Source organism: Rutidosis leptorrhynchoides, chromosome 11 (genome assembly GCF_046630445.1).
Source record: "Rutidosis leptorrhynchoides isolate AG116_Rl617_1_P2 chromosome 11, CSIRO_AGI_Rlap_v1, whole genome shotgun sequence".
NCBI lineage: Eukaryota > Viridiplantae > Streptophyta > Magnoliopsida > Asterales > Asteraceae > Rutidosis > Rutidosis leptorrhynchoides.
Genome location: NC_092343.1, coordinates 49,480,887 through 49,625,065, shown reverse-complemented (window position 1 = coordinate 49,625,065; position 144,179 = coordinate 49,480,887). Strand labels below are relative to the sequence as shown.

General features: G+C 34.4%; 3 protein-coding genes, 1 long non-coding RNA gene and 4 pseudogenes across 5 annotated transcripts; all 8 read left to right on the top strand.

Annotated features, from left to right (window-relative positions):
- Positions 1 to 5,613: 5,613 nt before the first annotated feature.
- Positions 5,614 to 7,809, top strand: LOC139874552 (receptor-like protein 32; annotated as a pseudogene).
- Positions 7,810 to 8,068: 259 nt separating this feature from the next.
- Positions 8,069 to 17,489, top strand: LOC139874551 (cyclin-C1-2-like; annotated as a pseudogene).
- On the top strand, positions 9,931 to 12,788 carry LOC139876371 (uncharacterized). The gene is made up of 2 exons (XR_011768069.1): positions 9,931 to 10,361; positions 12,447 to 12,788. It is a non-coding gene; the product is annotated as an uncharacterized lncRNA (long non-coding RNA).
- A 6,340-nt stretch (positions 17,490 to 23,829) lies between the features above and the next one.
- On the top strand, positions 23,830 to 26,915 carry LOC139874550 (receptor-like protein Cf-9 homolog; annotated as a pseudogene).
- On the top strand, positions 26,695 to 105,925 carry LOC139874549 (cyclin-C1-2-like; annotated as a pseudogene).
- A 382-nt stretch (positions 105,926 to 106,307) lies between these two features.
- Positions 106,308 to 117,230, top strand: LOC139874547 (uncharacterized). Its single transcript, XM_071861967.1, has 3 exons — positions 106,308 to 106,323; positions 106,723 to 106,838; positions 116,880 to 117,230. Exons 1-3 carry the CDS (start codon positions 106,308 to 106,310, stop codon positions 117,228 to 117,230), a joined length of 483 nt encoding a protein of 160 aa, XP_071718068.1.
- Positions 117,231 to 128,352: 11,122 nt separating this feature from the next.
- LOC139877499 (cyclin-C1-1-like) lies at positions 128,353 to 129,614 on the top strand. Of its 2 annotated transcripts, XM_071864931.1 has the most exons (4): positions 128,353 to 128,402; positions 128,455 to 128,590; positions 129,023 to 129,170; positions 129,309 to 129,614. In XM_071864931.1, the coding sequence occupies exons 2-4, from the start codon at positions 128,475 to 128,477 to the stop codon at positions 129,411 to 129,413; spliced, it is 369 nt and encodes a 122-aa protein (XP_071721032.1). In that variant the 5' UTR covers positions 128,353 to 128,402; positions 128,455 to 128,474; the 3' UTR covers positions 129,414 to 129,614. The 2 variants fall into 2 exon arrangements, with proteins under 2 accessions (XP_071721032.1, XP_071721031.1); XM_071864930.1 differs by having other exon boundaries at positions 128,359 to 128,590; positions 129,309 to 129,613.
- Positions 129,615 to 132,131: 2,517 nt separating this feature from the next.
- LOC139877091 (receptor-like protein 32) lies at positions 132,132 to 134,598 on the top strand. The gene is made up of 2 exons (XM_071864504.1): positions 132,132 to 134,324; positions 134,396 to 134,598. Exon 1 carries the CDS (start codon positions 132,452 to 132,454, stop codon positions 134,303 to 134,305), a length of 1,854 nt encoding a protein of 617 aa, XP_071720605.1. The 5' UTR covers positions 132,132 to 132,451; the 3' UTR covers positions 134,306 to 134,324; positions 134,396 to 134,598.
- The last annotated feature ends 9,581 nt before the right edge of the window (positions 134,599 to 144,179 follow it).

Sequence of the window (144,179 nt, the reverse complement as noted above, 5' to 3'; positions counted from 1 at the left end):
TTCATCTGCTCGTAGTTTTGTATTCGGATCCATCGGAATTAAGATAGGTTTGCAATTAAGCATTCCGTACTTTTGTAAAAGATCTCGCGCATATTTCTGTTGTCCCAGAAATAATCCTTCTCTTTTCTGCTCTATTTCGAGTCCAAGAAAATGTTTGAGTTCTCCAAGCTCCTTCATATGAAATATGATAGAAAGATTCTCCCTTGTTCTTTGAATCTCCTCATAATGATCTCCTGTGATAATTAAGTCATCCACATATACGAGCACTATGGCTAGTTTTCCTTGATCTTGTTTCACAAATAAACTAGAATCTGAAGGAGCAACTGTGAAACCACTTTGTACTAAGAACTCGCCAATCTTCCCGTACCAAGCTCTTGGAGCTTGCTTCAAGCCGTATAGTGCTTTCTTTAATTTGCAGACATGGTCAAGATGGGACTTGTTCTCAAAGCCTCTTGGTTGCTCCATATAAATTTCTTTATCAAGTTCTCCATGTAAGAAAGCGTTCTTGACATCCATCTGCCACAGCTTCCAAGATTTGCTAGCGGCTAAAGCTAGTAGAGCACGAATTGTTGTGATCTTCGCCACTGGACTAAACGTTTCTTCATAATCCAGCCCATATTGTTGAGAAAAACCTCTAGCAACAAGTCGAGCTTTATACCTTTCAATGGAGCCATCTGATCGAGTCTTCACCTTGTAAACCCATTTACAAGATATTGGTTTTACATCTTTTGGCTTTGGAACTAAACTCCATGTCTGGTTTTCTTTTAGTGCATTAATTTCTTCTTCCATCGCTTTCTGCCATTCTTGACTTTGTGCTGCTTCTTCATAAGTGGAAGGTTCAATAGGTATTGATTCATCCACATGAGCAGCATTGGCATACCTCGGATTAGGTTGCCTCGGCCTTGTTGATCTCCGTAATTCTTGCACATGCTCCTCGGCATCCATTTGGCTTGGACGAACCTCTTCGGATGCAGATTGATGTACACCAGTTTTCCATGGACTCTTTTCCTTATAGTACGACTCTTCTCCTTCTTTAGTTGGATATACTATTTGCTCTTTACGTTCTTCTATTTCTTCTGGAACTTCTTCTAATCCATGAGATTCTGGAAGCTCTATCTTTTGAGGTGACCACCATGAAGAAGCTTCATCAAATACCACATTTCTTGAAGTATGACATTTTCCAGTATTTGGATCACAACATCTCCATCCTTTTCTTGATTCATCATAACCGACAAAAATGCATCGAATTGCCTTCTTATCAAATTTGCTTCGGAGATGATCTTGCACGAAGACGTAGCATACACATCCAAAAACCTTGAGATGGTTGACGGTTGGCTTGATCTTCCATAATCTTTCATATGGTGAAATATATCCCAACTTCGTTTGTGAGAGTCTGTTAATCACGTATGAAGCCGTCCTCATACATTCGGCCCAAAATCTTCCTGGTACATTCTTACCATGAAGCATACTTCGACAGGTTTCAGCAAGATGACGATTCTTACGTTCTGCCACTCCATTCTGTTGTGGAGTATTAGGGCAAGTTAATTGCCTTCTGATCTTGTGCTTCTCAAGATAGATATTGAACTCGGTTGATAAATATTCTCCTCCATTATCTGTGCGTAAGCATCGAATCTTAGTATTGAGCTCACTTTCTACCTTGTTCTTGAACTCTTTAAACTTCAGAAAAGTCTCCGACTTCTCCTTCATGAAGTAAACCCACACATATCTTGAGAAGTCATCAATGAATGTCACCATATTTCATACCTCCAAGTGATGTTTGTTTCACTGGGCCGAAGACATCTGAGTGTATGAGCTCTAGTGGTGTCTTGGACTGATGCGCTGACTCCTTGAATGGCAATTGGTGAGCTTTGCCAAATTGACATCCAGCACATATTGTATCTGTTCGGATATCAATTTGAGGAAGCCCATTTACTATGTGTTTCATCATCATCTCCTTTAACTTATTGTATCCCACATGCCCAAGATGTTCATGCCACAGATCAGCCATCTCATTCTTTCGAGTCTTATCCACATAAGCTGTTTCAGCAGATAATACATAGACCGATTCTATTCTTCTTCCATGCATAACTGGATTGCCAACCACCTTTACTCTCTTGAATACAGACACATCTTCTGGTCCAAAGAGTACATAATTCCCTTCTGCTGTCAATTGTGGTACTGACAGTAAATTCTTCTTTAGGCCAGGGACAAGATACACCTTCTCGAGTTGGAGCTTATGAGAGTCGCCTTCATTTGGAATTATTGTCTTTCCAATGTGAGAAATAGACAACCTTGAATTGTTGGCTGTCAACATGACTCTCTTTCCTTTGTAATCCTCCATTTCTTGCAGCTTCGTCCCATCGTTTGGTCATATGATTTGAGCACCCAGAATCGATGATCCAATCATCTTTGTAGTTTATTTTTGACTTTAAAGTTGTTGTAAGAGCTTGATCATCTATGTCAGCTTCAACAGAGAGTCCAGCTTCTGCATCCCATGTTTCCTCATTAATGGTTGCTTCAAATGTGACCTCTTTATTCTCATCTCTTGCGGCTGCTACATTTCCTTCGAAAGTTCGCCTTCTGGGGAATCTACAATCTCGAGCAAAATGACCCTTCTTGCCACAATTGAAGCATTCACCATTCTTTCTCTTATCATTTTCCCCGTATTGTTGGCGATGATCTCTTCTTCCTTGTTGAGCTCCCCCTGAAGCGTTGCCTTTTGATTTTGGGTTACCCTTCCACCCATATGTCTTACTTTCTTTCATCGCCTCTTGTATTCGAGATGTTTCTTTCTTCTTATTGGTGAAGAGTGCATCTTCTCTGTCTTTTATGGTTACTTCATTCATCTGCTTAGCTAATGCCTCTTGATTAGCCAATAAATTCTCCAGCTCTATTAATGATGGTTGAATAGGCCATCCTCTCATAGCGACTATAAATCCATTATACTCGAATCTTAAGCCATAGATGATAATTCTCTTCATCCTTGCATCACTCACTTTCTCTTCAGGAGCAAGTTGAGATATCTCACGACAAATAGATTTCACCTTGGTGAAATACTGAGAAATGGATAGACTTCCTTGTGAGATACCTGCGAGCTCATTTTCCAACAGCTGGAGGCGTGCTTCATTCTTCTTTGAAAATAATTTTTCAAAAGTTTCCCAAGTGGCCTTTGGTGTTTTCTCATCACGGATGTGCTCCAATAGATCCTCCTCGATTGTAGTCTTCAATATAAATAAAGCCTTCCCGGCCTTGATGTTCCATTTTCTCAAGGCTTCGGCATTTTCTTTCGGTGGAGGCGTTGTGTCACTGCCAGCAACTATTTCCCATAAATCGTGTCCTTGTAGGTAGGATTCTATGCAAGTCCGCCAATAACCATAGTTGTGGTTATTGAGACTCTTGATTCCACTGCTCGTACTTGCAAGATCTGCCATCATGACGTCCAACGTCCAATAAGCTTGGTCCCTGACCGATGAGCTTTCATAGTTCCTAACTGTGCTCCGACAGAATCTCCCTTAGAGCCTTGGTGAAAACAAGTCGATGTAAACGTCCAACGTTTACCGATGAGTACCTCCACTAGCAATGGTCCCGAACGACCCGCTCTGATACCAATTGTTGGAAGCTTTGACGAGCCCAACACACCACTATAGAGGATCTAGACTATACTAGACTCACTACACCAACACTTTGACGTTGGTTAGCCTTTAATTTTATAAATCCTTAGTGCACAATGTACTTAGGCGACAGTGTCGACCATATATCTTTAGGCGGTATAACCGACCATGTATTACTTAGGCGGCAGAGCCGACCATATAAGAAGAACAACACAAGTGCACTAAGAACTTAAACACAAACTAAGGTTTAACCGGGAAACTTAACAAATAACACTTTTATTAATACAAAGAAACAATTACAATATTATGAACTCAACTCACACTCTTACTTCTTCACAACTTCTATTTCTAACTCTTCTTCACTTCTTACTTCTTCTCTACTTCACACTTCACTTACTCACACCTTTCACCAATGAACTACTCATCACCCATATTTATACTACCCCATGGAACATTCTAGAAACTAGATATTTCCATGGATAAATATCTAGATATTTTCTACACATACAAATATCTAGATTTTTCCTATCAAATACAAATTTCTAGATTTTTCCTACCATATTCTAAATTCTAGATATTTTCTTATACATATTAATATCTAGATATTTTACATATATACATCTACTAATACCAAATTTGCATTGTATTTTAACAATGTACACCTTTAGTGTTTATCGTTTAAATTTTCTTTCTTATCGGTTGTTTTATGTTTCTTTTATACTGGTTTTTCTTCGTCAACATTTTATGAATTGACAATTTCGTCCCCCAGTAAAGATATTCAAGTTCCGCCACTGCCCATACATATTTCTTTACGTTTGATGAGCTTTTCGCAAAATGTCGACATCATTTCGACTGCTAAACGCAAGTAGCGTTTTACCTTCGTTATACAGTAACTCCTTATTGAGAGTTGCCTTTTTTCAAATCTTCAGATGCATCAATCCAACATTGAGTCAACCATAGTTCTTCATGACCCGTCCAACATTTTTTTTCATAATTTGTAGTTTTTTCCTGTTGCCATTTTTGAGAAGTGTCCTCTTCTTTTGTTATGATGCCCCAAATCAATAATTGTCCTTTAACTTCATGGAGTACGTACCAAATCGTAAAAAAAAACAACGCCCTGTAAGGGGCGTCATTTTTGTGATTTTCGTGCCACTTGAAATTTCGACGGGCCCACATCGCTTCCCTCGTAAGGGGTGGTCTCAATCAACTTTGTACTAGAGATCTTACCAGAGGTCTTCCATAATCTAATCCAGGGCCATCATGTCAAGTTTATGTGCCATGTGTAATAAACAAAAGTAAGCCCTTTATATACAAATATTTTTATATTATAATAAGTTCAATAATATTAATAAAGTCATGGTTATGTTTTTAATTTTTAAAATTTTAAAATCTTAATTGACAAATGAAGGTAATATTAGGCAAAAAATTTTGGTCCCCTATATATATTGGGTCTTGTGCGACCTCATGGCTCGCACACCCCAATATCGGGTCCTTATATTCTGATCTTTATTCATTTCCCCTACAATGGTAATGAACAATTATTTATTTTTCGAAGCTTGTTTTGAGCATATATTCCAACTTTTTAACAATGAAACTATATTAGTTAAGAGTCTGTAACCAAGTGACATTTACAAACCAAATGATACGTTTAGAAACAAAGCTTGACATCTACAATTGAGAAGACTTTTACAATTGGTTATAATTGAGAAGACTCAAAAGTCTTTTACAATCAGACAAGAAAAATAAACTTGACATCCACAAACCAAGTGATACGTTTAGAAACAAAGCTAGACCACATAATAATGATCTTTTACAATCAAACAAGAAAAATAAACTTGACATTTACAAGATACGTTTAGAAACAAAGGTAGACCACAAAAAATTAATCTTAGATTACAACGCAAAAATATACTCCACTACTATGAGTATATATATAGTAATAGTGTTAGTTTAAATATATCAACTACAAACAGAGTCTTGTTTTTTAAAGAAAGAAAAAAAAATGATTAATTCCAAATTGGTTTACTCTGTTTTGGTTTTCTTATATTTTGTTTGTTCATCAGTTTCTTCTTATTCCAACACCAGCTTAACTACTACTACTACTAATAATAATAAATATAAATGCTCTGCTCAACAGTCCCAGGCTCTGCTTCTCTTCAAACACAACCTATTATCAACCAATAGCTCATATATTTATGAATGTATGGATTGGCTTGGTGCTGCAGGTTACTATCCAGTTATGATGAAATGGAAAACAAAGACTGATTGTTGTGATTGGAATGGAGTCACGTGCGATCACTCCAGCGGTGACGTTATCGGTCTCGATCTTAGTTGTGGTATGTTACAAGGTACCCTCCATCCTAACACCTCCCTTTTCAACCTTCCTCACCTCAAGAAACTCAATCTGGCTTTTAATGATTTTAGTAATTCCAAAATTCCACGTGAAATTGGAAGATTTTCAAAAAGTCTCACACATCTCGTCATTTTGCATGTTTTCTGGAGATGTACCACCGGGCATCACGCTTCTTCATAATTTGGTGTCTCTCGATCTCTCCGGGAATCATATAAGTCTTGAACCTGATGTTTTCATACAAGTGCTTCAAAATTTTACTTTTTTGAGAAAACTTTCGCTTCGAGATGTTGATATCTCTTCAGCTTTACCTAGTTATCGTAATATATCTTGTTCTTCGTTGGAATTACTAAATCTTAGGTCGACAGGATTGCAAGGAAAATTACCAGGTTACATCTTTAATCTTCCATCTTTGGAAATACTAGACTTGTCATTTAACAATGTCAGTATTGATGAAATCCCTTCAGGAATATCTCTTCTTCCGACAACTTGAGAGTTCAACATCATGTTTTCATTAGGTTGGTTAACAATTATACTCTTTTGAGAGAACTCCGGCTTTCTAATGTTAATTTGATGGGGTCCCTTCCCAAGTCTCCATCTAACCTAACACAACTCACTTATCTGGATTTATCAATTAACAAACTTAACGGGAAATTGCCATCTTGGTTGTTTACTCTTCCCTCTTTAGAAATTCTCGTTCTATCTAATAACATGTTCAATGGAGATTTACCCTTTAATTCGTTTGCTCTTCCCTCATTTATTAAGATATTATACCTCGATAACAATCAATTAGGTGGTCAATTTGATCAAGCCCTCATTCTGCATTGATTTGGAAAACAACAACTTAAATGGTACATTCCCAGATTGGTTGGGAGGTCTTTCGAACCTGAAAGTTCTTAACCTAAGATCAAACATGTTTCATGGACCCATTGCAACCTCTTTTGTTGTTGATGTTTCATTCCAAAGTCTGTTAGTTCTTGACTTATCTCATAATAGGTTTGTGGGACAACTTCCGACAAAATACTTTCAAAATTTTAATGCCATGAAGCCTGTTATAAGAGGTAGCACAATGCCGGAATATTTGCGCATTACTGACATTGCATACTATTATACTGCCGTTATGACAGTAAAAGGTCAGGACCTCCAATTTGTAAAATTTTTGGTTAACTATATGATTATTGATTTATCCAGTAACAAATTTGAAGGAGATATTCCAAATGTCATTGGTAATCTTATTTCACTGAAAGTGCTCAACTTATCCCACAACAACCTTAAAGGCGAAATTCCGTATGCTCTAGGGTATCTTTTAGATATTGAATCTTTAGACCTATCTTGTAACCGACTCACAGGAGACAGGAGAGATCCCTAAAAGCCTTGCCGGTATCACAAACCTTGAATATTTAAATCTCTCAGAAAACAACCTTGTGGGACGTATTCCGGAGGGAAAACAATTTAGCACTTTTGACATGAGCTCGTTTCAAGGTAATCCAAAACTCTGTGGATCTCCATTGCCCAATTGCAGTGATCATCCACACGAGCCACAACTTGAAGAAGATGACGAAGAAGACAATGGTTTCACATGGAAAGTTGTTATGATGGGATATGGATGTGGAACCTTTGTTGGGCTGCTCATGGGATATTTCATGTTATCAACCGGAAGACCAAAGTGGTTTAATGATATTGCTGATGCTGGAATATATTTAATCCGCACACGACAAACCAAGAGAAGATACATATTTATTGGAAGATAATAAAGTTATTTTCCGAAAGGTACAATTTCATGTGTTTCTTATTTCAACAAATTGTTAAACTGCTCAGTTTCCTTTTCAAATTTTATGCAGGAAGAAGCTTATGCAGGAGTCGGGCTGCTTGAAATAGATTGTGTTAAGTTGGATACATATCCCTTTTTTTTTTTTTTTTTTTGATAGTTTATTGTGGAGTTGTACCTTCCATTTTGACTTAGAGAAGCTTCTCAGTTAAATTGTGTTGCGTTAAAGACATAGTGATATCGTATAATGTTTATTGTAAGAAGTCGAGTTGCATGATATGTAAGCATTCGATCCCAACTCAAATAAAGTATTGTTACAACTCTTCATCTGTCCTATTTATGTTCTGGTATATATTTCTTGTTGTTTTTATTAAATTATAAATAGAAATTAATGATAAATTCATTCTCCCTTTATGAACAGGCTACTTTTTAAAAAACTACCATACATTTCAATATGCTTTTTTATTTTGAACATATATTCATATTCAATCTTATTATTTACAACTGTCTATTTAGTTTAGTTCTACATATGAAAACTGCAACAACTCATCATAACAAAGGTGTTTGTTTTCTACATCTTCAAACTCACTCGGTTATCATATCTGCCGTGTTCGGTTTGATGGGCTGTCAATTTCTCATGATGTTACTATTTCAGGGTTGCGGCCACTGTGGTAACATATATTAGACGTGTTTATACTAGGTATTTCTGTTATCTTGCATATCTTTTTAGGTGGTGAAATGGGCGGGGCAGGCGAATTTGTAAATGATCTGAATATATATATATTTTTTTTGTGCCTTCAGGAAAAATATGACCTAATATGACCCACGTTTATTGGCTCCATCGTGCTTGTACTTAGCTGCTAAATCGGAAGAAAGCATTGTGCAAGCAAGACTAATTGTATGCTACATTAAGAAAATATGTAATGATTATTTTAAAAATTCAAACTTTATGTTATTTTGCATTTTATATTGGATAAAAGCAGTAAATATTTGATCTTTGTTTGCAGATTCGGATGAAAAGTATCGATTGGAAATAAAAGAGATTCTTGAAATGAAAATGAAAATTTTGGAAGCACTAAATTATTACCTTCTTGTGTTTCATCCTTATCACTCATTGCCTCAGTAAGTATCATATGAGTTTCAACTAGGGGTGGCTATTCAAATCCATTTGGGTTATGGTTGTCTCATGTGGGTCAAATTAATCAAAAAAAGTTAGCTACCAAAACGAAACGTGTCGTCAGCCCTCCAAAATGAATCTTAAATTTTTGAAGCACCAAGTTATTACCTTGTCGTGTTTCATCCACTTATCGTTGGTTGCCTCAGTAAGTTAATTTGGGTTATGGCTATCTCATGTGGGTCAAATGAATCAAAAAATTTAGCTTCCAAAACGAAACGGGTCAAATGGGTCGTGAGCCCTCCAAGATGAATCTTAATTTCTTACAGTCAATAGTGTCCTGTGTAATTTGGGGTTCGCTTGCCACAATCATGAAGGAGACCCATTTTGACCTTTCGACCCAATTATCGTGTTTTGCGTGCTCATTTTGAGTTTTGTTGAACAGGTTGGTTCAGGATGCTGGTATGAGCGATGCAACTCAACTGACCTGGTAAGAATCTGGTCATCAAGTAATTTGACTTTTTCCAAACTTAGGTTTCATATCTATAAAGCAACCATCTTTATTCGTTATTATTCAAAACAATTTCACTGTATTCATTGTAGACTAGTTGTTTTTTTTTTTTTTTTTTTTTTTTTTTTTTTTTTTTTTCCTGTTTACTATTATTGTAGCGTAATCATGTAAGTTCCTGAATTTTTTTATTTATTCTTTTGCGTTGCTTAGGGGACTTGTTAATGATACTTATAAGATGGATCTAATTCTCGTACACCCACCACATCTGATTGGATTAGCCTGCATTTATGTAGCTAGTGTGCTCAAGGAGAAAGATAATACGGCTTGATTTGAAGATCTACGAGTTGACATGAACGTGGTATGATTTCTGCTGTTATCTCTCTAATAGATGGAAGTCATTAAATTGTGTAACTTGGCTAAAAAATGGAATATCATAAATGGGTGATGATCCTTACACCACCATGTTTTAGATGTACACCACCAAATATGCTTTAAAGCATCTTTTATCTTTATAAATCTCATACCTAAATCCGCCACGTGTCACCTCATAATTCATCCTCCCTAATCCTAATTTTCTCCTAATTTATAATTAAAAAATTCGTTAATTACCTACATCTGACACGTGTCCTTCAAAACCAGGGATTAAATCAAAACACGTTTCATTCAGTTTTAGGCTCTCGATCTATTTCTCAAACCGCTCCTCTCTCTCAAAAGTGAAAACCCTAATTTTTTTTTACCGTTGATGTTTGCTTTTGTATGTACATCGAATTGCTTGCTTTTGTATGTTTGATTTTGAACATCGAATTGCTGGATAATTGCTCATAACTTATCCAATAACGATACAAATCATCCGTGTTAATCTGAAACATCTGATAAAATGGTGAAAATCGTGATGCCTCTCCGTCCAATAAAGGTTAGATGTTCAATTAGGTGCAATTAGGGTTTTGAAGATTCAACTTTCATGTAATCTATCAGTGAACCAATGTTCAGCAAGCGAATTTTTCCATGTAAGTATAAATTGTTAAAGATTTCTATGTGTTACTCAATTATTATTTTGTATTACGACATCAGTATTCATAATTAATAATGATAATTGATATTTGAATTTTTAGTGAGGATTGAATCTTCATCTGCGCTTCTTCGACTGAAATAGCTGCCTTCCTGCTATTGACTTACTAAGGTGCATTTTATTTATTTATTTAATTATTTATTTTTTAAATTAAACGACTGTAATGCTTATTGTTTCACGTTCATTCTTTTTTGTTTGCGTTTGGTTGTCGACACATCCATAATCTATACGCAATTGTATGTTTTTTATGGATGCACACCATGTGTTCTATGAAATGACATTGTTAAATTTTTGAATTTTTTTTTGTTGAAATTGCATATTGGATTTTGGGTTTATGTAAATCTATGCCATCTTAGTTACGAGATAGCAAATTTGTAATTTAAGGTATTTGCAACCATAATTTTTCTTAGTTACTGAGTGTTTAAATGTATGTTTGTTTTTATTAGTTTAATAGACATTATCTCATATGTTATGCAATTAAGTTTGTGATATTCTGAAAATGAATTTATAGTTTAGTGTTGTATGTTATCTTTGAACTCATTCGTGAGATAGCATTAGTTGTTTTTTTGTTGAGGTTTACAGTTGCTGCTCTGATGTATCTTTTTCTATGCTTAAATGTTGTTGTTGTTACTTTCATTTTAAAAGCTGTTACCGTGCTACATGTTAGTGTCAACATCCCTTAAATGATATCTCTTGGTTTAGACGTGTCATGTGGTCCTGAGTGTCTTAACTTCTGATTAAACACGAGTTTATGGGATAAAATTGCAGTAACATGCAAATTATGATGGTAATGTAGTAGCGTGTTTTCAACAATATATATAGCGTAAGACGTCATGCTAAACATGTAAATTAAAATGTAGCAGCGTGTAGTAGTTTTATGCTTCAACATGTAAATTTAGCATAACTTCAACAAAATTAGCATCAGTAATATGAAATTTGAAATTTGTAAATTTAGCATAACTTCAATAAAATATGAAATTTGAATGTAGTAGTTGTATGATTATTTGGCCGCAGCATGCAAATTTGCAGTCGCATGCAAACATGTTGTAACGTGTTATCAACAATCTATGTAGTTAATAGAGTGGCTCATATTAAGCGGACTCAAACCGGTGACATTCCCCACAAGTTAAACCACCGCCTCAAAGGTTCCACGACTGATTCTACAATAGAAGCCAACGATAGACAATAACATAGGTGTACACGGCGTTGTGATGGACTTCTTTTTTACTTAATGATTTTGGCCAAAAGTTTGTTGAAATTGGTGATAATAGAACTTATGCATAGGTTAAAAACGAGATGCATAATTTCATATTTACATGTTTTTTAGTTGTATTGTTGGTGAAAAACGTAAGTTCATTTAAAACAGTTAACTTTTTGTGGACTTGACGATTTTGACAAAAGTTATTAAAATTGCACCTTAGTAAGCTTATGTTTATGTAATATCTCATGTTTAGTACACATTTGTTGAGGTTAATTTGGTTAGTAAGTTTAGGTGAAATTATGAAATTAGTACACATGCAGTATCGTGACATAATATAGGTTAATAATCGAGCACTGTGATGTGGTCCTTTTTTGATTATGGTGAATAGAAATCTTGTGCAGTAACTACAACAAGGCGTGTTGCTGAACTACTTGGAGATGTATATTCATTCAGCCAATTCAATCTTTTGTATTTTAATTTAGTAGCATCACGTTACTACTTACTATTTTGTGGTGTTACCTGGATAATTTTCTATTCTACATATGAAGGTTTTGATTATACGTGGCAAATGGGTCACTTTAGTTCAGTTTGGGTAACGGGTCAAAACGATTTGGGTTGAAATGAGTCATGGGTCAAACGGGTAAACATTTTACTTTACTTTTCCAATTATAACTACAAATGTTTGAAATCAGTAACCTTTCACGTTCTCTCTTTCCTTCGTCAGTATAGAACCTTTTTTTTATGTACATTAAATTAATTATTTATTGCAATTGTTTCTTAATGGCACCAAGATTTGTTGTATGTTTTGGGATGGTTTTGCAGATATGTTATATGGTCAGATCTTTCAGACTGCGTCGGATAATGCTTGGTTGACTTTGGAGGTTATTTTACATGTCTTATTATTAATCAATCATTCTAAATTCATTGAAGGGGGCGATGTTTGTTTATTTTTGAATAACATGCAAGCTGATGGTGGCATACTATGATCGAGGTACATAAGTAATTAGTTACATGCTATATACCTCTACTGCTCTTTAGGGGTGTTCAAAATCGGATACCTTAAAATTCGGATATCCTTAATTGATACGGAGTGTATATCATTTTAAGATTCAAGATTGTTTGCGGAAGAGTCCCCGTGCAACGCACGGGCTCTTAAATCTAGTTGTATTATATAACACTTTAATGCACATCTAATGGCATATAGCTAAAAATAGTGGTGTAAGGATCACCTCCCATCTCAAATGGGTCAATATCACACGATAGAGTCATATATTGTTGTAATAGTTTTTGAAACCAAAATGATTATAGCTCTTGCTTTTATTTATGTCATTTTACGGCTTTTAGCTACACCTGCAACTATATCACAGCTACTTTCGCCAAACATACCCTACGTTTGCTCCAATTACGTCTCTGTATATGTATCAGGGGCAGAGGTATATTGATGGGTGGGGTGGCCCGTGCCACCACTCAGTCCACGAGCCCATGTAGGATATTCCTTATAAATATTGTGACTTCCACATAAGGACCTCATCAGCCCAGCTTAAGGACACCAACAGCCAAGCCCAAGGACCCCAGACTTTTTAATTTACATCAGTCCAGTCCAAAGATTGTAGGCCTAATTTTTTTAGGCGGGAAAAAACACGGCACAATTCAGTGCTTTATTTTAATTTTAGGTTGAATTTAATTTTTAATTTTTTATATTAAACAAATATTGAAAAACCATCTGTATTTGTTGAGAGAAGGAACAAAAGTTCGAAGAATGGTACTGAATGAAGCCGTCTGATACTCTGATCCCTTTGAGTGCAAAACTTCAAGCAAAATTATGAGGTTTAAATATTTTTTCATATGGCCATTTATAATTTATAATATTAGTATATTACCATTCAATAAAAAAACTCATATAGGAATAGGAATGCAGATTTATTTTTCTCCTTTAAAAGTATTAAATGATGATACATAGTTTTGATTTTATTTTTATTGACAGATTCCTTTTTTGAAATTGACATTTTGGAAGATCGATTCTTGACTACATCAGTACACTCTCAATTCTTAATAGGTATTATGTTGGAAGCTTCGACGAGCCCAACACACCCACTATTGAGGACCTAGATTATACTACACTCACTACACCAACACTTTGACGTTGGTTAGCCTTTAATTTTATGAATCCTTAGTGCACAATAATAGTGAGGCGACAGTGTCGACCATATATCATTCAGGCGGTATAACCGACCATATATAACTTAGGCGGCAGAGCCGACCATATAATGAGAACAACTCAAGTGCACTAAGAACTTAAACACAAACTAAGGCTTAACCGGGAAACTTAACAAGGAACACTTTTATTAATACAAAGAAACAATTACAATATTATGAACTCAACTCACACTCTTCACAACTTCTTCACAACTTCTTCTAACTCTTCTTCACTTCTCTACTTCATCTCTACTTCACATTTCACACCTTACAAATGAACTCCTCACCCCTATTTATACTACTCCATGGAAACTTCTACACACTAGATATTTTCATGGATAAATATCTAGATATTTCTTCACTTATAAATATCTAAATTATCTAGAATTTTCTTTTATATTCTAATATCTAGATATTTTCTTATACATATTAATATCTAGATATTTTACATATATACATCTACTAATTCCATATTATTTTATAATATCAAATTTGCATTGCATTTTAACATATTATATTGTTATCCTATACTTACTTTCAAGTTTATAATGTAGTGTTTGTTGTATGTATTTCAGTATCGGTACATTCTTCTTAATTGATATTGATAAAAAAAAAATTATAGATATGCAGGGTACATGAAAGATATGTTGTAAAAAGAAAAGTACCATCTAATGAGAAAGGACCATCAAATGCGAATGATTCAAACAAATTTTCATACTCTAGCTCTACTCTTTCGATGCCAAAGAAAATTAACATAGATGATCTTCCTTGTGATCCCGCAAATAGAACCAAAATATTAGACTATGACTCTAATGAAAGAGATGAAATCATACGACTTTATATGCAAAGAGTACCTTGTCAACCACGTGACCATTTGTTTTCGATAAAAAAGTAGGTAATAAAGATAGACGTAGGGGAAATTTGGAGGGGAAAAAGTAGGTAATAAGAAATATCGTAGGGGAAATTTGTGTTAGACTTTAACTTGATCTTTTATGTTTAGTCAATCATACTTTGTCACTGTAAATTTTATATGCGATATATTTGTATTATTTTGTGACCCCATCGATTTAAAATTCTGGATCCGCTGGATCCGCCCCTGATATGTATAGACCCATATTTGTCTTAATTTAGTGACGCGTTCGTTATTTATATGACAGGTGAAAAACATAGCAATGGAAATACTAGATTTCTATGATTCACACAAAATGATAACTGATGATAAAGTGAATGATGGCCCGTGTACAAGCTCTCCATAAGAACATAAAGAGAGTGGATACAATGCCTACTTTTGTTATTATGAAATAATGTAACTTCAATACTAAAAAAATGTTATCTATATCTATATCTATACTTCTATATCTATCTATCTATACTTTATACTTATACTATACATTAAAAGAAAAATCCAATCCAATTGAGATATATTAAACATACAACTTTTAATCTTGGCCATTGGATTCAATTAATGACAAACCTTAACCTTATTTCTAAACCCTTGGATCAAATTCTAAGCTTATAACTATTCTTAGTAATGTTTCCCTAATTACCCATACATCATAACGGGGGCAAAAAAATTGCATCTATAGCCATTTCATTCGCCAAACACACACAGAAATTAGGGCAAAAACTGTCTACTACCTTCATTCTACTTCCATCTTCTTCAAACATCTATCCCAAAAATGTGTATCAATCAAGGATAGAATCAAGGATAGCGGGTTGATTATCAATCCATTGTTAAATCATCATCGACTATTTCAGAATCAAAGGTTAGTAAATCATTATTCTGTTACGCCATACATTCAAAATTCAGGAACCCTAATTCTTTCTCCAAAATCGTCCCCAATTGATCTACTTATCCCATTCTTCATACATTACATGGCGTTGACTTCTTGTATCCTACATTAAGAAAATATGTAACTCTTATTTTCAACGTTCAAATTGATGTTATTTTGCATTTTTATATTCGGTAAGAGCAGTAAATATTTAATCTTTGTTTGCAGATTCGGATGAAAAGTATCGATGTGAAATAAAAGAGATTCTTGAAATGGATATGAAAATTTTGGAAGCACTTAATTATTACCTTGTTGTGTTTCATCCGTATCGTTAGTTGCCTCAGTAAGTATCATATGAGTCATTTAACAAAGGGTGGCTATTCAAATCCATTTGGGTTATGGTTATCTCATATGGGTCAAATTAATCAAAAATTTAGCTACCAAAATGAAACGGGTTAAATTGGTCGTGCTCATTTTGATTTTTGTTGAACAGGTTGGTTCAAGATGCGAGGATGAACGATGCAACTCAAATAACCTGGTTAGAATTTGGTCATCAAGTAGTTTGACTTTTTTCCAAACATGGTTTTCTTGATTATATAAAGCAACTATCTTTATTCATTTTTATTCAAAACAATTTCACCATCTTTATTTTATTTTCATTCAGTGTCATTGTAGCATAATCGTGTAAGCTCGGCATTTTTATATATTATTTTGCATTGTTTAGGGGACTTATTAATGATACTTACAAGATGGATCTAATTCTCGTACACCCACCACATTTGATTGGATTAGCCTGCATTTATGTAGCTAGTGTTATCAAGGAGAAAGATAATACTGCTTGGTTTGAAGATCTACGAGTTGACATGAACGTGGTATGGTTTCTACTATATGTATACCTATATATACATATGTATACATGTATACATTTATATACATGTATACATTTATATACATATATACATGTATATAGATATACATAGAGGGGCGCGATCCAGGGAGAAACAAAAGAAATGGGAAGAGGGGAACTAACGTGACCAGTGATGGAAGCAGAATTTTTTTCACCGGGGCGAATTTTTTTTTTTTTTTAAACATAGCAATTTCTTGGGTAATATATGGAGTTTTTTTTTTTGCCAAAATATGGAGGTTTTGGGGCAAAATTTGAAGGTTTTTAGGCAAAATTTGGATGTTTTTGGATAAATTTTGAAAGTTTTAAGGCAAAATATGTAGGTTTTAGGGCAAAAATAAAAAATCCACTGGGGGCAAAGTAAAAAAATCCGAAATTTTATACGCTGAAAATTGCAAATCTACTGGGGGTGGGCGCCCCCCTCTGCCCTTACATAAAACCGGCCCTAAACGTGACGAATGATAATTAACATTCATCATATGCGTGATATGTGTGATGAATGTTAATTACTCGCTCTGTTCCATAAATAGATAAGAATAATATGCCAAAGTTCTTTTATCCCCAACTTTATACATGTAAGACAAAAATATAGGTAAAAAGTAAGGGGTAAGACTACAAAGTTAACAAAAAGTATATGTGACAGTCATTTTTGTGTGTTTCTTGTCTGGGAACAATAGATTTGGGACGGAGATAGCATCATTTATCAGATGTGTGATGAATGATATTACGCGCTTCCCCCTCATCTCCTTTTATTTACTTCCCCATGATCACTCCATTATACCTATATTCGCTCCAATTACGTCACTCTTTAGATTTATGGACCCATATTTGTCTTAGTTTGTGACTTCTTCGTTATTTATTTGACAGGTGAAAAACATAGCAATGGAAATACTAGATTTCTACGATACACACAAAACGATTACTGATGAAAAAGTGAATGTTGCCATGCACAAGCTCTCCATAAGAACATAGAGATAACGGTTCCAATTCCTTTTTTTTTTTTTTTGTTATGGCTGAGTACTTGAATTAGTGTAGATTCAATACTGAAAAAAATGTTGTTGTCATGAACCTTTAAATTAAAAGCAAATATACACCATTGAACCTGAAAATTAAAAGCTACTAGCATTATGAATTTTGTGTCACTATGTTAATCACTTCAGTGTTGAATAAGTATGGTTACGTACGGGGCATGTTAATTATGCCAAGCAGGTTTGTTATGGTTTAATCTGCCTAATCAGAGTAGAAACCCTAATAATCACAAAACACAATAGCCGAATAATAAACACAGAAAAAAGAAAAGAACACGAGAATTATAGTGGTTCAGTTTCGATGTGAAACCTACATCTACTTTGGAACTAGAGAGTATTATTAATTTGGAGGTGATGCAAAACATGTACAAATGAGAGAGTATATATAGACAAGGATTAAATAAACCTTAGTCTAGGTAAACCCTAAAATCGGCCTAAACTAATTAGGGCTGGCCAAACCCTAACTTAGTCACCAAGTAAACAAGCTGCCATATTATTGAAGCCTACACCCTTTACAATCTCCCACTTGGAGGCTTCGAATACCATCGATCTGCACTCTTGTACTTCTGCTCTGCAAAAACTTAGCTCGTCTCTACTCTCTCTAGTTCCTTCCTTCTCTTCAATGTTCCTGAAGGCCAGTTGAAGCTATGCACAACTTCAACTTATCCAGCGTTACTGGTTTGGTGAACATATCTGCCGGATTCTTTGAACCTGGAATGCTCTCCAGATTAAATGTTCCATTGCTTATCCGTTCTCTGATAAAGTGATACTTCATGCCAATGTGCTTCGTCTTAGCATGATAGACTGGATTCTTCGCTAACTTGATTGCGCTCTCATTATCACAATACAAGACAAATTCTGTCTGTTTGCTACCCAGTTCTTTCACGAATGTCTTCAACCATACTAGTTCTTTACTGGCTTCAGTCAAAGCCAAGTCAAAGCCATGTATTCTGCTTCAGTAGTAGATAGAGTCACGCTCTTTTGAAGCCTAGACATCCAACTCACTGCTGTTCCTCCTATAGTGAATACATACCCGGTGGTGCTCTTGAAGGTATTATTGCATCTACCCAGATCTGCATCAGAATAACCTTTGAGAGTAGTATCCCTGCCCTTGAAACATAAGCCAACCTTAGGAGTACTCTTTAAATACCGCAGTATCCACTTCACTGCTTCCCAATGTTCTTTCCCCAGAGCTGACATAAAACGACTAACCATCCCAACTGCATGTGCTATGTCAGGTCTTGTACACACCATAGCGTACATTAGACTACCTACTGCGGATGCATAAGGAATCTTAGCCATTTCTGCTTTTTCTACTTCAGTTTTAGGAGACTGATGTTTAGAAAGCTTTAGATGACTTCCCAACGGTGTGTTTCTTGGCTTTGTAGACTCACCATTCATTCTGAACTTTTCAAGAACCTTGCGAATATACTTTTCTTGAGATAAAGAAACTGACCCATCTTTATTCCTACATATACTCATACCGAGAATCTGCTTAGCTGGCCCGAGATCCTTCATTTCAAATTCTCTAGATAATTGCTTCTTCAAATTGCGTATTTCAACTATATCAGAACCTGCAATTAACATATCATCGACATAAAGAAGCAATATAATATAGGAGCTCTTGAACTTCTTTAAATAGCAGCAATGATCTGTAGAACTTCTCACGAATCCTGTCTTCTCCACGAAATTATCAAATTTCAAGTACCACTGCCTGGGAGCTTGTTTCAAACCATACAAGCTTCTCTCTAGTTACACATAAGACTCTCCTTTTCTTTGACACGAAACCCCTCTGGTTGAGACATGTTAATGTCTTCTTCAATGTCGCCATGCAGGAAGGCTGTTTTAACATCCAACTGTTCTAAGTGTAACTTCTCGGTTGCAACCATACTTAGAATCAATCTGATAGTCGTCATCTTCACTACTGGAGAAAAGATTTCAGCATAGTCAACTCCTTTCTTTTGTTGAAATCTTTTGACAACTAGTCTTGCTTTGTATCGTTTAGAACCATCCCCTTCATCTTTGACTCTGAAAACCCATTTATTCTGTAAGACCCTTTTTCCTGGTGGTAACTTGGTCAACTTCCAAGTTTGATTTTTCAATAAAGATTCCATCTCGCTTTTCATAGCCTGCTCCCACTGGAACGAATCTTTCACCTTCATTGCCTCAGAATAACATTCTGGTTCCCCATTTTCTGTCAAAAGAAGATAGTTAACTGTTGAACTAAACCTCTCTGGCTGTCTTGTGACTCGTGTAGATCTCCTGACCCAATTTGACTGGTCAGATTATGATGGGGGCTGTGGGGGCTGCTCATCATCAGAATCTGAGCTCCCACTATCTGAAGTCTGCTCGTGATCAGACTCCGAGCTCTCACTGTTAGGAACTCCCACTGAAACTTCAGTTTCATACTCTGGAGTTTCCCTTTCATCTTCTCTAGTTGTCTCTGTGTCAACCTCAAATTCAACTGATTCTTTTTCTTTTGGTGTTGAGTTGAAATCCTTGTACAATTCTACTTCATTGAAGGTGGCGTGTTTACTTCTGATAACATGTTTTCCCTTGTTATCCCATAACCTGTAACCCATGTCATCTCCGCCATAACCAATGAACACGTACTTCTTTGCTTTTGCATCAAGTTTGTCACCATCTTTATTAATATCATATGCACTGCACCCAAAGATTTTTAGATGCTCATTACTGATTGCTTTACCTCTCCATTCTTCTTCGGGTATTTTGAAATCAAGCGGAGCTGATGGAGAACGGTTGATCAAATAAGTGGCAGTGCTTACTGCACAGCCCATAGAGTCTTTGGTAGCCCACAATTAAGTCTCATGCTACGTGCTCTCTCATTTAAAGTACGATTCATTCTTTCTGCAACTCCGTTTTGTTGTGGAGTACCTGGAACCGTCTTGATCATCCAAATGCCATGATCAGCACAATAGTTAATGAATTCGGTGCTGATGTATTCTCCTCCATTATCCGACTTCAAGCATTTTACCTTCAAATCACAAGATAATTCAACAGCAGATTTCCATTTCTTAAAAGCTTCAAATACATCAGATTTATTTTTAAGAAAGTAAACCCATACCTTGCGTGTTGAATCGTCAATGAAAGTAACATAATAGCGTGCTCCTCCCAATGAAGAAACAGGAGTAGGCCCGAACACATCCGTGTGTACTAGCTCCAACTTCTGAGCCTTTAAAGTTCTTCCTGCTTTTGCAAAGGTGACCTTCTTCTTCTTTCCTAGAACACATGACTCGCAAAAGTCTGATTCAACTCTCTTTAGACCAGGAATTTTACCATTTGACGCTAGCATTTTCATTCCTTTGTCACTCATGTGACCTAAACGTTGGTGCCACTGACTGGTTATGCTACGATCATTGGAAACTGTATTTACTTCATTAGCTGGAACTTCTGCCATATAAAGAGTGCCTCTCTTCTTACCCTTGGCTATTACTTAGTTCCCCTTTATTACTTTCCACTGACCTTCACCAAATAGCACACTATATCCTTGATCATCAAGCTGTCCAATAGAGATTAGTTTTTTCTTTAGGCCGGGAATAACTCGGACATTTTCCAAGGTCCAATTAGTGCCCAAAGAGGTCTTCAGCTCTAAGTCTCCAATCCATGTAATGTCAAGACAATGATCATTAGCCAAACGAACTTTACCAAGGTTACCTGTTCGTAGATTCTTCATTAAATGTGGACTTGGGGTAGCATGAAACGATGCTCCTGAATCCATAACCCATGCATCAATTGTATTCTCAATGCAGAAAATAAGGACGTTATCATAATCATCTATTGCAACGGCAACATTAACTTCCTTTGGCTTTGATGATGTTACTGGCTTAGTGCACTGGTTTCGGAAGTGTCTAGTCTCCTGACAATTTCAACATTTAATATCATTCCTCGTTCTCGACACACTCCTCCTTCTTGACTTTGACCTGCCCCTGGTGGTGTTACTTCTGCCTTTTCTCCTACCCCTCTCTTCTGTGCTCAGCAAGTTTCCTGATGGTTCTCCTGAACTCTTTCTTCTTATACCTTCTCCAAGAATAAAATCACGAATGCTCTCAAACTTTAGCTTTGAGGACTGTGGATCCACTGATAGCTGTGACTGAACCTGACCAGCTTTCAGGTAATGAAGATAATAACAAAAGAGCTTTAACTTCGTCATCAAACTTGATATCAACAGACAATAATCGAGAGATAATATTGTTGAAGTTATTGATATGGTTTGTTACCGAAGCACCTTCTTTCAACCTGGTGTTTACCAACTGTCTGATCAAAAACACCTTGTTAGAAGCAGACGGCTTCTCATACATATTCGATAAGGTCTTCATCAAACCATGTGTAGTGGTTTCATTCACAATTTTAAAGGCAACACTTTTTGTCAGTGTGAGCCTGACAACTGACAACAGCTAGGGCTTTCCTGTCAAGCGTCTTCCATTCATCGTCTTTAAATTTTTCTGGTTTATTCTCACTCAAAGCATCAATCAAATCCTTCTGACATAACAAGTCTTCAACCTGCATCTTCCACTACCCAAAATCTTGCCCATCAAACTTATCGATTTTAATCCTTCCCTCTTCTGCCATTGTAAAGGCTTTCTGATCTTAATATTAAGAGCAGCAGGGGTAAGTGACGGCTAGGGTTCTGGGTATAACAGAAACTATGATCAGCTGCAAGGAATTAACCTGCTAAGGTTAAAAAACAGCAGCAACAGTAACTTGTAATAGCAGCAACAGCAGACTTGTAATAGCAGCAGCAGCAGACTAAAAAATAGATGTCGGCTAGGGTTTCTGTAACAGCAGCAAGCAGCAACCTGTGATCGTTTAATCGAACAACATCAACAACAGAGAAGGTGACGGCTGCACCTTGATTGCAACTGCAGTAGCTGTTGGTGACGGCTAGGGTTAAACCAAGCTCTAGATACCAGTTGTTATGGTTTAATCTGCCTAATCAGAGTAGAAACCCTAATAATCACAAAACACAATAGCCGAATAATAAACACAGAAAAAAGAAAAGAACACGAGAATTATAGTGGTTCAGTTTCGATGTGAAACCTACATCCACTTTGGAACTAGAGAGTATTATTAATTTGGAGGTGATGCAAAACATGTACAAATGAGAGAGTATATATAGACAAGGATTAAATAAACCCTAGTCTAGGTAAACCCTAAAATCGGCCCAAACTAATTAGGGCTGGCCAAAGCCTAACTTAGTCACCAAGTAAACAAGTTGCCGTATTATTGAAGCCTACACCCTTTACAAGGTTTTGTTTAACCTACTTCGATGTTTTTAATACTTTTACCATAGTTATTATGGCTTTATAAGCTCACTTAGAAAGCTACAGAAGCTATCTTTAAAAATCTAATTTTAGAGAACTTGGTGTGAACCTATGGTACTCAACCGGGCATGTGTGAATGGGTTGATGATAACCTCGGCCGTAACTAAACTATTGCTTTGCATTTCAACTTTCAGATTCACATTTCATTTTCATTTTTGCGCTTCATTTTCGAGATCCATATTTCTGTTTCGCGTTTCAGTTTTCGTGTTTCAATTTCTAATTTTGCGGTTAAGTTTTAGTTTTGTGTTTTAATATTGAGTCTCACTTTCACGTTTTAGTTTTCATATTCATGTTTTAGTTTTTAGTTTTTAGTTCCATGTTTTATTTTTTAGATTCACATTTCAGTTTAGCATTACATTTTCCTTGCATAAACCTAAACGCAACTTTAAATGTCCCAGTCAACTTTTTACTAGAGGTTTTACTAGAGGTCTTCCATAATCTAATCTTTTTTATTTCATCTACAATGATAATGAACAATTATTTATCTTTAGAAGCTTGTTTCGAGCATATATTCCAACTTTTTAACAATGAAACTATATTAGTTAGAGTCTGTAACCAAGTGACATTTACAAACCAAATGATAGATTTAGAAACAAAGCTGGACATCTACAATTGAGAATACTTTTACAATTGAGAAGACTTTTAGAATTGGTTATAATTGAGAAGACTCAAAAGTCTTTTACAGTCAGACATCTACAAACCAAGTGATACGCTTAGAAACAAAGCTGGACCACAAAATAATACAATCAGACAAGAAAAATAAACTTGACATTTACAAACCAAATGATACGTTTAGAAACAAAGGTAGATCACAAAAAAATAGTCTTAGTAGGCTCCTTTTTTCAAGCAACTACAATGCAAAATATATACTACTATGATATGATGAGTATATATAATACAGAAGTGTTAGTTTAAATATATCAACTACAAAAACAGTCTTGTTATTTAAAGAAAGAAAAAAAAATGATTAATTTAAAATTGGTTTACTTTGTTTTGGTTTTCTTATATTTTGGTTGCTCATCCGTTTCTTCTTATTCCAACACCAGCTTAACTACTACTCATAATAAATATAAATGCTCTGTTCAGCAGTCCCGGGCTCTGCATCTATTTAAACAAAGACTCTTTTCCATCAATCAATCAATTGATATTCCTGGATATTATACCTCATGTAAGGATTGGCTTGGTTCTGCAGGTTACTATCCAATTATGATGAACTGGAAAACAAATACTGATTGTTGTGATTGGAATGGAGTCACGTGCGATCACTCAACCGGTGACGTTATCGGTATCGATCTTAGTTGTGGTATGTTACAAGGTAGCCTCCATCCTAACACCTCCCTTTTCAACCTTCCTCACCTCAAGAAACTCAATCTGGCTTTTAATGATTTTAGTAATTCCAAAATTCCACGTGAAACTGGAAGATTTTCAAAAAGTCTCACACATCTCAACTTGTCAGCGTGCATGTTTTCTGGAGATGTCCCACCGGGCATCACCCTTCTTCAAAATTTGGTGTCTCTCGATCTCTCTCGGAATTTTATAAATCTTGAACCTCATGTTTTCATACAAGTGCTTCAAAATTTTACTTTTTTGAGAAAACTTTCACTTCAAGATGTTGATATCTCTTCAGCTTTACCTAGTTATATTAATATATCTTGTTCTTCGTTGGAATTACTAAATCTTAGGTCGACAGGATTGCAAGGGAAATTAACAGGTTACATCTTTAATCTTCCATCTTTGGAAATACTAGACTTGTCAGGAAACAATGTCGATGAAATCCCTTCAGGAATATTTCTTCTTCCGAAATTGGTTTCGCTTGATCTTTAATCATGTTTTCATTAGATTGGTTAACAATTCAACTCTTTTGAGAGAACTCAGGCTTTCTAATGTTAATTTGATGGGGTCCCTTCCCAAGTCTCCATTTAACCTAACACACCTCACTGATGTAGATTTATCATATAACAAACTTAACGGGAAATTGCCATTTTGGTTGTTTAATCTTGCCTCTTTAGAAACTCTCTCTCTATCTAATAACATGTTCAATGGAGGTGTACCCTTTAATTAGTCTGGTCTTCCCTCATTTATTAAGACATTATACCTCGATAACAATCAATTAGGTGGTCAATTTAATCAATCACTCATTCTGCAACTCACAAACCTTAGTGAGTTAGATATTGCAAATAATAATTTTACTAGTCACTGGAAGTTGGATACTTTGTTATCAAGTCTCACAAACCTTGAATTTCTTGATCTCTCGTCCAGTGGTTTATCAATTACGACCAATAACGCTACTACTCATCATGCCAACCCTAACATGTGGTACTTAGGATTGTCCTCTTGCAAATTAAATGAGTTTCCAGTGGTGTCCTTACGATACCTGAGAAATCTTGAAGTATTAGATCTATCTAGCAATGACATCCATGGACAATTCCCTCCGTCAATTTGCAACATGAGGAATTTATGCGCACTATATATAACATGAGGAATAGCTTTAGGGGAGTGATTCCACAATGTTTAGAAAATATAACCGACTTGGAACGTTTATATATGTACTCCAACCAGCTTGAAGGATTACTTCCTCCATCAATTTGCAACCTGGGAAGATTATACTCACTAGATTTATCTAATAATAGCTTAGGCGGAGTGATTCCACAATGCTTTGTAAATTGCTCAAATCTTGCAATTATGAATTTGGGGAATAACGATTTCCATGGTACGATTCCAAACACGATTGGATATCCTGGAACCTTACAATGGCTTATTTTGAAGGGAAATATTTTACAAGGGGAGTTGCCAGATTCTTTATCCAATTGTCATGATTTGGAAGTTCTTGATTTGTAAAACAACAACTTAAATGGTACATTCCCAGATTGGTTGGGAGGTCTTTCGAACCTGCAGGTTCTTAACCTAAGATCAAACATGTTTTATGGACCCATTACAACCTCTTCTGTTGTTGAAGTTTCATTCCAAAGTCTGGTAGTTCTTGACTTATCTCATAATAGGTTTGTGGGACACCTTCCGACAAAATACTTTCAAAATTTTAATGCCATGAAGCATGTTGTAAGAGGTAGTACAATGCCAGAATATTTGGCCACTGCCTCTGGATACTATTATCCCGTCGTTATGACAGTAAAAGGTCAGGACCTCCAATTTGTAAAAATTTTGGTTAACTATATGATTATTGATTTATCCAGTAACAAATTTGAAGGAGATATTCCAATTGTCATTGGTAATCTTATTTCTTTAAAAGTGCTCAACTTATCCCACAACAAACTTAAAGGTGAAATTCCGTATGCTCTAGGGAATCTTTCAGAGATTGAATCTTTAGACTTATCTTGTAACCGACTCACAGGAGAGATCCCTAAAAGCCTTGCCGGTATCACAAACCTTGAATATTTAAATCTCTCTGAAAACAACCTTGTGGGGCGTATTCCGGAAGGAAAACAATTTGGCACTTTTGACATGAGCTCATTTCAAGGTAATCCAAAACTCTGTGGATTTCCATTGCCCAATTGCAGCGAGCATCCACACGAGCCACAACTTGAAGAAGATGACGAAGAAGACAATGGTTTCACATGGAGAGTTGTTATGATGGGATATGGATGTGGAACCTTTGTTGGGCTGCTCATGGGATATTGCATGTTATCAACCGGAAGACCAAAATGGTTTAATGAAATTGCTGATGCTGGAATATATTTAATCCGCACACGGCAAACCAAGAGAAGATACATATTTATTGGAAGATAATAAAGTTATTTTCCGAAAGGTACGATTTCATGTGTTTCTTATTTCAACAAATTGTTAAACTGCTAAGTTTCCTTTTCTAATTTTATGCAGGAAGAAGCTTATGCAGGAGTTGGGCTGCTTGAAATAGATTGTGTTAAGTTGGATACATATCCTTGTTTTGTATTTTGAACAGTTTATTGTGGAGTTGTACCTTCCATTTTGACTTAGAGAAGCTTCTCAGTTAAATTGTGTTGCGTTAAAGACATAGTGATATCATATAATGTTTATTGTAAGAAGTCGAGTTGCATGATATGTAAGCATTCGATCCCAACACAAATAAAGTATTGTTACAACTCTTCATCTGTCCTATTTATATACTGGTATATATATATATATCTTGTTGTTTTTATTAAATTATAAATAGAAATTAATGATAAATTCATTCTCTATTTATGAACTGGCTATTTTTTTTAAAAATACCATACATTTCAATATGCTTTTTATTTTTCTTTTTTTTTTTTTTTTTTTTGAACATGTATACATATTCAATCTTATTTTACAATTGTCTATTTAGTTTAGTTCTACATATGAAAAATGCAACAACTCATTATATACATTCAATCTAATTTATTGGCTACATCCCCACTAAAGCTCCGCTGTACGTGGTCCCTCTAATCATCATAACAAAGGTGTTTGTTTTCTAGATCTTCAAACTCACTCGGTTATCATATCTGCCATGTTTGGTTTAATGGGCTGTCAATTTCTCATGATGTTACTATTTCAGGGTTATGGCTACTGTGGTAACATATATTAGATGTGTTTATACTAGGTATTTCTGTTATCTTGCATACCTTTTTAGGTGGTGAAATGGGCGGGGCAGGCGAATTTGTAAATGATCTGAATATATAAAATTTTTTGTGCCTTCAGGAAAAGTATGACCGAATATGACCCACGTTTACTGGCTCCATCGTGCTTGTACTTAGCTGCTAAATCAGAAGAAAGCATTGTGCAAGCAAGACTACTTGTATGCTACATTAAGAAAAAATGTAACGATTATTTTAAAAATTCGAACTTTATGTTATATTGCATTTTATATTGGATAAGAGTAATAAATATTTGACCTTTGTTTGCAGATTTGGATGAAAAGTACCGATTGGAAATAAAAGAGATTCTTGAAATGAAAATGAAAATTTTGGAAGCACTAAATTATTACCTTGTTGTGTTTCATCCTTATCGCTAGTTGCCTCAGTAAGTATCATATGAGTCATTTCAACTAAGGGTGGCTATTCAAATCCATTTGGGTTATGGTTATCTCATGTGGGTCAAATTAATCAAAAAAGTTAGCTACCAAAACGAAACGTGTGGTCAGCCCATTAAAATGAATCTTAAATTTTGGAAGTACCAAGTTATTACCTTGTCGTGTTTCATCCTCTTATTGTTGGTTGCCTCAATAAGTTCCATATAAGTCATTTCAACTATGGGTGGCTATTCAAATCCATTTGGGTTATGCTTATCTCAAAAGGAATAAAAAAATTTAGCTTCCAAAACGACACGGGTCAAATGGGTCGTGAGCCCTCCAATATGAATCTTAATTTCTTACAGTCAATAGTGTCCTGTGGAATTTGGGATTCGCTTGCCACAATCATGAAGGAGACCCATTTTGACTTTTCGACCCAATCATCGTGTTTTGCGTGCTCATTTTGAGTTTTGTTGAACAGGTTGGATCAGGATGCTGGGATGAGCGATGCAACTCAACTGACCTGGAAAGAATCTGGTCATCAAGTAGTTTGACTTTTTCCAAACTTAGTTTTCATGACTATCTATAAAGCAACCATCTATATTTGTTATCATTCAAAACAATTTCACCGTATTCACTGTAGTGGCGTGTATGATATGGATTCATAAGCACCTAAAATACTATTCTGTTGTAAGGGTGGATGGACTATATGCTTCAATCTTTGTTTGTCGTTTGTAGCTTTTTGTATATGGTCTTGACAGTTATGTTAGTGGTCTTTAGTATTGTGATAAAAATATAGCTAATAGTTCTTCAGAATATCAATTAACCCTCCAGAAACTCTATTATACATTGAAACACATGTTTGGTTAGTATGGTTTTAAGCTTTTATGATAGCGATTTTGGACGATATGAACTAACTGTATGGTAATGACTCTTTTTTGTCTATATCAATCAGTACATGTTCACAATTTCCCTGAAATTTAGACAAAAGTTGTTCATACCAACGCTCACCGACGAATTGAAGATGCTCGATAACAATCTCTAAACTTCAATTGAAACACGTACGATGAGTCCATCTATAAATTACTGACTCAACTATCTCATCATCATCTTTTGACATGCAAAATAGACAAAGGGGCGTACAACACTCATGTATTGTTCATTGAATATGTTATTCTAGGTTTAGATATATAAAAAAAATCACGTGACATTGTGAAGCGGCGTAGATGAATGAATCTTACTGCGCCACATGTGAAGAAGAAACATAAAAAAAACAGAGCGAAGAAAATGGCATTACTTAGGTATTACGGAAGAGGTAATGTGCCTGATGCTTTTGGTACAAGGTACTAAATAATACTCCAATGAATTTTTTTTTTTTTTTTTTTTTTTTTTTGTTGTTGCAGTTTAATTTTTTTTTTCTATGTAGAAGTAAAGGTATGAGATTTACAATAAAGTATAACTTATTTAGATGTTGCTCTAGATTTTACATTCTTGTTTATCTACATGTATGTATGATGATATTGATGCAAAAGTAGAGGTAGGTGACGCATACATGACATATTGACATGTACTAATAATTACATAGTCAGAACTCTACACCATTAGATTCATGTAATCTCAATTTTCAAGTCTGAATTTGATTAGTATATTAGTATTAGTAGATTTATTATAGATGGTCTTCTTGACATTGAATCTTTTGTAATATTTATTATAGATGGTCTTCCCATTTTTGTGTTCTCAATTAAATGTGTGTGTTCACTATAGTAAATTTCGATTTCTTGTAAGTCTTGCTTGAGGACAAGCAAGGTTTAAGTGTGGGGATTTTGATAACGCCAAAATCATACATATTTGTTGTCGTTATTTCGATTCGATTTTGTATCATTTTGTATGTAATTGTTGTACTTGTGTATTGTAATAAGTTAAAATGTGTGTATAATCCGTTGCGAGTGTTGAAGCGAAGATTTATGGAAAAGAGTGCTGATTTTAGAAGATTCTGCGCACCTGCACGGTTTTGGCCATAACTCGGTCATACGAACTCGAAAAAGGGTGAATCCGGAGCCCAGACGTCCGTAACTCAGAGCACTACAACTTTCATTCAGACATTTTCTCATTTTAGTAAAGAGATGAGGCGCATCTGAGGGGTGATGCGGTGCATCCATTGCCTGCCGACGGTTTTGAGTGCTAAACGAGCTGGAATCCATAGAACTTAAAGAGATGCGGCGCATCCCTTTTAGATGCGGCGCATCAGCCCCCGAATCACTATTTTACCTAACTTTTAAGCCTATTTAATGATGGTTAACATTCATAATCAGGTGAGAACTGAGACCAGTAAGATATATACGTAATAAAAGGCTGAAGGAAGGGTTCAAGAGCTTGTTTTGAAGGAATCTTCATTATTTCAACACCAAGATTGAATTTAGATCAACCATTTCAATTGGTACTCTTGTTTTCATTCAAATTATGAATTTCAATTGTATGTATTGTGTTATTGTTCTTGTTTTAATCATGTCTAGCTAAAAACCTTGTGTGTTTACTTCAATGTAAGATTTATGGCTTGGGATTGTTCGATATTTTGATGTTATAATAGTTACAAGTATGCTTTGATTGATTTATTAATCTAGTTCAACCATCAGAACCATTGTTATGCTTGCTTAGTTCATTACTTCAATTATATAGATTGTTAATCTATTAATGTGAGTTAATTAGAAAAACAATCTATACTTCAATACACCTAGTAATCTAGACGATTAGATACATAGCTTAAGTGATTTTGTTATGTGTTTAATTCGGTAATTGAATAAGTTCCAAAGCAATATAGTTATGAAATTACCTCAAGTGATTGTTGTAATTTAGGTTTTACGTGAGTTTAACCGGGTTGGGTCTAGTTAGTTAAATCAATCTAAATCACCATGTTCTTTCAAGAAATCCATTATTGTAATTATCTTTATATTCTAGTTCAATTATACCAGTTATGACTTGATTTATGTGAATTTATCAAAGGCTATAATTTGTACTTCAACACCTAGTGATCTAGACACCTATATGTGAATATAGGATGGTAATTGGATGATATTTAGGTTTTACAATCATGTAGTTTACTTAGAGTGATCTTAGTAAACTAGGTTTTATGTGAATTTAACCAAGAAAGAATCCCGTTGATTAAACATAGTTCTTAAGTTTATAGATATTGTGAAATTGATATAAACTACTCTATTGTAACTATCGCATAACGGTTTTAATTATAAAAGAACAATCCCTGTCATCTATCAAGCATAGAAGTAAACACCGCATTCTCATTCTTGTTAATTATTATTTTTATTTACTGTTTCGTTAAACAAAAACACAACTTTAAATATAAACCCCCCTTTTTAGAATAATTAATTGTGGTAAAATTATTTAAACAAACTTCTCCCTGTGAATCGAACTGGTCAATTTACTTGCTAGTTACTACATGATCGGGTTTTAGTTGCCTGTATTATGTGTTAATTATTAAGCATATTGTCTACATTTTAAAGGTTACGTCTTGACACATCAACTTTTTGGCGCCGCTGCCGGGGAGCGGTTTTGTTAAAAGATTTTAATAAACTTTGAATTATTCGATCCTTTTATAGAAATTCAATTCCTAGAAAAGTTACTTTTTATTGTAAGCTTGTATTTTTGCAATTGGTTTGTTTGTGGTGTTGTGATTGCAGGATAGGTATTAGTGCATGAATCTACGTTCTTCCAACTCTAATTTAATTCCTTCATATCCTGAACCTGAAAGAGAACTTCACGAACGCTTAAGAGCTCAAGAAGTAGAATCTCTTGCTCAAGGTTTAGAATCACTTTCGTTAGATTCTAACTCTGAACCAATTGTTCAACCAATCATCGAGCCAGTCATTAAAGAAGAGGAAGAGATGACTGCTACAAATCAAACGATGGATGCTTTGATGAAGGCAACAAGGACAGGACAAGGCCACGCAATTGTTCAACCTACGATGACTGATGGTTTTGAAATAAAAGGTCAATTTCTCCACATGGTGACTAATACATGCCAATTTGGTGGAGCTCCGAATGAGGATGCTAACGAGCATCTTCGTAAGTTTGTAAGCATATGCAAGCTATTCAAGATCAAGGATGTCACCGATGATGTCGCATGTTTAAAAATCTTTCCATGGTCGTTAAAGGATGATGCAAGAGATTGGTTAGACTCGTTACCAGAAGGTTATATCGAAGATTGGAATGATATGATGGACAAGTTTTTGTCAGAGTTCTTCCCTGCTTCAAAAGCAGCAAAGTTACAAAGTGATATAAATCACTTTAAGCAAAAGCCTAATGAGACCCTTTATGAAGCTTGGACCCGATTCAATAAAATACTTAGAGTATGTCCTCAACACGGGTTGAATACATTCCAAAAGGTCCAAATATTCTATAAAGGAGTCAATGTGGCTACTCAAAAAGATATTGATGTTGCAGTAGGAGGTTCAATCATGAAAAAACACCCGAAGAAGCTCACACAATCATTGCCGATATAGCAGCACATTCTCATAATTGGCATCAAGAGATGGAGTTGTCTAGATCAACCACGGTTGCTAGTATTGAAAGCAATGATGAAATCGGTGCTTTAAAAGTTCAATTGGCAAATCAAGGAAGGCAAATTGAGAAGATGACTAAAGAAATGCATGCTGATAAGGCTAAAAAGGAACATATATTTCATAGCATTATTTCCCAAGAAAGACAAGATTTTAGTTGCAATTGTTCCATTTTCAAGTAATATTCGTTTATATTTAATAAGTGCGAAGACAAAAGGCGAAAACGACGAATTGAAGACGCAAAGGTCCAAAAAGCTAAAAAGTACAAGATACAATAAAAAAGGTTCAAATTATTGATGAGGAACGTCTAAAAACGACAAGAGTACAAGTTACAAAACGCAAAGTACACGATATAAAATTGTGCGAAAGGACGTTCGAAAATCCGGAACCGACACATGAACCAACTTTCAACGCTCAACGCAACGGATCTGAAAGTACAAGTCAACTATGCACAAGAATATAATATAATATTTAAATAATTCATAATAAGAATAATATTAAATATTAAAAAGTTGTTAATTGAGCATAGTTCAGGGGTCATAAGTGAAAATTTCAATTTATCATTTGCCTATAAAAGGCCATCTAAATCGATGATTTAGATACACCTTTTCAATTCTCTTTCTTTGTAACATATATATTTATATTTATAATATTAATTTTAATTTTAAGTTTAATAATAATTTTGGGGTAGTGTAACAAATGTTTAACGGGTTTTAAGTCGGAACTCTGTCCGTGTAACGCTACGCTATAAATAATCATTGTAAGTTATGTTCTTCCTTTTTAAATTAATGTCTCGTAACTAAGTTATTATTATGCTTATTTGAGCTGAAGTAATCGTGATGTTAGGCTAAAATATTAAGATGGGGTTATTGAACTTTGGACCATAATTAAGGTTTGGGCAAAAGACCGACACTTGTGGAAATTGGACTATTGACTATTAATAGATGGGGGGTATTGTCTAATTGAGTGACAACTCATTGGAGTCTGTCGAACCTATCTTCAAATTAATTAACCTAATAATTAATAATGATTATGGTTGTCCTATTTAGTGACGTTCATATGGAATCTGTTATAATCATTTAATTAATCAATTGGGTTGGGTAATTGATTATTCATTCTGATCAAGTGGATGAATTAATATTCATAAACTAATTAAAATAGGGGTGGATTACATACAGTGATAACTGGTGTAATTGTTGACAGAAGTGATAACTGCGTCACAGTTTAAATCCTTAATCAGTTGGAATATTTGACTTTGGGTATAAGGGTAATTTGACGAGGATACTCGCACTTTATATTTATGACCGATGGACTATTATGGACAAAAACCAGATAGACGTATCAAATAAACCAGGACAAAGGACAATTAACCCATGGTAATAAATTAAAATCAACACGTCAAACATCATGATTACGGAAGTTTAAATAAGCATAATTCTTTTATTGTATTTCTCATCGTATCTTTATTTACTGTCATTTTATTACTCGCAATTTTATTTACTGTCATTTTATTTATTGTCATTATTTTACGCACTTTAATTATCGTCATTTATCTTTGCGCTTAAAATATAGAATCGACAAACCGGTCACTAAACGGTAAAAACCCCCCTTTATAATAATAATATTACTTATATATATATATATATATATATATATATATATATATATATATATATATATATATATATATATATATATATATATATATATATATATATATATATATATATATATTTGTATTTTTACAATTATTGTGTGTAAAAAAATATAGTGTTATACTTCACGAGCTCCCTATGGAACGAACCGGACTTACTAAAAACTACACTACTCTACGATTAGGTACACTGCCTATAAGTGTTGTAGCAAGGTTTAGGTATATCCATCCGTAAAATAATTAAAACTTGTGTAATATTTTGTAGTATTTCGTAGTAAAATTAATACTATTTCGTACCCTCACGCTACAACATCAAGTTTTTGGCGCCGCTGCCGGGGAACGCTAAAACGCTATATTTTTAAATATAATAATATTGAAATAAAATATAATAATATAATAATATTGAAATAGAATATAATAATATAATAATATTTTAGAATAAATTTTAAAAAAGTCGTATTTATTAAATACTTCAGGGGTATATTATGTAACTTATAATTAATAATTTCTATAATGTCGCTTTCATGTGAATAGTAAATTAATTAATTTCTTTTTATTTACTATTCATGAATAGTAAATGAGTTAAAAAAAAATTTGTGTAAAAAAAAAAGCGTTTTTTTTTAAAGAAAAAAAAATTCGTTTTTATAAAAAAAAAAAAAATTGTAAAAAAAAATCGTTTTTTTAAAAAAAAAAAAAATTTTAAAAAAAATAATAAATAATAATATTTTTTTTTTAAGTTTTATTACCTTTAGATTTTTAGATTATAGTCGCAACTTTTAGTATTAAGTTTATTTTTGGCGTAGTTATTTTTTTTATTTCTAGATTTTTAGGCTTTGCCGTAAAATCCCTTAAGTGCTTATTCCTTAGACTAAGATTTAGGTGCTTTAGAATTTTGCGACGCCATTTTTCGTGCTACCTTCTTATTTTTATTTTTCGACGCTTATTTTTCGACCTTTTTATTTTTCGACACTTTTCGACGCGCAATCTTTTTCTTTCTTATTTCTCGACGCTCTAGTTATAGGATATAGAATTTTCTTTACTTCTTATCTAATTCTTCAAACGGAAAGAAAAATTATTTAAGCGGTTAAGTTAATAGACGTTGACATTTTTCTGGTTCGTAGTAATAGTTGGATTTGTTAGTGGCAAGTTGTGGGCTTCCGATTTAAAGGGTCCTGGCTTCCTGCTGCATCTTTTGGCTATTCGAAACGTGGGCAAAATCAGAAAAGTCTATTAATTGGACAACTTATATAAGTTTTTCTTATTTTTATAACTAATAGGATATTCTGTGAATGCACCGAGCAAAACGTTCACCACCTTTCATACGTTCACCGCCTGTAACCAGATCAAGACATCTAGCCAATATTGCCGCCGTTGATTTTTCTTTAGAATCGTCATCTAGTCGACCAAGAACTCCAACTCAAATTTCCGACAATCCATCTTTTGAACCCGACTTCACAACTAAGAACCCGGAGGATATTCAAGGACAATTCAGAAATCCTGAACCACTAATCATTCCTCCTGAACCACAAACCATTAAATCAGAATCTTCTAGTGATTCGTATTCAACAAATTCAATTATGGAAAATCTGGAACCTCTAAGTATGGAAGACCGAATGAGAGCCACACGCACGGGCCAAGGTCACGCCATTATTAAGCCAGACATTAATGCGCCAGATTATGAAATCAAAGGATAAATCCTACACATGGTAACTAATCAGTGCCAATATAGTGGTGCGCCGAAGGAAGATGCAAACGAACATCTTCGTACGTTTAATAGGATCTGTACACTATTCAAAATCCGAGAAGTTGAGGATGAACAGATCTATCTCATGTTGTTTCCCTGGACTTTAAAGGGAGAAGCCAAAGATTGGTTAGAATCGTTACCTGAAGGGGCGATTGACACATGGTATGTTTTAGTTGAAAAATTTCTTAAACAATTCTTTCCGGCATCCAAAGCCGTGAGACTTCAAGGAGAAATTGTTACGTTCGCGCAAAAGCCAAACGAAACTCTATATGAGGCGTGGACAAGATTCGGAAGGATGTTGAGAGGATGTCCTCAACACGGTCTAGATACTTTTCAAATAGTGCAAATCTTCTATAAAGGCGTAGACATCGCTACAAGAAAAGACATCGACATAACAGCTGGTGGTTCCATCATGAAGAAAACCGCAACTGAAGCTTACAAAATTATTGATAATACAGCCTCCCACTCACATGAGTGGCATCAAGAAAAAGATATCTTTCGATCATCTAAAGCGGCTAGAGCCGATTCTAGCCATGACTTTGATTCCGTTTCCGCAAAAATAGATGCTTTCGAAAGACGAATGGAAAAGATGAATAAAGATATTCACGCAATACGAATCAGTTGTGAGCAATGCGGTGGACCACACTTATTGAAAGATTGTCACATTGAACCAACATTGGAACAACGAGAGAATGTTTCCTATATGAACCAAAGGCCTGGAAATAATTATCAAAATAATTATCAACCGCCAAAGTTAAACTTCAATCGAAATCAAAACATTCTTTACAATCCAAACGGACCCAACAACAATTCGTACAACCAACAAGGTCCGAATAACCAACCAACTCAAAACAACACTTTCAATCAACAAAGACCTAGCTTGTATAAACCACCACAACAAACCGAAGAGAAAAAGCCAAATCTAGAAGAAATGATGGCAAAGCTGATTGAATCTCAAACACAATTCATTACATCTCAAACCCAAACGAACGAGAGGTTTGATCAGTCATTAAGAACTCAACAAGCTTCCATTTTGAATCTTGAAAAACACGTAGGTACTCTTGCTAGCATGATGAGTGAGAGGAAACAAGGAAAGCTACCGAGTAATACTGAAGTAAATCCTCGGAAAGAGAATGTTAATATGGTGTCAACAAATTCTGAAAAACCAGCTCCAGAAGATGGGAAGGTTTTAGATGTGAGTAACAATGAAGAAGTTACATCACCACCACCACCCGAGTATGTAAAGCCAGTGGTGACACCATACAAACCACCCATCCCGTTTCCAAGAAAAGGAGTTGAGTATGAGCAAGTAATAAGTAATAAAGATTGTGATACTTCTGGAAAGAAGAAGAAGAAAAAGAATAAGAAAGTACAAGAAACAAAAGCCGTAGAAGTAAACCCGGTGAATACAGTTCCACCAAAACCTCCACCTAGGGTAGGTGATCCGGGTGAATTTATTGTTCCTTGTTTACTTAGTGATTGTGTCATGTATGATGCACTAGCAGATTTAGGTGCAAGTGTGAGTGTTATGTCTCTTTCATTATATAAGAGATTAGGGGTAGGTGAGTTAAGTCCAACGGATATGAGTGTTCGACTCTTTGATCAAACCATTAAGCACCCAGTTGGAATTGCTGACAACCTACCCATTCAAGTAGGTAATTTAACCTTTCTAGTCGAATTCATTGTCATTGACATAGAAGAGGACCCAAACATTCCTCTAATTTTAGGTCGACCATTCTTTGCGTCCACCGGGGCGTTATTTGATGTAGGAAATGGAAGAATGACACTTAAAAGTGGTGACAAATCTATCACCTTTATGATTCGAAAGTCTAAATCTCCACCAACCAAGACTGTTGAACCAGAAAAAATGATTGGTAAGAACCATGTTGTTTTACCAATTCCAACGGTAGTGCTTAATAATAATAAAACGCCTAAGTGTGGGGAAAATGAAGTAACACCTAATGATGACATGATAACAAAGGACCCCGTTATTGATACGAAATTAAATGACCCCGTTATTAACAGTTCAATGAAGAAACTTTTTAAACGGGCTATTGATGCTAGAAGTAAGGGGAACTTTAAGTTATGTAACCGGTTAGTATCCAATCTGTCACCTAAAGAAAAGGCGAAACTAGTTGAAATTGTGGATATTACTGGAGAAGCTAGTCAATGGCTTAAAGAAAAAGTCACAGATATGCAAGTTGATTATGGACCAAGAGAAATTGAAGATGAAGTTAATCACAATTACGAAATCACAGCTACCTAAGTGTGGGGAGATTCAAATGTTCTAAAAGAAAATGTTATTTAGAATTAGTTGTTCTGTTCTCGTGTAGTTCCGAGAATGGAATCCGATTGGTCTTTTCCGCTAGCAGACACTAAAGAACTAGTTTTCTCCCTCCATTCTGAATTTTTGCTTTGTAGGTTTTATATGAAATTAATATGCTTTTTAAATTTAAGTTTTGTGTGTTTTTAAAAACAAAATTTACTTTATTTCATTAAGTTGAAAAAAAAAATGATTTATAAAATTCGTCGTAAGTTGAAGACTAGGTCATAGAGCCGAAATTGCTTTACCCGAGGACGGGACGACAAATTTTGTTATCATTATTTTTAATTTTATTGATCTAAAGTATGCTAAAAAGATTTTAGATTTTATACATTTTTGAACGTGGGGTTATATACCAAACTTCAAAAATATGTATATATATGTTTGTGTTCTATGTTATGTACAAAATAGGGTAAAACAGCGCACTTTCAAAGACTGTCATTAAGTTCAGCAAAAGGTACTAATTATGACGACAAGACACAAAACAACAAATGTGATATAACAAATGAAGGAATGAACGATGAGGCGCCATCAATCATTCAACGATCTTTGTAATTACAAATTCGGTATTTTTAATCACTTTTCTACACTAATCACCCTCATGAATTTATAATTATAGTCTGATTTCATGCAAATGAGGGCATTGCATGATCTCAAGTGTGGGGAAGGGTTATAAATTCTCTCGGGTTTATACTTGGTTTATTTGCCAAATTTTGTGAAAATTTGAAAAATTTTCAATTAAATGAAGTCAAAATCATGTTTATACATATTTATGAACGATGAAAACTAGGTGTTAATGCCGAAATTATCGTTACCTCGGAAAGGACATAAATTGAGAAACAACCAAAATGTTAGAATTCATTTAAGAATGGAATAGAGGAGAAAAAGGCAAAGAAAAACATAAATAAAAGCCAAGTGTGTGAAAACTCTACCAAGTTATTCAAAATATATCACATATTTTTGTACAAACAATTGAAAATACTTTTGTTTTGGACGATAATCAACTGTTTTACCCGATGAAAGAAAAGAAGAGATGGATCTACACGATGAATCAATTCCATCATTAGAAGGAAGTAAAGTCTTTCGAAAAAGACATGCGCTTCTTGATTTAGGTCAAGAAGTTGTCATCCAGACCAGCTGTAGGTTGACGAAAAATCTAGAAAATTCATCTCTAAAATCAGCAGGAAATCCATGGACCTAAGCATCAAACAGGGTCGCCAAGTGGTCAGATTTATCCTAACCATGAGAAGGATTTATCTCGTACAATGGGGGGGGGCACCGTGCAAATTAGCTTGATAAGACTAATGAATCAGATCCCCAGAAAGGATAATCTCCTTAAAAGATTAAAAATCAGCTTTTAAGACTGATATTACTCAATCCTTGAGATTGACCTTAAAGATTGAGAATTCAAACTCATGGAATTCAATGATATCTAAACTCGGGCTTGAACGAGAAAATATTTTGATCAAAAATACAAACCGATTTGTTTTCTGAAAACCCATTTTCAATGCGTTCATTACCATTGAACGTAAAATCCTAGGAATTCACCTGGAATTCATTAGGTCACCTGAACCAAATCGGGTGTCAACCGTAAGAACGGTGGTTGCATAGCATGGTCGGAGACAGGACCTTGTGCCAGACCGAAAAATTATAGGATGATCTTTACTATTGCTCATACCAAGGATAGTACTAGCATCCGACACGTTAAAAAGACCATAAACAAATGCATGTCATTAGACATTGCCTTAACAGTTTCTTGTTCATCGCTTTCCTTTACAACCGGACGGTAGTTTGCCGAAAGGTAATATACGGAACAAGTAAACTGGATGTGTGCTTTCCGATACAGGGATAGCAGTGGATTACACGAGCCTAAAAGTTTTTAGCCAAAATATTGATCCACAAATATATTTTGCAACACCGATGGTGGATCAAATCAGAAAACTTGTCTAGGGTAAAATCTAGCTTGAATTTTCAAAAGTTCAAATGTTTTCATAAAGATCCAATTTCCTTAAGGATCTACATTTTTATAGTCATGTGGGACTTCAAACCGCCTTTCAAATGTGCACTTTGCTTTGGAAACCGAAAGTAAATCGGCTATTTGATTGCAAGTGTCGTTGACCTAAACCCGAGGCAACTGTGGATGGCACAACCACCTTTAACCATGGTTCTATCGTTACTATCATTGTTTATAACACCGTATCAAAATCACTGATGTATAAAGTGTGAAGAATAAAGAAGTGATTCTAGTATGTTTTTATTTCAAGACTGTATTGCTTGAGGACAAGCAACGCTCAAGTGTGGGGATATTGATAAGGCTAAAAAGGAACATATATTTCATAGCATTATTTCCCAAGAAAGACAAGATTTTAGTTGCAATTGTTCCATTTTCAAGTAATATTCGTTTATATTTAATAAGTGCGAAGACAAAAGGCGAAAACGACGAATTGAAGACGCAAAGGTCCAAAAAGCTAAAAAGTACAAGATACAATAAAAAAGGTTCAAATTATTGATGAGAAACGTCTAAAAACGACAAGAGTACAAGTTACAAAACGCAAAGTACACGATATAAAATTGTGCGAAAGGACGTTCGAAAATCCGAAACCGACACATGAACCAACTTTCAACGCTCAACGCAACGGATCTGAAAGTACAAGTCAACTATGCACAAGAATATAATATAATATTTAAATAATTCATAATAAGAATAATATTAAATATTAAAAAGTTGTTAATTGAGCATAGTTCAGGGGTCATAAGTGAAAATTTCAATTTATCATTTGCCTATAAAAGGCCATCTAAATCGATGATTTAGATACACCTTTTCAATTCTCTTTCTTTGTAACATATATATTTATATTTATAATATTAATTTTAATTTTAAGTTTAATAATAATTTTGGGGTAGTGTAACAAATGTTTAACGGGTTTTAAGTCGGAACTCTGTCCGTGTAACGCTACGCTATAAATAATCATTGTAAGTTATGTTCTTCCTTTTTAAATTAATGTCTCGTAACTAAGTTATTATTATGCTTATTTGAGCCGAAGTAATCGTGATGTTAGGCTAAAATATTAAGATGGGGTTATTGAACTTTGGACCATAATTAAGGTTTTGGCAAAAGACCGACACTTGTGGAAATTGGACTATTGACTATTAATAGATGGGGGGTATTGTCTAATTGAGTGACAACTCATTGGAGTCTGTCGAACCTATCTTCAAATTAATTAACCTAATAATTAATAATGATTATGGTTGTCCTATTTAGTGACGTTCATATGGAATCTGTTATAATCATTTAATTAATCAATTGGGTTGGGTAATTGATTATTCATTCTGATCAAGTGGATGAATTAATATTCATAAACTAATTAAAATAGGGGTGGATTACATACAGTGATAACTGGTGTAATTGTTGACAGAAGTGATAACTGCGTCACAGTTTAAATCCTTAATCAGTTGGAATATTTGACTTTGGGTATAAGGGTAATTTGACGAGGATACTCGCACTTTATATTTATGACCGATGGACTATTATGGACAAAAACCAGATAGACGTATCAAATAAACCAGGACAAAGGACAATTAACCCATGGTAATAAATTAAAATCAACACGTCAAACATCATGATTACGGAAGTTTAAATAAGCATAATTCTTTTATTGTATTTCTCATCGTATCTTTATTTACTGTCATTTTATTACTCGCAATTTTATTTACTGTCATTTTATTTATTGTCATTATTTTACGCACTTTAATTATCGTCATTTATCTTTGCGCTTAAAATATAGAATCGACAAACCGGTCACTAAACGGTAAAAACCCCCCTTTATAATAATAATATTACTTATATATATATATATATATATATATATATATATATATATATATATATATATATATTTGTATTTTTACAATTATTGTGTGTAAAAAAATATAGTGTTATACTTCACGAGCTCCCTGTGGAACGAACCGGACTTACTAAAAACAACACTACTCTACGATTAGGTACACTGCCTATAAGTGTTGTAGCAAGGTTTAGGTATATCCATCCGTAAAATAATTAAAACTTGTGTAATATTTTGTAGTATTTCGTAGTAAAATTAATACTATTTCGTACCCTCACGCTACAACATCACATGCTATAAAAGTAGGTTGTGAATTATGTCAAGGACCGCACCTTACTAAGGATTGCGATCGAAGTTTAATGGAGGAGCAAGCTAATTTCATTGGTTACTCTGGGAATCAAGGTTCTAATGGTTATCAAAGAGAAGGAGCTTCGGGGTCCAACAATTATAATTACCAAGGAAGAAATTCGGGTTATCAAAACAACTTGAAAAAATTTTCATATCAAAATGGACCACCAGGGTTTAACAACAGAAATCAACCATCCTACAATAAAAATCAATTCCCACAACAGCAAAATCAAACTCATGTTAGCCCAGGTTTAGAAGATTTACTTAGGGATTTCATGGTGAAACAAGGAGAAAGTGGAAATCTTGTACAACAACAAATACAAAGTCAACAAACTACGATTCAAACTCTTGAAAGAGAAGTGGGTAGGATTTCACAATTACTAGGGGAGAGGCCACCGGGCACTCTTCCATCGAATACGCAAGTGAATCCTAGTCATGGCATGAACCAACCTAGACCACCAAGTGCAAGTAACCCTCCGGTTATACTAAAGAAGAAGGATCCTCAAGCTCCAGCGTATTCACAAGTGAATGCTATTTATAGTTTTTGTGAGGATGAAGCAAGTTTCAAGACACCGGAGCATAGTCCTATTTTTACTCTTGGGTGTGAAGATGATGATGAAGAGTGTGATGAGTTTATATTTTCTGATTTATCCAATATGGCGGATTACACTCCTTATCAAGAGATTGATGATATCCGAGTTGAAAGTGTGAAGAGTATAACATGTGAAGATGAAGGGATCCGAGTTGGTGACATAACTCCTGAGTATGGTGATTATTTGATGAGGTTGATGACGGGAAATCATGCAGAAATGAAGAAAATGGAAACCACCGAGCCTTCCAAGTTTAGGGTTGATGATAATTTGAAGATGATCAAGGAAGAAGCAAAAGATACGGTGAAGCAAGCACCTAAAGTGGAAGACTACAAACCACCCATTCCATACCCGCAAGCACTTGCATCCGAAAAACCAAAAGAGAATCATTGTAAGCCTTTAAATACGGATAATATTTGTGTAAATGTACCTTTGGTTGATGTTATTGCAGGTATGCCAAACTATGGGAAATTCTTGAATGATTTGATGGCAAAAGAAGGAGTATGTGAGCAGGCATCATCCGCGTTCCTTGAAGCAGAATGTGCTGCTATTGTGAAGAAGAATGAGTTGCCACCTAAGTTAGGTGATCCCGGACCGTTCATAGTACCTTGTAAACTTAATGAATCTAAAACTCTTAGATCATTAGCTGACTCAGGTGCGAGTATAAATCTCATGCCCTATTCCATTTACTCGTGTTTGAACTTAGGTGAACTTAAACCGACCAATTCAGGCATTAGATTCATTGATCAGTCAGTTAATAAACCTATAGGGATTGCTGAAAACTTAGTAGTAAAAACAGGTGAACTTGAGTTTCTAGCTGACTTTGTAGTTGTAGACATGAAGGAAGATAAGTTTGTACCTATTATTTTAGGTAGACCATTTTTAGCAACTGCAAGTGCTTTAACAGATTGGAAAACAGGAAAACTAGTTTTGAAAGATAGAGGCAAGAGTGCAACCTATCAAACTGAGTTTAGTATGAACCCACCACCCACACCGATAGTTTCAGTGAATATTGTTGACAATGTCAAACCCATTAGTCAACAAGCTAAGTGTGGGGATAGCGGTAAAGAAAAGCTTGATAGTAAACCACCCAATGATTGTGTTGTTGAGAAATCCATGAAGAAGTTATATGGTAGGGTTAGAAATGCTATGTCGGAAAAAGATGAACATTTGAGAGAGAGATTGGTGTCAAACTTATCGAAATTTGAGAAAGATAGGTTGAAAAAATTGGTTGAAGAGTCAAGATTTTCGGACTCTTGGTTATTGTCAAAAATTAATGGTGAGAATGGTTGTGGTAATAGTTCTATTGGAGTAAAGAAGGGTGATGTTTATCACCCTGATGTTAGTTAAAATCAGGGAGGAGTCGAGTGAACGACTCACTAATAAACTTCACATTTTGTACATAGTCTCATTCGTGCGTCTAGTTTTTTAGGATTGATTGTTTTTAAGTGATTTTTTGAGTTTTAATACGAACCAAGTTGTTTAGGGACCTTCCAAACTGATTAGGCAGTGAAAAACATCAAAAAACTGGTGAACCAGGGTCAGATGCACCGCATCTGTGATGGATGCGCCGCATTTGTGGACATAAATAAGCCGACAGTTTCAGATGCGCCGCATAAGGCAAAAGCGTCGCATTTGTCGTGATAGATGTGCCGCATCGAACCCCAGATGCGCCGCATCTGGGGTATTTTTCTCCTGTCTCGCGTGTTACACCATGATAGGATTATGTTTGGCATATAGTTCGAGAGATTATTAAATATGTATAATATAACATGTTTAAACTTATTCTAAATGGTTTTGGTGTATAAATGGTGGCTAATGTTAGGTTTTGGATTTGTATTTCTAACGCTAATCAATTTGGTTTGTTTTGTTTGGTTTTGTTTTGTCTATTTTAATTGTTCGCAGGTTTATATTGATGACTTCCGAGGATGATGATTTGTTTATTTAATGATTTGAACAATGTTGGTTATGTTTGAAAATAATTTATTTCATTTGGTTTGTTTAGGATTTTGGTAATTTGGATTGTGATGTAATTTGACTTCCTTAGGTTTTTATAAGTGGGGTATTTGCGGTACATGGAGTACCACCCCATTGTTTTTATGAAATGTTTGCTTGGTTTGGTTTGATACAGGTGAGCATTGTGCTATATGCTGCATCTTTGGCATTAAGTTCAGCACATACTTGAATGGTGATTGATTTGTGGTTACAAGAAGAGGATGATATTCTTATGCTGGCATTCAGTTCAGCACCATCATCCCGTGCACTTCGGTTTTTGCCCTTGAAAGTAATAACTCTTTTATACACTCTTTAACCCTCTCGAATTTAAATTTTACTGATTTCATGTAACGAGGGCGATACATGAACTCAAGTGTGGGGAGGAAGTTATAAATTCTTTCGGGTTTTGATTTTTGTTAAATTGGCTTAAAATGGTGAAAATTTTTAAACTTTTATCTTCATAAATTCAAATTTTGTTTAAAATTTGTAGATTTTAAAACTAGGTGTATACACCGAAATTATTATCACAAAGCAAATTAAGAAACAACCAAATGATTGAGTTTGTCATATAAAAGATATAATCATCATGCTATACCACATTCTGGATGAAATGAAAGTCATCAAGTAATTTGTTGTTCTAACAATCTAATCCAATGCTCATCCATGTAATAATTGTGATGGAAGTCAAGTCTTCCAATATGACACACTTGCTAACTTATGTTAGAAGTCGTAGTCCAGAACAGCTGTAGGTTGATGAAAAATCTTGAAAAGTCATCTCTATCATCGGCTGGAAATCCACCTCACCTCAGCATCAAACAGGGTTTTTGGTGGTCAGACTTATCCTAACCATGAGATGGATCTGTCTCGTACAATGGGGGGGCACAGTGCAAATTAGCTTTTAAGACTAATGAATCTAATCCCCAGATGGATGATCTCCTTAAAGATCAACGGCATCTATGTTGACTGCGGCCAACATACATATGCCATAACAAATTGAGGTGTGCAAACTCATGGTTCACCGATGATATTTGGACATGATATAGTTTCTTCTAAAAACTTAGGCTATTTTATGAACTATATTATGTAAAACCATTTTTAGGACATTCGGTTTCAAGTTCCATGATACTTCAATCATGGGGGCGAGTAGCTTGCTAAGCGCCGACTGAGGCTTCGGTTTTCAGTTACCCTCAACCGGACTTTGAGGTTAAAACCGGAAAACTTGATTAGTGTAAAAACTAAACATGAATAATTTTCAAAACATAAAAGGTTTTTCGCAAATGTCCTAATTTCTCTAAGGATCCAAATTTTCAAGAAATGTGGACTTTAAAACCCACCTTTCGACTTTGGTGTAATTTCATTTCGCGTGTGTACTCTAAGTGTGCGTATTACATTGTGAAATAAATAAAAACGTGTGTACTCCAAAGGTGTGTGTATACTCAAAACGCGTGCGTGTGTTACATTATGAAATAAATAAAAAGTGTGAGTGTGATTCCCATTTTTGTGTTCTCAATTAAATGTGTGTGTTCACTATAGTAAATTTCGATTTCTTGTAAGTCTTGCTTGAGGACAAGCAAGGTTTAAGTGTGGGGATTTTGATAACGCCAAAATCATACATATTTGTTGTCGTTATTTCGATCCGATTTTGTATCATTTTGTATGTAATTGTTGTACTTGTGTATTGTAATAAGTTAAAATGTGTGTATAATCCGTTGCTAGTGTTGAAGCGAAGATTTATGGAAAAGAGTGCTGATTTTAGAAGATTCTGCGCACCTGCATGGTTTTGGCCATAACTCGGTCATACGAACTCGAAAAAGGGTGAATCCGGAGCCCAGACGTCCGTAACTCAGAGCACTACAACTTTCATTCAGACATTTTCTCATTTTAATAAAGAGATGCGGCGCATCTGAGGGGTGATGCGGTGCATCCATTGCCTGCCGACGGTTTTGAGTGCTAAACGAGCTGGAATCCATAGAACTTAAAGAGATGCGGCGCATCCCTTTTAGATGCGGCGCATCAGCCCCTGAATCACTATTTTACCTAACTTTTAAGCCTATTTAATGATGGTTAACATTCATAATCAGGAGAGAACTGAGACCAGTAAGATATATACGTAATAAAAGGCTGAAGGAAGGGTTCAAGAGCTTGTTTTGAAGGAATCTTCATTATTTCAACACCAAGATTGAATTTAGATCAACCATTTCAATTGGTACTCTTGTTTTCATTCAAATTATGAATTTCAATTGTATGTATTGTGTTATTGTTCTTGTTTTAATCATGTCTAGCTAAAAACCTTGTGTGTTTACTTCAATGTAAGATTTATGGCTTGGGATTGTTCTATATTTTGATGTTATAATAGTTACAAGTATGCTTTGATTGATTTATTAATCTAGTTCAACCATCAGAACCATTGTTATGCTTGCTTAGTTCATTACTTCAATTATATAGATTGTTAATCTATTAATGTGAGTTAATTAGAAAAACAATCTATACTTCAATACACCTAGTAATCTAGACGATTAGATACATAGCTTAAGTGATTTTGTTATGTGTTTAATTCGGTAATTGAATAAGTTCCAAAGCAATATAGTTATGAAATTACCTCAAGTGATTGTTGTAATTTAGGTTTTACGTGAGTTTAACCGGGTTGGGTCTAGTTAGTTAAATCAATCTAAATCACCATGTTCTTTCAAGAAATCCATTATTGTAATTATCTTTATATTCTAGTTCAATTATACGAGTTATGACTTGATTTATGTGAATTTATCAAAGGCTATAATTTGTACTTCAACACCTAGTGATCTAGACACCTATATGTGAATATAGGATGGTAATTGGATGATATTTAGGTTTTATAATCATGTAGTTTACTTAGAGTGATCTTAGTAAACTAGGTTTTATGTGAATTTAACCAAGAAAGAATCCTGTTGATTAAACATAGTTCTTAAGTTTATAGATATTGTGAAATTGATATAAACTACTCTATTGTAACTATCGCATAACGGTTTTAATTATAAAAGAACAATCCCTGTCATCTATCAAGCATAGAAGTAAACACCGCATTCTCATTCTTGTTAATTATTATTTTTATTTACTGTTTCGTTAAACAAAAACACAACTTTAAATATAAACCCCCTTTTTAGAATAATTAATTGTAGTAAAATCATTTAAACAAACTTCTCCCTGTGGATTGAACTGGTCAATTTACTTGCTAGTTACTACATGATCGGGTTTTAGTTGCCTGTATTATGTGTTAATTATTAAGCATATTGTCTACATTTTAAAGGTTACGTCTTGACACATCAATAACCAACTCATACTTAACTTGATCTTAGGATACCATGCTTATGTGAATTTGCTAAAGTATACTTTGATTAAGGTTTGGTAGTAATACTAAACATTCACTAGTTCAAACAACTAATGCGATATCAAATTGGGTAAAATAGGGTAATCTAAGCATAAAGATGATTAGGTAAGTGAACACTCTTTGCCTATTGATTAAATCTCATTTCTTAATTACTTGTTACTTGTTGCTAGTTAAGCTTAAGTTTGTTTATTTGAGAAAGTTTAGTTGATAGTTAAAATCAATCGCAAAACCCTTAATCAAACAAACCCCTAGGATAACTAATAGTTTCAATTGCTCAACTTACACCGCTCTCTTGGGACGAGCTTGATAAGAATACCTACATTAAGTGCTATAATAACCGGGTTCTAAGTGCTCGATAGTTGTGCGTGCTTATTTGTAATATTTGAATCTTATATAAATTTTGAGGGTAAAAGATGTATAGTTCCACACGCATCAATTAGCAATGAGGTATTTTGACTGCTGAGCTTCTTTTTTTGGGGAATATCTCTTTGGTGGTACACCTCTATTGGTTCGTTGTGGTAAGACATATCTTTCCGAAGTTTCACTTGGGGTAGGATCATTGTCATTTGGGGAATTGGGTTCATCGGAGGTTTGATTGTTTTGAACAACAGTTTCAATATTTGAAGTGTCAGTGGTGGGCTCAGAAGTGGGTTCAGAACTTTGTGTTGTTTCGGGATTTGATGGTATTTCAGCATTTGAAGGTGGGTTTTGGATATTTTCAGGATTAGGGGTCCATTGTATCCAACTCAGAGTGTCACTATCCTCTTTCTCCCCCTCACTCGTGAGTTGGGTATTGTAAAAATACTCAGTTTTGATAAAGTCACAATTCATTGTAGTAAAAACATGACGCCGCTTTGGACTATAACATCGATACCCTTTTTGGTTTATCCCATAACCAATCATAACACACTTTTCCGCACATGGATCTAATTTGGTACGTTCATTTTTCGGAATGTGAACAAAAACCGAGCACCCAAAAATTCGAGGTTCAATATTAAAAGAGGTCGGAAGAGTGTGAAATTGGGAGAGAGTGTCCTTTGGAGTTTTCGTGCCCAAAACTTTGGTGGGAAGACGGTTAATAAGATAGGTAGCGGAAGCAAGAGCTTCGGGCCAAAAACTTTTTGGGACTTTCGACTCAATTAATAAGGCTCTTGTCATTTCTAAGAGTAGCCGGTTTTTTTGTTCGACAACTCCATTTTGTTCGGGGGTATGTGCACATGAAGTTTGATGAATGATCCCATTGTTTTCATAAAAAAGTTTCATTGATGCATTAACAAATTCTCCTCCATTATCAAATCTTAAAATTTGTATGTTTTTATTAAATTGTGTTTTTATCATTTTATAAAATTGTGAGAATTTTTCAAAAAATTCCGATTTCTGTGTTAAGAAATAGATCCAAGTCATACGGGTATGATCATCAAAAAATAAGACAAAATATTGGTAGTTTTTTCCCCCATTAACTAGAGCGGGACCCCATACATCAGAATGAATTAAAACAAAAGGAGCATCCGTTCTAGATTTACTAGGTTTAAACGAATTACGATCACTTTTAGCCAAAATACAAGTTTCACAGTTCAAATTAACATTAGACGGAAATAAACTAGGAAATAAAACATGCAAATATCTGGCTAATGGATGACCTAATCTTCGATGCCATAACCAGGCTTCTCTAGTAGGTGTTCCGTGAGCAAGAGACACAGTACCTTGTTGAGGAACCTCTTCAACATGATACAACCCCCCGTTTTCAGTGCCACGTCCAATCAGTTGTCCTGTCCGAATGTCCTGCAAGATGCAGAAAATCGGATAAATCAGGACTTTACAGTTTAACTCTTTTGTAACATGACTTACCGATAACAACTTATGAGATATAGCCAGAATATATAGACAGTTAGGTAGTTTAATTGTGGGCGAAATTTCAATAGTTCCGCCACTTTTAACTTGAACAATCCCACCATTAGACGTTTGTACTTTACTTTTCCTAGGTTTAGTTTTAAAAAGGAGGTCGTTTTTATCGAAGGTCAGTGTCCGTTGTTCCACAATCAAGAATCCAAGATGTGGATTTTGAATCATTTGAAACAACGTTTGTTTTCGAAAAATCATCATTACCTTGTATTCTATCTAGAACGGAAAAAGTATTTTGACACTAAATTTTTGACATGGGTTTTAAAAAATGTGACTTTGTTTTAGTTCCATTACAAGTCCAATATGATTTCTGGAGCCCAACAGGTTTCTTGGGCCCAATAGACCCAGCATCCTTTTTGAACAGCCTAAGTCCATATTAAAAAAGGTTATTACCCATGAGCTGTGAGTCACTAGGCCTGTTATCCTTTTTTATGGGATTATAGTCAAAATGCCCATTCCCATGTAGTTTCTTGCGCTGGAGCCCAAAAAAAAAACAATTGCCAGGTTGCCCTCGCAAGACGCAAGGTGCCTTGCGAGTTTCCCTCGCAAGGCGCAAGCTTGCGTCCTTGCGTCTTGCGAATTTGCGACCTTATCTGATCAGAAATACGATTTTGTGGATAAGATTTCGTGAGATATCATAGATTTTTACGGATAATATTTTTCCCTATATATAGATTGACCCTGAGACTTTGAAATCACAGTCTCATAAATGTTTCAAAATTTTTCAATGCAGAGCTTATACCCACGTTAAGGTACTATTTTTACCACTTTTTCACTAATTTTTGTCATTATGAATTGTGTTAATGATGATAAATTTGTTGTTAATATATGTTGTGGGGGTTCTTTTCAGTACATTAACAACATACTCATATATATGCCACGAGATTGTTTTAGAATTCGGTTAAGACTCCCAATTGCGCCCGTAAAACCAATGAATCGGAGAATATTGTTAAAAAATGTTCTTAAAATGATTCAATTCCCACCGAATGCAGCTGTTTCAATGAGATACGTTTTTAATAATCAAGTTTTTGATATTACTGATGATGATGAAAACTTTCTAGAGTTTTTACAATATGCAATTGTAAATGCTCATATTGATATTTATATTGTCGATAGAGTAATAATGCATCAGCCACAACGGATTCCAGAAACAAAATTCTCGACAAACCAGCCACTACTACAACAAAACCAAGAAACACCCACACCAAAAAAACCAAAATCACCAAAACCACCAAAACACCAACCACAACAATTATTACTACAAAATGATATCGAAGAAAACCTTGCAAGAAACAATTTGGAAGCGGAAGAACCTGAATTGCCACTTCCTAACACAGAAGAGTTTGATTTGCATAACTATGGTCTTGAAAACGTATGTAAAATTAAAGAATTAGACCACCCGTTTGAGGTACCTCTTGTCGAAGATAGTGATTCAGATTGAGGAAAAGACGGAGACGCAGAATTCCAATATGAAGAAGAAAAGCAAGATCCGTTCTGGAATATGCCAACTCTTTTGAGTCAGCATGAGGAAGAGCGCGAACAGACGACTGAAATACCAACCACGTATAGGGTGTCAGATTTAATTAAAGTCCATCAAACTTTCTTGAACAAAGAAGAGTTTATAAACACCCTATTTACAAAATGTCTTGAAGAAAACTTCCAAATAAAGCCTGTAAAGTCAGACAAATCTCGATACACCGCTAAATGTGTGTTGCCAAACTGTGAGTGGAAATGTAGTGCTTACAGAATACGATTCACTGAAAACTTTATGGTAAAGAAACTGCATGACGTACACACATGCTCACGCACACTAATTATGGGAAATAATAAACATGCAACCAAAAAGGTGTTGGGTAGTATGCTTGTGGATTCATTCAAATCTGCAAACCGGGAATATAAAGCAAACAATATACGTGCGGATATAGGCAACCGATTTGGTGTCAGCATATCTTACAATCAAGCATGGAGGGCCAAATGTCATACATTACAGATGCTTCATGGGAGTAGTGAAGAGTCGCACCAAATGCTTCCAATTTACCTACATAACATTAAGATTCACAACCCCGGAAGTGTAACGAATTTGATCACAGACAAAGAAAATAGATTTCTGATGTGTTATTATTCCCTTGGCGTAGTTGTAAGTATCACTATTACCATTTAATATGTATATTTTAAATTTTGCATTCCTTGCGTATCGATTAAAAAATTAAAAACATATTTGTTTTAACATTGTTCATTCCTGCAGATTCAATCATTTGTTCAACATTGTCGCCTGATAATCATCGTCGATGGAGCGCATTTGAAGGCAGGATATTTGGGTACAAATTTAGTTGCTGTTGCGATGGATGGCAATAATGGAATTTTGCCATTGGCTTATGGAATTGCTGGCGGCGAGACAAACGAGTCTTTGGATTGGTTTTTGGGCAACCTACGAGACCATTTGATGACTTGGGGAATGGGTGATCGTATGTCAGAGCTTACTTTTATTTCGGATCGAGGTTTGCCAATAGCACATGGTGTTTCAACCGTGTTCCCCGAAGTGTTTCACTGTTTCTGCGCTCGTCATTTGTTTGCAAGCATTAAAAGTAAATCGAACAAATTCAAATATTTTGAATGACATTATTGGAAAATGGTCAAAGCTTATCGTGCGTCGGATTTTGAGGATCATCTTGATGTATTTCGAAGAAGATTGAAAGCGTCTTACAAAATTTTAAGTGATGTCAGGTTCCACAAATGGTCTAGAAGTAGAGCGGAACATGTTAGGTATTCATACCTTACTAGAAACAGTGTAGAGTCTGTTAATGCACTATCCGTACATGCTCGAAAACTACCTGTTTGCATGTTATTGGAATTTTTTCGTGCTTCGGTACAAGATTGGTATTTCAAACATCGCAACCAATCGGTTAGTCTTACTTCAACTGTTACTCCATATGCTGAACATAAACTAGCCAAGAGGACGAAAAAGTCAAGAAGATGGCAAGCAATTCCATCGACAAACAATCTAGCAGATAAAGTTTGTTCATGTGGGCAGTGGCAGGGATCAGGCATACCTTGCGGACATGTTATTACAGCAGCACGACTATTTGGAGTAGCTGATGTTACTCAATTTGTATCTCATTGGTTCACGACAGAAACTTATATAAGTACGTATATGGAACACATCCTTCCTTTGCCCCATCGGTCTGAATGGTCGGATCCGGGGCCCAACGTCCTACCAATTGTAAACCCTCCCATTAAGCCAAAAAGAGCTCCCGGACCCCCAAAATCAACAAAACGTCATCCGTCAACGGGTGAAGACACTGAAAAAACAGTAAGAACAAGTACTCGTTGCAAATAACCAGGTCATGGTAGGGATACGTGCAAATCTTCAGTTGATCGAACTGGTGAACCAACCACGAAAAGGGTAGTAAAAACATCGGCCTCAACTTCAAAGTTGAAGAAGGGTAAGGAGAAACTCACTGATAAAGAAGCGTTTCATGCTTATCAGTCTCAGTTTTATGCAACGTGCAATCTAGGGAGCGATAATTAGTAAACCAATCACCAAGTTTCGGTTTATTTTCCTATTGTATGTTTTTTATGTCATATCTTCTCGTTGTAATAAATGCTAGAAGTTTATATATGTTATGTGTAATAATAATCTATATTTTGGTTTATGTATGCTATCATTAAACCTTGAGTCTAATCATGTACACATACGCAAGGTCGCAAGATAGACCTTGCGACCTTTTGCACATACGCAAGGTCGCAAGTTAGACCTTGCGACCTCATTAACACAGACGCAAGGTCGCAATATAGTCCATCTTTCTACCAAACCCTGGTCAAATCACAAGATAGTCCATCTTTCTGCATACTGCTACTCTTACAGTCTATTCTTTCCCATCAGAGTCACATTTATATAGACCTACTAGTAAGTACTTGTAATCATATAATTACAAACAACAAGTTCAAACAACACATATACATATCAACAAGGGTACAATCAAACAACCTGTGCAGTCTTTTTAGCATCCCTTGTCGCATCTTTTTCCTCTGGTGGTGGTGGTAGTGTATCAAAACGTGCACGGAAGAACGTCCTTGCCATTCTGTTCCTATATTCCTGTGCAGCCTTTTTTGGATCTCCAATGTCATCAAGCCCCTCCTGTGCAAACACCAGTCTCTCCATATGGATGCATACCCAAACACCACAGTCACTGGTTTCACCTGCCTGCACTGGCACATTACGCCCAGATTCAATCATCAACTCCATACTCTCATTGTTTTGGTAGTAATCTTCAAGCTGTGATTCTGGAGTCTTGTTATAGTAGTCAATCGCGTGCAAGTAGACGGGCAAGTTTTCACACAACATTGTGACAACATGTTGTAGCTGTTCACTTGCAAGACCGGGTAAACTGTCGTACACATAAACTTTCATTTCTTATAACTTTAATGATAGCAGCAAGAAATGTTCTGGGACTCTAAAGTGTACTGGGATCAAGATCTGAAACAGAAAGAACGTTTAGTCAGAAAAAAATCCATACGCAAGGACGCAAAATTCACCTTGCATCCAAATAACACGAAGACGCAAGGTCGCAAGACTTACCTTGCGTCTTAGCAAAATAAAAGACGCAAGGTCTCAAGACTAACCTTGCGTCCAAGTAAATAACGAGACGCAAGGTCGCAAGATAGACCTTACGCCTGTTCCAGTTTACAAAAAACATCAACTGATCACTAATTTTAATCAACACTAGATTGATAATTAAAATGCTTACCTGATCACATGAAGACCAAGCTGGATACATTCCTACTATCCCCAAGAGCAATTATATAAGTGTAATTTGGTACCCTAAAGGTAGTGATTCCTTCATTCTCTTTGAAATTAGGATCTTTGGCCTTGGCCTGCTTCAACTTCTCCTCCTTTTACTTCAACCTCTCCTCCTTCTCCTTCTGACTTAATCCCCAAAATTCTTTAAAGTTTGCAAGCTGAGCCAGGAATCCAGATGGCATAATTGTCCATCGAGAACTTGCTTTAACCACCTCATGTGGAAACTCAGGAGTGTTAAACATCTGGCTTGCTCTGGGGAGAAATCTCTGACGATATCTTAAAAGAAATGTAACCCAGCCATCAATGTGCTACAAATTAAGAAGACAGGTTAAGATATTAACACAACAATTCATGTCATAAACAAAACATTAAGAAGATCACTCACTAAGTTCTCCAAATATCCTGCCTCTCCTAACCCCAGCAAGCAAATCCAAAACTCCGGACGAAGGTAAATGAACTGATCACTTTGAAAGATGAACATGCAACGGGTCTCTTGCTTACTCTGTATAATTGTCGTGGGATCTTTTGCAGGGGGTGCATGCTTTCTCTGATCTCTCCATGCTCCAGTGGGTGGTGGTTTAAGACAACCTTGATCATTGATAAGTCTGTCGATCATGGCAAAGATTTCTTCTTCACTAGCCCAGTCCTTTTCCTTCCTTTTTCTCTTAAAAGTCACCTTCACATCCTTACCACTTACATTCTTTGGTCCTTCTGTTTCACCAGGGGCAACATTATCAACTACCATAGCCTCAGGTTGTCCATCAACAGCTTTCTGATCAACCATTTGCTCATCCACACATTGCTCTTCTGTATCTAGGTTGATCGCATTCATGTTTTCCACCTTCTCAATGACATGTCTGGACAGCTGTGCAAAACAGGAAATATGGTTAATAAAAACAACAGACGCAAGGACGCAATACTAACTTTGCGTCCACAAAGCGCAAGGACGCAAGACAAACTTTGTGTCCACCAAGCGCAAGGACGCAAGAATAACCTTGCGTCCACATCAGTGAATCAAGAACAACAAATATTTATGCATTTTTTTTTTATAAAAAAACACAATTAAAATATTATAATGCAGCAATTTACCTTCTCAATTGGTTTTCTATATCCAGGTGAAGTAAACGGGGACCTTAATGCACGCGTGGGTCGTCTTTCTCTTATTCCACGTCGTATTTGCATTGGAGAAGGGTTGATAATCTCATTGTCAGAGAAAGATTTCTTATAATACGTATCATCCTAAGCAAATAACAAATAAAAAACAAAAATTATATAAATTCATTGAGAACAAATATTCAAATGCAAAAAATAAAAATAATTAATAAATTTTAATATACCGGATACTCTTGCTCTGGAAAAGGGTTTTCTTCGTATTCCGACAATTTCCTTTTACATTCACTTAATTCATTTTCAACTTTGTCCAACCGCTCTTTAAATTCTTTTTCAGTTTTGGATACCCGCTCGGTCAACAACGCTACCACACGATGTAATTCTTGTACCTCGATATTTTGATGTGTTGGTGTCTGTGTCTGTGTCTGTGTCTCCTCTACAGTTTCTGGAATTATTGGGGTTTCTTCTTGCTAGATCTCCTGTTCAACTAAAGTTCCAAGAAATAACGCATCACTATCAATCCACCATTGACATTCCTTCTCTGTATCAGTGGGGAAGAGACCACGTATAGGTCTCTTGTTCTTAGGACAATCATCCTGCATAATCAAACACGACTTTATACATAAGATAACAAAAAAATACTTGGAACTTTTCTGGTCAAACAGACGCAAGGACGCAAACAATTCTTTGCGTCTCCATAGTAGCATGTATGCAAAGACGCAAGTACTACCTTGCGACCACACTTACCAAAGACGCAAGGACGCAGGAATGGTCTTGCGTCCTTGCCATTTCCTCTCTGTTTCAACAGTCATTTACCAGTCAATGGTAATTCCAAATATTAAAGCCCACTGACCTGAATATCTAAGAGTTTAATGTAATCAGAGATTCCAAAAGTCTCCGCTGTTGTACGCTTCCAAAAAAGAGTCCTCGGTACTCCATTCTTGTCCATTTTTGTAGCAAAGGATTTAATGGTACGACGGTAAGCCTTGAGGATCCAAATCTACAAATCATTTTTGTTTAAACAATATCAATATATATATTATCTTTAAATAATAAAACTATTTGAAATCAAACATGTCGTTACCTTAAATGCCCACATAAATCCCGCCAAAGTGTACGCCTTGCCGCTCTCTAATTGGCTTTCCCGAACAACAAACCCTTCACTAACCGCTTCATAAGTTGGTTCCCATATACGAGACCCCCATGGGTACTTATTAACACTTGAAAAATCTTCAACTAAATATAAGAACTTCTTGTTCACCACATGGGAAAATTGTTTACCCATAAAAGCTCTCTCTACAACTAATATGATTGCTAGTCGAACCACATCATCGTCTGAAACACCAACCCGACTACTTTTTAGAAGCTTCTTTTCAATATCACCAATCAAAATGTTTGTGCTCTCTTTAATGGACGGAAATAAATGTTGTCTAATTAGAGCCGTCTCTTTTTCGTCATTTTTAGGGATGTAATGTGTCACGACCCGGAAAATTTCGACTAATTTTAAACCAAACTCTCGATACGATATTGTATTTTCAACACGATAAGCAAAGTTTGATAGGTTGTGTCCCAAAAACTTTGAACTATGTTTATATATTCATTTAACTTCGACTATTCCGACGATTCACGAACCTTTATTTGTGGATAGATATGTGTGTATGTGTATATATATATATATATATATATATATATATATATATATATATATATATAATTGAAATATTATATATTGTTCTTATTAAATGTAATTATGATACTATGATAATTATTATTTAAAACATATCTATATATTTAAATAAAGTATATTAATTATATATTTTGTGATTTCGGACCTAGATAGTGATCGTCAGTAACACTCGGTTGGCATCTCGTTAGTATTCATATAGATCTAATACGAGTTTATGAAAAGTTGGAATAAAAGTTAGTCTGTAAATTGATTATGAAGATTTTAGATTTGTTAAAAATATTTTTACCTTTTTAAGTTTAAATATTGGTACTCCGTACTTGTAAATCGGAACAGAAAATAAATAATTTTTAAACCTTTTTGATCAGGTTTCAAACAGGTAATGAGTGAAATAATTTAATATGCTTAATCTAAAAATTTGGAATTTTTAGGAACACTTTTATACGACAACTGTTTAGCAACGGACACAATATAGCACTTGGTGTTAAAAGTGTCGGCAGAAAGAATACAAGAAGAAGGCTGCTTTGCTGTTTCCTAACACACGTTTATTAAATTAAGTTAATTATTTTATGGTACTATATTCATCCACTTGATTTTTGTGGAACACAACACGTTAGACATATATACATTATGTATACATGTGAAATATGGAGACAAGCAGAAAACCCATATCTTTACTCCTCTCCACTACTATATCTCTATCAACTTCCAAACCCACCTTGCAATGCTCTTATCATTTTCTTCCACCGTAACATCCATGAATACCCACCTTCTATTTCTACTTCGAATTAGCAACCAACACCCTTGTTGTATGGGTTGTTTTCGAGCCATAGAAACACCACACCGATTATGGTGGCTAAATCATTGCTGCTTGTAACGACCCGAAAAATTTTGACTAATTTTACACCAAACTCTCGATACGATAGTGTAATTTCAACACGATAAGCAAAGTTTGTTAGGTTGAGTCTCAAAAATTTTGAACTGTTTCATATATTCAATTGACCTTCGACTGTTCTCGACGATTCACGAACAACTAATGGTAAATAGATACATGTATATTTATATATATATATATATATATATATATATATATATATATATATATATATATATATATATATATGTATGTAAATATTTCTTGTAAAAATATATAATTATATTAAAATATATAATATATTTATTTTAGTAATTAAAACTTGCTATTTAAAACTGTTTGCATATAGAAAGAGAATACATTAAAAATAACTGATTTCGAGCCTAATTAGTAAACGTCAGTGACAAGCGGTTCATATTTTTGTTAGTTTTAATATAGATGTAATACATGTTCAAGAATGATTAAGATAAAAGTTTGACTGTAAATTAATTACGATGATTTTAGATTTGTTAAGAATATTTTTACATTTTTAAGTTTAAATATTAGTACTCCGTATAGATAAATTGAAACAGAAAATAAATAATTATCTAATCTTTTTGATCAGGTTTTAAACAGTTAATGAGTGAAATAATTAAATATAGTTAATCTAAAAATATGGGATTTTTCTGAACATTTTTATCCGTCACTGATTAACAACGGAGCACGATATATTACCCAAAAGATTCTCGGCAGATGAGTGCCAAATTATGGCTGCTTTAACAGTCAGTCACTATCCTACTTGTATCCATAGATATACGTATCCGTTTACCACAGAATCCATTTTCGTTCAATTTCATATTTGGATTTTGACCTATCAGAATCCAATAAGTGGCATAATGAAGAAAACATCGGACAAAGTAAAATTTGTTAGAAACAAACGAACTAACTAATTGAAATATTGTTAAGAATCCACGCTAACTGTTCCTAGCTAACTGGTTACATTTTATTTATCGCAATTTAATTATCGCAATTTACATTCTCTCAATTTACATTCTCGCAATTTTATTTATCGTCATTTAATTTCTGTATTTATTTTACGCACTTTAAATAACGGGACACGTATACAAGGTTTCGACATATCATATTGACCCATCTATATATTTATCTTGGAACAACCATAGACACTCTATATGCAAATGATGGAGTTAGCTATATAGGGTTGAGGTTGATTCCAAAATATATATATAGTTTGAGTTGTGATCAATACTGAGACCGGTACACGGGTCACGATACGTATTAATTAATTCAAATATTATATATTAAATTATATATGAATATATTGGACTATTAGACAATTGGACTGCTAACTTTGGACAATTAAAATGAATTAAAATATTGATTTTAACATATGAAACTAAACAATTCTTCAAGTTTGCCACTTGATTTTCATCTTAAACCTCATTCGTATCTTGACGATTACAATTTGCGTTCAAACCTTTCATGATTCTTGAAAACATCTCAATCGAGAAGAAGAACCAACCGCACTTCATCTATGGAAGAAAAGATCTATGCATATAGTTACGCACCTGAAAAACTCTTGGAACCTGAGTAAAGGTTTAACACGTATTTGTGCTAGCTCCTTTGGCGATATTACTATCGAAAATCACTTTGCAATCCCTTTTCAAAGTAGCTAATTTTGTCACAGCTCCAGCAAGTCAACTCTGACTTTTCATCCGAAACAACCTTATTATAACCTTGATATATATGTGTACTCTTTATCGTTACCGGAGAACCTTTTATATTCCACCATATTACCATCAGCGTTTAATCATCTAAAAACACAATTCTCTTGAAAACACCTCGGATTGATAATCGACGATTCAGATATGGCTGCATTAAATGCAGAGGAAACAGTAAAATTGAAGGTGGCATAAATGGCCAAGAGTTTGATGATAAAAGAATGGAGTGTTGGGAACGCTCGATAAAAAATTTGGTACCGAAAAATGGATTGAGCTAACCATGAAGGAGACCAAGAACAAATACAAGGTCCAAACCATATAAAAAAAAATCCAGCTAATTCTGGATCCACCAAAATCTTTAGAGAATATCTTGTTCCGAAGTCATGTTAAAATCTTGCGGAAAATCTTTCTTCATCAACCTTCGAACTTAGAAATTCTAAAATATCATCATAAATATCTTCGATATTTCTGAGGATATTTTCATAAATATTCTTATCCGAAATTATCTACCTCTTCGTGTTTTCTCTATTCAATTACATTGGAAACTTCTGTAAAATCTAAGTATGAATTATGAATGAATTGTGGAGAAGTGTTGGGAATTGAAGCATGAGTTAGTATAGTATAATGACGTCAGGCCAACGTGATTATATTACAGTAAGTCATGCTAAATTTCTAAGATAACGTGATGATGATCACAAATCTTATCCTCATCATGTGCCATGTTACATAACTCTTTCATTCTACTTAATCTCTAATCATATCACGGAAATATTTCCTTGATATTTCTGTTCTTCCGTAATTCCAAAAGTTTGCTAATAAATAGTGCTATTTCATTTTCTTCTGATTAGAAGATTTCCTTAAATTCCTTGAATTCCGGGAATCCACCATGACTACGTCAAAAATTAAGACGAAACTTTTCACTCTTTTGTGATAGCTTCACTCGTACGCTTCACATGATCGAATCGTTTTATCTATATTAATCAATAATGATAAAACCCTATTTTGTCAACTCTTATTCGTCATGAAAACATTTTTAATTGTTAGCCATGACGACCTCACTCAAATTTCGGGATGAAATTTCTTTAACGGGTAGGTACTGTAACGACCCGGAAAATTTTGACTAATTTTACACCAAACTCTCGATACGATAGTGTAATTTCAACACGATAAGCAAAGTTTGTTAGGTTGAGTCTCAAAAATTTTGAACTGTTTCATATATTCAATTGACCTTCGACTGTTCTCGACGATTCACGAACAACTAATGGTAAATAGATACATGTATATATATATATATATATATATATATATATATATATATATATATATATATATATATATATATATATATATATATATATATATATATATATATATATGTATGTATGTAAATATTTCTTGTAAAAATATATAATTATATTAAAATATATAATATATTTATTTTAGTAATTAAAACTTGCTATTTAAAACTGTTTGCATATAGAAAGAGAATACATTAAAAATAACTGATTTCGAGCCTAATTAGTAAACGTCAGTGACACGCGGTTGATATTTTTGTTAGTTTTAATATAGATGTAATACATGTTCAAGAATGATTAAGATAAAAGTTTGACTGTAAATTAATTACGATGATTTTAGATTTGTTAAGAATATTTTTACATTTTTAAGTTTAAATATTAGTACTTCGTATAGATAAATTGGAACAGAAAATAAATAATTATCTAATCTTTTTGATCAGGTTTTAAACAGTTAATGAGTGAAATAATTAAATATAGTTAATCTAAAAATATGGGATTTTTCTGAACATTTTTATCCGTCACTGATTAACAACGGAGCACGATATATTACCCAAAAGATTGTCGGCAGATGAGTGCCAAATTATGGCTGCTTTTCCTGTTACCTTTTTCCCATTCATTCACATGTTCTCTTATTATTATTAAATTATTATTATTAATTATTATATTATTATTAGTTATTATTAGGATTATATTATAGATATATGTATGATATATATTGTGACTTCCATCATCGAACAATCAGTTGCAAATCAAGTTTCTCTTTTGGTTCATGAAAACACTTTACCACCTTCACCACTATACAAATACTAATAAGCCTGTTTTAATAAAGTATTATAATTTATATATTACTATATCTATCTATATATATATATATATACAAAGATATGGGATTTATAAACAACCCACCTGCAACCATAACCTATCCTCTCTCCTTCGTGACTACCCAACCATCCACTGCAACCGCCGCCTCCAACCACCCTAAAATCACCATCACAACCCAATATTGCCACACTATCCATTTATCACCTTCTAATGCCACCACCACTTATTTTCTGATGTTGCTGCAGCTACAACCATCGCAAACCATCACCAAATCATCACCGCAGGCTGCCGTTACTGTTATTTATATTGTTGTTTCTTTTGCTATTGTTCCCTAACCGTCACTCTAAAACCACCATAACCCCACCAAATGTGACCTGCTATTCACTGCTGCTAAATCACTTAAGTTACAACTCTTTTTTGTACAAAATCGTCATAAACAAACCACCTCCTGTTTATATCCGAAAATAAGACACCTGCAAATATACATATTTTTTTTTCTATTCGATGTTACTTGCTCGTTCCTGGTTTCAACCCATAATAAACCCAAAACGTCACCATCAAACCACCCTTCAAATTTTTTTTACGCTGCTACTGCTATCTCCTATTTTGTTACTGTTACGGTGGCAAGGAGGTAAAGAAAATAATGTTGCACCGTAAATTACAAATTATTTGATGATGTTATGAGGAAGATGTTAAACAGGATCATATATATTAAATATAATAGACGTACGTATTAAAACAGAAATGATGAGTGGTGCAGTTGGTTGGGACGTGCATTATTAACAAACAGGTCTCGGGTTCGATTCTGACTTGCAGCTATATTTTTTTTTATTACCCAATAACATGCTAAATGGACTCTTGTACTTATTAAAAGGGCTGCAGAAGTTAGTCGATTGTTGTGGCCCAACGTGCTTTGTACCAGGCCATAAATTTGGGCTTCTAATTGGTATTGTTGGGCCAACCGATGTTAGCAAGTTATATTTAATGGGACTTAGTATAAATCACAAAAGATAAAGTGGAGGAATGGTTAAGGGGTAGTCTTGGGTAGCAAGAGGTCACGTGTTCAATTCTGGGCTTGGGCAATTTATTTATTTTTAAGCTTTATAAGGTATATTATTATTATTATTATTATTATTATTATTATTATTATTATTATTATTATTATTATTATTATTATTATTATCATTATTATTATTATTATTATTATTATTATTATATTATTATTATTATTATTATTATTATTATTATTATTATTATTATTATTATTATTATTATTATTATTATTATGAATTTGATATAAAATATAAAATTAAAATGCTATGCTTATAAAATGAAAGACGATTAAAAACTTAGTAACAATTATAAGCATGGCTATAGTAACCTATATGAATTCGATATGATAAAAGTTTGAAAGATGATTAAGATTATGAGTAAAATGAAAGTTTTATACAATAATATAATTATGAAGGTATTATTTTTATCAATAAGTATCATTGTGATTAAAATAATTATTACTATTAAAACTATTATTATTAATATTATCACTTATTATTAAAGTTAGTATTGTTAATAAAATTACCATTATTATTATCATTTTATTAAAAGTATCATTATTATTTTCATAATTATTAAAACTACCATTTTTATTAAAAGTACCATTTATCATCATTATTATTATTATTATAACAAATAAAGATTTTGTACATAAAAATATACTTTTTACATATAATTTAATTATATTAATATTACCTATAATTATATATTAAACATATTAACATCTTTATTATATATACAAAATAAATATATATAATATATAAATTAAAATATAATATATAAATAAATATATATAACATATTAACATCTTTATTATATATACAAAATAAATACATATTAACATCTATAGTTTCTGTTTAAAAACCGCGATAAACCGTCACCATCACCATGATAGATTACCACCACTACCAAGAACTACCCTACTGCTATTTTTACATCACCACCGCCACTGCTGTGTTGCTGTAAACCACCACTTGCACCCCACTGTGACTGCTACTGCTGCTACAGTCATCAAGACCATCAACAAACGTCACCTTTTTATCGCATTTGTTACTACGTTTTCATTTCGGTTTCCAAATAGTAGAAGAAGAATTGATGATACAATAATGATAATAAACGATGGTAATGATGAAGAAGTCGGAGAACATTGGTTTTTGGACATATTGTTTTTTTTTTATTATCAATAACTGGAAAGGAGATAATATTATAATAGCATGATACCTAATAAAGTTGTGAGCCATGTGATCGATAATGACAGAGAATAACTGTATATATATATAATTTTTTTTTCTACCGTCGTTTAAAAAAAACAAATTGATGTTAGATTGAGCTGTGATGGACTTATAATAGAACTTGGGCCGAAGTTAAATATGGCCGATATAATGAAGTTGGGCCGGATGTTGGGCTGCGTTCTTATTCCTGTTGGGCTAAAACAGATAGTATACGAGTTATATATTTATGAGATGAGTGTATATCAGAAAAGTTGAAGTGGTGGAATGGTTTAGAAGGTTGTTGGGGTTTCGAGAGGTCGCGGGTTTGAGTTCCGTCTCGGGCAGTTTATATCTTTTTAATGCTTCTAAGCTTTATGAATACAAGGCCTTTAGTTTGAGGTAGTCTACTTTTATTCTTATTCTTATTATTATTATTATTATTATTATTATTATTATTATTATTATTATTATTATTATTATTATTATTATTATTATTATTATTATTATTATTAAGTACTATACTATATTACACTACACAAATTTTTATAAAATATTACTATCTACCATTTTATATATAAATTTACATATAGTATAAATATATATATTTCCACATAATCATAGATAAATATTAATTTTGATACATTATATTATTTTAAACATATATAAAATTTATAATAAATGATACATATATATATATATTCTAATTAAAATATTTTAATAAGAATTGGATATATATATAAATATTAGGTATAATAATAATAATTGTTTACTATTATTATATGTGTTAATATTATTTGTTATATAATAATTGATTTAGGTTCGTGAATCCGAGGCCAACCCTACACTTATTAAATGTCGTCATATGTATTTTTACTACAAAATACAGTATGGTGAGTTTCATTTGCTCCCTTTTTAATTGCTTTTGCAATATATATTTTTGGGCTGAGAATACATGCGCTACTTTTATAAATATTTACGAAATAGACACAAGTACTTAAAAATTGAAATGTCCCGTTCTTATTGATTAAAAACGTTCCATATTAATTGATTTCGTTGCGAGGTTTTGACCTCTATATGAGACGTTTTTCAAAGACTGCATTCATTTTAAAACAAACCATAACCTTTATTTCATCAATAAAGGTTTAAAAAGCTTTACGTAGATTATCAAATAATGATAATCTAAAATATCCTGTTTACACACGACCATTACATAATGGTTTACAATACAAATATGTTACAACAAAATAAGTTTCTTGAATGCAGTTTTTACACAATATCATACAAGCATGGACTCCAAATCTTGTCCTTATTTAAGTATGTGACAGCGGAAGCTCTTAATAATCACCTGAGAATAAACATGCTTAAAACGTCAACAAAAATGTTGGTGAGTTATAGGTTTAACCTATATATATCAAATCATAATAATAGACCACAAGATTTCATATTTCAATACACATCCCATACATAGAGATAAAAATCATTCATATGGTGAACACCTGGTAACCGACATTAACAAGATGCATATATAAGAATATCCCCATCATTCAGGGACACCCTTCGGATATGATATAAATTTCGAAGTACTAAAGCATCCGGTACTTTGGATGGGGTTTGTTAAGCCCAATAGATCTATCTTTAGGATTCGCGTCAATTAGGGTGTCTGTTCCCTAATTCTTAGATTACCAGACTTAATAAAAAGGGGCATATTCGATTTCGATAATTCAACCATAGAATGTAGTTTCACGTACTTGTGTCTATTTTGTAAATCATTTATAAAACCTGCATGTATTCTCATCCCAAAAATATTAGATTTTAAAAGTGGGACTATAACTCACTTTCACAGATTTTTACTTCGTCGGGAAGTAAGACTTGGCCACTGTTGATTCACGAACCTATAACAATATATACATATATATTAAAGTATGTTCAAAATATATTTACAACACTTTTAATATATTTTGATGTTTTAAGTTTATTAAGTCAGCTGTCCTCGTTAGTAACCTATAACTAGTTGTCCACAGTTAGATGTACAGAAATAAATCGATAAATATTATCTTGAATCAATCCACGACCCAGTGTATACGTATCTCAGTATTGATCACAACTCAAACTATATATATTTTGGAATCAACCTCAACCCTGTATAGCTAACTCCAACATTCACATATAGAGTGTCTATGGTTGTTCCGAAATATATATAGATGTGTCGACATGATAGGTCGAAACATTGTATACGTGTCTATGGTATCTCAAGATTACATAATATACAATACAAGTTGATTAAGTTATGGTTGGAATAGATTTGTTACCAATTTTCACGTAGCTAAAATGAGAAAAATTATCCAATCTTGTTTTACCCATAACTTCTTCATTTTAAATCCGTTTTGAGTGAATCAAATTGCTATGGTTTCATATTGAACTCTATTTTATGAATCTAAATAGAAAAAGTATAGGTTTATAGTCGGAAAAATAAGTTACAAGTCGTTTTTGTAAAGGTAGTCATTTCAGTCGAAAGAACGACGTCTAGATGACCATTTTAGAAAACATACTTCCACTTTGAGTTTAACCATAATTTTTGGATATAGTTTCATGTTCATAATAAAAATCATTTTCTCAGAATAACAACTTTTAAATCAAAGTTTATCATAGTTTTTAATTAACTAACCCAAAACAGCCCGCGGTGTTACTACGACGGCGTAAATCCGGTTTTACGGTGTTTTTCGTGTTTCCAGGTTTTAAATCATTAAGTTAGCATATCATATAGATATAGAACATGTGTTTAGTTTATTTTAAAAGTCAAGTTAGAAGGATTAACTTTTGTTTGCGAACAAGTTTAGAATTAACTAAACTATGTTCTAGTGATTACAAGTTTAAACCTTCGAATAAGATAGCTTTATATGTATGAATCGAATGATGTTATGAACATCATTACTACCTTAAGTTCCTTGGATAAACCTACTGGAAAAGAGAAAAATGGATCTAGCTTCAACGGATCCTTGGATGGCTCGAAGTTCTTGAAGCAGAATCATGACACGAAAACAAGTTCAAGTAAGATCATCACTTGAAATAAGATTGTTATAGTTATAGAAATTGAACCAAAGTTTGAATATGATTATTACCTTATATTAGAATGATAACCTACTGTAAGAAACAAAGATTTCTTGAGGTTGGATGATCACCTTACAAGATTGGAAGTGAGCTAGCAAACTTGAAAGTATTCTTGATTTTATGTAACTAGAACTTGTAGAATATATGAAGAACACTTAGAACTTGAAGATAGAACTTGAGAGAGATCAATTAGATGAAGAAAATTGAAGAATGAAAGTGTTTGTAGGTGTTTTTGGTCGTTGGTGTATGGATTAGATATAAAGGATATGTAATTTTGTTTTCATGTAAATAAGTCATGAATGATTACTCATATTTTTGTAATTTTATGAGATATTTCATGCTAGTTGCCAAATGATGGTTCCCACATGTGTTAGGTGACTCACATGGGCTGCTAAGAGCTGATCATTGGAGTGTATATACCAATAGTACATACATCTAAAAGCTGTGTATTGTACGAGTACGAATACGGGTGCATACGAGTAGAATTGTTGATGAAACTGAACGAGGATGTAATTGTAAGCATTTTTGTTAAGTAGAAGTATTTTGATAAGTGTATTGAAGTCTTTCAAAAGTGTATAAATACATATTAAAATACTATATGTATATACATTTTAACTGAGTCGTTAAGTCATCGTTTGTCGTTACATGTAAGTGTTGTTTTGAAACCTTTAGGTTAACGATCTTGTTAAATGTTGTTAACCCAATGTTTATAATATCAAATGAGATTTTAAATTATTATATTATCATGATATTATCATGTATGAATATCTCTTAATATGATATATATATACATTAAATGTCTTTACAACGATAATCGTTACATATATGTCTCGTTTAAAAATCATTAAGTTAGTAGTCTTGTTTTTACATATGTAGTTCATTGTTAATATACTTAATGATATGTTTACTTATCATAGTATCATGTTAACTATATATATATCCATATATATGTCATCATATAGTTTTTACAAGTTTTAACGTTCGTGAATCACCGGTCAACTTGGGTGGTCAATTGTCTATATGAAACATATTTCAATTAATCAAGTCTTAACAAGTTTGATTGCTTAACATGTTGGAAACATTTAATCATGTAAATATTAATCTCAATTAATATATATAAACATGGAAAAGTTCGGGTCACTACAAAAATACATTCTACGTAGAGTTGTACCACTGGCATATTTCCCTGTAGCTTGGTAACTACTATTTACATGAGTATTGTAAACGCGAATCCTGTTGATAGATCTATCGGGCCTGACAACCCCAACCGGACTGGATGACCAGTATTCAACGATTGCACAGTACTTCGTTTTGGTGACTACACTTGGTACGGTGTAGTGAGATTTCATAATAAAGGGAATATGCGACGCTGATTAAATGTTAAGTATGGTTACCAAGTGCTCAACCACTTAGAGTGCTTTACATGCACTTGCAAGTGTATTATGTTTATGATTATGAAATCTTGTGGTCTATTAAGATATTAAAATGATTGTTATGATAAACCTATGAACTCACCAACCTTTTGGTTGACACTTTTAAGCATGTTTATTCTCAGGTACGAATTAAGTTTTCCGCTGTGCATTAGCTCATTTTAAGGACATTACTTGGAGTCAATCATCGCAATGGGACCAAATGTTGATGACTTCGTCTATGTGGATAAGGACGGGTCACTACATAATGTGCCATATCTGTACTGGTACCAAACAAAAACCCCGTTACTAGACAAAATTCACGGCGACCAAATCTAATAGAAAAATTAGGCTTAAATCTAAACCATATGTCATCTTGCTCCTCGGGGTAATTATCATCATCAATACCTTCCGGCCGTACAGTTTTACGTTGGAGCATTGCATGTACAAGTCCGGGATCGTTTCCCATGTATTCAAGATCTAACCATACACCAAAACACGTTTCTTTAAATATTAATATTTGATTTTCGGTCATTACTTTCTTCACATCACCTATAATACTTATTTTATTCTTCATCGTCAGTTTACCTTCAACCCATCCCTGTAAAATTAACAATAACAACATCAGCATATGATACGCAAATACGAAAAATTGGTCTTGCGTCCTAAACTACCGGTACGCAAGGTCGCAAATATGGTCTTGCGACTTGATTGTGTCCGGAACGCAAGGACGCAAAACGACCATTTTTCCTGGACAGTCAAATTAATTTGACCAGCAACAAATTGTTGTTTCACCAAAACACTATACAAAACAAGACATAATATACCCCATTATTAAAAAAAAGCATGAATACGGTTTAATAATGATGATTATCACAGAGACATTTCATCGAACAGTTGGTGTGCACATTTTCAGATTTATATATGAACATATGAAATTGATATACACCTCCCAAATAACTAACATATATAGTGAAGGAATAACTAACCTGCGGATTTTCCATTGTTATTAGGTTGATATCTTGATTTATTTCGTAGTTAAAATGGAGCAGACGAAGACGATGGTGACGTAGTTGGTGACGTAGATGCTGATACGTGGTGGTGGTGAATACGATGGATGAACTGGTGGTAGTGCAGGTGGTGATGGTGGTTTCGATCTACTGTTTGAACGAGAGAGAAGATGATGGATCTTTGCGTATTTGCGTTTGGCTAGGTTTCACGTAAATTGCTTCTCTGCGTCTCTGCGTCTGTGCGTATTTGCGAAGTGTGTGTGTGTGTCAAGTGAATGTTATTATTAGGTTTATAACCTAATAATAAAAAACACAAGACGCAAAGACGCAAGCACGCAAGATCCACAAACTTTGCATCCTACGTCTTGCGTTTCGCAAGGCTTGTTTTGCGTCTTTGCGTATGCTATGATTACTATTTTATGTTGCTGCTATTTGAGTTTTTTTTATTTGTTTAACTACTGTTAATGTATATGTCCATCTATGTTTACAAATATTTATCTAGTGCTTAAGTGTAAGTTGTTATTGACCAAATTACTCCCGTCGTCCTTGAACTTGTACTGAAAATTAAAATGACCAATAAAACAGATAGGCTAAAATTAAAATACCATTTCATTAACCAGTAGTACAAAAGGCCCTACGACCTACTTTATTACATGATCAACCAAGATTAATTAAATTGGAGCAGCATACATAATCTGAGCATTCAACACTTCTCGATCAGAAGGATACACCAACTTGTCTTCATCAGCAAAGAAGTTGTTCAACAACATGCCATACGGCAATCCACTCCCACCAGCTGCAGGCAATCCTGCCATCTGATTAGCAACCACATACGCCAGATTAATTGGTATTTGTTCGAGCAAACACATCAAAATCAAAACTTCAGTTACAGATAGCTCCACATTAGCATCATCTCGAAACATGACATTCTTCTTGATGACATTCATCATCTGTTGATACTGGTCCTGAATATCTTCCTCCATGATAATGACAGGACCACTGTTTGGCATGTAAAAACCAGGTTTACATAGTCCCGAAACAAACCCAGAAGCTGAGAATGAATTTCCTGTAGCTGACCTCCTCGGGGCCTTTTTCACATCCTTGTTAAGACTGAAAAACTTGAAATCTCCATCTGGAATATCCAGAATCTCACCAAACACCTCCAACGTCCAATCGTAGGAATAACCAAACATGTTCACGTGAACACATTTCAGTTTACGTGGATCAAAGACATAGTTAGCATAGAATTCCCTAACAAGTCTGGGATAGTACTCATTAACTTGACGATATAGAAAAGCTCCAGCATCTATTCCCCGCCAGTACGCGGAAAAACCACCTTGAGCAACAACATTAATACCAGGAAGAATGGGACGGTCGGCTAATAGTCGTCGTCTTTTAGCAACTTGTTGTGATGACTCTCCTTGTGATGGTCGATGTGAAGCTCTAGCTCTTCTGTCCCTGGATATTAACTGAGATTAACTGTAAATAACAAACTAATTAAAAATAATCATCATACATGTAGTGACCCGAACTTTTCCATGTTTATATATATATTAAATGAAATTGTTATTTACATGATTAAGTGTTTCCAACATGTTAAGCAATCAAACTTGTTAAGACTTGATTAATTGAAATAGGTTTCATATAGACAATTGACCACCCAAGTTGACCGGTGATTCACGAACGTTAAAATTTGTAAAAACTATATGATGACATATATATGGTTATATATGTAGTTAACATGATATTATGATAAGTAAACATATCATTAAGTATATTAATAATGAACTACATATGTAAAAACAAGACTACTAACTTAATGATTTTAAACGAGACATATATGTAACGATTATCGTTGTAACGACATTTAATGTATATATATCATATTAAGAGATATTCGTACATCATAATATCATGATAATATAATAATTTAAAATCTCATTTGATATTATAAACATTGGGTTAACAACATTTAACAAGATCGTTAACCTAAAGGTTTCAAAACAACACTTACATGTAACGACTAACGATGACTTAACGACTCAGTTAAAATGTATATACATGTAGTGTTTTAATATGTATTCATACACTTTTGAAAGACTTCAAGACACTTATCAAAATACTTCTACTTAAAAAAAATGCTTACAATTACATCCTCGTTCAGTTTCATCAACAATTCTACTCGTATGCACCCGTATTCGTACTTGTACAATACACAGCTTTTAGATGTATATACTATTGGTATATACACTCCAATGATCAGCTCTTAACAGACCATGTGAGTCACCTAACACATGTGGGAACCATCATTTGGCAACTAGCATGAAATATCTCATAAAATTACAAAAATATGAGTAATCATTCATGACTTATTTACATGAAAACAAAATTACATATCCTTTATATCTAATCCATACACCAACGACCAGAAACACCTACAAACACTTTTATTCTTCAATTTTCTTCATCTAATTGATCTCTCTCAAGTTCTATCTTCAAGTTCTAAGTGTTCTTCATAAATTCTACAAGTTCTAGTTTCATAAAATCAAGAATACTTCCAATTTTGCTAGCTTACTTCCAATCTTGTAGAGTGATCATCCAACCTCAAGAAATCTTTATTATTTAAAGTAAGATATCTTTCTAATACAAGGTAATACTCATATTCAAACTTTGATTCAATTTCTATAACTATAACAATCTTATTTCGAGTGAAAAACTTACTTGAACTGTTTTCGTGTCATGATTCTGCTTCAAGAACTTTCAAGCCATCCAAGGATCCTTTGAAGCTAGATCCATTTTTTACATTTTCAGTAGCTTTATCCAGAAAACTTGAGATATTTATGATGTTCATAACATCATTCAATTCATACATATAAAGCTATCTTATTCGAAGGTTTAAACTTGTAATCACTGGAACATAGTTTAGTTAATTCTAAACTTTTTCGCAAACAAAAGTTAATCCTTCTAACTTGACTTTTAAAATCAACTAAACACATATTCTATATCTATATGATATGCTAACTTAATGATTCAAAACCTGGAAACACGAAAAACACCGTAAAATCAGATTTACGCCGTCGTAGTAACACCGCGGGCTGTTTTGGGTTAGTTAATTAAAAACTATGATAAACTTTGATTTAAAAATTGTTCTTATGGAAAAATGATTTTTCTTATGAACATGAAACTATATCCAAAAATCATGGTTAAACTCAAAGTGGAAGTATGTTTTCTAAAATGGTCATCTAGACGTCGTTCTTTCGACTGAAATGACTACCTTTACAAAAACGACTTGTAACTTATATTTCCGACTATAAACCTATACTTTTTCTATTTAGATTCATAAAATAGAGTTCAATATGAAATCATATCAATTTGATTCACTCAAAACGGATTTAAAATGAAGAAGTTATGGGTAAAACAAGATTGGATAATTTTTCTTGTTGTAGCAACGTGAAAATTGGTAACAAATCTATATTAATCATATCCTAGCTAACTTATATTGTATTATACATGTATTCTAATATATTATGTAATCTTGGGATACCATAGACACGTATGCAAATGTTTTGACATATCATATCGACCCATGTGTATATATTATTTGGAACAACCATAGACACTCTATATGCAGTAATGTGGGAGTTAGCTATACAGGATTGAGGTTGATTCCAAAAATATATATACTTTGAGTTGTGATCTAGCCTGAGATGTGTATACACTGGGTCGTGGATTGATTCAAGATAATATATATCAATTTTTTTTTTGTACATCTAACGTTGGACAACTAGTTGTAGGTTACTAACGAGAACAGCTGACTTAATAAACTTAAAACATCAAAATGTATTAAAAGTGTTGTAAATATATTTTGAACATACTTTGATATATATGTACATATTTATTATAGGTTCGTGAATCGACCAGTGGCCAAGTCTTACTTCCCGACGAAGTAAAAATCTGTAAAAGTGAGTTATAGTCTCACTTTTAAAATCTAATATTTTTGGGTTGAGAATACATGCAGGTTTTATAAATGATTTACAAAATAGACACAAATACGTGAAACTACATTCTATGGTTGAATTATCGAAATCGAATATGCCCCTTTTTATTAAGTCTGGTAATCTAAGAATTAGGGAACAGACACCCTAATTGACGCGAATCCTAAAGATAGATCTATTGGGCCTAACAAACCCTATCCAAAGTACCGGATGCTTTAGTACTTCAAAATTTATATCATATCCGAAGGGTGTCCCGGAATGATGGGGATATTCTTATATATGCATCTTGTTAATGTCGGTTACCAGGTGTTTACCATATGAATGATTTTTATCTCTATGTATGGGATGCATATTGAAATATGAAATCTTGTGGTCTATTATTACGATTTGATATATATAGGTTAACCTATAACTCACCAACATTTTTGTTGACGTTTAAAGCATGTTTATTCTCAGGTGAATACTAAGAGCTTCCGCTGTTGCATACTAAAATAAGGACAAGATTTGGAGTCCATGTTTGTATGATATTATGTAAAAACTGCATTCAAGAAACATATGTCGATGTAATATATTTCTATTGTAAACCATTATGTAATGGTCGTGTGTAAATAGTATATTTTAGATTATTATTATTTGATAATCTACGTAATGCTTTTGAAACCTTTATTGATAAAATAAAGGTTATGGTTGTTTTAAAAATGAATGCAGTCTTTGAAAAACGTCTCATATAGAGGTCAAAACCTCGCAACGAAATCAATTAATATGGAACGTTTATAATCAATATGAACGGGACATTTCAGTTGGTATCCGAGCGTTGGTCTTAGAGAACCAGAAAATTTGAATTAGTGTGTCTTGTCGAGTTTGTTAGGATGCATTAGTGAGTCTGGACTTCGACCGTGTTTTCTTTAAAAATGATTGCTTAACATTTTTGTTGGAAACTATATATTTTTAACATGTGAATATTATGTGATATATTAATCTCTTAATGTGTTTATATTATGTGATAGATGTCTACCTCTAGAACAAGTCCCATTGACTCACCTAATAATAATGAAGAGTCAAATGTAAATTGGAATGATTTGTGGACTGATTCACAAGTTCCCGAAGAGGAACCGGAAGAAGAGTCGGAACCGGAAGAAAAATCGAAACCGGAAGAAGAATAGGAACCGGAAGAAGAAATAGAACCAGTGGGGGAAATAATAAAACGGTTAAGTAGAAGAAAATCTTCAACCAACCGACCAAAGTTAATTATGGTCAATGGTGTTTCCGCTAAGGAAGCAAAGTATTGGGAGGATTACCAATTCTCCGATGAATCGGATCCCGAAAAGGATTCCAATGATGTTATAGAAATTACCCCAACACAATTTAATAAGGCAAAAGAGAACAATAAGGGAAAGGGCATAAAAATAGAGAAATTTGATTCCAAACCCGATGAACTTTATATGTATCGTCAACACCTGTATTTCTTAAGTTGTGACAATAACCCGGGAACCTCTAAACCACCAAGTTTTTCTAAACCAATGTGGAAAACGACGGCTCGTATTAGGGGAACATCATATATCCCTAGAAACTTGGCAAAACGAACCAAAACCGAAGAAGAAGAAACGAGCGAGTCGGAATATGATGGTTGTATTCGTGTGGTGTAATATATGTAATATAGTGTGCTTATGCTTTATGATATATGTAAAAATTGCTTGTATTAATAAGTATTTTTTTTATGAATCTAACTCTTGTCTATTTTATAGTATAAAAACACAAAATGAATAGACAACCCAATATTTTAAGAGACCTACCCGGAGACATGATTGATGAAATCATGTCTAGAGTTGGTCAGAATTCCTCGGCACAACTATTTAAGGTGAGATCAGTTTGTAAGACATTCGAAGAACGTTCCAAGAATGCCTTGGTTTATAAAAGGCTTTCGTTCGAAAGATGGGGGATATCACATTGGGAAATCCATAAGTTACGATGTGTTTACTTTGACGCATATATTGCGGGGAACCCAAATGCTATTTTACGCAACGGGTTAAGAAATTATTTTGACTCAATATATCCGAATATAGGACTTCGTGATTTAGAAAAAGTGGCTAACATGCAACATAAAGAAGCATGTTATGCTTACGGGTTAGTAATGTTCGCTTCTCACCAAAGTGAGAACAAGAACATCGGGCTACAACTATTAAACAAAACGTTCTCACAAGTGACGGAGTCAGTAATTGGGGTAAGAAATGAGGTTTTTAGGTTATTACGAGACTGTTGGTCATTACGTAACCTTCATCCTTTTGATGACGTTACAACACATTGTCTTACTATCGGTCACAACAGTTATGTTCCACAAAACCAAGGATGGGAAGTGGTATTAGTAAAACCAGAATGCATGACTTGTTTCTGGACGTATGAATTACGTGTCTTTATTGCCTTTGCTGAACGCATTATTTATTAGCTAGAATTATCTTCACAACTACTTTGTATCAAAGTTTTATGTGCTATATTTCATGCTATATGTAAAATAGCGGTATTGTAAGTTTGCAAGTTATTGTATAAAGGCTTGAATATGATATTTTTTGTTTTTTGTTTTTGTGATTCGTTTTTCATATAGAATTGTAGTAGTTGAAATGGTATGTTAGCTACTAAGTATGAACTTAACGGGTAGGTACTACCCGAATTAAAGAGTATAAAACGCTAATATGAAGAAAGAGCTTTTATAAATAAGTTCATATTACGCTACGAAATACTATTGACTACTCTTGATATTCTATATGATTAACTCGTTTTATTTGACTATTTTGAAGGAAATGGCACCGAATACTCGACACACCTTGAATATGAGCGAAGTGGAATTTCATACCTTTCTTGCTTCAAACATAGCCGCAGTACAGGCTGCGCTATATACCAACAATAACCTTGGATCTAGCAGTACAGGAAATCGTGTAGGATGTACCTACAAAGAATTCACTGCCTGCAAACCTTTAGAATTTGATGGAACTGAAGGACCGATCGGATTGAAACGGTGGATCGAGAAGGTCGAATCGGTGTTTGCCATAAGTAAGTGTACTGAAGAGGACAAAGTGAAGTATGCTACGCATACCTTCACAGGTTCTGCGTTAACATGGTGGAATACCTATCTAGAGCAAGTGGGACAAGATGATGCTTACGCACTACCGTGGTCAGCATTCAAGCACTTGATGAACGAGAAGTACCGTCCCAGAACCGAGGTCAATAAGCTCATGACAAAACTTAGAGAGTTACGAACCCAAGGATTTGATATTACCACGTACGAAAGACGATTCACAGAATTATGCCTATTGTGTCCGGGAGCGTTCGAAGATGAGGAAGAAAAGATCGACGCGTTTGTGAAAGGATTACTGGAAAGAATCCAAGAAGATATAAGTTCACACGAGCCCGCCTCCATACAACAGGCATGTAGAATGGCTCACACACTAGTGAACCAGATTGAAGAAAGAATTAAAGAACAGGCTGCTGAAGAGGCCAATGTGAAGCAAGTCAAAAGAAAGTGGGAGGAAAACGGTGACAAGAATCACCAATACAACAACAACAGCAATTACAACAATAATCGCAACAACTATCCCAACAATCGCAACATCAATCGTAACTACAACAAACGGCCCAACAACAATAACAACAACAACAACAACAACAACAACAACAACAACAATCATCCCAACAACAATAATAACCACAACAACAACAACAATCAGAAGCAGCTATGCCAAAGGTGTGAAAAGTATAACTCGGGGTTCTGCACCAAATTTTGCAACAAGTGTAAAAGAAATGGTCATAGCTGTAGTGACCCGAACTTTTCCATGTTTATATATATTAATTGAGATTGATATTTACATGATTAAATGTTTCCAACATGTTAAGCAATCAAACTTGTTAAGACTTGATTAATTGAAATATGTTTCATATAGACAATTGACCACCCAAGTTGATCGGTGATTCACGAACGTTAAAACTTGTAAAAACTATATGATGACATATATATGGATATATATATATATAGTTAACATGATACTATGATAAGAAAACATATCATAAAGTATATTAACAATGAACTACATATGTAAAAACAAGACTACTAACTTAATGATTTTTAAACGAGACATATATGTAACGATTATCGTTGTAAAGACATTTAATGTATATATATCATATTAAGAGATATTCATACATGATAATATCATGATAATATAATAATTTAAAATCTCATTTGATATTATAAACATTGGGTTAACAACATTTAACAAGATCGTTAACCTAAAGGTTTCAAAACAACACTTACATGTAACGACTAACGATGACTTAACGACTCAGTTAAAATGTATATACATGTAGTGTTTTAATATGTATTTATACACTTTTGAAAGACTTCAATACACTTATCAAAATACTTCTACTTAACAAAAATGCTTACAATTACATCCTCGTTCAGTTTCATCAACAATTCTACTCGTATGCACCCGTATTCGTACTCGTACAATACACAGCTTTTAGATGTATGTACTATTGGTATATACACTCCAATGATCAGCTCTTAGCAGCCCATGTGAGTCACCTAACACATGTGGGAACCATCATTTGGCAACTAGTATGAAATATCTCATAAAATTACAAAAATATGAGTAATCATTCATGACTTATTTACATGAAAACAAAATTACATATCCTTTATATCTAATCCATACACCAACGACCAAAAACACCTACAAACACTTTCATTCTTCAATTTTCTTCATCTAATTGATCTCTCTCAAGTTCTATCTTCAAGTTCTAAGTGTTCTTCATAAATTCCAAAAGTTCTAGTTTCATAAAATCAAGAATACTTTCAAGTTTGCTAGCTCACTTCCAATCTTGTAAGGTGATCATCCAACCTCAATAAATCTTTGTTTCTTACAGTAGGTTATCATTCTAATACAAGGTAATAATCATATTCAAACTTTGGTTCAATTTCTATAACTATAACAATCTTATTTCAAGTGATGATCTTACTTGAACTTGTTTTCGTGTCATGATTCTGCTTCAAGAACTTCGAGCCATCCAAGGATCCATTGAAGCTAGATCCATTTTTCTCTTTTCCAGTAGGTTTATCCAAGGAAATTAAGGTAGTAATGATGTTCATAACATCATTCGATTCATACATATAAAGCTATCTTATTCGAAGGTTTAAACTTGTAATCACTAGAACATAGTTTAGTTAATTCTAAACTTGTTCGCAAACAAAAGTTAATCCTTCTAACTTGACTTTTAAAATCAACTAAACACATGTTCTATATCTATATGATATGCTAACTTAATGATTTAAAACCTGGAAACACGAAAAACACCGTAAAACCGGATTTACGCCGTCGTAGTAACACCGCGGGCTGTTTTGGGTTAGTTAATTAAAAACTATGATAAACTTTGATTTAAAAGTTGTTATTCTGAGAAAATGATTTTTATTATGAACATGAAACTATATCCAAAAATTATGGTTAAACTCAAAGTGGAAGTATGTTTTCTAAAATGGTCATCTAGACGTCGTTCTTTCGACTGAAATGACTACCTTTACAAAAACGACTTGTAACTTATTTTCCGACTATAAACCTATACTTTTTCTGTTTAGATTCATAAAATAGAGTTCAATATGAAATCATAGCAATTTGATTCACTCAAAACGGATTTAAAATGAAGAAGTTATGGGTAAAACAAGATTGGATAATTTTTCTCATTTTAGCTACGTGAAAATTGGTAACAAATCTATTCCAACCATAACTTAATCAACTTGTATTGTATATTATGTAATCTTGAGATACCATAGACACGTATACAATGTTTAGACCTATCATGTCGACACATCTATATATATTTCGGAACAACCATAGACACTCTATATGTGAATGTTGGAGTTAGCTATACAGGGTTGAGGTTGATTCCAAAATATATATAGTTTGAGTTGTGATCAATACTGAGATACGTATACACTGGGTCGTGGATTGATTCAAGATAATATTTATCGATTTATTTCTGTACATCTAACTGTGGACAACTAGTTATAGGTTACTAACGAGGACAGCTGACTTAATAAACTTAAAACATCAAAATATATTAAAAGTGTTGTAAATATATTTTGAACATACTTTAATATATATGTATATATTGTTATAGGTTCGTGAATCAACAGTGGCCAAGTCTTACTTCCCGACGAAGTAAAAATCTGTGAAAGTGAGTTATAGTCCCACTTTTAAAATCTAATATTTTTGGTATGAGAATACATGCAGGTTTTATAAATGATTTACAAAATAGACACAAGTACGTGAAACTACATTCTATGGTTGAATTATCGAAATCGAATATGCCCCTTTTTATTAAGTCTGGTAATCTAAGAATTAGGGAACAGACACCCTAATTGACGCGAATCCTAAAGATAGATCTATTGGGCCTAACAAACCCCATCCAAAGTACCGGATGCTTTAGTACTTCGAAATTTATATCATATCCGAAGGGTGTCCCGGAATGATGGGGATATTCTTATATATGCATCTTGTTATTGTCGGTTACCAGGTGTTCACCATATGAATGATTTTTATCTCTATGTATGGGATGTGTATTGAAATATGAAATCTTGTGGTCTATTGTTACGATTTAATATATATAGGTTAAACCTATAACTCACCAACATTTTTGTTGACGTTTAAAGCATGTTTATTCTCAGGTGAATATTAAGAGCTTCCGCTGTTGCATACTAAAATAAGGACAAGATTTGGAGTCCATGTTTGTATGATATTGTGTAAAAACTGCATTCAAGAAACTGATTTCGATGTAACATATTTGTATTGTAAACCATTATGTAATGGTCGTGTGTAAACAGGATATTCTAGATTATCATTATTTGATAATCTACGTAAAGCTTTTTAAACCTTTATTTATGAAATAAAGGTTATGGTTTGTTTTAAAAATGAATGCAGTCTTTGAAAAACGTCTCATATAGAGGTCAAAACCTCGCAACGAAATCAATTAATATGGAACGTTTTTAATCAATAAGAACGGGACATTTCAGTTGGTATCCGAGCGTTGGTCTTAGAGAACCAGAAAATATGCATTAGTGTGTCTTATCGAGTTTGTTAGGATGCATTAGTGAGTCTGGACTTCGACCGTGTTTTCTTTAAAAATGATTGCTTAACATTTTTGTTGAAAACTATATATTTTTAACATATGAATATTATGTGATATATTAATCTCTTAACGTGTTTGATATTATGTGATAGATGTCTACCTCTAGAACAAGTCCCATTGATTCACCTAATAATAATGAAGAGTCAAATGTAAATTGGAATGATTTGTGGACTGATTCACAAGTTCCCGAAGAGGAACCGGAAGAAGAGTCGGAACCGGAAGAAGAATCGGAACCGGAAGAAGAATCGGAACCGGATGAAGAAATAGAACCGGTGGGGGAAATAATAAAACGGTTAAGTAAAAGAAAATCCTCAACCAACCGACCAAAGTTAATTATGGTCAATGGTGTTTCCGCCAAGGAAGCAAAGTATTGGGAGGATTACCAATTCTCCGATGAATCGGATTCCGACGAGAATTCCGATGATGTTATAGAAATTACCCCAACTTAATTTAAAAAGGCAAAAGAAAATAATAAGGGAAAGGGCATAAAAATAGAGAAATCTAATTCCAACCCCGATGAACTTTATATGTATCGTCAACCCCCGAAGTCCTTAAGTTGTAACAATGACCCGGGAACCTCTAAACCACCAGGTTTTTCTAAACCAATGTGGACAACGACGGCTCGTATTAGGGGAACATCATATATCCCTAGAAACTTGGCAAAACGAACCAAAACCGAAGAAGAAGAAACGAGCGAGTCGGAATAAGATAGTTGTATTCGTGTGGTGTAATATATGTAATATAGTGTTCTTATGCTTTATGATATATGTAAAAATTGCTTGTATTAATAAGTATTTTTTTATGAAACTAACTCTTGTCTATTTTACAGTTTAAAAACACAAAATGGATAGACAACCCAATATTTTAAGAGACCTACCCGGAGACATGATTGATGAAATCTTGTCTAGAGTCGGCCAGAATTCTTCGGCACAACTATTTAAGGCGAGATCAGTTTGTAAGACATTCGAAGAACGTTCCAAGAATGTCTTGGTTTATAAGAGACTTTCGTTTGAAAGATGGGGGATATCACATTGGGAAACCCATAAGTTACGATGTGTTTACTTTGACGCATATATTGCGGGGAACCCAAATGCTATTTTACGCAACGGGTTAAGAAATTATTTTGACTCAATATATCCGAATATTGGACTTCGTGATTTAGAAAAAGTGGCTAACATGCAACATAAAGAAGCATGTTATGCTTACGGATTAGTAATGTTCGCTTCTCACCAAAGTGAGAACAAGAACATCGGGCTACAACTATTAAACAAAACGTTTCCACAAGTGACGGAGTCGGTAATTGGGGTAAGAAATGAGGTTTTTAGATTGTTACGGGACTGTTGGACATTACGTAACCCTCGTCCTTTTGATGACGTTACAACACGCTGTCTTATCAACGGCCATAACGGTTATGTTGCACAAGACCAAGGATGGGAAGTAGTCCTAGTAAAACCAGAATGCATGACTTGTTTCTGGACGTATGAATTACGTGTCTTTATTGCCTTTGCCGAACGACTTGTGTACTAGCTAGAATTGTCTTCACAACTATCTTGTATCAAAGTTATTGTGTGCTATATTTCATGCTTTATGTAAAATAAGCGGTATTGTAAGTTTGTAAAATATTGTATAAAAGTTTGAACGCGAAATATTATTACAATCAGTTTTTCATATAGAATTGTAGTAGTTGAATTGTATATTAGCTACTAAGTATGAACTTAACGGGTAGGTACTACCCGAATTTAAACTTATAAAACGCTAATATGAAGAAAAAGCTTTTATAAATGAGTTCATATTATGCTACGAAATACTATTAACTACTCTTAATATTCTGTATGATTAACTTGTTCCATTTAACTATTTTGAAGGAAATGGCACCGACTACTCGACACACCGTGAATATGAATGAAGAGGAATTCCGTACTTTTCTAGCTTCAAACATAGCCGCAGTACAGGCTGCGCTACATACCAACAATAACCTTGGATCTAGCAGTACAGGAAATCGTGTAGGATGCACCTACAAAGAATTCACTGCCTGCAAACCTTTGGAATTTGATGGAACCGAAGGACCGATCGGATTGAAACGGTGGACCGAGAAGGTTGAATCGGTGTTTGCCATAAGTAAGTGTACTGAAGAGGACAAAGTGAAGTACGCTACGCATACCTTCACAGGTTCTGCGTTAACATGGTGGAATACCTATCTAGAGCAAGTGGGACAAGATGATGCGTACGCACTACCGTGGTCAGCATTCAAGCACTTGATGAACGAGAAGTACCGTCCCAGAACCGAGGTCAATAAGCTCAAGACAGAACTTAGAGGGTTACGAACCCAAGGATTTGATATTACCACGTACGAAAGACGATTCACAGAATTGTGCCTATTGTGTCCGGGAGCATTCGAAGATGAGGAAGAGAAGATCGACGCGTTTGTGAAAGGATTACCGGAAAGAATCCAAGAAGATATAAGTTCACACGAGCCCGCCTCCATACAACAGGCATGTAGAATGGCTTACAAACTAGTGAACCAGATTGAAGAAAGAATTAAAGAACAGACTGCTGAAGAGGCCAATGTGAAGCAAGTCAAAAGAAAGTGGGAGGAAAACGGTGATAAGAATCACCAATACAACAACAACAGCAATTACAACAATAATCGTAACAATTATCCCAACAATCGCAACATCAATCGCAACTACAACAAACGGCCCAACAACAACAACAACAACAACAACAGCAACTACAACAATCATCCCAACAACAATAATAACCGCAACAACAACAACAATCAGAAGCAGCTATGCCAAAGGTGTGAAAAGAATCCCTCGGGGTTCTGCACCAAATTTTGCAACAAGTGTAAAAGAAATGGTCATAGCGCGGCGAAGTGTGAGGTCTACGGACCAGGGGTTAATAGAACGAAAGGAACAAATGGTGTCGGAACGAGTAATGGCGGAGCAAGTAGTGTCGGAGCAAGTTATGCCAATGTAGTTTGTTATAAATGTGGAAAACCAGGCCACATTATTAGAAATTGCCCGAACCAGGAGAACACGAATGGACAAGGCCGTGGAAGAGTTTTCAATATTAATGCGGTAGAGGCACAGGAAGACCCGGAGCTTGTTACGGGTACGTTTCTTATTGACAATAAATCTGCTTACGTTTTATTTGATTCGGGTGCGGATAGAAGCTATATGAGTAGAGATTTTTGTGCTAAATTAAGTTGTCCATTGACGCCTTTGGATAGTAAATTTTTACTCGAATTAGCAAATGGTAAATTAATTTCAGCAGATAATATATGCCGGAATCGAGAAATTAAACTGGTTAGCGAAACATTTAAGATTGATTTGATACCAGTAGAGTTAGGGAGTTTTGATGTGATAATCGGTATGGACTGGTTGAAAGAAGTGAAAGCAGAGATCGTCTGTTACAAAAATGCAATTCGCATTATACGAGAAAAAGGAAAACCCTTAATGGTGTACGGAGAAAAGGGCAACACGAAGCTACATCTTATTAGTAATTTGAAGGCACAAAAACTAATAAGAAAAGGTTGCTATGCTGTTCTAGCACACGTCGAGAAAGTACAAACTGAAGAAAAGAGCATCAATGATGTTCCCATTGCAAAAGAATTTCCCGATGTATTTCCGAAAGAATTACCGGGATTACCCCCACATCGATCCGTTGAATTTCAAATAGATCTTGTACCAGGAGCTGCACCAATAGCTCGTGCTCCTTACAGACTCGCACCCAGCGAGATGAAAGAACTGCAAAGCCAATTACAAGAACTTTTAGAGCGTGGTTTCATTCGACCAAGCACATCACCGTGGGGAGCTCCTGTTTTGTTTGTCAAGAAGAAAGATGGTACATTCAGGTTGTGTATCGACTACCGAGAGTTGAACAAACTTACCATCAAGAACCGCTACCCACTACCGAGAATCGATGACTTATTTGATCAACTACAAGGCTCGTCTGTTTATTCAAAGATTGACTTACGTTCCGGGTATCATCAAATGCGGGTGAAAGAAGATGATATTCCAAAGACTGCTTTCAGAACACGTTACAGTCATTACGAGTTTATGGTCATGCCGTTTGGTTTAACTAATGCACCAGCTGTGTTCATGGACCTTATGAACCGAGTGTGTGGACCATACCTTGACAAGTTTGTCATTGTTTTCATTGATGACATACTTATTTACTCAAAGAATGACCAAGAACACGGTGAACATTTGAGAAAGGTGTTAGAAGTATTGAGGAAGGAAGAATTGTACGCTAAGTTTTCAAAGTGTGCATTTTGGTTGGAAGAAGTTCAATTCCTCGGTCACATAGTGAACAAAGAAGGTATTAAGGTGGATCCGGCAAAGATAGAAACTGTTGAAAAGTGGGAAACCCCGAAAACTCCGAAACACATACGCCAGTTTTTAGGACTAGCTGGTTACTACAGAAGGTTCATCCAAGACTTTTCCAGAATAGCAAAACCCTTGACTGCATTAACGCATAAAGGGAATAAATTTGAATGGAATGATGAACAAGAGAAAGCGTTTCAGTTATTGAAGAAAAAGCAAACTACGGCACCTATATTGTCATTGCCTGAAGGGAATGATGATTTTGTGATTTATTGTGATGCATCAAAGCAAGGTCTCGGTTGTGTATTAATGCAACGAATGAAGGTGATTGCTTATGCGTCTAGATAATTGAAGATTCACGAACAAAATTATACGACGCATGATTTGGAATTAGGCGCGGTTGTTTTTGCATTAAAGACTTGGAGGCACTACTTATATGGGGTCAAAAGTATTATATATACCGACCACAAAAGTCTTCAACACATATTTAATCAGAAACAACTGAATATGAGGCAGCGTAGGTGGATTGAATTATTGAATGATTACGACTTTGAGATTCGTTACCACCCGGGGAAGGCAAATGTGATAGCCGATGCCTTGAGCAGGAAGGACAGAGAACCCATTCGAGTAAAATCTATGAATATAATGATTCATAATAACATTACTACTCAAATAAAGGAGGCGCAACAAGGAGTTTTAAAAGAGGGAAATTTAAAGGATGAAATACCCAAAGGATCGGAGAAGCATCTTAATATTCGGGAAGACGGAACCCGGTATAGGGCTGAAAGGATTTGGGTACCAAAATTTGGAGATATGAGAGAAATGGTACTTAGAGAAGCTCATAAAACCAGATACTCAATACATCCTGGAACGGGGAAGATGTACAAGGATCTCAAGAAACATTTTTGGTGGCCGGGTATGAAAGCCGATGTTGCTAAATACGTAGGAGAATGTTTGACGTGTTCTAAGGTCAAAGCTGAGCATCAGAAACCATCAGGTCTACTTCAACAACCCGAAATCCCGGAATGGAAATGGGAAAACATTACCATGGATTTCATCACTAAATTGCCAAGGACTGCAAGTGGTTTTGATACTATTTGGGTAATAGTTGATCGTCTCACCAAATCAGCACACTTCCTACCAATAAGAGAAGATGACAAGATGGAGAAGTTAGCACGACTGTATTTGAAGGAAGTCGTCTCCAGACATGGAATACCAATCTCTATTATCTCTGATAGGGATGGCAGATTTATTTCAAGATTCTGGCAGACATTACAGCAAGCATTAGGAACTCGTCTAGACATGAGTACTGCCTATCATCCACAAACTGATGGGCAGAGCGAAAGGACGATACAAACGCTTGAAGACATGCTACGAGCATGTGTTATTGATTTCGGAAACAGTTGGGATCGACATCTACCGTTAGCAGAATTTTCCTACAACAACAGCTACCATTCAAGCATTGAGATGGCGCCGTTTGAAGCACTTTATGGTAGAAAGTGCAGGTCTCCGATTTGTTGGAGTGAAGTGGGGGATAGACAGATTACGGGTCCGGAGATTATACAAGAAACTACCAAGAAGATCATCCAAATTCAACAACGGTTGAAAACCGCCCAAAGTCGACAAAAGAGCTACGCTGACATTAAAAGAAAAGATATAGAATTTGAAATTGGAGAGATGGTCATGCTTAAAGTTGCACCTTGGAAAGGCCTTGTTCGATTTGGTAAACGAGGGAAATTAAATCCAAGGTATATTGGACCATTCAAGATTATTGATCGTGTCGGACCAGTAGCTTACCGACTAGAGTTACCTCAACAACTCGCGGCTGTACATAACACTTTCCACGTCTCGAATTTAAAGAAATGTTTTGCTAAAGAAGATCTCACTATTCCGTTAGATGAAATCCAAATCAACGAAAAACTTCAATTCATCGAAGAACCCGTCGAAATAATGGATCGTGAGGTTAAAAGACTTAAGCAAAACAAGATACCAATTGTTAAGGTTCGATGGAATGCTCGTAGAGGACCCGAGTTCACCTGGGAGCGTGAAGATCAGATGAAGAAGAAATACCCGCATCTATTTCCAGAAGATTCGTCAACACCTTCAACAGCTTAAAATTTCGGGACGAAATTTATTTAACGGGTAGGTACTGTAGTGACCCGAAATTTTCCATGTTTATATATATTAATTGAGATTGATATTTACATGATTAAATGTTTCCAACATGTTAAGCAATCAAACTTGTTAAGACTTGATTAATTGAAATATGTTTCATATAGATAATTGACCACCCAAGTTGATCGGTGATTCACGAACGTTAAAACTTGTAAAAACTATATGATGACATATATATGGATATATATATATATAGTTAACATGATACTATGATAAGAAAACATATCATAAAGTATATTAACAATGAACTACATATGTAAAAACAAGACTACTAACTTAATGATTTTTAAACGAGACATATATGTAACGATTATCGTTGTAAAGACATTTAATGTATATATATCATATTAAGAGATATTCATACATGATAATATCATGATAATATAATAATTTAAAATCTCATTTGATATTATAAACATTGGGTTAACAACATTTAACAAGATCGTTAACCTAAAGGTTTCAAAACAACACTTACATGTAACGACTAACGATGACTTAACGACTCAGTTAAAATGTATATACATGTAGTGTTTTAATATGTATTTATACACTTTTGAAAGACTTCAATACACTTATCAAAATACTTCTACTTAACAAAAATGCTTACAATTACATCCTCGTTCAGTTTCATCAACAATTCTACTCGTATGCACCCGTATTCGTACTCGTACAATACACAGCTTTTAGATGTATGTACTATTGGTATATACACTCCAATGATCAGCTCTTAGCAGCCCATGTGAGTCACCTAACACATGTGGGAACCATCATTTGGCAACTAGTATGAAATATCTCATAAAATTACAAAAATATGAGTAATCATTCATGACTTATTTACATGAAAACAAAATTACATATCCTTTATATCTAATCCATACACCAACGACCAAAAACACCTACAAACACTTTCATTCTTCAATTTTATTCATCTAATTGATCTCTCTCAAGTTCTATCTTCAAGTTCTAAGTGTTCTTCATAAATTCCAAAAGTTCTAGTTTCATAAAATCAAGAATACTTTCAAGTTTGCTAGCTCACTTCCAATCTTGTAAGGTGATCATCCAACCTCAAGAAATCTTTGTTTCTTACAGTAGGTTATCATTCTAATACAAGGTAATAATCATATTCAAACTTTGGTTCAATTTCTATAACTATAACAATCTTATTTCAAGTGATGATCTTACTTGAACTTGTTTTCGTGTCATGATTCTGCTTCAAGAACTTCGAGCCATCCAAGGATCCATTGAAGCTAGATCCATTTTTCTCTTTTCCAGTAGGTTTATCCAAGGAAATTAAGGTAGTAATGATGTTCATAACATCATTCGATTCATACATATAAAGCTATCTTATTCGAAGGTTTAAACTTGTAATCACTAGAACATAGTTTAGTTAATTCTAAACTTGTTAACAAACAAAAGTTAATCCTTCTAACTTGACTTTTAAAATCAACTAAACACATGTTCTATATCTATATGATATGCTAACTTAATGATTTAAAACCTGGAAACACGAAAAACACCGTAAAACCGGATTTACGCCGTCGTAGTAACACCGCGGGCTGTTTTGGGTTAGTTAATTAAAAACTATGATAAAATTTGATTTAAAAGTTGTTATTCTGAGAAAATGATTTTTATTATGAACATGAAACTATATCCAAAAATTATGGTTAAACTCAAAGTGGAAGTATGTTTTCTAAAATGGTCATCTAGACGTCGTTCTTTCGACTGAAATGACTACCTTTACAAAAACGACTTGTAACTTATTTTCCGACTATAAACCTATACTTTTTCTGTTTAGATTCATAAAATAGAGTTCAATATGAAATCATAGCAATTTGATTCACTCAAAACGGATTTAAAATGAAGAAGTTATGGGTAAAACAAGATTGGATAATTTTTCTCATTTTAGCTACGTGAAAATTGGTAACAAATCTATTCCAACCATAACTTAATCAACTTGTATTGTATATTATGTAATCTTGAGATACCATAGACACGTATACAATGTTTAGACCTATCATGTCGACACATCTATATATATTTCGGAACAACCATAGACACTCTATATGTGAATGTTGGAGTTAGCTATACAGGGTTGAGGTTGATTCCAAAATATATATAGTTTGAGTTGTGATCAATACTGAGATACGTATACACTGGGTCGTGGATTGATTCAAGATAATATTTATCGATTTATTTCTGTACATCTAACTGTGGACAACTAGTTATAGGTTACTAACGAGGACAGCTGACTTAATAAACTTAAAACATCAAAATATATTAAAAGTGTTGTAAATATATTTTGAACATACTTTAATATATATGTATATATTGTTATAGGTTCGTGAATCAACAGTGGCCAAGTCTTACTTCCCGACGAAGTAAAAATCTGTGAAAGTGAGTTATAGTCCCACTTTTAAAATCTAATATTTTTGGGATGAGAATACATGCAGGTTTTATAAATGATTTACAAAATAGACACAAGTACGTGAAACTACATTCTATGGTTGAATTATCGAAATCGAATATGCCCCTTTTTATTAAGTCTGGTAATCTAAGAATTAGGGAACAGACACCCTAATTGACGCGAATCCTAAAGATAGATCTATTGGGCCTAACAAACCCCATCCAAAGTACCGGATGCTTTAGTACTTCGAAATTTATATCATATCCGAAGGGTGTCCCGGAATGATGGGGATATTCTTATATATGCATCTTGTTATTGTCGGTTACCAGGTGTTCACCATATGAATGATTTTTATCTCTATGTATGGGATGTGTATTGAAATATGAAATCTTGTGGTCTATTGTTACGATTTGATATATATAGGTTAAACCTATAACTCACCAACATTTTTGTTGACGTTTAAAGCATGTTTATTCTCAGGTGAATATTAAGAGCTTCCGCTGTTGCATACTAAAATAAGGACAAGATTTGGAGTCCATGTTTGTATGATATTGTGTAAAAACTGCATTCAAGAAACTGATTTCGATGTAACATATTTGTATTGTAAACCATTATGTAATGGTCGTGTGTAAACAGGATATTCTAGATTATCATTATTTGATAATCTACGTAAAGCTTTTTAAACCTTTATTTATGAAATAAAGGTTATGGTTTGTTTTAAAAATGAATGCAGTCTTTGAAAAACGTCTCATATAGAGGTCAAAACCTCGCAACGAAATCAATTAATATGGAACGTTTTTAATCAATAAGAACGGGACATTTCAATAGCGCGGCGAAGTGTGAGGTCTACGGACCAGGGGTTAATAGAACGTAAGGAACAAATGGTGTCGGAACAAGTAATGGCGGAGCAAGTAGTGTCGGAGCAAGTTATGCCAATGTAGTTTGTTAAAAATGTGGAAAACCGGGCCACATTATTAGAAATTGCCCGAACCAGGAGAACACGAATGGACAAGGCCGCGGAAGAGTTTTCAATATTAATGCGGCAGAGGCACAGGAAGACCCGGAGCTTGTTACGGGTACGTTTTTATTGACAATAAATCTGCTTACATTTTATTTGATTTGGGTGCGGATAGAAGCTATATGAGTAGAGATTTTTGTGCTAAATTAAGTTGTCCATTGAAGCCTTTGGATAGTAAATTTTTACTCGAATTAGCAAATGGTAAATTAATTTCAGCAGATAATATATGTCGGAATCGAGAAATTAAACTGGTTAGCGAAACATTTAAGATTGACTTGATACCAGTAGAGTTAGGGAGTTTTGATGTGATAATCGGTATGGACTGGTTGAAAGAAGTGAAAGCAGAGATCGTTTGTTACAAAAATGCAATTCGCATTATACGAGAAAAAGGAAAACCCTTAATAGTGTACGGAGAAAAGGGCAACACGAAGCTACATCTTATTAGTAATTTGAAGGCACAAAAACTAATAAGAAAAGGTTGCTATGCTATTCTAGCACACGTCGAGAAAGTACAAACTGAAGAAAAGAGCATCAATGATGTTCCCGTCGCAAAAGAATTTCCCGATGTATTTTCGAAAGAATTACCGGGATTACCCCCACATCGATCCGTTGAATTTCAAATAGATCTTGTACCAGGAGCTGCACCAATAGCCAGTGCTCCTTAAAGACTCGCACCCATCGAGATGAAAGAACTCCAAAGCCAATTACAAGAACTTTTAGAGCGTGGTTTCATTCAACCAAGCACATCACCGTGGGGAGCTCCAGTTTTGTTTGTCAAGAAGAAAGATGGTACATTCAGGTTGTGTATCGACTACCGAGAGTTGAACAAACTTACCATCAAGAACCGCTACCCACTACCGAGAATCGATGATTTATTTGATCAACTATAAGGCTCGTTTGTTTATTCAAAGATTGACTTACGTTCCGGGTATCATCAAATGCGGGTGAAAGAAGATGATATTCCAAATACTGCTTTCAAAACACGTTACGGTCATTACGAGTTTATGGTCATGCCGTTTTGTTTAACTAATGCACCAGCTGTGTTCATGGACCTTATGAACCGAGTGTGTGGACCATACCTTGACAAGTTTGTCATTGTTTTCATTGATGACATACTTATTTACTCAAAGAATGACCAAGAACACGGTGAACATTTGAGAAAGGTGTTAGAAGTATTGAGGAAGGAAGAATTGTACGCTAAGTTTTCAAAGTGTGCATTTTGGTTGGAAGAAGTTCAATTCCTCGGTCACATAGTGAACAAAGAAGGTATTAAGGTGGATCCGGCAAAGATAGAAACTGTTGAAAAGTGGGAAACCCCGAAAACTCCAAAACACATACGCTAGTTTTTAGGACTAGCTGGTTACTACAGAAGGTTCATCCAAGACTTTTCCAGAATAGCAAAACCCTTGACTGCATTAACGCATAAAGAGAAGAAATTTGAATGGAAAGATGAACAAGAGAAAGCGTTTCAGTTATTGAAGAAAAAGCTAACTACGGCACCTATATTGTCATTGCCTGAAGGGAATGATGATTTTGTGATTTATTGTGACGCATCAAAGCAAGGTCTCGGTTGTGTATTAATGCAACAAACGAAGGTGATTGCTTATGCGTCTAGACAATTGAAGATTCACGAACAAAATTATACGACGCATGATTTGGAATTAGGCGCAGTTGTTTTTGCATTAAAGACTTGGAGGCACTACTTATTTGGGGTCAAAAGTATTAATCAGAAACAACTTAATATGAGGCAGCGTAGGTGGATTGAATTGTTGAATGATTACGACTTTGAGATTCGTTACCACCCGGGGAAGGCAAATGTGGTAGCCGACGCCTTGAGCAGGAAGGACAGAGAACCCATTCGAGTAAAATCTATGAATATAATGATTCACAATAACCTTACTACTCAAATAAAGGAGGCGCAACAAGGAGTTTTAAAAGAGAGAAATTTAAAGGATGAAATACCCAAAGGATCGGAGAAGCATCTTAATATTCGGGAAGACGGAACCCGGTATAGGGATGAAAGGATTTGGGTACCAAAATTTGGAGATATGAGAGAAATGGTACTTAGAGAAGCTCATAAAACCAGATACTCAATACATCCTGGAACGGGGAAGATGTACAAGGATCTCAAGAAACATTTTTGGTGGCCGGGTATGAAAGCCGATGTTGCTAAATACGTAGGAGAATGTTTGACGTGTTCTAAGGTCAAAGCTGAGCATCAGAAACCATCAGGTCTACTTCAACAACCCGAAATCCCGAAATGGAAATGGGAAAACATTACCATGGATTTCATCACTAAATTGCCAAGGACTGTAAGTGGTTTTGATACTATTTGGGTAATAGTTGATCGTCTCACCAAATCAGCACACTTCCTGCCAATAAGAGAAGATGACAAGATGGAGAAGTTAGCACGACTGTATTTGAAGGAAGTCGTCTCCAGACATGGAATACCAATCTCTATTATCTCTGATAGGGATGGCAGATTTATTTCAAGATTCTGGCAGACATTACAGCAAGCATTAGGAACTCGTCTAGACATGAGTACTGCCTATCATCCACAAACTGATGGGCAGAGCGAAAGGACAATACAAACTCTTGAAGACATGCTACGAGCATGTGTTATTGATTTCGGAAACAGTTGGGATCGACATCTACCGTTAGCAGAATTTTCCTACAACAACAGCTACCATTCAAGCATTGAGATGACGCCGTTTGAAGCACTTTATGGTAGAAAGTGCAGGTCTCCAATTTGTTGGAGTGAAGTGGGGGATAGACAGATTACGGGTCCGGAGATAATACAAGAAACTACCGAGAAGATCATCCAAATTCAACAGCGGTTGAAAACCGCCCAAAGTCGACAAAAGAGCTACGCTGACATTAAAAGAAAAGATATAGAATTTGAAATTGGAGAGATGGTCATGCTTAAAGTTGCACCTTGGAAAGGCGTTGTTTGATTTGGTAAACGAGGGAAATTAAATCCAAGGCATATCGGACCATTCAAGATTATTGATCGTGTCGGACCAGTAGCTTACCGACTTGAGTTACCTCAACAACTCGCGGCTATACATAACACTTTCCACGTCTCGAATTTGAAGAAATGTTTTGCTAAAGAAGATCTCACTATTCCGTTAGATGAAATCCAAATCAACGAAAAACTTCAATTCATCGAAGAACCCGTCGAAATAATGGATCGTGAGGTTAAAAGACTTAAGCAAAACAAGAAACCAATTGTTAAGGTTCGATGGAATGCTCGTAGAGGACCCGAGTTCACCTGGGAACGAGAAGATCAGATGAAGAAGAAATACCCGCATTTATTTCCAGAAGATACGTCAACACCTCCAACTGCTTAAAATTTCGGGACGAAATTTATTTAACTGGTAGGTACTGTAGTGACCCGAACTTTTCCATGTTTATATATATATATTAAATGAAATTGTTATTTACATGATTAAGTGTTTCCAACATGTTAAGCAATCAAACTTGTTAAGACTTGATTAATTGAAATAGGTTTCATATAGACAATTGACCACCCAAGTTGACCGGTGATTCACGAACGTTAAAATTTGTAAAAACTATATGATGACATATATATGGTTATATATATAGTTAACATGATATTATGATAAGTAAACATATCATTAAGTATATTAATAATGAACTACATATGTAAAAACAAGACTACTAACTTAATGATTTTGAAACGAGACATATATGTAACGATTATCGTTGTAACGACATTTAATGTATATATATCATATTAAGAGATATTCGTACATCATAATATCATGATAATATAATAATTTAAAATCTCATTTGATATTATAAACATTGGGTTAACAACATTTAACAAGATCGTTAACCTAAAGGTTTCAAAACAACACTTACATGTAACGACTAACGATGACTTAACGACTCAGTTAAAATGTATATACATGTAGTGTTTTAATATGTATTCATACACTTTTGAAAGACTTCAAGACACTTATCAAAATACTTCTACTTAAAAAAATGCTTACAATTACATCCTCGTTCAGTTTCATCAACAATTCTACTCGTATGCACCCGTATTCGTACTCGTACAATACACAGCTTTTAGATGTATATACTATTGGTATATACACTCCAATGATCAGCTCTTAGCAGCCCATGTGAGTTACCTAACACATGTGGGAACCATCATTTGGCAACTAGCATGAAATATCTCATAAAATTACAAAAATATGAGTAATCATTCATGACTTATTTACATGAAAACAAAATTACATATCCTTTATATCTAATCCATACACCAACGACCAAAAACACCTACAAACACTTTCATTCTTCAATTTTCTTCATCTAATTGATCTCTCTCAAGTTCTATCTTCAAGTTCTAAGTGTTCTTCATAAATTCTACAAGTTCAAGTTTCATAAAATCAAGAATACTTCCAATTTTGCTAGCTTACTTCCAATCTTGTAGAGTGATCATCCAACCTCAAGAAATCTTTCTTATTTACAGTAAGATATCTTTCTAATACAAGGTAATACTCATATTCAAACTTTGATTCAATTTCTATAACTATAACAATCTTATTTCGAGTGAAAATCTTACTTGAACTGTTTTCGTGTCATGATTCTGCTTCAAGAACTTTCAAGCCATCCAAGGATCCTTTGAAGCTAGATCCATTTTTCTCATTTCCAGTAGCTTTATCCAGAAAACTTGAGGTAGTAATGATGTTCATAACATCATTCGATTCATACATATAAAGCTATTTTATTCGAAGGTTTAAACTTGTAATCACTGGAACATAGTTTAGTTAATTCTAAACTTTTTCGCAAACTAAAGTTAATCCTTCTAACTTGACTTTTAAAATCAACTAAACACATGTTCTATATCTATATGATATGCTAACTTAATGATTCAAAACCTGGAAACACGAAAAACACCGTAAAACCGGATTTACGCCGTCGTAGTAACACCGCGGGCTGTTCTGGGTTAGTTAATTAAAAACTATGATAAACTTTGATTTAAAAGTTGGTCTTCTGGGAAAATGATTTTTCTTATGAACATGAAACTATATCCAAAAATCATGGTTAAACTCAAAGTGGAAGTATGTTTTCTAAAATGGTCATCTAGACGTCGTTCTTTCGACTGAAATGACTACCTTTGCAAAAACGACTTGTAACTTATATTTCTGACTATAAACCTATACTTTTTCTGTTTAGATTCATAAAATAGAGTTCAATATGAAACCATATCAATTTGATTCACTCAAAACGGATTTAAAATGAAGAAGTTATGGGTAAAACAAGATTGGATAATTTTTCTTGTTGTAGCAACGTGAAAATTGGTAACAAATCTATATTAATCATATCCTAGCTAACTTATATTGTATTATACATGTATTCTAATATATTATGTAATCTTGGGATACCATAGACACGTATGCAAATGTTTTGACATATCATATCGACCCATGTGTATATATTATTTGAAACAACCATAGACACTCTATATGCAGTAATGCGGGAGTTAGCTATACAGGGTTGAGGTTGATTCCAAAAATATATATACTTTGAGTTGTGATCTAGCCTGAGACGTGTATACACTGGGTCGTGGATTGATTCAAGATAATATATATCAATTTTTTTTTCTGTACATCTAACGTTGGACAACTAGTTGTAGGTTACTAACTAGAACAGCTGACTTAATAAACTTAAAACATCAAAATGTATTAAAAGTGTTGTAAATATATTTTGAACATACTTTGATATATATGTACATATTTGTTATAGGTTCGTGAATCGACCAGTGGTCAAGTCTTACTTCCCGACGAAGTAAAAATCTGTGAAAGTGAGTTATAGTCCCATTTTTAAAATCTAATATTTTTGGGATGAGAATACATGCAGGTTTTATAAATGATTTACAAAATAGACACAAGTACGTGAAACTACATTCTATGGTTGAATTATCGAAATCGAATATGCCCCTTTTTATTAAGTCTGGTAATCTAAGAATTAGGGAACAGACACCCTAATTGACGCGAATCCTAAAGATAGATCTATTGGGCCTAACAAACCCCATCCAAAGTACCAGATGCTTTAGTACTTCGAAATTTATATCATATCCGAAGGGTGTCCCGGAATGATGGGGATATTCTTATATATGCATCTTGTTAATGTCGGTTATCAGGTGTTCACCATATGAATGATTTTTATCTCTATGTATGGGATGTATATTGAAATATGAAATCTTGTGGTCTATTGTTACGATTTGATATATGTAGGTTAACCTATAACTCACCAACATTTTTGTTGACGTTTAAAGTATGTTTATTCTCAGGTGAATACTAAGAGCTTCCGCTGTTGCATACTAAAATAAGGACAAGATTTGGAGTCCATGTTTGTATGATATTATGTAAAAACTGCATTCAAGAAACATATGTCGATGTAATATATTTCTATTGTAAATCATTATGTAATGGTCGTGTGTAAACAGTATATTTTAGATTATCATTATTTGATAATCTACGTAATGCTTTTGAAACCTTTATTGATAAAATAAAGGTTATGGTTGTTTTAAAAATGAATGCAGTCTTTGAAAAACGTCTCATATAGAGGTCAAAACCTCGCAACGAAATCAATTAATATGGAACGTTTATAATCAATATGAACGGGACATTTCAATACAAACAAATAATAAATACTATAATTAGTGAAGAAAAATGCTTAAATTAGTACCTTAAAGTACCTTTAATCAATGAATTGCACAAGGATGGAATTTTTATGAGACTGTGAAATCAAAGTTCCAGGGTCATACTATAAATAGGGTAAAATCTTATCCGACAAAAATCTAAGAAATCTTACTAAATCTTATTTGAAAATCCAACATTTGATCAGATAAGGTCGCAAGCTCGCAAGGACGCAAGCTTGTGCCTTGCGAGGGCAACTCGCAAGGCACCTTGCGTCTTGCGAGGGCAACCTGGCAAAAAAAAATTTTATTGGGCTCCAGCGCAAGAAACTTGCTGGAAATGGACATTTTGGCTATAATCCTTTTATTCTTGATTTTCCCCATTTTTGGCCCAATACTTATATCATGTCCAGACCATGTAATATTTTCCCCTTTTAAGAGGTCAGCCCATGTGTGGGAAGTGTTTAACCCTAATCCGTTACTTTGACTGCCTATTTTAATCGTATACTGAGAAGGGTTAGAGAGAGAAACTCTCTTTTCTTCTCTTTTTGTAACACTTACATCAAATTCTATCTGGCTATCTGTACCGTCTAAATTGGTGGTGGTTGTGGGTTCCCTTCCATCCCTCTTTGTAGTAAGAGGGAGAAGGAATACCTTTTTGTTGGTTTGTGACGATGCCACCAAAGCCGATATCAGAATTGCTGGTGGTAGTGGTTGCTCCGGCTACCTCTACCACCGCTGCTTTTCCTGGCTTTGTCCTGCAATCAGGGTATCCTTTGATTTCGAAGCATTGTTCCCTTGTATGTCTTGATTTACCACATTTGGTAGACGTTAGCTTTGATTTATCCACTTTTGGTGGATATTTGCTTCGATTTGTTTGAGCTAGATGAACAGAATGCCTCTTGCCATTAGTTGCAGCCAACCCGGGGTTGCAATGTCTTGATTGGTTGAGGGGTCATTCGGTGATAGCCCTAGTATTTGTCGATGAGCAGCTTCCTTTCTAACGGCGGCGTACGCCTCCTCCATCGTTGGTAAAGGGTTCGACCGAAGCAATTCTCTTTTAATGGTATCATATTTTTTGTCTAAGGAATTTAGAAATTGAAATAGTTTGTGCTCTGCTCGAATTTTGTTGTATTTGATGATGTCAGAGGTGTTTTCCACGGGGTTTGGATCTCTTGATTCAATTTCTCCCCAAATGCCCTGCATCTTTATCCACAATTCTTCGAGATTCATGTTTTCTTATTTTATTTCAGTTGCCTTGACATAAAGATCATATGTCTGGAGTTTATCAGTACCACTACCACTGTTATAGGTTGTAATCAAAGGCATCCCATAGCAATTTTGTTGTGGAGTAAGATGCCAGATTGCTTGCTATGCTTGGTTTGATGTTCTGTATTGACCAAGAGAATACGATCAGGTCCTCTTGTTCCCATTGATCGTAGGTCTCATGGCTAGTATCGACTGGATTTGCAGTAAGATGAGTTAGGAGAGCTTTGGATTTACCTCCAATAGCTACCCTCATCATTCGTGACCAAAGAGGATAATTTGAGCTATTCAAATTCAACCCGATTTTCAAAGTATCAGAAATCTTGGGTTGTTGATAGTTCATGTTATTTTTCAAGAGGTTAGCCAATTGACTTGTTAAGTCATTAATCTAACTAGTGTGAGTTAATTGGGTTGAAGGTGGAGATTGGCTACCGTCTTGAGACAGACATGGTAGCCGATTAATTGATGGTAAGTGATTGAGCTTATGAAGATGTTTGAGGATTCAAACCTTCAGCTCTGATAACCATGTTATAAATGATGAATTTGATAAGTAGATTGTAAGAAAACTTGATCTTTGTATTGATAAAATGAATTCAGATTGAATTGAGTTTTGTTTACAAATTGAGTGTATATATACACTGATTCTGTTAACAGCTATTTCTTAAACTAGGATGGATCCAACAGCTTCAGTAATTGCGAAAAGTTCCCAATTATATGCTGAAGATGCCTGCATTCGAGGACCCATTTTTTTGCTAAAAAAAGCGACTGGATGGTCCTCTTGAGAGAGAACAGCTCCGACACCAGTTCCAGAGGCATCTGTGGTGACGTCAAATGTTTTAGAAAAGTCAGGTAAGGCTAGTATCGGCAGAGAAGTCATTGCTGTTTTTAAAGCCTCAAAAGCCGTAGTAGCCGAATCAGTCCACTCAAAGTGTTTACCCTGCAAACAATCTGTAAGAGGTGATGCTATAGAAGCGTAGTTGCGGACAAACTTACGGTAATAACCAGTGAGACCCAAAAAACCACGCAAAGTGGTGGCAGACTGTGGATGTGGCCAGTCACGTATTGCTCTGATTTTGTGTGCATCAACGGATACACCTGATCCAGAAATCACGTGCCCTAAATAGTGGACACTTTCTTCGACAAAAACACACTTGGAACGTTTTTCATAGTATTGATGAGTGAGCAAAGTTTCGAAAACTGACTGAAGATGTTGTAAGTGAAGCTCGCGACTCGGGCTGTAAATGAGGATATCGTCAAAGAAGACGAGTACAAACTGCCGTAGCCGATCCCGAAACAAGTCATTCATCGCAGCCTGAAATGTGGAAGGAGCGTTAGACAACCCGAAAGGCATTACAAGAAATTCGTAATGGCCATCAATAGTCCGAAAGGCTGTCTTATAAGTATCTTCAGGGGCGACTCGGATTTGATGATAGCCGGAGCGTAAATCTATCTTGGAGAAAAAAGGAGAGCCATGTAATTCATCCAAGAGTTCATCAACAGTCGGAATTGGGAATCTATCACGAACGGTGACCGCATTGAGGGCTCGGTAATCTACACAAAAGCGCCATGAGCCATCCTTTTTCTTAACAAGTAATACAGGAGAAGAAAAAGGGCTAGTACTTGGGTGGTTCACCCCATCACGCAACATCTCACGAATAAGATCCGTCATGACTTCCTTTTGGAAGTGCGGGTATCGGTAAGGGCGTACGTTAACCGGTGTGGTGTTAGGAATAAGATGGATGTGATGATCATGTGTACGGGTTGGAGGTAAAGTGGTGGGTTTGGTAAATAGAGCTGCATATTTGTGAAGTAAATTTTCTACATCAGGGGGAAGTGTAGGTGTTTCAACAGTAGTAGGTTGGGGTATGGGATCACATATAATGGCGAAATATTCAGCTACTGCTTGTTTCTGGAACATGTGGCAAATACCTGCGACTGTTGTTGAAGATGTTACTGGATCACCACGCAAAGTAACAGTCTTTTCATGATAGGTAAAAGCAAGCTGAGGTACCGAAAAATCAGCAGTAATTGGCCCGAGTGTGCCGAGCCAGGCCATGCCCAACACAACGTCTGCTCCAGCGATGGGAAGCAGAAAAGGTGATATTGTGAAGGTGGAGTCACCCAAACGGAGATCGAGCGAAGGGATTTGACCGGTACAATGAATGAAATTTCCATTACCAACCATAACTGGAAATGACGGGGTAGTATCAGTAGGTAGTTGCAAGAATGAGGCGATTCGTGGTTGTAATATGTTATGAGTTGAGCCAGAGTCGATGAGAATGGTGACAGGATGACCGGTTATTTGGCCCGTAACACGTAATGCCTGAGGGGAGGTAGTTCCATGAAGGGCAGCGGGGGATAATGAGAGAAAGTGTGTAACCGTGGAAGTGTCGGGTGGCTCGGTAGGGGCAGTAGGTGGTTCGATAGTATCATGGGGCAAGGTGATCTCCAAACTATGTGGAATAATTTCATCAGTTTCTAGTAGTAGAAACTGCGGGGGGTTACATTTGTGCCCGGGTTGGTATTTTTCCGGACATCGAAAACATAAACCTTGGCTACGGCGTACTTGCACCTCGGTAGGGGTAAGGCGACGCACTGGTAATGATGTAGTAGTGGTTGATGGTGATGGTAACAGTGGGGTGGTAGATGGTGGGGTATAAGGAGTAGTAGTAACGGTTGATTTGGCGGTGTATGAGGTGGTTCGAGGAGTAAATGATGATGTACGAGTTGAGTTAAGTTTGTCTTCAATTAGTTTTGCTAGCCCATAGGCTTGGTGTAATGAGGTAGGGTTGAGGGTGGCGATTTCCCTTTGAATATGAGTTTTCAAACCTGATATAAAACAATTGAGAAGTGAAGTATGCGAGAGACCTGTTACACGGTTGCAAACCCTTTCAAATTCGGCTTGGTATGCAGCCACCGTGCCCGTTTGCTTGAGTTTAAAGAGAGTGGCTTCGTGATTCTCAAAAGACGATGGACCGAAACCCAACTCCAATGAGCGGGTAAAGTCTTTCCACGTGCCCAATAAATTGTTTGAGTGCAAGTATTTATACCAGCTCAATGCCTCCCCGTGAAAATGGAACGAAGCAAGGGATACTCGCTGTTCCGGAAGAATGGAGTAAAACGCAAAATATTGTTCCGCTTGGAACAACCAATCGAGTGGAGCTGTGCCATCAAAGTTAGGCAATTGGATTTTAGGTGTCTTGAGGTTAGGATTATGTGGTGGTGGATTCGGTGGTGGTGGGTTAGGTGGTGGTGGATTGACGGGTTGGTTGGTGATGTGCTTTGTAATGGCTTCGAGCATGGCGGTGTTATTCTCGTTCATGGTGTCGAATTTGGTATTGAGATTTTGAATGGATTCGATTAGTGGGGCGAGGGCTTCTGTAAACGAAGGGTCTTGGCGTGGAGGCATGATGAAGGAGCAATGAAAGCACCAGTTGATACGACCTATTCGAGTCGGTCAAACTCCAAAGAAATTAAGAAGAGAAGGGACAACTTGCTTGGAGCAATTTTCTGATATCTTCCATTAATGAAAAATGCAGTACAATAAATAATACTCAAACATGAACTACGTGCTAAACTGCTAACAAAAAACAAGGAAACATGGGTATTTATAATGGAAGTAGTACATAAAAATAGGCTGTGCTTGTGGAGCTGTTGAAGACCTATTCCAAACACGTTCCATATCACTTATTCAACATTAATTAAACTGCAGCAACACTTGAGCCTGAAACGAACTAGAGCTTGGCCCAATTAGTCCTTATAACGGGCTGGTACCTTCCTTGTACGACTGGGCCTGCTAACGGGCTGATAACTTATGTTCGGTCCTGTAACAGTATACATCGTGGGATGTGTTTGGATGTGATTTTTTAAGGGGTGTTTTGGGATTACTTAATAATAAGTAGGTGCCATAATGTTTATTTTAAATGGTTATTTCTTCTAGAATAAGCAAATAGGCTATTTTCATGAGGGTGCTTGTATCTGCTAGTAATTTGCTGTCAAAGTAAGCAAGTACGCAGATTAAAGAAATCTTGAACACCCGAAAAATGTGCAAATTTCTATCTGAAAATATCATAATTACAAGTAGATGTATAGATATCATGAGTTCTTTACATTTATGTGTAGTTAGGTAGTTTTCCATTTTTATTTCAATAATTTGTTGGTTAAAATATTTCTACTTTTTGTTGAACAGCTAAAGATTAAAGCTGTAATATTCACTCTTAATGCACTTCTAAATACTCCGTATTTATAATGAAGTTAACATATGTTATATATTGAATTTGGCTGTTGTTGCTTGGTTTATGTATGCTCCCTATAAAGGCTTGTTTGGTTTTGATGCTCGTTCTAGTTACGTGAGGAAAAATCCCTAATATAGAAGCATGAATAGGCGATCTTTAATTTGAGTTAGGGATCATGTACTAGTAGTATGCAAAGGGCCTTTTGAAATATAGCTGTGCGAGTTTATATTCATAATATGTTGGTGTTGCTTTATATCTCGGGACATAACAACATACTTAGATGTTAGGCCACACGCAGTGGTGCGTGAGAGCCCCCGCCACCCACCGCCACCTGGCTCACCCCCACCACCACCGAATCGCCACATCAACCGCCAGCCACCCTCATCCTTCTAACGGCTCTTTGTGGGGCCCACGTCCTATTTTTTTTTCTTTTCTTTCTCCCAACGGCTAGTGATCAGTTTTTTTTTTTATTATTTTTTTTTCCTACCCATTTCATATATATATACACCATTACACTCTCAAATTTTTACACTTTCAAACCCATTTCACTCTCAATTTTTATTTTTCAAACCCATTCCACTCTCAATTTTTTATACTCAAAAATGGCTTTCGAAAACATTGTTACGTTCGAGATTCACGGCGGCGGTTTGTTTTCCGATGACATGGACCGCTACGTCGGTGGACGGGTCGATTATGCAGATGTGCCGGTCAATGGGCTTCGAGTTGACGAAATGTTTTATTATTTAAGGCGAAACGCGCACTGCGATGAGATTTCGCAGTTTGCATATTGGAATCCCGAGAACAAGGTCTTCGAGTGGCTTCAGGATAACGATAAATGGGTGTGGCTACTCGGAACCGCAATAATCAAATCCACAAATGTCGTGTTGTATACCAAACACATTTGGGACGATCTTCCTCACGAAATCGATGGTAGTGCGGATGGTTATTATACCGATTAATCGGTATCTAGTTTATGTACTAGTCTTTTTTTTATATAATCGTGTGTTTTTTTTTTTATTTGTACTCGTGTTTTTTTTGTTTTTTTTTTTTTTTTTTTTTTTTTTTTGTAATCGTAGTTTAATTTTAATGTAAGCGTATTTTTATTAATTTATGTAATCGGCTTTTTTATTATTTTTAATGTAATTCGTATTTTTTGTTTTTTTAGTTTATAAATGTTATTTATATTTATATTTTAAGTTTTAAATAATAATAAAAAATGGGTAAAGTGTGGTGGTGAAGTTTATGATTGTGGGTGTTTAGTGAAAGAAATGTGAAAAAAATGTTAAAGGGTTTGTGCAGATATGGCGCTGATGTGGCGGGTAAAATGAGTGTGAAAGAAACAAACGATTGCATGTGGCCTTATGGACGATTCTTTAACGGGGTATTTGAACTTTGGTCAATAAGAATATTTTCTTACACGTGTAAAAGAAACTTTGCCGTTATTCTGGAAATAGCACATGGAAATGTGTATTGTTTATTGAATTATGTTTGAATGTCTTTTTGATGAATAATAATCTTTTCATCTACAGTTTCCTGGATCATATTGAAACTATACTTCGAGTTCTTACCTAAAATGGCATTCCCTCATAAGTTAGAAATTAAGTTATATAGATTCACACTTTGTTAGGGTTTTTTCCTTTGAGGTGCGCCTAGTTTATTAACCGTTGGTCTAGGGTTTTTGAATTTTTCTTCTCTGTTCTGCTTCATATACCCATTGGACAGTTAGAAGTAACATAACCTACTAACATTAACTTACCCATTTCCTTTCTTTTATTTTTGAATTTTCTAAAGCTGTGTGCAAAAAGTAAGTTAACACTTGTAATGGGACAGAGAGATTATATGAGACTATGAGTTGGAAGTGCCTCATTGTAGTACCAAGTACACTAGCGTTTTCTTGTTTATCCATATAGTGGTTTATTTTTTAACAACGCATTTATATAAAATAGCCTTAACTAGCAAGACGCTGACAAAAACCATATAGTGTCATTGTAATGTAATCATGTAAGTTATAATTTTTTTATATATATATTCTTTTGAATTGTTTATTAGGGGACTTGCAAATGACACATATAAGATGGATCTAATTCTCGTACACCCACCACATCTGATTGGATTAGCCTGCATTTATGTAGCTTGTGTGCTTAAAGAGAGATAATACGGCTTGGTTTAAAGATCTACGAGTTGACATGAAGGTGGTACGGTTTTCGCTATATATATCTCCAATGCTCCAATAACGTCACTCCGTAGATGAACGGACCTGTATTTGTCTTATTTTGTGACGTGTTTGTTATTTATTTAACAGGTGAAAAACATAGCAACGGAAATATTGGATTTCTATGATACACACAAAATGATAACTGATGAGAAAGTGAATGATGCAATGCACAAGCTCTCCATAAGAATATAGAGATGGTGGTTACAATGCCTTTTTTTTTTTTTTTAATTTTTTTGTTATGGCTGAGTACTTGAATTAGTGTAGATTCAGTTCACTTCTAAAAAATGTTGTTGTGATGATGAACCTTTAAATTAAAAGAAAATATACACCTTTGAAACCAAAATTTATAAGCTATTGGCATTTTGAATTTTGTGTCATTGTGTTGACCACTTCAGTGTTGAAAAAGTATGGCTACTTTCGGGGAATGTTAATTATGCCAAGTGGGTTTTGTTTACCCTAATGCGATGTTTTAATAAACCACGCAGGCTTGTCCGAGTGGCTACCGAGTTGTCGAATGAGGCACACCACCCGGGTTCAATTGTTTAGAAAGGGAGTGTGACCAGAGCGTGCCATAATGCGCAATTCACCCGGTACCAGGTCTCACGCTCGGGGGGCTTGATTACCCGAGGTTTTACCCTCTATAGGGGAGCCAATGTACTTGTTCATAGGGGGTTTCCTTGTTTACCAAAAAAAATAAAAAATGTTTTAATACTTCTACCATTGTTATGGCTTTATAAGCTACAGTACTCAACCAGGCATGTTTGAATGGGATGATGCTGACCTGGGTCGTAACTAAAGTATCGTTGGGTCGATTGGTTTTATTGAGCGCTTCAACATTCAGATTAACATATCAGTTTCAGTTTCGCGCTTCATTTTCGAGATCCATATTTCAGTTTCGCGTTCCAGTTTTTAATTTCACGATTCAGTTTCCAGTTTCGTGTTTCTGTTTTCAGTTTTTGTGTTTAATATTTGAGTTACGCTTTTTTCAGTAAGTGACAATGGTACACAGTTTGGAGGTAATCCATTCAGCGATTGGTGCCAAGAGCTGAACATAAAGCAAACATTCACATCCGCCGCACACCCCCAGGCGAACGGTCAGTGTGAGGTCACAAATCGGGATATCGTCTTAGGAATGAAAGCAAGACTTGGATTGTGCATAAGGGGTTGGATAGATGAACTGCCGAATGTGTAAAGACCCGTCCTTATCCACCTAGATGAAGTCTTCAACATATGGTCCCATTGCGAGGTACTGGACTCTATATGCCTTGAACGAGTCCATGTAATATCTTTAAAATGAGTAAATGCGCAGCGGAAGATTTCTTTCATACCTAAGAATAAACATGCTTAAAAGTGTCAACCAAAAGGTTGGTGAGTTCATAGGTTTATCATGATAATCATTTCAATATATTAATAGACCACAAGATTTCCGTTTATAAATATATGTACACTCGCAAGTGTATAAAAGTATTCTATAAGTTGTAGGCACCCGATAACAAGCCTTAACGTTCATGTTTTACCCTCTGAAGTACACCAGATTAGGTGTGTTTAATATAACTTCGAAGTACTGAAGCATCTCATAGTCAGGATGGGGTTTGTCAGGCCCAATAGATCTATCTTTAGGATTCACGCCTACCGTACATAGACAAGTAGTTTAATGTTACCAAGCTAAGGGTATATTTCTGGTTTAAACCCACATAGAATTAGTTTTAGTACTTGTGCCTATTTCGTAAAACATTTATAAAACAGCGCATGTATTCTCAGCCCAAAAATATATATTGCAAAAGCAATTAAAAAGGGAGCAAATGAAACTCACCTTAGGGTTAGCACAGCAAAATACACAAATAATAGTGTAAACGAGTGACCCGAAGTACTCAACCTAGAGCGAGAGGGGAGATCCGAAATGAGTATGCCCTTAATTATTTTGAATAAATTAATAACAAGACAAACTAAAAAAAAATGATGTTAATTTTTATGTCTCAATTTTTATTCTCTCAATAGTTTAAGTCCACTACTAAAATAATAGAAATTTACGATTTTATATATAGCTATATATTTCCTTAACTAATCGGTTAAGAACCTGTTTCGGATTTACCATATTTGTTGATCTACACTTTAAAATTTTTATAAAGTATAGAGACATAACACGTACTTATATTACTCTAATATGTTATGATTGTAACATGCTTGATACGACAAAAAAAAAAAAATGTAAATTTATTTGATGTACATCCAATCCTTGTTTTATTTACATTAAACACATGATAATAGACGTGATTTTTTTTAAATCGACCATTAGCATCATCCATTTTACAAAATGTTTAATAAATTTCATCTCACTATCTTTAGTTAACCAACACATTTGTACGTAAACCCAACTGTATTTAGGGACTAAACTGGAAATAATGTCTTCTCATATTTTATTAGGTAAACTTATACATAGTCAAGGTACTTAAATTGAAAATCGAATCTTCATCTTCATTTAACGAATTGCAACAGGAACTTTGGTTTCTGTTTATTTTATTACTTTTTCAGAAATTTAATTATAATAATATTGATCAATTAAGTCTAATCTTAATAGATAATTAATAAAAGTTTTAGGTCCAATCCTATATGTAGTGATTCGTTTAAAACATTATGAAATAGTTACCGTAAGTTGCGCAACAGTTAGTTTCGATTATACGTTCTCGACAAGTTTCGATCATAAAAAAAAATATTACTAATAAGATAGTCTAATAACATATTAAGAATCGATATTGGTTATGATGTACCTTCGAAATGGAACCCGGATAGCATCGTAAATTTTGATCGGAAAAAGCTCTGTTAAGTTATCCGTTATAATCCTCAAGCACGTATATGATTTATTTCCCCTTATAATTTCTGGATTTCTTTTCTTTTGTGACTTGGTTTAAATGAGGGTTTGTGTAAAAAGAGTTTTGAAATACGGGAGTAAAAACATGGTGGCGTGTGGTGGTTGCATTTGTTAACAGCAAAAAAAAGAAAAAAAAAAATAATGATGATCGACTAAATGAGGGTGGTGGTGTTTGAGGAATACTCGAATGTTGCAGCAACGCATAACTTCGAATAAAAGGTGAATGTGTTGGGTTCGATGGAGCTGTATACATGCAGGTTGTTGGAGCTCGAGTGAAACAACAAAAAAATAATATAAGTGGGTTTTGTAGAAAAAGAAGTTAGAGATAGAAAAGATGGTGGTTTGTAGTTGTTCGTTGTTAGTAGCACGGTGGCGGTCATGGTGGACGGTGGTTGTTGGAGGTGGTTCACGATGGTGAATGTGGTGGTGTGGTAGCTATTTGAATCCATATATGTTTATCCATGTGTTATGTATATATATTGTAATTATATATACATATATAAGATGCAGTTAGATTATGAATAAAATTCAAAAAGTAAATAGTCACAAATAGTAATATGTGTCTCAAATTGCACAGTAACAAATAGTTTAGCAGCCGGGTTCTTTGTAATCTTTATACCGACACTTTATCACGGATGGTCATATCGTGTCCATTGCTAAACAGTTAATGTATAAAAGTGTTCCTAAAAATCTCAAAATTTTAAATTAAGTTCGTTTAATTATTTCAGTCATTTACTGATTAAAACCTGATCAAAATGGTTCGATAATTATTTATTTTCTGTTCCAATTTATATGTACGGATTACTAATAATTAAACTTAAAAAGGTAAAAATATTTTTAACAAATTTAAAATATTCGTAATCAATTTACAGCTTAACTTTTATCTTAATCCTTCGTATATATATATATTATATCTATATGAACACTCACGAAAAGTCAACCGAGTGTTACAGACGTTCATCATTTAAACTCGAAATCATTCATCTTCCATTTTCTCTCATTATATATATATAATCGGTTTTTAAATAGCAAGTTTAACTATTAAAATAGTTATATTATATATTTTTAAACAATTAAATTTAATATAACTTTATATATTTGCAAGAAATATTTATATAACTATATATCTATAGTAATAGTTTTCATCTCATCGCATATTATTTTACATATTTATTTCCAACAATTAAATCATATAATATTTTAAATAATATTTCAAATTATTATTTATATATACATTTAATTATATATGTATTTATTTACAAATATTTGTTCGGGAATCGTCGGGAATGGTCGAAAGTCAATTGATTTCATGAAACTGTTCAAAAATTTTGAGACTCGATATTGCAGACTTTGCTTATCATGTCGAATTCATATTAAGATTAAGTTTAAATTTGGTCGGAAATTTCCGGGTCGTCACAGTACCTACCCGTTAAAGAAATTTCGTCTCGAAATTTGATCGTGGTCGTCATGGCTAACAATAAAAATGTTTTCACGACGAATATGAGTTGATAAATGGAGTTTTATCATTATTGTCTAATATAGACAAAACGATTCGATTAGGTGAAGCGTACGAATGAAGTAATCACAAAAGATTGAGATAGAGATTTAACTTTTGACGTAGTCACGGTGGATTTTTGAAATTCAAGGAATTTAAAGATAATCTTCGAAATCTATAAAAGATTTGATTTTTCGGTAATTAAGGAATTAGTATCCTATATAATTGAATGCGGTAATCTGTCTCGATTACTACGTCTGACATTTTGTTATAAATCAACCCCTTTCGTTCCATTCTTTTCACCGTTCCTTTACTCAATTCATACTTCCAAATGATTCTGGAAATGCTTAATCTAGTTCTAATACTTTGTATTTTCCTGACTATCGCTTCTGTCATTCTTCTCTTTCATTTATCACCAGAGGAATCTGTTTACTTCTATGATTACCTTGGGGTTATCATGTTTTTAATTCTCCCGTGTCTTTACGTTGCGATACGTATTGATATACACTGTTTGTAATTTTCGGTGTTGTTGTCGGGCTTTATATTTTCTCTTATATCTTGGAGCTCTTTGACTTTTTATTCTCCTCTCGCCCTCTAGCTAAGCTAGTAATGGTCCAAAATTTGTAAGTATGGAGTTTTGAATGAATTTAATGTTATAATCAAGAAAGAACGTAATAGCACGATTTGATTCGTCAAATTACCATAATTATTGAGAATAGAACTATCAAGAATATATTTTCTTGATATGTTCAGAGGTTAATTAGAATGAAAGAGTTATGTAACATGGCACATGACGATGGTATGATCTACTGTGAACCATTATCACGTTCCATTTAGAAACTCAGCATGACTTACTGTAATATAATCACGTTGACCAAGTGTCATTATATTTTATTAACCCATGCTTCAGTTCCCAACAATTTTCCACAATTCATTCATAATTTGTACTTAGATTTTACAGAAGTTTCCAATATAATGGAATACATATAGCACGAAGAGGTATATAATTTCGGACAAAAGGTCAAAATTGACTTGCTGGAGCTGTGACTAAATTTGCTACTTTGAAAGGGATTACTAAATTATTCTGGGTAATAATAACACTAAAAGAATTAGTACAGCTATGTGTTAAACGATTGCTCAGTTTCCGAGAGTTTTTCAGGTGCATAACTACATGCATCAATCTTTTCTTTCGTAGATGAAGTACGGTTGGTTCATCCTCTCGGTTGAGGTGTCTTTAAGAATCATGAAAGGTTTGAACTCAGATTGAAATTGTCAAGATACAAATGAGGTTTAAGATGTAATCAAGTGGCAAACTTGAAGAATTGTTTAGTTTCATATCCATATTTTAATTCATATTAATTGTCTAATGTCATTAGTCCACAGTTGATAGTCCACAGTTAACAGTCCAATAATTCATATATAGTTTAATATATAATATTTGAATTAATTAATATGTATCGTGACCCGTGTACATGTCTCAGGCTCGATCACAACTCAAACTATATATAATATTGTAGAATCAACCTCAACCCTGTATAGCTAACTCCCGCATTACTACATATAGAGTGTCTATGGTTATTTCAAATAATATATATAGATGCGTCGATATGATATGTCAAAACCTTGTATACGTGTCCCGATATTTAAAGTGCGTAAAATAAATAACAAAAATTAAATGACGATAAATAAAATTGCGAGAATTAAAATTACGATAAATATAAGGTAATACGGAATTAACAGTTTGCTAGGAGCAGTTAGCGTGGATTCTTAACAAATTTTCTCATTGTTAATTTGTTTGTTTTTAACAAATTTTATTGTGTCCAATGTTTTCTTCATTATGCCACTTGTCGGATTCTGATAAATCAAAATCCAAATATGAAATTGAATGAAAATGGTTATTCTGTGGTAAACGGATACGTATATTGGTAGATGTAAATAGGATAGTAATTAATCGTTGAATCAGATTCGAAGAATGTACAGTGTAACTTATTAATGTGAAATTTAAATATTCCTCTGGTATTACCTACCCGTTAAAATATTTTCACCATTAACAGTTTGTACAAAAGAATTTTTAATTACAATCTTTATGAAAACATATATACATATGTATTTTCTTCAGATGTAATCATGAACTTAATGAGTTAATATGTTATTAAACTCATTTGATTTACCGTTAGAACTAGAATACATAATCTCTAAAATATTAGAGATTACATAATTGTCAGGTAAAACAAAGATAAATGATATAGAACGATATGTAGAACAAAGATAATCGGTGTAAAACGATACGTAAAACGAAAATTATGCTTGAGGTACAGAATGAGATGTTGAGGCTTGTGTTGTTGATGGTACAGCTGTTGATACTGGTGGTACTGTTGGTGTCGGTGATGCTGATGAAGCTGGTAAGTTTTGCATCATATTCTCCAAAGCTACTACTCGGGCACGGAGTTCGTTGACTTCTTCTACTAACCCTGGCTGGTTATCAGTGTGAGATGGAGGTTGGATATCTCCTCTAGTTCCATTAATGGTAGTCTCAAGATGAAAAAAATTATCGCAAGGAGGGTATAAACGGTGTTGCGAACAGGTTCATCGGTGAGCGGGTCGAGTACTCCAAGGTTAGGTGGTAGATTCGGTTCATGATATGGAGTACCTTCTTCCCTTCTCCATAAGGTGAGTATGTCGCGAACCCACCCCCATCTTCTCCAGTAATCACGGTAGTTGATTGGTTGGTGTGCTCCCGTCACACTGTCTTCGGAGTCAGAGGAACTTGGACGATTCGTAGAGGCCATCTTTCGCGATCACAGAAAAATATTTTTGGTATGAAACGTTTAGTGACAGCAATTGATAGTTAGATGGTATTCTCAATGCATAATATGCATAGATATATATAGTACCAGGATTCCTCAAATTACGGAAAAATTTACGGGAGATATCAGGCAAAGTTTACCGTAATAGATACACTAAGATATGAATTAGCAGATACGCTAAGATATGAATTTATCTGTACACCATCTATGCAATAATTGCAATAAGAAGTGTTGAGACTGACAATGATAGGTGGATATTTTTCGACTAATGGTGGTAAGCAAAAACTTATGACATGCAGACCAGGTTCAAGTCTATACTTATTAATATATCATAACAACTACTAGGCCGAAGTCTAGACTCATTAATGCATCCTAACAACTACTAGTTAGACACACTAATGCAAGACCTGGTTCGCTACGACCACCGCTCTGATACCACCTGTAAAGACCCGTCCTTATCCACCTAGACGAAGTCTTCAACATATGGTCCCATTGCGAGGTACTGAACTCTATATGCCTTGAACGACTCCATGTAATATCTTTAAAATGAGTAAATGCGCAGCGGAAGATTTCTTTGATACCTGAGAATAAACATGCTTAAAAGTGTCAAACAAAAGGTTGGTGAGTTCATAGGTTTATCATGATAATCATTTCAATATATTAATAGACCACAAGATTTCCGTTTATAAATATATGTACACTCGAAAGTGTATAAAAGTATTCTATAAGTTGTAGGCACCCGGTAACAAGCCTTAACGTTCATGTTTTACCCTCTGAAGTACACCAGATTAGGTGTGTTTAATATAACTTCGAAGTACTGAAGCATCTCATAGTCAGGATGGGGTTTGTCAGGCCCAATAGATCTATCTTTAGGATTCACGCCTACCGTACATAGACAAGTAGTTTAATGTTACCAAGCTAAGGGTATATTTCTGGTTTAAACCCACATAGAATTAGTTTTAGTACTTGTGCCTATTTCGTAAAACATTTATAAAACAGCGCATGTATTCTCAGCCCAAAAATATATATTGCAAAAGCAATTAAAAAGGGAGCAAATGAAACTCACCTTAGGGTTAGCACAGCAAAATACACAAATAATAGTGTAAACGAGTGACCCGAAGTACTCAACCTAGAGCGAGAGGGGAGATCCGAAATGAGTATGCCCTTAATTATTTTGAATAAATTAATAACAAGACAAACTAAAAAAAAATGATGTTAATTTTTATGTCTCAATTTTTATTCTCTCAATAGTTTAAGTCCACTACTAAAATAATAGAAATTTACGATTTTATATATAGCTATATATTTCCTTAACTAATCGGTTAAGAACCTGTTTCGGATTTACCATATTTGTTGATCTACACTTTAAAATTTTTATAAAGTATAGAGACATAACACGTACTTATATTACTCTAATATGTTATGATTGTAACATGCTTGATACGACAAAAAAAAAAAATGTAAATTTATTTGATGTACATCCAATCCTTGTTTTATTTACATTAAACACATGATAATAGACGTGATTTTTTTTAAATCGACCATTAGCATCATCCATTTTACAAAATGTTTAATAAATTTCATCTCACTATCTTTAGTTAACCAACACATTTGTACGTAAACCCAACTGTATTTAGGGACTAAACTGGAAATAATGTCTTCTCATATTTTATTAGGTAAACTTATACATAGTCAAGGTACTTAAATTGAAAATCGAATCTTCATCTTCATTTAACGAAATGCAACAGGAACTTTGGTTTCTGTTTATTTTATTACTTTTTCAGAAATTTAATTATAATAATATTGATCAATTAAGTCTAATCTTAATAGATAATTAATAAAAGTTTTAGGTCCAATCCTATATGTAGTGATTCGTTTAAAACATTATGAAATAGTTACCGTAATTTGCGCAACAGTTAGTTTCGATTATACGTTCTCGACAAGTTTCGATCATAAAAAAAAATATTACTAATAAGATAGTCTAATAACATATTAAGAATCGATATTGGTTATGATGTACCTTCGAAATGGAACCCGGATAGCATCGTAAATTTTGATCGGAAAAAGCTCTGTTAAGTTATCCGTTGTAATCCTCAAGCACGTATATGATTTATTTCCCCTTATAATTTCTGGATTTCTTTTCTTTTGTGACTTGGTTTAAATGAGGGTTTGTGTAAAAAGAGTTTTGAAATACGGGAGTAAAAACATGGTGGCGTGTGGTGGTTTCATTTGTTAACAGCAAAAAAAAGAAAAAAAAATAATGATGATCGACTAAATGAGGGTGGTGGTGTTTGAGGAATACTCGAATGTTGCAGCAACACATAACTTCGAATAAAAGGTGAATGTGTTGGGTTCGATGGAGCTGTATACATGCAGGTTGTTGGAGCTCGAGTGAAACAACAAAAAAATAATATAAGTGGGTTTTGTAGAAAAAGAAGTTAGAGATAGAAAAGATGGTGGTTTGTAGTTGTTCGTTGTTAGTAGCACGGTGGCGGTCATGGTGGACGGTGGTTGTTGGAGGTTGTTCACGATGGTGAATGTGGTGGTGTGGTAACTGGTGGAGGTGAGTGCCGGAGAAAAAGGTGGCGATGGATTCTAGTTGCAATAGAAGAAACTTGTGAAGCATGGTGGTTTAAAAAGAAAGACAATCAACAAATGGGTGTAAATTGATGATGATGGTGGGTTTGTGATTTCAACCCAACAAAGAAATGGTGGAAAGGTGTCAAAGTAGAAGACACAAATTATAATGCGAGAAATAAAGGAAATATATAGATAGATAGTTGCCTAGTTTCATATGCAAGTGGTGTTGATGATTAAATAGGATACAGAAATTCGTTTAGTAATAATCAAGTGGTGATTATTTGGTGGAAGTGTAAGTGGAGGTAGATTGAAAAGGTCATATATATATATATATATAATTAATTTAGTATAACTATTTGAATCCATATATGTTTATCCATGTGTTATGTATATATATTGTAATTATATATACATATATAAGATGCAGTTAGATTATGAATAAAATTCAAAAAGTAAATAGTCACAAATAGTAATATGTGTCTCAAATTGCACAGTAACAAATAGTTTAGCAGCCGGGTTCTTTGTAATCTTTCTACCGACACTTTATCACGGATGGTCATATCGTGTCCATTGCTAAACAGTTAATGTATAAAAGTGTTCCTAAAAATCTCAAAATTTTAAATTAAGTTCGTTTAATTATTTCAGTCATTTACTGATTAAAACCTGATCAAAATGGCTCGATAATTATTTATTTTCTGTTCCAATTTATATGTACGGATTACTAATAATTAAACTTAAAAAGGTAAAAATATTTTTAACAAATTTAAAATATTCGTAATCAATTTACAGCTTAACTTTTATCTTAATCCTTCGTATATATATATTATATCTATATGAACACTCACGAAAAGTCAACCGAGTGTTACAGACGTTCATCATTTAAACTCGAAATCATTCATCTTCCATTTTCTCTCATTATATATATATATATATATATATATATATATATATATATATATATATATATATATATATATATATATATATATAATCGGTTTTTAAATAGCAAGTTTAACTATTAAAATAATTATATTATATATTTTAAACAATTAAATTTAATATAACTTTATATATTTGCAAGAAATATTTATATAACTATATATCTATAGTAATAGTTTTCATCTCATCGCATATTATTTTACATATTTATTTCCAACAATTAAATCATATAATATTTCAAATAATATTTCAAATTATTATTTATATATACATTTAATTATATATGTATTTGTTTACAAATATTTGTTCGTGAATCGTCGGGAATGGTCGAAAGTCAATTGATTTCATGAAACTGTTCAAAAATTTTGAGACTCGATATTGCAGACTTTGCTTATCATGTCGAATTCATATTAAGATTAAGTTTAAATTTGGTCGGAAATTTCCGGGTCGTCACAGAATGTATTGTGGGCACACCGCACAACTCCAAAAGGCGCAACCAATGAAACACCTTTCAGTTTGGTGTACGGGTCCGAGGCTGGAATACCCGCCGAAATAAACGTGCCAACTAAGCGCATAGCTTCCTTCGATGAAAGTAGCAATAGCGAAGAACTGCGTGAAAATCTAAACTTAGTTGAAGAGCGCAGGGAAATGGCGGCCATAAAAGAAGCAATCAATAAACAAAGAATCGCGAGCTACTATAATAAGCGCGTACAACTATTATCTTTCCAATTGGATGACTTGGTGTGGCGAAAAAACGAAGAAAGCAAAGCAGAGGACACGAGTAAACTCAGACCTAAATGGGAATGACCATACGAGGTTATTGGCATAAGCGATACAGGGGTGTATCGACTGGCAAGTTTAGAAGAAAAAGCAATAAAACGCACCTGGCATGCACAAACACTGAAACGGTGCTACATATGAAAAAAAAAACTATAGAGGGATTGATCACCCAGACAACTGTTTAAAGTTTTTATAATGTAAACTTTTATTTTCCATTGTAAACATGACAACTAAGTGTTGGTCAAGTGATATGTTTGAAATAAATTGAATCATGCAATTTAAGCCAATAACTTGTGCATTATTCCATTTGTTGATTGCATGCCCCTTAAGCTGCACAGGGACACACTCCAAGTCTCAAGTGGCATAGTTTAGTTTGGTTACTAATACTATTTTTAATGGTGACAGTAGTAAAACATTGGTTTGTTTCAAACGCTCGTACACCGCGCAAGACGGAGACTTGCACAGTCTAGACTATAAAATACAAGTTTGGTTTACTTGTTTAAATAACCCGGACATTGGCGTGGCCGGAAGACTCTTGAGTATAGAAATTGGTTTGTCTATAGTACGGGTAACTTACAATGGATTGTATATGCGTACACACTTATAAATTTTTTATAAAAGTCTTGAGTATAAACTTATAATCATTGGTTTGCTTACTTTTGCGTATAACATTGACTTGTTAGCGCAAGAATAAAAAGATCATGAAACGATTGAAGGGTCAATCCCGTCATGAAGTCGTGCCATTTATTCTAAATAAGAGTTATTGAATGCATAAAATTGTAATGAATCATTATAACCGCCATAGTGACTTCATAAAAACGCAATAATTGCACTTTAACCAAAAGAGATATCCAATTATATTCAATCGAACCTAACAAATTACGGTTAGATATAAGATATAAAGTCAACCGCTTAGCATAAAAGCGGGACATGTACCAAAATTTGACCTAATATACGCTAATATAAAAAATTAAAAAAGGGGTGGCATTGGCTGGAACGATTGCCCTACACTAAGGAGAATATGCCATCCTTGCACGCAGCGATCAGACGCATACCCTGCTTTAAACATAAAAGAAAAATATAATATAGGGATGCGAAACCTCCAAGGTTGCAAGGCCCATCCCTCACTAGCAAAAAACGCTACCCAAGCATGGATAAATAATATCCATCCTGGGTAGCTTAACAAACTCAGTCGAGTTTATCATTGATTATCTCTTACGCGGAGATGGTAGGATCATTGATGAGAAATTGTAGACCGGGGATCGAGATTTGTTCAAGTCGGGCACAAGCTTCTTCACATCTTTCCATGGCTACATCAGTGAGCAGATCAGCAACGTTCGGGGGAATCACGGGGGGTACGAACATTTCCCGGCAGATGACATTCCAAAAAAGGGTACGCTCATAAGCACGAGCAGTAACCATAGCTGCGCCAAAACGCTGCTCGACGACTTTGCAGTTAAGCGCATGTTGGATTATAGTTGGAAGACCCTTTCGTAGAATGTCGTACTCCGCCTTTATAGCATCATGCTTCGCACCCCATGATTCTTGGGCTGAAATCCTGTCGCTGAAGCTTTCATTCAAAAACACGACATCACCCACTGCTTCTTTTAGTTTCGCAGACAATGACGCAATCTCAGACTCCTTAAACCTTTTTTCAGCAACATGCTAGTCCTCCTCTTGCTGCCTTTTAAACATCAGGACATTTATCCGCTCTTCTGTCTGCACATGCGCGGTCACAGTGACCGCAAGTTGGGCAGTTAACTTTGCATTGTCCTCTTGCAACGCATTTAGTTTCGATGTTTCTGATGTTGAGGGCGGTGGTAGATGAGCAAGCGCAGCAGATTTCTGTTGCAAACGATTCAGATCCTTGGCGAAGTTGAAAAAGTGTCGATTGTGCGTCTATATAAAGTTCTTCGGAAGGAGAAAGTGAGGAGAATTTCTGCACTAACCTCTGAGGGGCACAAGATTGTAAAAAAGAGAACTGTTCTGCAATTACCGGAAGGGGAACCTTCATGAACTCATTCACATTCGGAATCAGTAAAGATGAATCATCAGGATTCGGGCATACGTGCTTAGAATGATGGGATACACCACTTGGACCTGCAAAATACGACAAAAATGGTGTATAAAAACTTAAAGTCGAGTTACAATAAAAAGTCAGACGGTCAAAATTAAAATACCTTCATCATGTAACCTTTTGTGGCTACCCAAGATTCTGGCATCAGGAGTTTGGTATAATGAAGGTATTGTGTCCGAATAACTGACCGGCGAACTGGAATGGTTACCGGAGAAGGTGGTAGAAATGGGTGCATAAGATTCCATCTTCATCTACAAATATCAAAATCAGAACAACATATGAGTGATACTTAAAATACGTAACTAGGATTACATAGTGTAATGCAAAATATAAGAGTATGAAATATACATTTTTGTACAATCAGAAACAGGTTTTAGCAGAGAAGATGAAAAGGGTTGAATGACTAAAAAGGGAAAAGATTGTGAGATACCAAAAATCCAAAATCCTATTTATAGAGAAAATACGGGAGTCAAAAGGTAACAAGAGTGTAATGGTAGCCGTACACGTGTATGAATCTTAGGCTAAGCACTTTGTTAAGATGTCCGGTGCACGTTAGCATGAACAGGCGGTTGCATAATTACAATCATTATCTTTTCGGTAAACAGTGACAGTTGTCACCTCGGGTGCAGGAAATGCAGCCGAAAAGACAGTTTGGTGACTGCACGCATACATTGCATTTAATGCTAATACAGTATCCGGTTACGCATATATATTTAAATAATCTTATGCACTGTCCGGTTACATTTGGAATCCAACTAGGATTTTTAGCGGAATTATTAAGCATGCTAATTTGGTTCAAGGGTGTTGTTGTGGTTCATTATGTGTACATTTTCTTACTATTTCGACATCATTCACTAATTTTCATTGTATATAACATCGAACTGGGGGGACTTAATGATACGCATATCTGCAAGACTATGCGGACTACGCATCCAAAGCCCTGAACCACACACAAATTGCCATGTAAGATATATGGTACGGGTATAGTCGCACTCTATGCGCCTATACCATCTGATGCGAGTTTCGTATACTTGCATAGGGGTCCAGTATATTCTAGAAGAATGTACGGTATAATCAATTCGGATTCTTTTCCTTAAATAACGAAAGTTAGTTGGGATAAGATTGCATTTAATTAGGGAAGAGATTCTATGGAAACCCTAAATTGTGAGTCTATAAATACATAGCTCATAAACCCTAAAAACATATTCGTTTACTTATACGTAACAACAGCATACATATCTTCATCGTACGAACAAAGCTTCATACGATCTTAAAGACTTTCAGGTATGTCTCGAACTATAAAACCTTCATGTCTTTGGGCCACTCAACCCCGTATGCTGGGTTGTTGGTGGACTCTCAAATCGGCCACCTTATCGGAATCGAAACGATACCGATGTGGGTTATCCACGACTAAGTGTCGGAGGTCCGAATGTTGTTAGTCCTTAAACCCTATTATGCACTCAAGTGTAGGTTCATCTTGACTTCGTGAAAATATGCTTGATCAATAACGAACTTGAAGATTACTTCTTGCCTACCGCTTACAACTTCTTTCGCCAAATATACCCTATTTTTGCTCCGATGTCACTCCGTAGATGTATGGACCCATATTTGTCTTAATTCATGAAGTGTTAATTATTTAATTGACAGGTGAAAAACATAGCAATGGAAATACTGAATTTTTGACGAGAGAGTGAATGTTGCCATGCAAAAGCTCTCGATAAGAATACAGGGATAGTGGATAACCACACAAATTTATTGGTAACATACATTAAAGTAGTTACAATGCCTACCTTTTTTTTGTTATGGTTGAGTACTTGAAGTAGTGTAGATTCAATTCTAAAAAAAATTGTTGTCAAAGTACCTTTAAATTAAAAGCAAATATACACCATTTCATCCAATGGATTAAAGGAGTGTGATCAATTTGGGATAAGAACACAAGAACGTCCTGGTAAGATAGAGAGGGATAAGATCTCTAGTCTGGTAAACTTGTAGTGGATGAACTCAAGGTTGCAGAACTCAGAATTACTCCAGAGGACTCGTTTTTGGAGAGCTCCGAGCCGAGTATTCAAACTAGGTCATAACTCGGTCCAAACTCGGGATTACTCGGAAAATTTTGCTGAAACCTCGAGATTACTCGAAAAATCAGTTAAAATCGGTCAAAGTTAAACTTGATCAACACTCGATATTACCCGAGTTTCCGAGTACTCTCCGAGTAGCGAGATTTGTAACCTCATATATACTTGCAACGACTTTAGCTGATTGAGATAGCTTGCCTTATTTTATATGTAGAGTCATGGTTGAAAGCTCGAGCACTATGCACTTTAGTATGGAAGTTCTTGAATGATATTAAAAGTTTTTCGGATTCTAAAGGTTATTATCTGAATTTTGTGTCATCATGTCGATCACTTTCAGTACTGATAAAGTATGGCTACGTTCAGGGCATTCTAAATTACTAATTATGCCAATGGGGTTTGTTTAATCTACTTCAATGTTTTCAATATTTTTACCATAGTTTTGGCTTAATAAGCTCACTTGGAAAACTATTGCGGATGTCCTAATAAATCCGATTTTAGAAAACCTGGTGTGAACCTATTGTACTCAACCAGACATGGGTGAATGGGTGGATGATAATGTATGAGGAATAAAAATTGACTCAGCCTGAGTCGTAAATAAAGTATTGTCAGGTCGGTTTCAATGTTACACATTCTTTGCGACCTGCAAGAAGCTAATACCATCCAAATTGGATTTATGTTTCCTCAAACTTGTTAAAGTTATGTGATCCGGACATAAATGATTTACTAGTTACCCAAGTCCAAAAAATATACAAATTCAAATAAGTAAACATACGAAAAGCTGTTGGTGTGTATGGGTGTTCAACATTAGGTTCAAAGCGTTAAATCCGAAAATCAAATCGAACAAAAACTGAAAAAATCATATATAATTTGAATTCTTTTTCGGTTCAATTAATGTTCGGCTCAGAAATTTAAATTTGATTTTAACGAAACGTAACTCAACTAATAATATATTAAATCGCTAATATATACCATAACAAAAACCGATTTTAAAGCTAAAATAAGAATTCACTATCAATTTCTATTGTTATATTGTATATATTTTTTGTTTTTCGGTTTGAACCACAAACCGAACCGAATTCAAATTTAATTTTTATTTTCGAGTATGAATTCAGTTTGATTTCAAATATTAATTTAATTTCGGTTTCACTTTTTGTTTTAAAATTTTAGGATTAACAAATCGAATCAAATAAATTGAAAATGGAAACGATTAACAAACATCTTGTTGTGAGATCCAAATCGTATATTGTATATGAAATATGAAATAAAATAATATTCGAAAAAATCTATTTTCATTTCCGTTGTGGGTTGGTGCAATCTGTCAAATTAATAAGAAAATGATCGTTTGTATTGATAACTTTTAAGTATTTGATACAAGCTTAATTGTTTTTAATCTGTTACAAAGCTAAGTGTTTTTATACACAAAAATCTCTAACGGCTATTTCCTAATGAAGTTAGGCTCCATTGTAACTTTTGGAACCACTTTACTCTAAAGGGAAAGATGCTGTGGGGGTTGACTGTTGTGGTTGACTTATATCCGTTGAAACTTGGAACCATATGCTGTCTTGTGGTCTTCTAAATATGGAAATGATGAAGATAACATCTTCTGATCCTAAAGTCAAATTACCTAAAATGGTAATTTGACTTTTATTGACTTTGTAGTTGTATTCTAACACTCCCCCTCAAGTTGAATAGTGGGGTTTCCAATGTTCAACTTACCGAGAACTTCGCTGAAGAGTCTTCCGTTGACTGATTTGGTGAGGATGTCGGCTAGCTGGTCTTCTGATCTGATTGATGGTAAAGAAATGATTTCACCATCTAATTTTTCTCTAATAAAATGTCGATCGATTTCAATATGTTTAGTTCGATCATGTTGAACGGGGTTTTCTGAAATAGCGATTGCTGCTTCATTGTCGCACAAGATTTGGATAGCTTCTTTTGGGGGGAATCCTATTTCTGTCAAGAGCTTTCGAATCCATAAAGCTTCCACCACTCCCTTTGCGATTCCTCTAAATTCTGATTCGGCACTTGATAAGGAAACGACCTTTTGTTTCTTACTCTTCCACGCAACTAAGTTTCCTCCAACTATTGTGAAGAAACCTGAAGTTGATCGTCTATCTCCTTTTTCTCCAGCCCAACTTGCATCCGTATAAACTTGTGCTTCAAGGTGCCCATTCTTTTTGAATACAACTCCATTGCCTGCTGTTTTCTTTAAGTATCTGATGATCCTCATTACAGCTTCAATATGGTGAACCTGTGGTTGATGCATAAACTGGCTCACAACTCCAACTGCATGTGCTATATCTGGTCGAGTGTGAGCAAGATAGATGAGTTTTCCCACCATCCTTTGGTATTGCCCTTTATCAGCAAGATCAGCTTCATCTTCCATATATAGCTTTTGGTTTGGAATCATTGGAGTGTCAGCTGGTTTGCAATCAATCATACCTGTTTCTGCAAGAAAATCAAGAATATACTTCCTTTGACAGATAAATATTCCCTGTTGGGACCGTAATACCTCAATCCCCAAAAAATATTTAAGTCTGCCCAAGTCTTTCATTTCAAATTCTTTAAATAAGTTCATTTTTAAGTTAGAAATTTCATCTTTATCATTTCCTGTTATTATCATATCATCAACATAAATGATTAAGCATGTAATTAAATTTCCTTTTCGTTTAAAAAAGAGAGTATGATCCGAGTTACTTTGTTTGAAATCATATTTTCTCATAAATAAAGTAAATCTCCCAAACCAAGCCCTTGGAGATTGTTTTAACCCATATAAAGATTTTTTAAGTCGACAAGCTTCCCCATTTTTGAAGTTTTTGGAGAATCCTGGAGGAGCTTCCATATAGACTTCTTCTTTTAGTTCACCATGTAGGAAGGCATTCTTCACATCAAATTGGTGAAGTGGCCATTCTTCATTTGCAGCAACTGAGAAAAGAACCCTGATAGTATCAATCTTCGCAACTGGTGAGAAAGTTTCGGAATAATTTATTCCATATGTTTGAGTATATCCCTTGGCAACTAGCCGGGCTTTGTATCTTTCAATGGTACCATCTGGTTTGTATTTTATTGTAAACACCCATCGATTCCCTACTGGTTTTTTCCCTGGAGGAATGACACATTTCTCCCATGTGTCACTTTTCATGAGTGCTTCCATTTCTTCCTCCATGGCCTTCTTCCATTTTTCAGATTTCATGGCTTGATCAACACTTGATGGGATTTCTTCAGAATATAGAGCCGAATTGAACTTTTTCGCTTCACTTGATAGGTTTCCCTGTGCAATATTAGCCATAGGATACCTTGACCTTTTAGCTTCTTGTTCCGGAGAATATCTTTTTGGCGGTATACCTCTGTTGACTCTCTGAGGTAAGACATATCTTTCTGTGGTTTCATTTTCATTTCTGTTATCGGAAGTTGTGTTGTTTTGTTCCTCTTGAACTGGATGTTCATTGTTTGAGGAGATTTCGGTGGGATCAGAATCTTGTGGCACAGTATTTGGTGAATCGGGATTTGGGTTTGGTGACTCGGGACTTGAGTTTAGTGACTCGGGACTTAGGTTTGGTGACTCGGGACTTAGGTTTGGTGACTCAGGACTCGAGTTTGGTGAATTGGGACTTGGGTTTGGTGTTGATGTTTGGATATTGTCGGATCTAGGTATCCATTGTATCCAACTTAGAGTGTCGTTATCCTCTTTCTCCCCCTCACTCGTGAGTTGGGTATGATAAAAATATTCAGTTTCGAGAAAGTCACAATTCATAGTAGTGTAGACATGATGTTTCTTTGGACTATAGCACCGATACCCTTTTTGGTTGATCCCATAACCAACCATCACACACTTTTCTGCACATGGATCTAGTTTGGTGCGCTCACTTTTTGGGATGTGAACAAAGACGGAACACCCAAATATGCGAGGTTCAATGCTAATTGAGGTCGGAAGGGTATGAAATTGGGAAAGAGTATCTTTAGGAGTTTTTGTGCCCAAAATTTTAGTAGGTAATCGGTTGATAAGATAGGTAGCGGAAGCAAGAGCTTCGGGCCAAAAACTTTTCGGAGCCTTGGATTCAATTAATAATGCTCTTGTCATTTCTAAAAGTAGTCGATTTTTTCGTTCGGCAACACCATTTTGCTCAGGAGTATGAGCACACGAGGTTTGATGAATAATCCCATTATTTTCGCAAAAAAGTTTCATTGATGAGTTTACAAACTCACCCCCATTATCGGATCTTAACATTTGTATGTTTTTATTAAATTGGGTTTGTACCATTTTATAAAAGTGAGAAAATTTCTCAAAAACTTCTGATTTGTGAGTTAGAAAATAAATCCAAGTCATTCGGGTATGATCGTCAATAAATAAGACAAAATATCGAAAAGTTTTTCCTCCAATAACTGGTGCAGGACCCCATACATCCGAATGAATTAAAGTAAAAGGTACATCTTTCCTTGTATTACTAGGTTTAAAAGTGCTTCGGTGGCTTTTAGCCAAAATACACGTTTCACAATTTAAAGTAACATTGGACGGAAAAAGACTTGGAAATAAAGCATGTAAGTAGCCTGCAGACGGATGACCCAACCTTCTATGCCATAACCAAGCTTCCCTCGTAGGTGTTCCGTGAGCAAGCATCACGGTACCTTGTTGGGTTACTTCGTTCACATAGTACAACCCACCCCGTTCGGTACCACGCCCAATAATCACTCCAGTCCTGATATCTTGTAGGATACAGAAAGTGGGGTGTAGTAAAACGGAACAATTTAATTCTTTTGTAACGTGACTAATAGACAACAGTTTATGAGACAGGGTTGGAATATATAAACAGTTGGACAATTTCATAGTCGGAGTAATGTCAATTCTCCCACCCCCTTCAACTTGAACAATGTCCCCATTGGCCGTTTGAATTTTATTGACCCGAGGTTTTGATTCGGAACAAAAATCGGATTTTTCAAAAGTCATGGTGTGGGTAGCACCGCAGTCAAAAATCCATTCATTATTATTTTTTATTTTGTTTGTAACAATATTAATTTCCCCATAAGAATGCTTATTTTTTAAATTTGAAGACTTTTTATCATTAAAGGATGTACAGCAAGTAGACTTGATTATATTTGGGCCATTGCTATTTTTACTACCTTTAAAATGGGTAATCTTAGTTGGGTTAATTTTTGGCTCATCATGACATATATTAGAGGACATTTTAAAAGGGCTAGTAATAATTGATGGTCCATTAGACTTAAAATTAAAATTCGAGAATGTTCCTTTATTTTCAAACATTTCTTTTGACTCTTTATTTGTAAAATAACTGTGTGATTCATTCATTGAAAAGTCATTTGACCCTTTATTTGCCTCCTTGTTACTTGAAGGGTTTCTAACTTGGGAAGAGAGCTTCACTTTACAGCTCATCCCACCCATTTCCATCTCATCGTTAATTTGTGAAGTTTTTAATTTAGGGTTTAACCCTACTTCTTCATGTTGAAGACACCAGAAGCGATTTATTTCAACAATTGATTGTTCTCGCAATTGTATAGGGTTTTCCCTTTTCAATTTGATCGGTTGTTGCAACAGAGGGTTAGAGGTCTTTTTCCTCACCATTTTGGTCGAATTATTAAGTTTAATACCAGGGTTAAAATTCGGGCTTGAGGGTTTTTTTCTCACCCTTTTGCCTGATTTATGCAAATTAAAATAGGAGTTTTTATTAGGGTTTGAGATTTTTAATCTCAACCCTGTACCTCGATTGATTGCTGAAGTGTTGTTTGTTGTTACCTCACTGTTGTTTCTGACCGATGCTCCAGTCGCCACTGTCGCTGCCGTCTTTGCCATCTTCAGCCTTTTTCCTTTTTGGTAGGCTATGAAGTTTTCGGTTCTGGTGGTGACCAGTGGTGGTTTACAGAGAACATTAAGGTAACTATTTTTAATCAGCCTCAGTTGTTCAGGTTTCATACTACTGCTGGTTCGATGAATTAAGCTACCGTCAATTTTTGACATGGAAGCTTTTTTTTGTTTTTTTTTTTTTTTTTTTTTTTTTTTGGGAAAATGATTGAAGCTAAAAAAAACGTTTGTCTTGATCCAAGATCGACACCGTTAGCTCTGATACCATGTCAAATTAATAAGAAAATGATCGTTTGTATTGATAACTTTTAAGTATTTGATACAAGCTTAATTGTTTTTAATCTGTTACAAAGCTAAGTGTTTTTATACACAAAAATCTCTAACGGCTATTTCCTAATGAAGTTAGGCTCCATTGTTACTTTTGGAACCACTTTACTCTAAAGGGAAAGATGCTGTGGGGGTTGACTGTTGTGGTTGACTTATATCCGTTGAAACTTGGAACCATATGCTGTCTTGTGGTCTTCTAAATATGGAAATGATGAAGATAACATCTTCTGATCCTAAAGTCAAATTACCTAAAATGGTAATTTGACTTTTATTGACTTTGTAGTTGTATTCTAACACAATCATCATCAACATCATGGTAAACATATCATCATTTTACCCGACCCGGATTCCATCAGGCGGTGGGTGAGTCATCTAAATCCAAGACACAACATTCACCATCTAGAACAACGTTTGATTTCGAAGATGTGGATTTTGAATCATTTGAAACAACGTTTGATTTCGAAAAACCATCATTACCTTGTATTCTATCTAGAACGGAAAAAGTATTTTGACACGAAATTTTTGACACGGGTTTTAAAAAATTTGACTTTGTTTTAGTTCCATTACAAGTCCAAACTGATTTCTGGAGCCCAACAGGTTTCTTGGGCCCAATAGACCCATCATCCTTTTTTACCAGCCCAAGTCCATATCTAAAAAGGTTATTACCCATGAGCTGTGAGTCACTAGGCATGTTAACCTTACTTTTATTCTTGGTTTTCCCCATTTTTGGCCCAATACTTATATCATGTCGAGACCATGTAATATTTTCCCCTTTCAAGAGGTCAGCCCATGTGTGGGAAGTGTTTAACCCTAATACGTCACTTTGACTGCCTATTTTAATCGTATACTGAGAAGGGTTATCTGTACCGTCTAAATTGGTGGTGGTTGTGGGTTCCCTTCCATCCCTCTTTGTCGGCCTGTTTGATTTGTGATAAAAGTAAGAGGGAGAAGGAATACCTTTTTGTTGGTTTGTGACGATGCCACCAAAGCAGATATCAGAATTGCTGGTGGTAGTGGTTGCTCCGGCCGCCTCAGTGGTTGCTCCGGCTGCCTCTACCGCTGCTGCTTTTCCTGGCTTTGTCCACCAATCAGGGTATCCTTTGATTTCGAAGTATTGTTCCCTTGTATGTCTTGATTTACCACATTTGGTACACGTTAGCTTTAATTTATCCACTTTTGGTGGATATTTGCTTCGATTTGTTTGAGCTAGATGAACAGAATGCCTCTTGCCATTACTTGCAGCCAACCCGGTTGCAATGTCTTGATTGGTTGAGGGGTCATTCGGTGATAGCCCTAGTATTTGTCGATGAGCAGCTATGCTAAAAAGGGATACAGATTGAATGAATACAGATTGAATTGAGTTTTGTTTACAAATTGAGTGTATGTATACACTGATTCTGGCAGTATGCATAAGTTGGAACCATATTTCTTAACCAAATATGGTTATTTGACCTAATTAGTTGCAGCTTTCATTCTTGTTGTTTTATTGTTTTATGTATTCTAATACTTTTGAATTGTTTATTAGGGGACTTGCAAATGACACATATAAGATGGATCTAATTCTCATACACCCACTACATCTGATTGGATTAACCTGCATTTATGTAGCTAGTGTGCTTAAAGAGAAAGATAATACGGCTTGGTTTAAAGATCTACGAGTTGACATGAACGTGGTACGGTTTTCGCTAATATATATCTCCAATGCTCCAACAACGTCACTCCGTAGATAAACGGACATGTATTTGTCTTATTTTGTGCCGTGACCTGTATTTGTCTTATTTTGTGACGTGTTTGTTACATTTATTTGACAGGTGAAAAACATAGCAATGGAAATATTGGATTTCTATGATACACACAAAATGATAACTGATGAAAAAGTGAATGATGCAATGCACAAGCTCTCCATAAGAATATAAAGATAGTGGTTACAATGCCTTGTTTTTATTTTTTTTATTTTTATTTTTTTGTTATGACTGAGTACTTGAATTAGTGTAGATTCAATTCAATACTAAAAGATGTTGTTGTCATGATGAACCTTTAAATTAAAAGAAAATATACACCATTGAAACCAAAATTTAAAAGCTATTGGCATATTGAATTTTGTGTCATTGTGTTGACCACTTCAGTGTTGAAAAAGTATGGCTACTTTCGGGGCATGTTAATTAGGCCAAGTGGGTTTTGTGTTTTAATAAATCACGCAGGCTTGCCTGAGTGGCCACCGAGTTGTCGAATGAGGCACACCACCCGGGTTCAATTGTTTAGAAAGGGAGTGTGATCAGAGGGTGCCATAATGCGCAATTCACCTAGTACCAGGTCTCACGCTCCGGGGGCTTGATTACCCGAGGTTTTACCCTCTATAGGGGAGCCAATGTGCTTGTTCATAGGTGGTGTCCTTGCTTACCAACAAGAAAAAAATTGTTTTAATACTTCTACCATTGTTATGGCTTTATAAGCTACAGTAGAGGCATGTTTGAATGGGATGATGCTTACATGGGTCGTAACTAAAGCATCGTTGGGTCGATTGGTTTTATTGAGCGCTTCAACATTCAGATTAACAAATCAGTTTCAGTTTCGCGCTTCATTTTCGAGATCCATATTTCAGTTTCGCGTTCCAGTTTTTAATTTCACGATTCAGTTTCCAGTTTCGTGTTTCTATTTTCAGTTTTTGCGTTTAAAATTTGAGTTTCGCTTTTGTGTTGTAGTTTTATGGTTTCAGTTTTTTAGTTTCGCGTTTTAATTTTTAGATTAACGTTTCAGTTTATTTCATTTTCCATGCATAAAACTTAAACGTAAATTTAAAATGTAAAATGTAAATTTATAGGGAGTATATAAATATTTAGTTAGGGGAAGGGTTGTGTAATGGAAATGGGAGATGATATGTACACAACATCTTTTTCTTCATACACAACCAAGTTAATTTTTTGGACTATATTACCCATTCCAACTTTAAATTATATCACTCCTCTTTTACTTTGGAAAGGGTAATATAGTGCAAAAATTCAATTTGATTGTGCATGAACAAAAGGAGGGTGGTGTACATATATCTCCCAATGGAAATGGAATTTAATTCACTTTGTTGGTCCATTTAATTCTAAAAAAAAAAAAAAAAAAAAAAAAAAAAGGTCAAACTGGGTCTGAGTTTATCTCTTTCTCCCCACCTTTTCTTTTAGATGAATAAGACTTTATCATATACATACTGTTTGTCCTTCGATTTTGAATTGGAATCAGAACACAAGAATATCACGTTATCGTTGATCCTTCTCTATCAAGTATGTTATATTGTTAACTGTAAGATGTTAAATTTATTATATCTAAAGGTATGTATTTGTTAGTAACTTATATTAAATTGATGCACAATGTTAAAATTTCCCATGCAAACCAACTGTTTGATAAAATGCCTGAAGAAAAATTTCCCTTAATTAAAGATCACCGTATAGTTTCAATTGAAGAGAAATAAAGAAGTTTACTTATATACGAAATGGGTCAAAAATTTGTATGTATACAAGTATTTCGTATTCATATATTGATTTATGTAGGTGCTTTATATATGGTTTTTTACACAATATCAGAATATTGATGGCTATAATTGTTTTTGATATTGAAGTCGGGAGGCTTAGTTGGGTTTAAATGGTATCCTAAATTCCTAATCTTGAAATGATGTGGTCTCAGTCAACTTTTTACTAGAGGTCTTCCATAATATAATCTTTATTCATTTAATCTAATCTACAATGATAATCAATTATTACTTTTTCGGGTGGTCTCGGTCAACTTTTTACTAGAGGTCTTCCATAATATAATCTTTATTCATTTAATAATCTACAATGATAATTTACAAACCAAATGATACGTTTGGAAACAATGGTAGTAGGCCCCCTTTTTAAAGCAACTACAATGCAAAAATATACTCCACTACTATGAGTATATATACAGTTATAGTGTTAGTTTAAATATATCAACTACAAACAGAGACTTGTTATTTAAAGAAAGAAAAAAAATGATTAATTCAAAATTGATTTACTTTGTTCCAGTTTTCTTATATTTTGGTTGTTCATCAGTTTCTTCTTATTCCAATGTCAGCTTAACTACTACTCATAAAAAATATAAATGCTCTGCTCAACAGTCCCGGGCTCTGCTTCTCTTCAAACACAGCCTATTATCCATCAATCACTCAATTGATGTTCCTAGAGATTATTATACCCCATGTAAGGATGGGCTTGGTTCTGCAAGTTACTATCCAATTATGATGAACTGGAAATCAAATATTGATTGTTGTGATTGGAATGGAGTCACGTGCGATCACTCCACCGGTGATGTTATCGGTCTCGATCTTAGTTGTGGTATGTTACAAGGTACCCTCCATCCTAACACCTCCCTTTTCAACCTTCCTCACCTCAAGAGACTCAACCTGGCTTTTAATAATTTTAGTGGTTCCCAAATTCCACGTGAAATTGGAAGGTTTTCAAAAAGTCTCACACATCTCAACTTGTCAGAGTGCATGGTTTATAGAGATGTCCCACCGGGCATCACACTTCTTCATAATTTGGTGTCTCTCGATCTCTCTCAAAATTCTATAAGTCTTGAACCTCATGTTTTTATACAAGTGCTTCAAAATTTTACTTTTTTGAGAAAACTTTCGCTTCAAGATGTTAATATCTCTTCAGCTTTACCTAGTTATATTAATATATCTTGTTCTTCGTTGGAATTACTAAATCTTAGGTCGACAGGATTGCAAGGAAAATTACCAGGTTACATCTTTAATCTTCCATCTTTGGAAATACTAGACTTGTCATTTAACAATGTCAGTATTGATGAAATCCCTTCAGGAATATCTCTTCTTCCGAAATTGGTTTCGCTTGATCTCTCTTCCAATTTGAGAATTCAACATCAAGTTTTCATTAGATTGGTTAACAATTCAACTCTTTTGAGAGAACTCAGGCTTCCTTATGTTAATTTGATGGGGTCCCTTCCCAAGTCTCCGTTAAACCTAACACACCTCACTTATCTTGCTTTACAAGGTAACAAACTTAACGGGACATTACCATCTTGGTTGTTTACTCTTCCCTCTTTAGAATCGCTCTATCTATTTAATAACATGTTCAATGGAGATGTACCCTTTAATTCGTTTGGTCTTCCCTCATTTATCAAGAACTTATCCCTCAGTTTCAATCAATTAGGTGGCCAAATTGATCAAACCCTCATTCTCCAACTCACAAACCTTAGGTACTTAGATATTTCATCGAATAATTTTACTAGTCACTGGGAGTTGGATGCTTTGTTATCAAGTCTCACAAACCTTGAAGTTCTCGATCTCTCGTTCAGTGGTTTATCAATTACGACCAATAACGCTACTACTCATCATGCCAACCCTAATATGATTTACTTAGGATTGGCCTCTTGCAAATTAAATGAGTTTCCAGTGGTGCCCTTACGATACCTGAGAAATCTTGAATTATTAGATCTATCTATCAATGACATCCATGGACAATTCCCTCCGTCAATTTGCAACATGAGCAATTTAATCACACTATATTTGTTTGAGAATAGCTTTAGGGGAGTGATTCCACAATGTTTAGAAAATATGACCAACTTGGCAGATTTACAAATGTACTCCAACCAGCTTGAAGGATTACTTCCTCCATCAATTTGCAACCTGGGAGGATTATTATCACTAGATTTATCAAATAATAATTTAGGCGGAGTGATTCCACAATGCTTTGGAAATCCTGGCTCCGATTTTGTATTTATAAATTTGGGCAATAACGATTTCCATGGTACGATTCCAAACACGCTTGGATATCGTGGAACCTTACAAGGGCTTATTTTGAAGGGAAATAATTTACAAGGAGAGTTGCCAAATTCTTTATCCAATTGTCATGATTTGGAAGTTCTTGATTTGGAAAACAACAACTTAAATGGTACATTCCCAGATTGGTTGGGAGGTCTTTCGAACCTGAAAGTTCTTAACCTAAGATCAAACATGTTTTATGGACCCATTGCAACCTCTTTTGTTGTTGATGTTTCATTCCAAAGTCTGTTAGTTCTTGACTTATCTCATAATAGGTTTGTGGGACAACTTCCGACAAAATACTTTCAAAATTATAATGCCATGAAGCATGTAGTAAGAGGTAGCACAATGCCAGAATATTTGTTAATTAATGGCACTGAATTCTATAATCCCGTCGTTATGACAGTAAAAGGTTTGGACCTCCTATTTGAAAAACTTTTGGTTAACTATATGATTATTGATTTATCCAGTAACAAATTTGAAGGAGATATTCCAAATATCATTGGTAATCTAATTTCACTGAAAGTGCTCAACTTATCCCACAACAACCTTAAAGGCGAAATTCCGTATGCTCTAGGGAATCTTTTAGAGATTGAATCTTTAGACCTATCTTGTAACCGACTCACAGGAGAGATCCCTAAAAGCCTTGCCGGTATCACAAACCTTGAATATTTAAATCTCTCTGAAAACAACCTTGTGGGGCGTATTCCGAAAGGAGAACAGTTTAGCACTTTTGACATGAGCTCGTTTCAAGGTAATCCAAAACTTTGTGGATTTCCATTGCCCAATTGCAGTGATCATCCACACGAGCCACAACTTGAAAAAGATGACGAAGAAGACAATGGTTTCACATGGAGAGTTGTTATGATGGGATATGGATGTGGAACCTTTGTTGGGCTGCTCATGGGATATTTCATGTTATCAACCGGAAGACCGAAGTGGTTTAATGATATTGCTGATGCTGGAATATATTTAATCCTCACACGGCAAACCAAGAGAAGATACATATTTATTGGAAGATAATAAAGTTATTTTCCGAAAGGTACGATTTCATGTGTTTCTTATTGCAACAAATTGTTAAACTGCTCAGTTTCCTTTTCAAAATTTATGCAGGAAGAAGCTTATGCATGAGTTGGGCTGCTTGAAATAGATTGTGTTAAGTTGGATGCATATCCTTGTTTTGTATTTTTATTAATTTATTGTGGAGTTGTACCTTCCATTTTGTCTTAGAGAAACTTCTGTGTTAAATTGGGTTGTGTTAAAGACAGTGATATGGTATAATGTTTATTGTAAGAAGTCGAGTTGCATGATATGTGAGCATTCGATCCCAACTCAAATAAAGTGTTGTTACAACTCTTCATCTGTCCTAATTGTATACTGGTATATATTTCTTGTTGTTTTATTAAATTATAAATAGAAATTAATGATAAATTCATTCTCTATTTATGAAGTGGCAGCCACTTTTTAAAAAACTACCATACATTTCAATATGCTTTTTTATTATATATATTTTGAACATATATACATATTCAATCTTATTTTACAATTGTCTATATTTAGTTTAGTTCTACATATGAAAACTGCAACAACTCATTATATATATTCAATCTAATTTATCCGCTACATCCACTACAAAAAATAAGTCAATCTTTAACGCTTATTTTTTCACGCTAGTCACAAACGTCAATAATTTTCTCCAATTTTAACGCTTTCAACTGTATGGAAATTAGTCACAACAAGTGAAATAACTTTTAACATGTAAAAGAAATTCGAGTGGCTAATTTGGTTAACAAACCCGAGCATGTATTGTTGGAAATTAATTATTAATCACCCACAAACTAAAAGAGTGGTTGCATTTGTTGGAGTGGGAATATGTCTCTATCTCATTATTAATTATTAATCACCCACAAACAAAGAGAGTGGTTGCATTTTGTTGGAGTGGGAATATGTCTCTATCTCAATAATTGAATGTGTCTCCGATTGTCATTTCGTTAAATATGCACCATTCAATAGAGATTATAAAAGAGAGAATCGAAAAAACATACATCATATTCTTTTGAGAGATTGTGAGTATACTTGTTCAAGTAGAACATTGCAAACCGTTGAAGGAACTTAGGCCGTGAAACTGTGAAAGCTTTCCATTTGTGATCGCTTTCCCGACCGGTGATCTAAACGTCAATCCTATTCGTTTCCGCCGTAAAATTTCTGGTATGTCTAGAAACTATCTAAATACAACATTGGTATCAGAGCTATATGTTTATTTCCCGGTTTGTTTTCCATGAATTAGTTACATTTGTTGTAAATTAACTGTCGATAAAAAATTGGCAATAAGTAAATCCTAGAAATGATTTGCTTCAGTTTGCTAGTTTCTAAATTGTATACAAGTTCAAAACTTGTTTCAATTACTTTTCCTCATATCTATCCTCATATGATGATTATATGTACTGTGATTTAATTTAATATTATAAATGAGTATAAAAGTTGTCAAAAGTTTGAATGATCATATAATGTTAATATGAATATGAATGAGAACCGAATCACCACTGACATCTACTGAATGTAATTTTATTTATTACAGAGTACATCTAATCGAATTAGAATAATATGCATTTAGATGTTTAGAAGCAATATGTGGCAATTTCACTTTGGTAGAAACATATATTGTGTGATGTGCATAAGTGCAATTATAGCATTTGTTCCTATCTTGTTTTGTCATTGTTATCTGAAAATATAAATATCTCAAAATTTAAATATTATGACATATGCAACTCATTTAGATCAACATATGTGACTTACTATTGACGAGATTGGTTGATTGTAAAAACCCGTCCTTATCCTCCTGAACGAAGTCATTATCATCTGGTCCCATTGCGAGGTACTGACCTATATATGTCATGAATGACTCCAAATAATATCTTTCAATTGAGTATATGCACAGCGGAAGACTTAATTCGTACCTGAGAATAAACATGCTTAAAAGTGTCAACCAAAAGGTTGGTGAGTTCATAGGTTTATCATAATAATCATTTCAATATATTAATAGACCACAAGATTTCATAATCATAAACATAATACACTCGCAAGTGTATGTAAAGCATTCTAAGTGGTTGAGCACTTGGTAACCATACTTAACATTTAATCAACGTCGCATATTCCCTTAATTATGAAATCTCACTACACCGTACCAAGTGTAGTCACCAAAACGAAGTACTGTGCAACCGTTGAATACTGGTCGTCCAGTCCAATTGGGGTTGTCAGGCCCGATAGATCTATCAACAGGATTCTCGTTTACAATACCCGTGTAAATAGTAGTTACCAAGCTACAGGGAAGTATGCCAGTGGTACAACTCAACGTAGAATATATTTTTAAGTACTTGTGTCTATTTCGTAAACATTTATAAAAGCAGCGCATGTATTCTCAGCCCAAAAATATATATTGCAAAAGCAATTAAAAAGGGAGCAAATGAAACTCACCATACTGTATTTTGTAGTAAAAATATATATGACGACATTGAACAAGTATAGGGTTAGCCTCGGATTCACGAACCTATATCATTTATATATGTATTAACACATATCATGGTAATCGAACAAATTTACATATTATTATTGATATAGTTGTTATTTTAATAAATTATATGTTCCATTAGTAACTTAATTAGATATATTTATTTTTATATACATTAAATAGATAACTAATATTTATTACAAAAATCTCAATATAGTTATGTTTTATGTTAATAAGATATTTTTAAATAGAAAAATCTTTATTTGATATATTAGTAATACTAATAGTAATAATGATAAAAATAATACTAATTATGATAATAATTATGATAAAACAAGATAATTTTGATAAGAATGTTAATTTTAATAATAGCACTAATTTTAATAAAAAAATGATAAATTTAAAAAAATAATGATACTTTTAGTAATAATAATAATAATAATAATAATAATAATAACAATAATAATAATAATAATAATAATAATAATAATAATAATAATAATAATAATAATAATAATAATAATGATGATGATAATTATAATAATGATCATAGTTTGTGATATATTTTATTAATTAAATAATAATAATGATAATAATAGAAAAGCTACCTTAAAGAGTTTTCCCAAAATAAAAATGCCATGGACCGAAATCGAACCCAAGACCTCTCGGTTAATCACACACTACCATCTCCTTTCGGTTTTAATTTATACATTAAATTGTTTTATACTATAACTTCGACCCAACATAAATTTGAAGGACTTTAGCCCAACCATCTAACAACCACGGCCCAAACAATTCCACAAGCCCATGATAACTAAAAGGATTTCTTGGCCCAACAAGTTAATTGAATGGAACGGATTGTGGGTTTTTAAAAAAAAATTTGAAGTACAACTGCTAGTTCCAGGAGGGTTTTCGGTTCATCTTCATCGTGTATCATTATCATTAATCATCATTGATTTATCATCATTAAAAACAAATCAATTCAACAACTTTGTTTCTCACCACGTTCACTGTTCATCATCTCATCTCCTTCGTTAATATAAAACAGAAATAGAAACGGTATTTTAATGGGTTCCAATGGTTGGTTGTTAGTTTCATCGAAAGAAACAGAAAAATAGACATTGCAGCAGCCAAACGTGGCTTGTGGTTGTCTCTGGCTAAAACAGTCATCTTAACAGCAGTGGTAACGAGCAGTAAAACAACAGGTGATCTTGCCTTTGTTGTGTGTCAATTGAAAGAAAAATATAAACAGAAGCAGCTAGTTGTAGTGAATGGTGTTGGTGGTTATTTGGTAATCATACCGGAACATTAGCAGTAAACAAATAACAGAGGTGATGGTTTGGGTGGTTTTGTGGGTTCACGAAGGTGAAGGTTGTGGGTTCTAACCGAAACAGTAGCAATAAAAATGGGTTTGAGAAAAGAAAGAGAGAAGTTAAAGAGATAGAAGGTGGTATTGATCATGGTGAGGTTGTGGTGGTGGCGGGTTTGATGCTCAAAAAGAAAGAAATAAGAAAAGAAGATGGTAGTGACTTGCGGTGGTTGTCTCGTGGTGTTGATGGGTGTTGTCGAAGGTAGGTTCGATGATGGAGGTTGTGGACTCACGAAGAGAGAGGGAGGGAAGGTGACGGTGGTAGTAGTGCTTCGATAAAGATGGTTTTAAGTTTCAAGGTGGTGATTGGTTTATGATAGTGGCCGGTGGTTCATGGTAGCGTGTGGTGGTTTATGGTGGTCGAAGGTGATTAAAACATGAAAGGCTCGAGCAGTGGTTGATGGTTTTTATTGGTTAATGAATACAAGATATATATATGCCTAAATCACACATATATGCATACACACTTACAGTGAGAAATAATAATTAATAATAATATATAATATTAACAATCAACAACGTGCAGATGAAAAGGAAAATATCTAAATCCTATTTGCCGATAGTTTAACAAGGATGACTATATCGTGTCCATTGCTAAACAGTTGTCGTATAAAAGTATTCCTAAAAATCCCAAACTTTTAGATTAAATATATTTAATTATTTCACTCATTAACTGTTTGAAACCTGATCAAAAAGGTGCGTCTACTATTTATTTTTAATTCCAAATAATCTGTACGGAGTGTTAAAATTCAACTCATCAAAGTAAAAAAATATTTTTAATAACTCTAAACTTTACATAACTTAATTATAGATCAATATTTAATTCCAACTTCTCATAAGTTTGAGTCTTAAACTTGTTTAATATCGTTCATAAAAATTGACCTGTCATTCGAGCTCGATCTCAACTAAAAATTTAATATTTTTAAAATTAATAAAATAGATTCTAAATATGTTTTTAATAAAGCTAAAATTGATACAACCTATTTTCGGATCTTCATTTATTCTAAAATCACGTAAGTTCCTTTTTAAGTCATTTACTATCAATCGAATAACAATTGAGCGTTACCGTCGTTTACTAAATGACTCCGAAATCACTAAATATATATTCTATACACTTTATTTATAAATAATATTTATTATATATTATTATTATTTATTATAATGGATTCTAACAATTTACTATACACAATATTTCATATTATTATATACAAATATATATATATATATATATATATATATATATATATATATATATATATATATATATATATATATATATATATATATATATATATATATATATATATATATATATATATATATATATATATATATATATGCATTTTTTATTTACAAGTAATCGTATCGTGAGTCGTCGGAAACAGTTAAAGGTTAAATGAACATATGAAATAGTTCAAAAATTTTGAGACTCATCCTAACAGACTTTGCTTATCGTGTAAAAGATAATGAATCGTATCGAGAGTTTGGTTTAAAATTAGTCGAAATTTTTCCGGGTCGTGACAGTACCTACCCGTTAAAGAAATTTCGTCCCGAAATTTGATCGAGGTCATCATGACTAACACTAAAAATGTTTTTCATGACGAGTATGAGTTGATAAATAGAGTTTTATCATTATTGGGTAATATAGATAAAATGATTCGATTGTGTGAAGCGTACGAGTGAAGCTGTCATAAAAGAGTGAAGTGAAGAAACAGAGATTCTTCTTAACTTTTGACGGAGTCACGTTTGAATTTAGGAAATAAGGTGAGTCTTAACTTTTGACGTTGTCTTGGTTGAATTCCGGAATTCAAGGGATTTAAAAGAAAATCTTGAATATCTATAGGATTTGATTCTTCGGGATTTATGGAAAAATTAAGATCCTCTTTAATTTAGTGCGATTATCTGTCTCAATTGTTTTGTCTGGTATCTTCTCTATAAATGAACTTCTTTCGTTCCATTATTTTCACCACTCCAATTCTTTCTTTCTCGATCCATACTTTCAAACGATTGTGAAAATGCTTAATCCAGTTCTGATCCTTGTCCTTATCCTTACTATCACAACCATCATTCTCCTTTTCCAACTTTCACCAGAGAAGTCTGCTTATTTCTATTTTGCCCTTGGGGTTATAGTGCTTTTAATCCTCCCGTGTCTTTATGTTGCTATAAACATTGATATACACGGTTCGTAATTTATGTGTCGTTATCGGGCTTTATATCTTCTCTTATACTTTGAAGTCCTTGCTTCCGTTTTCTATAATCATTGTCATCCCCAGTTAATACTCCCCCCTATTTGCTGCGATTTATACTCCAATTTCTATTTCGGAGCTTTGTCCCTTCGTTTCTTCTTCTTGCAATTGGCATCTCTTGTAATGGTCCAAAATTCGTAGATATAAGTTTCAGAATGAACATTGTTAATGTTCTAAGAAAGAAACGGTAATAGTACAATTTGACTTGTCAAATTACCAGAATATCCGGGAAAAGACCGAATCATCAAGAAAATATTTTCTTGAAATGTTTAGAGGTTAAATAGAATACAAGAGTCGTGTAACATGGCACATGATGACAGTACTGTGAATCATCACATTCTATTAGAAACTCAGCATGACTTACTGTAATATAATCACATTGATCAAGTGTCATTATATTATACTAACTCATGCATCAGTTCCCAACACTTCTCCACAATTCATTCATAATTCATACTTAGATTTTACAGAAGTTTCCAATATAATGGAATACAGAAAACACGAAGAGGTAGATAATTTCGGACAAGAATATTTATGAAAATATCCTCAGAAATATCGAAGATATTTTATGATGATATTTTGGAATTTCTAAGTTCGATGGTTGATGAAAAAAAAAAAATTCCGCAAGATTTTAACATGACCTCGGAGCAAGATATTCTCTAAAGATTTTCATCAGATTCAGAATTACCTGAATCCTTTGAATATAGGGTTTAGTCCTTGTATTTATCCTTGGTCTCCTTCATGGTTAGCTCAATCCGTTTTTCAGTACTAAATTTTCTATGGAACGTTCTAGACACTTCCTTCTTTATCATCAACTTTTGGCCATTAAGACCATCTACAACATGCTGCTTCGTCAGCATTTTCAAAGTTAACGGATCTGGGTCATCGGTTATCAAACCGAAGTGGTTTCAGGAGAAGTGTGTTTTTAGATGATTAAACGCTGATGGTAATATGGTGGAATATAAAAGGTTCTCTGGTAACAATAAATAAGCACGTATATATTCCGAGGTCATAATAAGGTTGTTTTGAATGAAAAGTCGAAATCAACTTGCTGGAGCTGTGACAAAATTGGCTAATTTGGAAAGGAATTGCAAAGTTATTTTGGGTAATAATAACGCCAAAGGAGCTAGCACAGATATGTGTTAAACGTTTACTCAGGTCCAGAGAGTTTTTCAGGTGCATAACTATATGCATAAATCTTTCCTTCCGTAGATGAAGTGCAGTTAGTTCATCCTCTTGATTGAGGTGTTTTCAAGAATCAAGAAAGGTTTGAACGCAGATTGGAATCGTCAAAATACAAATGAGGTTTAAGATGAAATCAAGTGGCAAACTTGAAGAATTGTTTAGTTTCATATGTTATAATCATAATTTTAATTCATTTTAATTGTCCAATAATGGCATTCCTTAGTTGATAGTCCAATAATCGGTTTATATATATATATATATATATATATATATATATATATATATATATATATATATATATATATATATATATATATATATATATATATATATAATCTTAGAATTGCCCAACAACGTATTGTATACGTATTATCTTTGCATCAACCCAGAGACGTATTGTAGACGTATTGTCTTAGAATTAACTAAGATGTAATGACCCGGAATTTTCTGACCAAATTATACTTATGAGATTAATATTTACATAAATTAAACCATACCAACATGATAAGCAATCCAAATTGTTGAGACTTGTGTTTTTGAAAAGAGTTTTACACAACGTTTGACCGTCCAATATGACCGATGATATCACGAACTATATAACATACGATAATTTTACGTTTGTGTATATATATATGTATTTATATATATTTAACATGATCTAAGGATGGTTTAACATCTCATTGTGTACTAATGACAATGAGTTATAAGTATATTTTGAAACTACTAACTTAAGTTTTCAAAACGATAACTATACGTAATAATCTTTGATATATATACTTATAATCTATAATGCTTATACATGTATCGTATATATAATGTATTTAATCACTTTTTAAGGACTTAAATACATAAAACTATATAAGTATATTCACAAAAGATAGCTATTTTGAATTCTCGTTCCGTTTCCTCAAGATTTCTATACGTATATCTAGGGTATATGTACCCGTATCATACCCAGCTTCTATACGTATTTACTATTGGTATATACACATCAAATCAACATCCTAATCAACATTATTACTGCCCTAGATATGAGGTAACCAGGATTTGTCAAGTAGTATGAATTATTAGTAAGAAAACAAAATTAGGAATCCTTTTCTTTCTTTATAAACTAAAAACGTTTTTATAAATGAACACCATTTCTTCACTCCATTTTCTCATGCCTACACCCTCATTTCTCTCTCAAAATACTCCTAACTTCATACTTGATCATCTCCAAGCATTTTTCCCATCATTTAGCTTCAATTACAAGCCTTAAACACCATAAGAAAACTCTTTCAAGAACATATCAAAATAACCACCCATTTGAAGAAGTTTACTTCCAACCTTTTGATCTAACTCCACCACTCTTTGATTCCAAGATTATTTCTTATCTTTTGCAGTAACTTTGTCCAAGTAACTTGAGGTAGTATCCTTGTTCATAATCTTATTCAATTCATATTCATATAGCTATCTTATTTTGTGGTATAAAATTTTAACAACAAGAACATAGTTTGAATGATTTCAAACTTGTTCGCAAACTAAATAGATCCTTCTAACTTGACTTTTAAAACACTTCAAGACCTGTAATATATCATAATGATATGCTAACCTAACAAGATATAACTTGGTTTTACAAAGAACATCTTAAAAACTGAATCTACGTCGTCGGAGTGCAACCGGGGGCTGTTTTGGGTTGGATAATTAAAAACCATCTTAAACTTTGAATTGGAAGTTCATGTTCTGGAAAAATGATATTTCTTATGAATCTTTTAACACATAAAAATTTCATGATTTAACTCAAAGTGTAAGTATTTTTAGAAAAATGATCATTAAATGTTATTTTTATGATGGAAAATGATAATTTTCATAAGTTTCACCAAAGTTTGACCTATAACCTATGATTTCGAATACAAACTAAGGTATTTTCAGTTCATATTCTTAAAATTTGACTCAATCCAAGTAAGTGGCAAGTTGAACCAACAAAAACGGAGTTGTAATGAAGAAACTACGACTAAAACAAGATTGGGTATCCGAAGCTAGTTTAGCTACGAAAATATTTGGAGAAAAAGTAAATTAATCATATCTTTTCTAATTAATATGATATTTTATATATAATTACTTATGATTTGATTTTATATATTTCAGGACCACCCGTAAACAACACGAGAAGATTAATCATAAGACCTCATGATTGTACGCAACACGTCATTTGACAACACGGTACTTTATGTACGCAACACGTCATTTGACAACATGGTACCATGGGTCGAGATTAATTCTGATCAATACGAATACGATGGGGTCTTTATTTATTTTATTTAAGCAACTAATTGTGGACCACTAACATCAGACTGCTAACTACGGACTAAGAAAATATTAAAAGTATTAAAAGTATATATATATATATATATATATATATATATATATATATATATATATATATATATATATATATATATATATATATATATATATATGTAACGATTACTTAAAAAGAAAATATGTTGATATATTATATATATGGTTAGGTTCGTGATATCTAACGGAGACCAAGTCGAATTAAATACCTTCAAGACAAAAGTGAGTTTCATTTGCTCCCTTTTTAAT

Coding starts and splice junctions, on each gene's coding strand:
- LOC139877091 (XM_071864504.1), top strand. CDS start 132,452: ATGGGGTCCCTTCCCAAGTCTCCGTTAAACCTAACACACCTCACTTAT.
- LOC139877499 (XM_071864931.1), top strand. CDS start 128,475: ATGCCACCAAAGCAGATATCAGAATTGCTGGTGGTAGTGGTTGCTCCG. Junction 128,591..129,022: donor GGCTTTGTCCACCAATCAGG/GTATCCTTTGAT, acceptor ATTGTTTATTAG/GGGACTTGCAAATGACACAT. Junction 129,171..129,308: donor TACGAGTTGACATGAACGTG/GTACGGTTTTCG, acceptor TTTATTTGACAG/GTGAAAAACATAGCAATGGA.
- LOC139874547 (XM_071861967.1), top strand. Junction 106,839..116,879: donor AGGCGAACGGTCAGTGTGAG/GTCACAAATCGG, acceptor GGGTCGTCACAG/AATGTATTGTGGGCACACCG.